Consider the following 119,764-nt stretch of genomic DNA (forward strand, 5'->3'; position numbering starts at 1 on the left):
ATTGCATTTTACATAACATGGCCAAAAAAATACAGGGCACGTTTTCTTTTTTTGGAAAGTGCAGGAATCACATTTCCAAGTTGACAGTATTATGGACTTAGTTCATTTTTTCCAGAAGCAACTGCCAAAAGCCTTGACACAACACAGAGACTAGTGACCAACGACAGCAACAAAAAACATAACATAAGACAAATAGTGATTCAAGTGCCATGTTTGTCTGAATACCTGAAGCTCCTTGGCTAGCCAGTTGACTCTGTTCGACATAACATGCACAGCAGAAGCAGTGTGCAGGGCCTGACTGTTTATTCTAGAAATCACTTATTTTCTTCTTTACAGGGCACCCGTCTGTGTTCAAATCAAATCTTATTGGTCACATGCGCTGAATACAACAGGTGTAGACTTTACCGTGAAATGCTTACTTACGAGCCCTTTCCCAACAATGCAGAGTTAAGTAACAAAACAATGCAAAAAATGTAAATATAACATGTATAATATGCTTCTAGCAGGGTACAGTCTATGTGAAGACCTGTTACCTTGTTATGAGGACTGTATTAGCAATCCAAATTGTGCTCATCCTAAGTATTAGTACAGACACACAATGTGGGTCGACTGTTGTTTAAAAAATGTTTGTCTTAGACACACCTTTGACTACTTGCTGGATTAGGTCAGAGGTAGCTAACATTTCCCCATTACGTATGTACAACTAAGATATCCAGCTTTTTACCATATCCACATAAAGAACCAACAAACGGAACAATTGTAAGGCAGAAAGTAGGTTCAAGTCTCCCTTGTACTGTAGGTTTGTCTTCCATTTTGAATATTAGATTCAAGTTTACGGCATATCTACTTCGGCTATAGGTACAATCCCCTAACAACACAATGGGAAAAGCAGCTATCTACTAATGCCTTATCTTCTGAGGACTTTGACATGTCTTCAAAATGTTTCCAAAAATGCTGTGTTAACTCTCAGTTGTCATACTACACAGTGCCTGCGTCAAGCAAAATAGTCACCCATAGTCCAATCAAAACAGTCCAATCAAAACAGGACACTACAGTGTAAGACATGCACACACACACAGTCACAAATTCTGTTTGATGACAACTTGGGTACGTGAACTGACTGATTTATCTCAGGAAAATGCAAAATATAATATAAATAGTTTGGCTCAGTCCATTTCATTTTTTTTTCCTTCTATCGTTTTTTTCTACAAAAAGGATATGGTAAGTAAGTACACAGTTTTGTTAGCAAAACCACATTCTGAGTCACTAAACTCAGTTACAGGGAGGGAGGGAATACTACTAGTCATACTATTTCACTTTAGGAGCAAAGGTTTTAATCTGTTTGCTTGTTTTGGAGGTAACCTCACAAATACTGATACAAAGAAATGTTAGAGGACCCTCTGGTCTTCATTGTTCAGGTAAATACTAGAGTCAGTCAGTGCTCTTTGAGCCCTGTTAGAAGGCTGATAGTGGTTGCTCAGTGGTTGTTGATCACTGAGAATACTGCCTAATATTCTACTTATTCCCTCAAAGTGCAGAAAAAACTCAAAAAACCTTTTGTCCTGGCTGAGATAACTAGTGTTCCGTCATGAACCCAGTGCTGAGCTCGACAGGAACAAGAAGAGTGACAATAGTAGTAGACCGGAGATGTTGTTTTGCACTATGGCAGGAAGAAAGGCCATGCTCAGCAGGAGAGTAGGACAGTCCCCAAAAGTGAAAACCCCTGTCCTCACTGCAAAACCCTGCCTTGGTTATAATACCACGCCCAGGCTGCTCCGCCTGCCCCTCCCCTCCACACACTGCAGCCTCCATCAACACTTCTGAGCCTCCACAGGAGACATGGCGATGTAGGAGCCGTTCCTCATTGGCTGGTTGGTGTGGTTGTTGTCTGATGGTTCAACCTCTGGTTTATCGCTGACTTGTGTGTAGGCAGTTTCGTCTTTTGCCGTCTGGAGAGGGAAGAACATTTTGTAAAGGACAAAGCAGAATTCCACCATGAAAACAACAACCAGTTATATACTTATAACTAAATTGGAAATGTTATACACATGAAAATGAAATGTTTAATGCAATGTTATAGAATAAACTAATGGAGGATGAATCATGAATTAATGTCACTGTACAAAACCACCAAACCTAAAATACTTAACTTAAATAAAAAATATAATATGAAGCAGGAATGAGATAGATATACACTGAACAAAAATATAAATGCAACATGTAAAATGTGAAATAAAAGATCCCAGAAATGTTCCATACACACTTGTGCTCAAATCTGTTTACATCCCTGTTAATGAGCATTTCTCCTTTGCCAAGATAATCCATCCACCTGACAGGTGTGGCATATCAAGAAGCTGATTAAACAGCATGATCATTACACAGGTGCACCTTGTGCTGGGGACAATAAAAGGCCACTCTAAAATGTGCAATTTTGTTTTGAGAGAGTGTGCAATTGGCATGCTGACTGCAGGAATGTCCACCAGAGCTGTTGCAAGAGAATTGAATGTTGATTTCTCTACCATAAGCCGCCTCCAACGTCATTTTAGAGAATTTGGCAGTACGTCCAACCGGCCTCACAACCGCAGACCACATGTATGATGTTGTGTGGGTGAGCAGTTTGCTGATGTCAACGTTGTGAACAGAGTGACCCATGGTGGTGGTGGGGTTATGGTATGGGCAGGTTTAAGCTATGGACAAGGAACACAATTGCATTTTATCGATGGCAATTTGAATGCACAAAGATACCGTGACGAGATCCTGAGGCCCATTGTCGTGCCTTTCATCCGCCGCCATCAACTCATGTTTCAGCATGATAATGCACGGCCCCATGTCGCAAGGATCTGTAGACAATTCCTGGAAACTAAAACTGTCCCAGTTCTTCCATGGCCTCCATACTCACCAGACATGTCACCCATTGAACATGTTTGGAATGCTCTGGATGGACATGTATGACCGTGTGTTCCAGTTCCCGCCAATATCCAGCAACTTTGCACAGCCATTGAAGAGGAGTGGGACAACATTCCACAGGCCACAATTAACAGCCTGAGCAACTCTATGCGAAGGAGATGTGTCGCGCTGCATGAAACAAATTGTGGTCACACCAGATACTGACTGGTTTTCTGATCCACGCACCTACCTTTTTTCTTTTTAAGTAATCTGTGATCAACAGATGCATATCTGTATTCCCAGTCATGTGAAATCCATAGATTAGGGCCTAATGAATTTATTTCAATTACTTATATTTTTGTTCAGTGTATGTATGCATACATACATACATACTGAACAAAAATATAAATGCAACAATTTCAAAGATTTTACTGAGTTACAGTTCATAGAAGGAAATCAGTCAATTGAAATAAATTCATTAGGCCCTAACCTATGGATTTCACATGACTAGGCAGGGGCGCAGCAATGGGTGGGCCTGGGTAGCCAGACCCAGCCAATCAGAATGAGTTTTTCCCCACAAAAGGGCTTTTTACAGAAATAAATACCCTTCAGCACCCCCCCTCCCCTTCCTCAGACGATCCCACAGTTGAAGAAGCCGGATGTGGAGGTCATGGGCTGGCGTGGTTACACATGGTCTGCGGTTGTGAGGCCGGTTGATGTACTGCAACATTCTCTAAAACGACGTTGGAGGCGGCTTATGGTAGAGAAATCTACATTTTCATTCTCTGGCAACAGCTCTGGTGGACATTCCTGCAGTCAGCATGCCAATTGCACGCTCCCTCAAAACTTGAGACATCTGTGGCATTATGTTGTATGACAAAACGGCACATTTTAGAGTGGCCTTTTGTAATGATCATTCTGTTTAATCAGCTTCTTGATATGCCACACCTGTCCAGGTGGATGGATTATCTTGGCAAAGGAGAAACGCTCACTAACAGGGATGTAAGCAAATTTGTACAAAGAAAAGGAGATGAATAAGCTTTTTGCGCGTATGGAAAATTTCCAGGATATTTTATTTCAGCTCATGAAAAATGGGACCAACACTTTACATGTTGCGTTTATATATTTGTTCAGTATACACACACACACACACACACACACACACACACACACACACACACGTATGTGGACACCCCTTCAAATTTGTGGATTCTGCTATTTCACACCCATTGCTGACAGGTGTATAAAATCGAGCACACAGCCATGCAAATCACCATAGGCAAACAATAGCAGTAGAACGGCCTTCCTGAAGAGCTCAGTGACTTTCAACGTGGCACCGTCATAGGATGCCACCTTTCCAACAAGTCAGTTCGTCAAATTTGTGCCCTGCTAGAGCTGCCCCAGTCAACTGTAAGTGCTGGTATTGTAAAGTGGAAAGGTCTAGGAGCAACAACGGCTCAGCCTCAAAGTGGTAGGCCACACAAGCTCATAGAACAGGACCGTAGCGGGCAAAAAAATTCTGTCCTCGGTTGCAACACTCACGACCGAGTTCCAAACTGCCTTCGGAAGCAACGTCAGCACAAGAACTGTTCGTCGGGAGCTTCATGAAATTAGTTTCCATGGCAGAGCAGCCGCACACAAGCCTAAGATCACCATGCGCAATGCCAAGCGCCGGCCAGAGTGGTGTAAAGCTTGCCGCCATTGGACTTTGGAGAAGTGGAAACGCGTTCTCTGGAGTGATGAATCACGCGTCACCATCTGGCAGTCCGACGGACAAATCTGTGTTTGGCAGATGCCAGGAGAACGCTACCTGCCCGAATGCATAGTGCAAACTTTAAAGTTTGATGGAGGAGGAATGGTCATGGGCTGTTTTTCATGGTTCAGACTAGGCCCCTTAGTTCCAGTGAAGGGAAATCTTAATGCTACAGCATACAATGACATTCTAGACGATTCTGTGCTTCCAACTTCGTGGCAACAGTTTGGGGAAGGCCCTTTCCTGTTTCAGCATGACAATGCCCCCGTGCACAAATCAAGGTCCATACAGAAATGGTTTGTCGAGATCGGTGTGGAAGAACTTGACTGGTCTGCAGAGCCCTGACCTCAACCCCATTGAACACCTTTGTGACTGCAAGCCAGGCCTAATCGCCCAACATTAGTTCCCGACCTCACTAATAATAATAATAATAATAAGCCATTTAGCAGCTTTTATCCAAAGCGACTTACAGTCATGTGTGCATACATTTTTACGTATGGGTGGTCCCGGGGATCGAACCCACTACCCTGGCGTTACAAGCGCCATGCTCTACTAATGCTTGTGGCTGAATGGAAGCAAGTCCCCGCAGCAATGTTCCAACATCTAGTTGAAAGGCTTCCCAGAAGAGTGTAGGCTGTTATAAGAGCAAAGGGGGGACCAACTCCATAGTAATGCCCATGATTTTTTAATGAGATGTTCAACGAGCAGGTGTCCACATACTTTTGGCCATATATAATCCCTAAAGATAATTTTAAATGATAAGCAACAAGCAAGAATTGCTAACAGCTCAAAGAAAATAGCAAACGAAGCAAAATGAAGACTTACAGTAAAAGAATGAAAAGCTTCAGTAAAATCAATACGTTTTACTTCATTCTAAAACAGAAAGGAAAAAGGGGGGGGGGGGGTTACAGAAATGTTTTATCATAATATGGTAACTATACAGTTCTTTATAATAGCTTTATTTGATAAAACAATATTTATCTGAATACTTTAAAATACCAATTCTCTGTCTGTGATGTGAACTCCTATTTTGTTTCTCAGCATGAACATGTAGGCAGGCCTATGTCTGTTGTTGAACCATGTGGGGAAGATACTAAGCTAACTCTTATCTATCTGAGTCATGACTGATGGGTGGGGAATGGAGTCATGCACAAGGGGTCAGATCGACTAACCTAGACAAACACGTAAGTGTTGAAAGTACACTGGCTATTCTACAGGATTACTTGAGTTCAGTGCCTGTACGCCACTGTAGACTATACACTGTTATCATTGTGACAGTCTGCCAACGGGGAACTGCTCAATTCAGATATATACTTCCTGTTCTGACATCAGTGGTTTCAATTGTTAGAAACGCCAGCCGGAATAACATTTCATACAGACATTACAGGAGGTAGGACCTGCTGACTATGTGAGGTTACCCTCAGTCACCAGACCAGTGATGTTAATATAGAAGAATAAATGGTATATAAACAGATAAACATGGAACACAGTCAAAGCTAACATAAAACCTTTGTTGTGTCATTGCACCCCTATAGACTAATCACTTATGAAATCCTTCACAACAACTGACATATTGTGAGTGAAGTGCCCAATTGTTAATGAAATGTACAATTTACACTATATTTCAGAGAAGCTAATGAATATTCTTGTTTGGGGTGTCCTGGGAGTAAGTGCAAGGGTAGAGGGGAGGTCTTACCTTCTTCTGGCGAGACCTGCAGACCAGGATGACGAAGACTATGAGCAGGATGGCGCCCATGCCCACGATGAGCAAAGGGAAGTTGGACACCAGGGTCACGATGAGCAGCAGGGTCCTCATCTGGGCAGCAGAGTCATCGTCGATAGTGGCCGTCTGGGGGAGGTGGGGGTTCACTAAGGTTATCAACCTGTCTTTACTATGTTATTAACTGGTGTTATTAATGGATGCTGTAAACCAGTTATTAACTAGTCTTAATAATAGACCAGTAATAAAGGGTTATCTCTGGCTATATTTCTAGATTTTTTCAATGTCTGATACAACTTAATTTGACATTTCTACGCTGCGCGTGAGACCGACTGAATTTCACAAAATAAATTGGAGAGTGAGGGATGGAGGATATATGTCTTACCTCATTGACAAACATGATAGGGAAAATTATCTCCTTTAGATGTTTGGTTTTGCTGCAGAAGAGAAAATGCAGTGAGAACTCGAGGTTCAACAATGGGCCTTCTCATCCCTCATACGAATTGAGTGAAAAAAGATCAGGCTTCAAAGTGTGGAAAACTGTTCTGATTTTTACTTACGGGAAGCCTGGAACTCTGTTCAAAATGATATTGAGCTGGGCTCTCTTGCAGGCACGGATGGGGACACCAGTGGTCTAGAAATACAAAATAAAATGAAACATGCAGTTACATCTTGTCCTTTCCAATATGGAGACAGCAAATCGTAATAATCAACTGGTACTGCATAAACACACATCCAGTTGAAGTTGGAAGTTTACATTCACCTTAGCCAAATACATTTAAACTCAGTTTTTCACAATTCCTGACATTTAATCCTAGTAAAAATGCCCTGTCTTAGGTCAGTTAGGATCACCACTTTATTTTAAGAATGTGAAATGTCAGAATAATAGTAGAGAATGATTTATTTAAGCTTTTATTTCTTTCATCACATTCCCACTGGGTCAGAAGTTTACATACACTCAATTAGCATTTGGTAGCATTGCCTTTAAATTGTTTAACTTGGGTCAAACATTTCGGGTAGCCTTCCACAAGCTTCCCACAATAAGTTGGGTGAATTTTGGCCCATTCCTCCTGACAGAGCTGGTGTAACTGAGTCAGGTTTGTAGGCCTTCTTGCTCGCACACGCTTTTTCAGTTCTGCCCACACATTTTCTATAGGATTGAGGTCAGGGCTTTGTGATGGCCACTCCAATACCTTGACTTTGTTGTCCTTAAGCCATTTTGCCACAACTTTGGAAGTATGCTTGGGGTCATTGTCCATTTGGAAGACCCATTTGCGACCAAGCTTTAACTTCCTGACTGATGTCTTGAGATGTTGCTTCAATATATCCACATCATTTTCCTTCCTCATGATGCCATCTATTTTGTGAAGTACAACAGTCCCTCCTGCAGCAAAGCACCCCCACAGCATGATGCTGCCACCCCCGTGCTTCACGGTTGGGATGGTGTCCTTCGGCTTGCAAGCAACCCCCTTTTTCCTCCAAACATAACGATGGTCATTATGGCCAAACAGTTCTATTTTTTTTTCATCAGACCAGAGGACATTTCTCCAAAAAGTACGATCTTTGTCCCAATGTGCAGTTGCAAACCATAGTCTGGCTTTTTTATGGCGGTTTTGGAGCAGTGGCTTCTTCCTTGCTGAGCGGCCTTTCAGGTTATGTCGATATAGGACTCGTTTTACTGTGGATATAGATACTATTGTACCTGTTTCTTCCAGCATCTTGACAAGGTCCTTTGCTGTTGTTCTGGGATTTATTTGCACTTTTTGCACCAAAGTACGTTCTTCTCTTGGAGACAGAATGTGTCTCCTTCCTGAGCGGTATGACGGCTGTGTGGTCCCATGGTGTTTATACTTGCGTACTATTGTTTGTACAGATGAACGTGGTACCTTCAGGCATTTGGAAATTGCTCCCAAGGATGAACCAGACTTGTGGAGGTCTACAATTTGTTTTCAGAGGTCTTGGCTGATTTCTTTTGATTTTCCCATGATGTCAAGCAAAGAGGCACTGAGTTTGAAGGTAGGCCTTGAAATACATCCACTAGTACCTCTCCAATTGACTCAAATGATGTCAATTAGCCTATCAGAAGCTTCTAAAGCCATGACATCATTTTCTGGAATTTTCCAAGCTGTTTAAAGGCACAGTCAATTTAGTGTATGTAAACTTCTGACCCACTGGAATTGTGATACAGTGAATTATAAGTGAAATAATCTGTCTGTAAACAATTGTTGGAAAAATTACTTGTGTCATGCACAAAGTAGATGTCCTAACCGACTTGCCAAAACGATAGTTTGTTAACAAGAAATTTGTGGAGTGGTTGAAAAACGACTTTCAATGACTCCAACTTAAGTGTATGTAAACTTCCGACTTCAACTGTACAAAATTTCACACAGCTACTAAATACAGTATATTTGTTATCAGATTGAGACTATGTAAACAGTATTTATTAGGTACACCACCCCGTTCATGAAAATGGCTTGCTCCTGAGTCACGTGGACGTGGTTTGCTATATAAAGCAGTCAAACAGGCATTCAGTTACTGTTCGATTGAACGTTAGAATGGGCAAAACGAGTAACCTAAGCGACTTTGAGCGTGGTATGATCGTCGGTGCCAGGCGCGCCGGTTCCAGTATGTCAGAAACGGCCGGCCTCCTGGGCTTTTCACGCACGACAGTGTCTCGGGTTTACCGAGAATGGTGCAACAAGCAAAACACATCCAGTCAGCAGCAGTCCTGTGGGTGAAAACAGCTTGTTGATGAGCGAGGTCGAAGGAGAATGGCAAGAATCGTGCAAGCTAACAGGCGGGCCAAACAGGAACACAAATCCTGGTTCCTGTTGTGTCATGTTGATGGCAGAGTCAGGATTTGGCGTAAGCAGCACGAGTCCATGGCCCCATCCTGCCTGGTGTCAACGGTACAGGCTGGTGGAGGTGGTGTAATGGAGTGGGGAGTGGGGAGTGTTTTCCTGGCACACGTTAGATCCCTTGATACCAATCGAGCAACGTTTGAACGCCACAGTGTATCTGAACATTGTTGCTGACCAGGTGCATCCCTTCATGGCTAAAGGGGGGTTTGACCCGGTACTAGATGGGTGTACCTAATAAACTGGGCACTTAGTTTAGGCCCCATAACATATCCCACATATTGGCCTTATGACTTTAGATGTTAGATAAAATGTTTGTTCATACTGGATTAAGGTCAAGGTAAGTCTCATGCTCCTCCTTGTTGGGGCTCAGTCCTTCAACAGCGTTAATGTACTTGTCATCTGCCTGATAGAAGTGGGGGAATGACACCACAATAGGAGCACCTATGGACAAGAGGAAGGAGATGGGGGTGAAACATGATTTAAAAGGCCCAGTGCAGTCAAAAATGTGCATATTCTGTGTTATCTAAATATCCACTCTTTGGTTGGAATAATACTGTGAAATTGTGAAAATTATGATAATGCCCTTTTAGTGTAAGAGCGGTTTGAAAAGAGCGCCTTAAATTTCAGGCAATTATTTAAAAAAAAATTTAGGGGGTAGATCAGGTTTAATATTGCAGATAGAATTTCAGCCTATTTTGGTGGGATGGAGTTTTGGTCTGCAACACCAGGCACTAAATTAGTTAATAGACCAATAAGAAAGAGAGTTCCCAACCGCTCTGCCAATAACAGCACCTATTTTTTTCTCCCCACTCAGACCACTCCCAAACAGTCTTTGCTCTTTGCCAAGAAGCTATTTTTGTTTGTTTTTTACCATTTTAATTTAAAACAATCACAGTAAGGTACTTAATTGTTACCCAGAAATTATTTGATATTGAGAAACGGCTGCATTGGACCTTTAAGAGACAAAACACCACAAGCAGCACCCTCAGCTATGCTCAAATAACCTATATCCTTATCCTGGACTTCCATCAGGGACGATTAAGCAAAACAAAGTCAAATGTTTGAATATTGAGGATCTAAAAAGGAAATATCAAGGACAAATATCATGGACAGATGTGAGAGATTGCTAATGTGTGCTATCTGGTATTATAACCCAAGCACAGAGATAGCGGAACAGATAGCAAAAATATGTGTTGAGTTCCTTCCTTGTCATTGGAAAGGCAGCCCATACCGGACAGGTTCTGATAAGATGACACGGTGAAATGATGGCCGTTTTTCACAACCCAAGAGAAAAACAATTCCTTTGAGGTCAGAATGACCATTCTGAAGTTCCACAAGGTACTACCTCAGAGACACAACATAATGTGTTCCATTTCATTCTGTGGTACAACTTGAGTGAGTTAATAACCCTCACTAAGGAATATGGAAACGACTCTAAACTGCAATATCTGACAAATGAAATTCATACCAACAAAAGGCATTAACAAGGGCCCTAGTTCACTTGTAGCCCTGAGATTACTCAGTCATAACAGCATCCAGATTGTTGAACTTTCTCTGCTGCACCACACCGCAAATGCGGATGTTTCTTAACACACATACAGTATGGGACTTAAAGATAGATCTACTCCCCCCACGAGACTTAAGGGTTACAGTAGTGCATTTATATACCATGTGTTTGTACATCGATTGTTTTATGAGGGGAAACTATTTAGAGATATGCCTTATCCTAGCCCTCAAGTTCATAGCTATGCAGGCAATTCAAGTGTTTTATAGCCCTCATCCAGAGTTAATCATTCACCATCTACACTATTGTAAAATCTGCATAGTCAAACATGGGAATTTCTGATATTTATTGCAGCTAGAACTGGACTGACTGGGGTATTCTTTTCAGTCCAAAAAAATAGGTTATGTTGTTAGTCAAATCAAAACAGTGGGTAAGTGGGGCGCATGCTTTGTTATCCAAACCAGGGTTGCAACAGGGTGATGAACAGTCTCTTACCTTCTCGGCAAACACTGACTTTAAGCACCCCGGTGCCAAGGCAGTCCCCAGCTGGCACACAGAAGCCGGCGTTGGTAGGGTTCTCCTCAGGACTCTGCAGGACGTCATGTGGAGGGGCGAAGCGGTAGGCTGGGATGCCCTTCACTTCCACATCCTCAACATAACCCAGATGGATAGACCTAGACCACAGGGAGAAGTGGGAATAAGGTTATGGACACAAGACGTGTACAGTGGGGAGAACAAGTATTTGATACACTGCCGATTTTGCAGGTTTTCCTACTTATAAAGCATGTAGAGGTCTGTAATTTCTATCATAGGTACACTTCAACTGTGAGAGACGGAATCTAAAACAAAAATCCAGAAAATCACATTGTATGATTTTTAAGTAATTAATTTGCATTTTATTGCATGACATAATTATTTGATACATCAGAAAAGCAGAACTTAATATTTGGTACAGAAACCTTTGTTTGCAATTACAGAGATCATACGTTTCCTGTAGGTCTTGACCAGGTTTGCACACACTGCAGCAGGGATTTTGGCCCACTCCTCCATACAGACCTTCTCCAGATCCTTCAGGTTTCGGGGCTGTCGCTGGGCAATACGGACTTTCAGCTCCCTCCAAAGATTTTCTATTGGGTTCAGGTCTGGAGACTGGCTAGGCCACTCCAGGACCTTGAGATGCTTCTTACGGAGCCACTCCTTAGTTGCCCTGGCTGTGTGTTTCGGGTCGTTGTCATGCTGGAAGACCCAGCCACGACCCATCTTCAATGCTCTTACTGAGGGAAGGAGGTTGTTGGCCAAGATCTCGCGATACATGGCCCCATCCATCCTCCCCTCAATACGGTGCAGTCGTCCTGTCCCCTTTGCAGAAAAGCATCCCCAAAAAATGATGTTTCCACCTCCATGCTTCATGGTTGGAATGGTGTTCTTGGGGTTGTACTCATCCTTCTTCTTCCTCCAAACACAGCGAGTGGAGTTTAGACCAAAAAGCTCTATTTTTGTCTCATCAGACCACATGACCTTCTACCATTCCTCCTCTGGATCATCCAGATGGTCATTGGCAAACTTCAGACGGGCCTGGACATGCGCTGGCTTGAGCAGGGGGACCTTGCGTGCACTGCAGGATTTTAATCCATGACGGCGTAGTGTGTTACTAATGGTTTTCTTTGAGACTGTGGTCCCAGCTCTCTTCAGGTCATTGACCAGGTCCTGCCGTGTAGTTCTGGGCTGATCCCTCACCTTCCTCATGATCATTGATGCCCCACGAGGTGAGATCTTGCATGGAGCCCCAGATCGAGGGTAATTGACCGTCATCTTGAACTTCTTCCATTTTCTAATAATTGCGCCAACAGTTGTTGCCTTCTCACCAAGCTGCTTGCCTATTGTCCTGTAGCCCATCCCAGCCTTGTGCAGGTCTACAATTTTATCCCTGATGTCCTTACACAGCTCTCTGGTCTTGGCCATTGTGGAGAGGTTGGAGTCTGTTTGATTGAGTGTGTGGACAGGTGTCTTTTATACAGGTAACGAGTTCAAACAGGTGCAGTTAATACAGGTAATGAGTGGAGAACAGGAGGGCTTCTTAAAGAAAAACTAACAGGTCTGTGAGAGCCGGAATTCTTACTGGTTGGTAGGTGATCAAATACTTATGTCATGCAATAAAATGCAAATTAATTACTTAAAAATCATACAATGTGATTTTCTGGATTTTTGTTTTAGATTCCGTCTCTCACAGTTGAAGTGTACCTATGATAAAAATTACAGACCTCTACATGTAAGTAGGAAAACCTGCAAAATCGGCAGTGTATCAAATACTTGTTCTCCCCACTGTAGTAGGACTTTCTCATCACATCGAAATTATGGCAGGATTTTGGAATTCTTCATTCAGATCTACACGTCATTTCCAGAGAAGAGTGTGAGGACGGTGGTCCCAAATGTGTCACATACTGTGCTGAGCATTGGGTAACTATGAGAAGACAAAGTACATGATTGAATCAAAGCTTCTTTTTCATATCATGTGCCGTTTTTCCAGTTTCTCCTCACGCCATGCTCAGCTCACACTTTTTACCATGATCAGGGTGTGGCGTCTTCTACAGTTGTTTATCAGTCTGGCTATCACCTAAACCACTGCCCCTCTTTGTACTTGCTGCTTTGACTGTAAATAAATCATAAACTACCGATAATACAAGATTTGGAGATACGACTGTGACGTACCTGCAGAGGTCAGCAGCGAAGATGTACAGCAGCTCTTTCCTGGATAACAGAGGGTGGAACACACTGCCATCCGTGCCGTTGATCATGTTGCTCTGGTTAGAGGACCACCATGACATTTCACTGTTGGTAGGGGAAAGGTAGGGGAAATGTTAGACATCAACTGGAAGCCTTTGTCTACATAAGGTTATTGTAACACAACGGGACCAAATACTGATTCCATTTCAACTGCCTGGAAGCCATTAAACATAAGGTTTTGCAATCTGCTCTGTCATGACAGGGAACAACTGGGTTTATCCTTGGACTTTGAATACTTGAATTGGAAAGATAACAAGTCATCCCTGTTCAATGAGTAAACCCAATGGCCGGGGCAACGACCAAAAAGCAAAATGCTGACATGAGAAACTTTCTTGATATCCATTCCTCACAACAACATGAAGGTGGAAAAACTGAGGAAAAGGGTCCTTACGTCAGCCCGTTCCATGTGTCTATTCTGCCATATTCCATGTAGTCCCGTTCGCCAGTCAGGAACACAAACTCTCCTTCGTGAGTTCCATTTTTCTGGGAGGAGAAAGAGAGCGACAATAGTTCAGTTAGAATGTCATATCAAAACAAATACATCCAACAAACAGGGGAACAGTGGACAGGTACAGAATTAGAAACAGACAAACAACCTTTAATAAGCAATGTTAAAGTTAGAACGTCTTCCTTTATTGATGTTACGTAAATTGGGAAGTAATTTCCGTGTTTAAAGCGGCTGGTTGTCGTCGTTGGAAATGTACTGACGGGGAATATTGTGCTCTAGAGGCTCAAATAAAAATGCCACTGTATTACTGTACCTGCCTATCCAGTTCCGTTTTCCCTTTCTCATAATACAGTTTTATAGGCAGTAGGTTTGGGCGATATACCGTATACTGGGATATTTCTAAATACAGACGGTATGCTTTTCAATACCGTTTTTTAAAAACAGGGCGTGTTGCTGCAGGGGTGCGTGCTACGTCACTGCTTATAACTAGAAGTATAACTATAACAAATCTAAGATGTGTCAAATAAATGATTTCCAGCTCAGGGCTCCAGCAATGCATTTTTGTTTGCTAACTTGCTAGCTAAGTGGCTAGATGTCAAGATGAAGCTTCTTGGTTACAGCAGACATTCAATCCCGTCCTGATCCCTGTTGCCTAAATTGTTTTGTGCGGGTAATACCTTGTACCCCGGCATGGTACAGAAAAGGTATGACGGTATAAAAATCTGGATACCGCCCAACCCTAATATGCAGCAGTAAGACTAAGAGTGCCAAACTAACCATAAAAAGTCCCTTCCACGTAAATGCTTTGACAGTTGAGATTGAGATTTGAAAGTTTAGGTATAGGTAAAATTCTACCCAACGTCTACTTCTTTCGGGGATTTTCCAAATAATGCCCTGAACTTGTTTGTTAAATCTGACTGTTTGCTTTCTTATTGCTTGAGGCAGAATAGCAGACACGAGTCTCCAAAGCAGACATGAGTCTCCCAGAAAGAGGGGAAGTAAGCAAGCTTCATCAGCATATTGTCATTTTCACTCTCATCATGTGATGACACCACAAGACCTCGTCCCAGTCCCTACCAACCGCCTTCTGGTCCGATGACTAAAGGATTTATCGCGCAATGTCACAACTTCTACTAAATCCCAATTTCAAGACCGGCCATTAGCTAAGGCTATAACTTTAGTGAATAACTGTATTAACAAGGACCAGTTCTGAAGGGTAATCTGAGTGAGCATATGGTTTATTACAGTATTTCAAGGTTTTTACTGAATACAAACAGTGCTTACCTTCCACATCAGTCCAAACATCTCGTCCACCTCTGGCTTCATGGCGTGGATTTTGGAGAGCAGAGGGTCCTTGAAACCCCATAGCACCTCGTGAACGGTGCGGGTCATGAAGATTTCCACACCGATGGAGTTCATCCACATGGAGACGAAGGTACGCAGCAGGAAGGAGTAGGAGTTCAGCTCGCTCATCACCGCCTGTCCAGGGAGAGGGGAGGAAACAGAGAGAGAGGGGGTTAGAGATCACATTCGATCATACCACCCAATTTCCACTAGTAACACAACGGCACTATGCAACACAATCATAAACAACGTTTGTAAGTCCATAGCTTTGGTTGCCGTCTGGTCTGGTTCTTGTCATTGGAAATTGGATTAAGTCCACGGAAGTGTCTGCGATAAAGTAACAAGTTTATAGGAACAAGTCACCAAGATGTCATAAAACGGAGTTTAGCATTATGCTTGGAAAGTCTACTGGAATGATGCAGTAAAGCAGGGGTGTCAAACTTATTCCACGGAGGGCCGAGTGTCTGCGGGTTTTAGTTTTTTCCTTTCAATTAAGCCCTACACATCCAGGTGAGGGGAGTTCCTTTCTAATTAGTGACCTTAATTCACCAATTAAATACAAGGGAGGAGCGAAAACCCGCAGACACTCGGCCCTCCGAGGAATGAGTTTGATACATGTGCAGTAAAGGAATGTCAGTACATGGTTATAGTGGTTATACTGCGACTCTCGAAAGGTTAAAGTTGACCAAAACAGAACAGTTGTGGAATGATTCACACCTTCATGTTTCTATGTATTCTTAGAACCGCGTTGCACCATAGTTTATAATAATAATTAATTATTATTATTAGGTGGGTGCTTACATTGTCCTATTTCACATATGTGAATTGGAAATGTGTTTTTTGCATATTCCAATCCCCCCCTCGAAGACCCCCCAAGGATCAGCCATTATTGACTGCAACCCTGGAGCCTTGCTCAAAGGCACGTCGGCAGGTTTTTTAACCTAGTTGGCTCGGGATTCAAACCAGTGACCTTTCGGTTACTGACCCAACGCTCTTAACCGCTAGTCCATCTGCCGCCCAACATACTATACTATGTCCATGGCAGCTAATATACAGTACATAAGCGAAGACTGTACAAGTATGTAGAGGTAACAAGCAGAGACCGAGAGACACACACACTAACTCACCACAGCTGGGATGTTGACTGTCCTCAGAATGTCGACCTCTGGATTACCCCGGGACTTCTCTGGGACGAAGACAAAGCTTTTGGGGTTCAGGGCATAAACCTTGGTTCCATTTTCAAGGAAAGTTACATTTTCCCTGGGTCTGTATTCCCTGTTATGGAAAGGTGTGGGTAGAAAGGTTAAGTCGTTCCACAGAGATATTTCCCCCCCCCATGTGAACGAGTTCAAACAAGTCCATGAGCAGGTTCAGCAGCATGGAACAACATTCAGTCAATATGACTTTCCCAAAACCTGCATCACCAGCTTCCCATGATCAAACGAACAGATCATAAAACAAATACATTGTGGACCGAATCTTAACTTGAGATACGCACATGAAACACAAATATTAGCAAAAACCTTTCATTGGTATCGATATAGGCGTTCCACTGAAGTCTGAGTTACGAGTGTGGACCTCAAGCCCTTTGTGAACTGAGGCCATCTCATTTGAAAGGAGAGCAGTGAGTGTGTTGTCAACCTACCTGTAAGTGTAAGGTCCAATCTGGGTGACCGCTGCCTTGCCCCCTGCTAAGAACACTTCAGGGTTGGTCACGTTGAAGAAGTAATACTCCATGTAGACTGGAGGAGGCGGGTTCTTCCACGACTCAAATACTTGGCTCGCTTCAGTCAAGGTCAATTCCTACAAAAAAAGAGAGAGAAATACAGTTAATGATCAAGGACAGACCAAAACAACAATGATATCTCCAAGCATAATCTGTTTATGGTAGTACATTCCGGAGGGATATAAAGCTATTTAGCCTAAAATGCTATTTAAAAACGTTTCCTCATTAATTTCTAAACTAAGGATATTTTGGCTTTCAAAAGCAATTACATTTTTGATTCCGTCAGCATCATCCAGCAACAATCCTTTTCAGGTTATGCCAGGAAAGAGCACACACTGCAATTAATGTAGTGTAGACCCTATGCCAGCACACCAAAACAGGGTGAGGGGGAAAAGTCCTTCACAGGTGAATAACTGTCAGTACAAGCAGAAAACCTGAGTGAAAACTGCACAGGAGGAGTCTCTGTCGACTTCAGCAGGATGAGAAAGATGTTTGCATTTTGCTCAGGACAATCCTCAAAAAGCCTAAATTGCCACCCACCATAATGGCAGCGTGACAGTTTGAATAAACAATATGGACTGGCATCACTGTCCTATTAGTCATCATCTGAATACAGGAAAGTGGTTAAAAGTTAGCCGTCATGCCTGGACTAGAAAACAGTAGTTTCAACAAGGTAATTCAACTGTAACTAAAACTGACGCAGTGACATTCAACACTTAGAATGAATGAAGCGTGTTGAAACATGGTTGTCAAATCTAAAGAGCAAATTACTGTTAAGCTGTCTGTTGATCCATAAAACAGCGGTAAATAATCTACACCAATAGGGCCTACTGTATAGAGAAATCGGTATTTCTAACTTCAAGTGAGAAATGTCTCACTTCCCCCGTCCTTTACATAAGGGGTTCCTGATTGCTTTCTCTGTCCTCTGAGTAAAGTGAGGTGTACTTGAGAAAGGCCTTTAACATTCACACAGCTCACTCACTCAGCTGAAGTCTCAGAGAAGCTCAGCGAAGCTCAGTGATTGAAAGAGGATGTTTATTTTAAGGTGTGGCCCATCAGGGTTGCACAAACACTTGTTTCCTGTCAAGACTTTAGTCCAACCATGATTATAAGATGGTAGAATGACACATTACAATGAGGTGCATACTCCCTATGAAGTCATAAAATGATAGGACAGTATTTTGGCTCATACACACACATTCTGAGAAAAACCCGTAGCTCAATTGGTAGAGCATGGCGCTTGTAACGCCAGGGTAGTGGGTTCGATCCCCGGGACCACCCATACGTAAAAATGTATGCACACATGATTGTAAGTCGCTTTGGATAAAAGCGTCTGCTAAATGGCATATTATTATTATTATTATTAAACACTATTTACAACTGGGCCAAAGGTCACCACTCTCTCGCTAGAGCATTGAACTGGGGGGCATGCTCCTCAGGGGCAAAACAGAAGCCTATTGCTTCACTTAGATTCTAGTCAGTTTTAAACAAGATCATAACTTGGAGTGGGCATATTGCGGCAGTGAAATATGCTAGTATCCAGCACAAGTAATGTAAACAGGGTTCTAATAAAAGGTTAGGAGCACAACATAAAATCTAGGAGCACCAGAATATATATATATATATATATATATATATATATATATATATATATATATATATATATATATATATATATATATATATATAATGACTGCTGTTTCGGCATCACTAACTTGCTACACAAAGTGGTTGACAGCTGCATTCCCATGCCATTTCTTCTTCAGAAAGTTGCAAGAAATACAAATCACTGATGCATTCTTTAAAATGTAGGCTTTGGACTGAACAAATCTGCACCTACGTTTTTTTTCTCTAGGGCACTAGGAAACAACTGCACAGTGAAACCTATCATTACAATAATTATTATCTGGGGGATTTTTTCTCTGGTCGCACTGGTACTCCCAAAATAAAATATCTAGGGGCATATGCGACCAACATGGTCGCAATTTAGAGCCCTGAATGTGAATCAACTCAAATTGAATAATCAATGATGTACAGCAAAGTATGAATGCTGTGGAGTGAAATATTGCTTCACATTAAAGAAAAATATCCCTGAGTTATTTTGGAACAAGTAACAAAAAGCCTATTTCATACGTTAAAGACATTTCCCTTTATTTTACAAGATCATTTGAGTCACCTGAATGGTGAATTAAAAAGTAAAGCCAAAGTAAGCCACCTATTCCAATGCTGTGTGTTGGATTGAATGTGTTTAAAGCCAAACACTGATTGCATACAGAAAATGAGAGAGTGAGGGAAACACCAACAGCACGTGATTCAGAGTCATCAGCAGTGTTCTACCAAGTTTCCAAATTTCGCAATCAGTGAAGTCTGTTTAGTTTTTCTAGATTAAAATTGAGTCCCTTTCAAACAGATACAATTCAAGAGTGACAGTTTCTGTGTTTACAACATTTGAACTTTTGGTAAAACCAAGGTCTAGATTAGAATAATTCCTGTGTTTACCAACCTTGAAAAAGGAAGGTCTCTCAAAGGGCTTCCATAGACGTGATGTCTACATCATTTAGCTCTTAGAAATGCTTAAAACCTTGATCTCACAAGCAAGCAGGGACAGAGGGTTGCGGTTTATCAATCTTATCAAAAATCTAACTCACTATGTGTAGCTGGTGGGTGGGGGTGGGTCACATGGTGAGTGGTAAGGACATCCAAGCATAACAACTAAAGCCAAAGTATATGCAGGAGTTGTGGTTTGATAACTGTTCTCAACATAATAAGAAATTATATTCAGTGGCATATTTTTCTCTGGTTTTCCCATCTATAAATGATGACAAAAACCCGTTTGAATTAAAGTAAACAGGTTTGTCACCTATACATTTGTTGTGAAGGTTTTTTACTCTACCCTCCAAAATATAGTGTGAGGAGGGGCAGAGGGTTTTTTTTTCCTGGAAGAGCAGTCCTCTAGACCTAGATCAGGCCAGGGCTGAAACAACAAGTAAACAGATGACTGCTGTCTGAGCAAAAAAAATCCTGCCTCCAGGCCAAGGAGTCCGTCAGATTCCTTACATGAATTTAACACTCCTCCCATCCACGCCCTTTTACCAGAAGTCCTCTAGGTAGGCTACTGCAAAGTTGTTCTAAAAGTGCACTATGACACGAAACAACAGATCAGTTTTAGAAGTGGTACAGTTGTGAATGGACAATACTTCTTAATTTCTCATTTATCTTTTCAGTCACCGGCAATGTCCACATAAGACACTTTATTGAACATAAAGTACCCGGTAGGCTGATATTTGATAACAATATTTTGTTTGTTTCATTTCATGATGTTATGTATTCTAGGTCTAGGATGACACCACCATATCCAAAATAAACCCAGATGTGAATTTAACAGCAGCAATTAAACTGTGGCAGGGAACCTTGGGCTGTTTGTGTCTGTATACGCTCACTGTCAGTTTGACATTTCTGCTGAGGTTGGCAGTTTTAGAAAGAGAAATTGAACCTGTTCAGATCCCTAGGACATTTTGGGGGGATTATTTTATAGTGTAGTATTCAACCTGTTCAGCAAAGACGGGGAAGAATGAAATGCAAAGTATTTCAAAAGAGAGCAGGACTCCGAGCCTTCACGATCTCTCTCCCTTCCCCCACCCATGTGCACGCACACACCTCCCCCTACCCTCCTACAACCACGAAATTCCTACCCTACTACAACCACTGACTGATAAACCCAATAAGCCACTAGGAAAGCTCATATAACTTTAAATCCCAAATCAATTATATTGTGAGACACAGACGTGTAAATAAGATGAATACACTGCAGTTGAAAATGCAGCAGTTCTATTTCAAATAATCTGTATCGTGTATAATAAAGCTTGACTTTGAGATTTAGCAAATGAATTTATAGTGGGTTTATTGTATTGATGGAATAAAGCATGTTGCTTGCTCTGAGTGCACCCATCCATGGTGATGGTGTTACCACCACGCACTGTGACATGAGCATACCCCGAATTGTAAATCAGCCAGCGAGATTCCATCCATAGGCTACTACAATACACTGAGTTTACATGCAGAGCTGTTCAAGAGGTTTGAATCAATGTTGCGGATTTATGAATGATACAATGTTGCGTCCTACCACAAAAACCATCCCTGGTTGGTGGTAAAGAATGCAGCACATAAATTGGTGAACTTGGAAAGCATGGTATGTTGTACTGACCCATGTTGGGTGGGTAAATGACTGGAGATAAGGTTTGAGGGAACTCAATGCTGTAGCTAGCTAGCTAACATCACATTTAAAGCTCCAGCTTGGTCTCAGACTAGATGTAACATAGTAAACCGGGACACTGAAAATAGTATTCTATGTTACGTTTGGTATGGTTACATAAGACAGAAGGTATAACGCCAACGTCTAGCAAATCAAAGGTTGCGTGTTCGAATTTTATCACAAACAACTTTGCTACTACTTGTTACTTTGCAACTACTTAGCATGTAAGCTAACCCATCCCCTAACCCTTTAACCTAACTCCTAACCCTAACCCCTAGCCTAGTTAACGTTAAATACATAGCTAACGTTAGCCACCTTGCCAACATTAGCCACAACAAATTAGAATTCGTAACATATACGTTTTTTGCAAATTTGCCAACATATTGTATGAATTGCAATCCGTAACATATTGTACACATTGCAATCCGTAACATATCATACAAATTGTAATTCATAACATATCATATGAAATAATAACGGACACCCACAAATTCACATATATCATATGAAAGGTAACATATCATACTAATTGAATTGCCCAGTATACATTAACTATGTTACGTCTACTCCTGAGTCCAGGTTGAAAACCCGTACCTACAAGGGATGGGAAATGTGACTCACCGTCTGCTGTTCAGTGCAAACACAACAAACGTTAACAATTTAAAGCCACCAGACTACAAAAAACTATAAAATGCATGTTTGAAGTGAGGAAAAGTTACAACTCACCTTTTTTAGCCGATTGTAAATCATTGTTTGGAAGACTTGAGCCACGACCAAGGCGATGCCCACTATCAGTAGATGGGCGCAGACAAACCCAGTAGCGTAAATTGCACATGATCTCCGAGTCATGATGCTGGCCAACTATCAAACTAGCTAATTTGGCAAATTTGAAATTACTTATAACAGTAACGATAATACTGACTGTAGGTTCTGATCTTTATTTGGACTTTCTTTTCCTCAAAGGTAGCTGCTACTTCTCACTTTGCATCCTGCTCACTACAGACAACACTTGAGACGAATATAAAATTGCTCGTTGATGTGTAGGTATCTACTCGCAAACTGTCTTCGGTAATAAGAAATACTGGTACTCAGTGCTGTCAAAAAAAGCTGTTATTCTGCCCATACAGTCGGTGCCTAACGGGAATCGACTGTGTTGTTCTGAGGCAGCGGGAGAAATAGCAGCTCGCAGTGACCTCCACTCCCTCCTTACCAGATTCAAATGAACTCGATCAAGGCGTCGTTTTGGTTTCTGCTGCGCGGTGGGTGTGTTAAAATCAATGACTGTATATGATGTTAAAATGTAGCGTGCTTTCTGTGTGGCTGAGGTCAGTGTTTTACTTTAAAGCACCATAATAAGACAGCACAAACTAAAATACCTAAGATATATTTGCCCTTGATTTTCTCTACATAGTTAGCTAATGATTTGTATTTGGATACATTCAACCAAGCAACGATTTGAAAGTAAACTTAAGGTTCTGACAATTTCATACCAATTCACTTTCATATGAAACTATGCAAGTAATATTATGAAGTAGTGAGGCTAACAACGTGAATGTACTGAAGGGAGCTTGTGAATGAATTAGCATCGCATGCTCATTCACATATCACCCTAGGATTGCTGCTAGCTAACTTTATAAACTGGTGTTGAGTGTAGCCTAGGCCTACTACTGCCACTACTTAGCAGGGTGGCATATACTATTGCATAACTATAAGACATTTGAAAACTGTGCATCTGAGTTGAGGAGTTAGCTAAATTAATGTACACATGATGCTGCCTTCATACATGTTTGGGAGTAACCGACCGTTACTTCTCAACATGAAATTCCGCTATCTCACCTCATCATGTCTCTTTAAATAACTACAACATGAACATGAATAATGTGTTATTCAGAGAACCAACAATAGTTGACGTGAACCGTTTGTTCACTGAGCAGTAAACCTTATTGGCTAACAGCCTCCCGGACCACCATCCTAAGACCACCCCCAGTGGGTTATGATTGGACGGACGAGGTTGAGCGTGTTGCAGAATTTGATCGACCGATTTCAGGGCGGGGCTTGTTTAAAGGGGGAATGGCAAAGTGAATCAGATGCGCTCAGAGACCTGACTGGAAATTCCCGGACTACTCAATCCAGCTAAGGTCGACGGAAAAAGAGAAAACGCTAAATAAGTACAGACACACATCTTGAAATAATTCCTACCTTCAGCAAATAGTTATCCTCTGGTTCTCCCTTGTTAAATGTTATACAATTTCCCCCATCTGTACAATAATAGGCTACTATGCTTCCCATTGATTATTGCCTCAACACTAATGACAAAATGCGGATACATTTATGTCTATACTGTATAGTGTCTCAATTATTTCAATCAATGCAGTAATCAATGCAATGAGTGGAGGGAGTAGCCTAGGGCCAATAACAAGGCAGAGTAATCAAATAAGGCAAGTAAAACAATTAAATGAAGAACACTTTTAGATAAGGGACAGTTCGACATTTACTGGGGGTGGCGGGCTGGGGGAGGCAGGGCTCCTCCAACTCAAGGTTTCCAAAAATGCACCCCCTCCCCAACGTAAAAAATAGTTTCACCTGACCCTCCCCTTGTTCTGTAAAATAAATTGCACACCCTGCCCCCTCATAGAATTATATCAAAATAATGTTTACGACAACAAATAACAATAACTGTAGAGACCCTGTGTTTATAAACGTGGATATCGACTTTGCCAATTCAGCATGCTTTTGTGGCCCAGTCAATGCCACGCAGGGCTATGAGCCAGAAGGTTGAGGGTTCACCGACCACCATGGACGAGCTCACTCTCCCTGCCTGTTTCATTACACTACAATCAGAGCCGGCTGCAGACAATGATCAGCTAGGGGGAAATCTGATTTTCAATATTTTGATGCCATATTTATAATTATATAAAATACATGCATCGAATTTTCCACCAACAGCTTTCTGTGCCAATGCACCACACAACCAATAAACAAAGCATACCAACTTCAGGCACTTCAATATCATGGTTTGCGTTTTCAACACCACAGTAAATAGACTATGTCAATCTCAACAAAAAACCTTGTAGGCCTACCCAGCATCAAAGGCTTGGCTTGACAATGTCTGTATGTCATTCAACTTTTTGGTATTTGTAATGATGTGTCCTTCCATTCATCAAATGGCCACTGCACAGTTTGGATTGATTGACTGATTTTATTTGTCAGTTAAAAAAATTACCTATATACACACAGTACAAAGATTTTTAAAAGTGACCGGGATTGCTAAAAAATGTTGGGACTTATTTCCATTGTGGTCCCTATTTTTTAACATAAATACATATACAATTGCATAGATAGACACAGACACATTACAGCGATACAGACAAAAAAAATGCTCGACCTCCAGATGAGTATGAGGGGGGAGTTGTGTTTCCATCAAATTGACTTTTTGCGCATAAAGGTTTGTAAATACGTACATAAAAATAACTTTTGCGGTTAAATGATCATGTATTGAATAAAAAAAATACAAGTTAAATTGGTTTCCATCACATTTTCAACTCTAGGCCTACTGATGGTTTTGTCACAAAAAATGTTTAATAGGTATAGCGAATGTGCCCACTCTGGTATTGGCACGTGCACTCTAGTCAACAGCTGGCAGATACAGTGCGGGTATAGCCTACATGATGAGATTATTATGGACAAAAATTGATCATCATGTCACCAGAATAAGACCCTTGATATTTATTGAAAGGAGCATCAAGCTCATCACCGTGCACTTTCACCACCCTGTGAAGTCCATCATAATTTATTTAATCTGTAGCCTAATAAACTGCATGCTTTCCCATGATGTCATGATATTTTTTATCCAACATGTACTTCACTCTCATAAAAAGGTTGGATGTAAACCTGGTTAATGTCAAGCCATTTTGAGAATGCTGGAATTATATTTTGGACATACGTGCTCATGCCTACAGAATACTTTTGAAGTAGCCTAATCAGATTAAAACATTGTGACTGGTTGTGTTTATGTCACATATAAAAGGTAATACATTTGAAAAGTTAAATGATAAATATTTAGTCTATGTTGAAGCGTTAGGTTCTAGGTGCGTGAGGAATAGCCTCTTGGATTGGAGAGGAGGCAGAGCGTGCGTTAAGTTTTCCTGAATAACTAGGCCTGGAGCATATGTGGTCACATTATTATAGGACGACTTGGAAGAATGATGATCTGCAACAGACAGCGCATCTCAGTATCAGAAGTAAACATACAGCCAGACTGGCCTGCTACAGTGCCTTTGTATACCTTATCAACTGTCGAAAGTACGGTCCCGTGTAGCTCAGTTGGTAGAGCATGGCGCTTGCAACGCCAGGGTTGTGGGTTCGATTCCCACGGGGGGCCAGTATGAAAAAAAAAATGTATGCACTCACTAACTGTAAGTCGCTCTGGATAAGAGCGTCTGCTAAATGACTTAAATGTAAATGAGAGTAGACCAACAACGGATCCAAATGTAATGACAATTTCAAATCATAGGGCCTTTGCGCCATTATTCAAATTATATTTTCACTGCAGCCTAGAGTAGAATTTTGTACTCACTTGAAAACAATCACGCAATTATTCATTGTATTGTGGTGTTCTAGGCTAGTCTAGGTAGGATAATTGTATTGTCCCTAAACAAGATCAATAGGGGAGCTTTTTGAGCTGTGTGTCTCAAGTCTTTACTGTTCTTTCATGTACAATGATCAAATCAAATCAAATTGTATTTGTCACAGGCGCTGAATACAACACCTTACCGTGAAACTCTTACTTACAAGCCCTTAACCAACAATGCAGTTCAATAAATAAAGTTAAGAAAATATTTACTAAATTAAATAAATTAAATCAAAAGTAACACAATAAATTAACAATAACGAGGCTATAGACAGGGGGTACCAAGTCAATGTACAAGGGTACAGGTTAGTCGAGGTAATTTGTACATGTACAGTGAGGGAAAAAAGTATTTGATCCCCTGCTGATTTTGTATGTTTGCCCACTGACAAAGACATGATCAGTCTATCATTTTAATGGTAGGTTTATTTGAACAGTGAGAGACAGAATAACAACAACAAAATCCAGAAAAACGCATGTCAAAAATGTTATAAATTGATTTGCATTTTAATGAGGGAAATGAGTATTTGACCCCTCTGCAAAACATGACTCAGTACTTGGTGGCAAAACCCTTGTTGGCAATCACAGAGGTCAGACGTTTCATGTAGTTGGCCACCAGGTTTGCACACATCTCAGGAGGGATTTTGTCCCACTCCTCTTTGCAGATCTTCTCCAAGTCATTAAGGTTTCGAGGCTGACGTTTGGCAACTCGAACCTTCAGCTCCCTCTACAGATTTTCTATGGGATTAAGGTCTGGAGACTGGCTAGGTCACTCCAGGATCTTAATGTGCTTCTTCTTGAGCCACTCCTTTGTTGCCTTGGCCGTGTGTTTTGGGTCATTGTCATGCTGGAATACCCATCCACGACCCATTTTCAATGCCCTGGCTGAGGGAAGGAGGTTCTCACCCTAGATTTGACGGTACATGGCGCCGTCCACCGTCCCTTTGATGCGGTGAAGTTGTCCTGTCCCCTTAGCAGAAAAACACCCCCAAAGCATAATGTTTCCACCTCCATGTTTGACGGTGGGGATGGTGTTCTTGGGGTCATAGGCAGCATTCCTCCTCCTCCAAACACAGCGAGTTGAGTTGATGCCTAAGACCTCGATTTTGATCTCATCTGACCACAACACTTTCAACCACTTCTCCTCTGAATCATTCAGATGTTCATTGGCAAACTTCAGACGGGCCTTTATATGTGCTTTCTTGAGCAGGGGGACCTTGCGGGCGCTGCAGGATTTCAGTCCTTCATGGCGTAGTGTGTTATCAATTGTTTTCTTGGTGACTATGGTCCCAGCTGCCTTGAGATCATTGACAAGATCCTTCCGTGTAGTTCTGGGCTGATTCCTCACTGTTCTCATGATCATTGCAACTCCACGAGGTGAGATCTTGCATGGAGCCCCAGGCCGAGGGAGATTGACAGTTATTTTGTGTTTCTTCCATTTGCGAATAATCGCACCAACTGTTGTCACCTTCTCACCAAGCTGCTTGGCGATGGTCTTGTAGCCATTCCAGCCTTGTGTAGGTCTACAATCTTGTCCCTGACATCCTTGGAGAGCTCTTTAGTCTTGGCCATGGTGGAGAGTTTGGAATCTGATTGATTGATTGCTTCTGTGGACAGCTGCCATTTATACAGGTAACAAGCTGAGATTAGGAGCACTCCCTTTAAGAGTGTGCTCCTAATCTCAGCTCGTTACCTGTATAAAAGACACCTGGGAGCCAGAAATCTTTCTGATTGAGAGGGGGTCAAATACTTATTTCCCTCATTAAAATAAATGTATGCACGCATGACTGTAAGTCGGTTTGGATAAAAGCGTCTGCTAAATGTCTCAGGAGCGTCTGCTAAATGTCTCCTGAGTGGCGCAGTGGTCTAAGGCACTGCATCGCAGTGCTAGCTGTGCCACTAGAGATCCTGGTTCGAATCCAGGCTCTGTCGTGACCGGGAGACTCATGGGCAGCGCACAATTGGCCCAGCGTTGTCCAGGGTAGGGGAGGGAATGGCCGGCAGGGATGTAGCTCAGTTGATAGAGCATGGCATTTGCAACGCCAGGGTTGTGGGTTCAATTCCCCCAGGGGACCAGTATGAAAAAATAATATATATATGTATTCACTAACTGTAAGTCGCTCTGGATAAGAGCGTCTGCTAAATGGCATATTATTATTATTATTATAAAATACAAATCAATTTATAACATTTTTGACATGCGTTTTTCTGGAATTTTTTGTTGTTATTCTGTCTCTCACTGTTCAAATAAACCTACCATTAAAATGATAGACTGATCATTTATTTGTCAGTGGGCAAACGTACAAAATCAGCAGGGGATCAAATACTTTTTTCCCTCACTGTAGGTAGGGGTAAAGTGACAATGCATAAATAATAAACAGCGAATAGCAGCAGTGTAAAAACAAAGGGTGGGGGGGGTGTCAATGTAAATAGTCCGGGTGACCATTTGATTAATGGTTCAGCAGTCTTATGGCTTGGGGGTAGAAGCTGTTAAGGAGCCTTTTGGACCTAGACTTGGCGTTCCGGTACCGCTTACCGTGCGGTAGAAGAGAGAACAGTCTATGACTTGGGTGACTGGAGTATTTGACTTTTTTGGGGGCCTTCCTCTGACACCGCCTAGTATATAGATCCTGGATGGCAGGAAGCTTGGCCCTAGTGATGTACTGGGCCATACACACTACCCTCTGTAGCATCTTACGGTCGGATGCTGAGCAGTTGCCATACCAGGCGGTGATGCAACCGGTCAGGATGCTCTCGATGGTGCAGCTGTAGAACTTTTTGAGGATCTGGGGACCCATGCCAAATCTTTTCAGTCTCCTGAGGGGGAAAACGTGTTGTCGTGCCCTCTTCAAGACTGTCTTGGTGTGTTTGGACCATGATAGTTTGTTGGTGATGTGGACTCCAAGGAACTTGAAACTCTCGACCCGCTCCACTACAGCCCCGTCGATGTTAATGGGGGCCTGTACGGCCCTCCTTTTCCTGTAGTCCACGATCAGCTCCTCCCTATAGGCTGTCTCATTGTTGTCGGTGATCAGGCCTACCACTGTTGTGTCGTCAGCAAACTTAATGATGGTGTTGGAGTCGTGCTTGGCCATGTAGTCGTGGGTGAACAGGGAGTACAGGAGGGGACTAAGCACGCACCCCTGAGGGGCCCCCGTGTTGAGGATCAGCGTGGCAGATGTGTTGTTGCCTACCCTTACCACCTGGGGGTGGCCCGTTAGGAAGTCCAGGATCCAGCTGCAGAGGGAAGTGTTTAGTCCCAGGGTCCTTAGCTTAGTGATGAGTTTTGTGGGCACTATGTTGTTGAACAATGAGCTGTAGTCAATGAACAGCATTCTCACATAGGTGTTCCTTTTGTTCAGGTGCGAAAGGGCAGTGTGGAGTGTGATTGAGATTGCGTCATCTGTGGATCTGTTGGGGCGGTATGCGAATTGGAGTGGGTTTAGGGTTTCCGGGATGATGGTGTTGATGTGAGCCATGACAAGCCTTTCAAAGCACTTCATGGCTAACAACATGAGTGCTTTGGGGCGGTAGTCATTTAGGCAGCTTACCTTCTCTTTCTTGGGCACAGGGACTATGGTGGTCTGCTTGAAACATGTAGGTATTATAGACTCGGTCAGGGAGAGGTTGAAAATGTCAGTGAAGACACTTGCTAGTTGGTCTGCGCATGCTCTGAGTACACGTCCTGGTAATCCATCTGGCCACGCGGACTTGTGAATGTTGACCTGTTTAAAGGTCTTGCTCACATCGGCTACGGAGAGCGTGATCACACTGTCATCCGGAACAGCTGGTGCCCTCATGCATGCTTCAACGTTGCTTGCCTCGAAGCGAGCATAAAAGGCATTTAGCTCATCTGGTAGGCTCGCGTCACTGGGCAGCTCGTGGCTGGGTTTCCCTTTGTCTGTAATCCATGGCTTCTGGTTGGGATATGTACAGTGGGGAAAAAAAGTATTTAGTCAGCCACCAATTGTGCAAGTTCTCCCACTTAAAAAGATGAGAGAGGCCTGTAATTTTCATCATAGGTACACGTCAACTATGACAGACAAATTGAGATTTTCTTTCTCCAGAAAATCACATTGTAGGATTTTTTATTAATTTATTTGCAAATTATGGTGGAAAATAAGTATTTGGTCACCTACAAACAAGCAAGATTTCTGGCTCTCACAGACCTGTAACTTCTTCTTTAAGAGGCTCCTCTGTCCTCCACTCGTTACCTGTATTAATGGCACCTGTTTGAACTTGTTATCAGTATAAAAGACACCTGTCCACAACCTCAAACAGTCACACTCCAAACTCCACTATGGCCAAGACCAAAGAGCTGTCAAAGGACACCAGAAACAAAATTGTAGACCTGCACCAGGCTGGGAAGACTGAATCTGCAATAGGTAAGCAGCTTGGTTTGAAGAAATCAACTGTGGGAGCAATTATTAGGAAATGGAAGACATACAAGACCACTGATAATCTCCCTCGATCTGGGGCTCCACGCAAGATCTCACCCCGTGGGGTCAAAATGATCACAAGAACAGTGAGCAAAAATCCCAGAACCACACGGGGGGGACCTAGTGAATGACCTGCAGAGAGCTGGGACCAAAGTAACAAAGCCTACCATCAGTAACACACTACGCCGCCAGGGACTCAAATCCTGCAGTGCCAGACGTGTCGCCCTGCTTAAGCCAGTACATGTCCAGGCCCGTCTGAAGTTTGCTAGAGTGCATTTGGATGATCCAGAAGAGGATTGGGAGAATGTCATATGGTCAGATGAAACCAAAATATAACTTTTTGGTAAAAACTCAACTCGTCATGTTTGGAGGACAAAGAATGCTGAGTTGCATCCAAAGAACACCATACCTACTGTGAAGCATGGGGGTGGAAATATCATGCTTTGGGGCTGTTTTTCTGCAAAGGGACCAGGACGACTGATCCGTGTAAAGGAAAGAATGAATGGGGCCATGTATCATGAGATTTTAAGTGAAAACCTCCTTCCATCAGCAAGGGCATTGAAGATGAAACGTGGCTGGGTCTTTCAGCATGACAATGATCCCAAACACACCGCCCGGGCAACGAAGGAGTGGCTTCGTAAGAAGCATTTCAAGGTCCTGGAGTGGCCTAGCCAGTCTCTAGATCTCAACCCCATAGAAAATCTTTGGAGGGAGTTGAAAGTCCGTGTTGCCCAGCGACAGCCCCAAAACATCACTGCTCTAGAGGAGATCTGCATGGAGGAATGGGCCAAAATACCAGCAACAGTGTGTGAAAACCTTGTGAAGACTTACAGAAAACGTTTGACCTGTGTCATTGCCAACAAAGGGTATATAACAAAGTATTGAGAAACTTTTGTAATTGACCAAATACTTATTTTCCACCATAATTTGCAAATAAATTCATTAAAAATCCTACAATGTGATTTTCTGGATTTTTTTTCCTCATTTTGTCTGTCATAGTTGACGTGTACCTATGATGAAAATTACAGGCCTCTCTCATCTTTTTAAGTGGGAGAACTTGCACAATTGGTGGCTGACTAAATACTTTTTTCCCCCACTGTACGTACGGTCACTGTGGGGATGACGTCGTCGATGCATTTATTGATGAAGCCGATGACTGAGGTGGTATACTCCTCAATGCCATTAGATGAATCCCAGAACATATTCACATCTGTGCTAGCAAAACAGTCCTGTAGGGTAGCATCCGCGTCGACTGACCACTTCCGTATTGAGCGAGTCACTGGTACTTCCTGCTTTAGTTTTTTCTTGTAAGCAGGAATCAGGAGCATATAATTATAGTCAGATTTGCCAAATGGAGGGCGAGGGAGAGATTTGTATGCATCTCTGTGTGTGGAGTAAAGGTGGTCTAGAGTTTTTCTTCCTCTGGTTGCACATGTGACATGCTGGTAGAAATGAGGTAAAACGGATTTAAGTTTGCCTGCATTAAAGTCCCAGCCACTAGGCGTGCCGCTTCTGGGTGATCATTTTCTTGTTTGCTGATGGCCTTATACAGCTCGTTGAGTGTGGGCTATGAAAAATAGAGATGAAAACTCTCTTGGTAGATAGTGTGGTCTACAGCTTATCATGAGGTACTCTACCTCAGGCGAGCAATACCTCGAGACGTCTTTAATATTAGACATTGCGCACCAGCCGTTATTGACAAATAGACACACACCCCCACCCCTCGTCTTACCAGACGTAGCTTTCTGTCCTGCCGATGCACGGAAAACCCAGCCAGCTGTATATTATCCGTATTGTCGTTCAGCCACGACTTGGTGAAACATAAGATATTACAGTTTTTAATGTCCTGTTGGTAGGATAGTCTCGAACGGAGATCGTCCAGTTAATTTTCCAGTGATTGCATGTTGGCCAATAGAAATTAATGGTAGAGACGAATTCTCACAAGGCACCCCGATCGCCGCCCCCTGTATTTCCGTATTTTCTTCATGTGAATGACGTGGATTTGGGCCTGGTCTCGGAGAAGCAGTATATCCTTCACGTCGGACTCATTAAAGAAAAAATCTTCGTCCAGTTCGAGGTGAGTAATCGCTGTTCTGATATCCAGAAGCTCTTTTCGGTCATAAGAGACAGTAGCAGCAACATTATGTACAAAATAAGTTACAAACAATGCGAAAAAACACAAAAATAGCACAGTTGGTTAGGAGCCCGTAAAATGGCAGCCATCCCCTCCTGCGCCATTGTAAGAATGCATCTGGCCTCTCCGCTGCCTATCAGCTATTGCTATTTGTTCTTGTGGATTCATATTGAAAATGTATGCAGCTTTGAATGCTTTTATGTGTGGTATGATTGCTAGTTAGCCTATTGTAGATCTGGACAAACGAGAGGGCAGGATAGACTGTTAGACTGGTAGACTATATTGACCCGTGGTATAGTAAAAGTTCGTGCGGGGAAAAGCGTAGTGCATAAGGGAAGTACCAAAACACCTTGATATAGGGGAGGGGCAAGCAAGCAGATGAGGAAATTTGGCTAGGATGAAAGAAATGGTATAATACCTGCAAAATAGTTAATTTAAACCAGGGAAAAAAACGCACTACCCTCCCCTGTGCCCAATGCAAAAAATAAAGTTTGACAACGCTCCCCTATTTTGGAACCCTTGCATAGGAGGGCCTTGCATAGCAGAGAACCAGTCTTCTGTAGAGGACAGTTATCACGTTTTTAGGTTATTTTGTTTCACAGTCACACAAGTTAACCTTCAGAAATGGATCACGGCATGTTGAGACTGGATGTCAGAGTGTCATAGCTCAAGCTCATTGCCACCATAAGGGGTTTCGAGACCTTTTTCAAATGACCTTTTGGATTCTATGGCATTCACAACTTGAGATGGACAGTTGGGTGTAATAGGACACAGGTGTTTTTAGAGCACATTGTGAGCAACCATCCTTATTTACAGTTAACACCTGTTGCTTGACTCAAGGACATGTATTTACACAGAACTTCTGTGGAGTGAATTAGTGGTCAGATAACAGGTTAGGCATAGGGAAATGGCTAAGTCTGCCAATAAAGTCTCTTATTTTCGTGACCTGGAAAATTAGGCAAATATTTATAAAGAACAGTCATTAGGTGTTGGCCCTAAAGACTGCCAACACTTTGCATATCCACCCTGAAATGATTGTTGGTAAAACAGTCACCCACCTTATTTTACCATGAGGTATAAATCCAGCACCAAACTAATATAAATTTCACAAGTAGACCGGCTCCTAAAATGTAATCTGTTTCCCATTGACTATCACCATGACTTTATTGTAATTTGGTTGGCCAATAGGTTACATCCTGCTAAAATGCTGTTTGGTATTGGAGGCTACAGACTGAGCTGTTGAGTGCAGTCATGCAACAACCTTTCACCTCAGACAAACTTTTGCATGCCATTCCCTGGAATCAGACAAAAGACGCCCATTGATAATAAACCATAGGAAATGTTATACATCATATCGTTAGATGTTGCTTGCTAAAAAAAGGGAACTTACTTGGGTGTACTCTAAAATTAACATAATTGCGTGTTACTTCATTGTACTAATATGTAAGTACTATAACAATCCCTGGGGTCGGGCCATGCTGGAGGGGGGCGGCATCTGTTCAAACAAGAGAAGTGAAAAATACTGAAGCAAATCATCAGGGGAGAATGATAATAGTCAAGTAATGCAGCAACATTGTTTCTGGCAAAAAATAAAAAGTGAGAAAAAAACAGTTTGGTTAGTGAAGCGAAGACTGATTTTGTTCCCAATATTTGATCATATTGGGAACAAAAACTTTTGGGTGCAAGGGACATATCCTTGGTGCACTCTAAAAGGGTCCAGTGTGCGAATAAGGCAACCATTCATACATACCAGGACAAGGATACTTTTATTTAGAGGGTAAATCACTTTGAATAAGTTATTCTAACCCGTCTGGGTATCTGTTGTCCCTACATATCATTAATTGTTTTCTCACAAGTTCCTGTCCTAGAAGCAAGAAACTGTGCCCATAGCGCTTGGTTTGCACTTTGGAGGCAGGACCTGTATCACAACAGTGAAGCATTTCTCAGACAAAACGTGTGTTGTCAAATGTAATTGAATGATAATGTCCCATCACTTCTGTAAATGTAGCAGTTTTGCATCCCCCGAAACTGTGCTAAATGGATTCAGTCAAAAAGCTAAAGTGTATTTGCCTCTCACATGTTGAGAGCGTAAGCTCAATTAAAGGACCAGCAGATTTCCCACCCAATGATAGGGTGTATTATCTAGTCAATAAGTGCTCTGAATTCAGTGCTTGGCTGCCCATGCCCTCCCAGTGGTGAGTGGTGGACGTGGTGAAAGGTCTAGTTGCAGTAGAGCTCATCTGACCGAAAACAGATTAACTTTCATTTTGCAATCTGAGTTTACAGGAGAATAATTCAACCCATCTCTAAATAACTTCCTAGAATGTGTGCTCCTAGAATATGTTCCAAAAATCACTCCTCTATTACAATTCTTTACAGCAGATAGGTCAGATAACATCCTCTTCTATATCATTCACTGACCTAAGCCCTCAAAGAGCAACTACTTAATTAAAACCTATCCATTATAATTGTAAATTAACAGTCAATGCAAAGCATAAGAATAATGAACATTACTATGGATGCTTTGCATCATTCCCTGGCTTGCAGCAAATTCTGAATCATGCAAAATCAGTGTGCAGTTCAGGCCCAGTCAAGCCCAATTTGTGAAACACCTTTAACATGTCTCATCATCTAACTCCTTCCATTTAGACAAGTGAATTCCTCCATGGACATGCAATTCACTAAACACATTTTGACCTAAACTCCCTCATCCAAAACACCCTCCTTAAATCAACACAATTGGAATAATATTAATACTTTCAGCAAACAGAGCCTAACATAGGGGAATAGTTCATTGAGGCTAAACGCAGTGCACCCTGGTACTGCATGTTTGTCACGCCACTTTCAGGCCCCAGACAGTCTTTGTAGACCAGAGACTGATATACAGGCATAGCTGTGGGAGTGCCTTTTTTTAGGAGACGTGATTAATGCAACCAAAGCCATTAAGTACCATGGGAGGATACACTATACTGAATGTATATTTGTATTATTCCATTCCAAGCTGTCCTTGGATATATAGTGGTGTTAAGAGAGAACTTGCTGTGCCGGGGTGAAAAAAATGAAAATAATAAGAAATTGTTGAGTGTTATAAGTAGAATTCTATTGTGTAAAAAGTGTAACTAAATCTACACTGAACAAAACTATAAATGCAACATGTAAAAGGTTGGTCACATGTTTTCTTGAGCTGAAATAAAAGATCCCAGAAATTTACCATACGCACAAATTTGTTTACATCCTTGTTAGTGAGCATTTCTACTTTGCCAAGGTAATCCATCCACCTGACAAGTGTGGCATATGAAGAAGCTGATTAAACAGCGTGATCATTACACAGGTGCACCTTGTGCTGGGGACAATAAAAGACCACGCATAAATGTGCAGTTTTGTCACACAACACAATGCCACAGAAGTCTTTTGAGGGAGCGTGCAATTGGCATGCTGACTGCAGGAATGTCCACCAGAGCTGTTGCCAGATAATTTAATGTTAATTTCTCTACCATTAGCCGCCTCCAACATCATTTTAGAGAATTTGGCAGTACGTCCAACCGGCCTCACAACCGCAGACCACGTGTATGGCACCGTGTGGGCGAGCGGTTTGCGGATGTCAACATTGTGAACAGAGTGCCCCATGGTGGCGGTGGGGTTATGGCATGGGCAGGCATAAACTACGGACACTGAACACAATTGCATTTTATCGATGGTAATTTGAATGCACAGAGATACCGTGACGAGATCCTGAGGCCCATTCTCGTGCCATTCATCCTCCGCCATCACCTCATGTTTCAGCATGATAATGCACAGCCCCATGTCGCAAGGATCTGTACACAGTTCCTGGAAACTGAAAATGTCCCAGTTCTTCCATGGCCTGCATATTCACCAGACATGTCACCCATTGAGCATGTTTGGGATGCTCTGGATCGATGTGTACGACAGCGTGTTCTAGTTCCCGCCAATATCCAGTAACTTCACACAGCCATTGATGAGGAGTGGGACAACATTCCACAGGCCACAATCAACAGCCTGATCAACTCTATGCGAAGTAGATGTGTCGCGCTGCATGAGGCAAATGGTGGTCACACCAGATACTGACTGGTTTTCTGATCCACACCCCTACCTTTTTTTAAAAGTATCTGTGACCAACAGATGCATATCTGTATTCCCAGTCATGTATTTATTTCAATTGACTGATTTCCTTATATGAACTGTAACTTACTCCTGAGTGGCGCAGTGGTCTAAGGCACTGCATCGCAGTGCTAGCTGTGCCACTAGAGATCCTGGTTCGAATCCAGGCTCTGTCGCAGCCGGCCGCGACCGGGAGACTCATGGGCAGCGCACAATTGGCCTAGCGTTGTCCAGGGTAGGGGAGGGAATGGCCGGCAGGGATGTAGCTCAGTTGATAGAGCATGGCATTTGCAACGCCAGGGTTGTGGGTTCAATTCCCACGGGGGACCAGTATGATAAATATATGTATTCACTAACTGTAAGTTGCTCTGGATAAGAGCGTCTGCTAAATGACTAAAATGTAAATGTATTAAAATTATTGCATGTTGCGTTTATATTTTTGTTCAGTATATTATATAAAAATAATTTTAAGACAAACAACAGTCTTTGATGCATTCCTTCCTTCGTTGGTCAAGGTAAAGCAACACATTTTTTCATAGTATGCAAGTTATTTACTTAAAGGGATTCTCCTGTACTTTTGTGTACTTTTTATCCAGGAGTTCTGAAAGTAGCGCTCACGAGCCAAAAGTGTTCCCCGAAAATTGGGTACTACGTCCAATAACGTATATAAACCCTGGATTGCTGATGCTATGTATTGGCCATTGAGAGGCTTTGAAGCCACCGGTCGGCCATATTGGCACTCGCTAGTAGGAGCAGTCCTCCATAGGGCAAAATAACATGTATTTAAGTATTTTTTGTTGTTGTAGTGGGGACAGTAACATTAGTACTCTCTAAAAAAAAATGCTTTAAGGAAAATGTTTTGGTATATTTTTAATTTTTTATTTTTTATTTTAAGCTCACATAATATCATTTAAAAGTATGCATTAAGGTGTCTGTAATAGAACAAACATGTCAAAAACGAATGCAGACATTAATAAATGCATTTCTATTGCTTCCAAAATATTTTTTACAATTGAGGAGGAGTGCCAAGATGGCTGCCCGGTGGCTTCAATACAGCCTGGTGGCTGTCAGTCATCCAGGGTTTATACACATAATTGACTACATCATATATGTGCAGATATGTGCACCACGTCATTGCTCTCACTCTCACTCTGCTGTGGGTGCATCATGTGCATCTTGCTAGCTGTCAATCATACGGCGAGGGGCTGAAGCTCATTAGTTGAACTTGAATTGCTAGGGGGCTGGCCCATGTGGGGGGAAATGTAGGGAAAATGGCACAGCACAGCTTCCAGAAAAACAGTTGCTTTCAAACTAGGGATTTCGTGGCTAATTGAGGTAAAACAGTAATTCTGCTAATAGATTATGCATGTATGAACTACACATTGACACGTCCAGCCCAAAGCAGGAGGTTTAAAAAATACTTAGTGGTCGCCAAAGTTCTGGAGCATGTCTTTAACTATAAAGCTATGCACTGGCCATTAAAATTCCACTGGTCACCTGGGTGTGGTCCAGTTCCCACCATTGAGTGGGACGTTTTGTAACTGGAGGCTGTAATTCATTGTTTCAGGATGGAGCCGTGATTAGTGTAAGGCAGAAGGGCTTATCCATCTCATGACAGAAAACGGAGCAATCTCTCAGGTATAGCAGATCCTAACAGATTTCTTATAATAAAAATGTTATAAGCGTACAATATAGTTTTGCACTGGTCACCTAGATGTGGTCCTCATATTCACAACATTGAGTGGAAACTTTGCAACAAGCCTAAGAGGATGCAATGCAACTGAAGTGGAAACAGAAGTGGAAATCCACCAATTGCAGATTATAAAAATAAAACACCTTCATCTTATTGCACACAATTTGAGGAAAAGCCTGACAGTGCCTCACCTTTTTTATTGTTTTACTTCTGTGCAGACTTCTGAAATCTACGAATTGCAGATGATTATAAAAAACATTAATGTTGTCCTGTTGCTTTGGTTCCATAGTTGTTGGGACATTTTTGGAAATGCGCACTCGATTGTCAACACACAACATCAAATGGAACAGGATATACAATGGAATATATGATTACAAAATATGATTAGCAATGGAATAATAATAGTTCCACACACACCCACTTAAGTTAGTTAGAACGTTTCCATCATGCAAGGAGTACTAATGTTAAAGTACACTGACAACTCCACCTTTACAATCAGACTTTGAAGTTCAAGTATGTCACGTGTCACAGTGTCATTGTTTGTACATGTAAATAGTGTATGTTTTTTGGGAGTATGCCGGACAAATAATCCTGAGATCCTTTTCGATTCCAAATATTTACTCCCCTGTGGATATGCCAAATGGCACGGCTCCAGGGAGAGTCGGACCATGGCCAACGCAACTATTTGGAGGCTTCATCCAGGTGATCACAACTTCCAAACGTGTATATTTCAGTCAATATAAATCCATGACACAAGTGATGGAATTGTTTCCCAACTAGAAATGCTTGAGATTAGAAGAGAGGCAGAACTTATTTTACACCTCTTCAAAACCTTCAAACCTTACAGTGACGGTTTACAAACCTCAGGGTGCAAACAAACCCATTTCAAACTCATTTTCATATTTTGAATACGTTAATACGTTTTCTAGTCCTTTCATATATGGGGCAGCAGGTAGCTTAGTGGTTAAGAGCGTTGTGCCAGTAACCGAAAGGTTGCTAGTTTTAATCCCCGAGCCGACTAGGTGAAAAATCTGTCAATGTGCCCTTGAGCAAGGCACTTAACCCTAATTGCTCCTGTAAGTCGCTCTGGATAAGAGCATCTGTAAAATGTAAAAATATACTGTATACAGTACAGTCTTGGTAAGGTCTGTTTATTATGAAGTGTTCTGAACAATAAACCACATTTATCAGAAGACAGTAACATGATGGTATGATGGAAAATGGTACAGTAAGCTAAACATGTCAAGGAAAGTAGGCGGGCCTTGTCAAAGGGACAACAACTCCCTGTGAGATGGTCCTGGAGCCAAGAGGACAAATGCCAAAGAAGTTATGATCTGTTCTGGTAGTCTGGCTGAAACAAAGGTCATAACCTTTCTGTGCCAGCTCCAACAGGCCTAGGCTGTTTCACAGTTGGCTGACAAGGTCAAAGCAGCGGTCAGCCGGTCACCCAGCCAAGCAGGTCACAATATGGTGCCTGGTCAAGCTGAGGCATGTGGGTGAAAGCTGTCAGAGGCATTTACTAAAGGCTTGGACTTCCACAGTCCACAAATCCATGAAGTGGAATTTCCCTGGCCTAACAAATGGTGCCATGTTGATGGAATCGGATGATGATGGCAATGTGGATTTGCCATTCAAGAGGCTGTGATGTTGTTCAACAGTGTTGACCTCAGTCCTGTGACACAGCATGAGGAATACATAGTGCAAGAAGGAATGCAACTCTGAAGACCTCAAAGTACATGACAGGCCATACTTACAATGTTAAACAATCCTTTTTGTTCGCACTGGGCACACATTGGTTGTATCAACGTTGTTTCCACATAATTTAAATGAAATTACGTTGAACCAACGTGGAATAGACGTTGAATTGACGTCTGTGCACAGTTGGTTAGCACTCTTTTCTCTGAATAATAATGAAATAAAAATATATCACCATCTAGTGGTCAGAACAGTAAGGTTGTATTAGTCTTCAGTGGGCTAATTAGCACTTTAAACTCTACATTGAGATGATTTTGCTCTTATTTTTTACGTGTTAATGTTTAATGTATTGTCAATCATGGTGTACAACATTGGAGTGTACAGTCCATATGGCTAAATAAACAATGTACATATGTAAATATAGCTAAATAAGCAAATTAAGGGTCTCTGGATTTATATTTGTGACATCCAATAAGAACTACAACTACTTGCCAACCTATCACCGAAACACTGTTACCATAGTAACCATCTAACAAACGTTGTATCAAGACCATGGAGCTAGCCAGATAACTTTCGATACTGGCATTATGAAAGGGTCGATAGCGTTTTGACATGCCCCAAGGGGCAAGACTCGTTTTACTTTCAATACATTGACATTTGACAAAACAAGGACGCATAAAGACTGATAAAGACTGATAAAACATTTCAAAATGGACCACTGGAGACCAGAACGATGCTGCCTGCCTACCCTTGGTAATGATGGATGTGCTGCCAGCTAGGTCGTTACATCAATATTTTAGCTAGCTAGTGTGGGAGTACTTAACTCTAATGGTCAACATTGGTCCAAATGTTGACGGTCGACTATTAGAATGAACGGTAGCCCATAGGCCGGCAGGGGGCGATATGGAGTCGTTTCATTTTACCAATATGACTGACAATCTGACTCAATATCGCCATCTGCTGGCCTTGGGCTAAGTTAACGTTTAAGTCCTTAGCTACTCCCACGCTAGCTAGCTAACGTTAAAGACAGCACTGGGTTGCATTTGTTATAGTGATAACAGTCATACCATAATATCTGGCTGACACATTTTGTCATATGTTTAATTGACATAGCTAAGTTGCCATGTGTTTGACAAATAATTCAAGACCTTCCACAATCCACTCTCGCTGGAGCTTCCAAATGTGGGCAATGTGAAAGTAATCACGTTTAGCTTTTAACCCACAGGGACAAGGAAACGTTGATTGAGAGATTCAAGGAGCTATCATCATTAAGTAACATAGTAGATACAAAGCATTGAAGCATTTAACAGCATGGTACTTCCACATCATATGAAGGACTGTGCCTCCCTGATTTAGGGGACACAGTGAACAGTTGGGAGTTGGTGCCAATTTCATCGTAAAACGTTTCCTTGGTGTTAAATAGTCTGTGAACAATGCTCTGCAGCAGGCACACAGGGAGCATGTGGCTGCAGTGGAGCACAAACTCAAACAGCATCCTCTGGCTCTGTACCCACATTTAGAGCATGCCTCGAGATGAGTGGCAGGTAGATAACAAGACTAATCAGCGATGTCATCACATTGAAGATAAAAGATGCCTCCTTCTTTTTGCAATTTTTGACATGCGTTTTTCTGTATGTGGGGGAAAAAAGTATTTAGTCAGCCACCAATTGTGCAAGTTGTCCCACTTCAAAAGATGAGAGAGGCCTGTAATTTTCATCATAGGTACACGTCAACTATGACAGACAAAATGAGAATTTTTTTCTCTCCAGAAAATCACATTGTAGGATTTTTAATGAATTTATTTGCAAATTATGGTGGAAAATAAATATTTGGTCAATAACAAAAGTTTCTCAATACTTTGTTATATACCCTTTGTTGGCAATGACACAGGTCAAACGTTTTCTGTAAGTCTTCACAAGGTTTTCACACACTGTTGCTGGTATTTTGGCCCATTCCTCCATGCAGATCTCCTCTAGAGCAGTGATGTTTTGGGGCTGTCGCTGGGCAACACGGACTTTCAACTCCCTCCAAAGATTTTCTATGGGGTTGATATCTGGAGACTGGCTAGGCCACTCCAGGACCTTGAAATGCTTCTTCACGAAGCCACTCCTTCGTTGCCCGGGCGGTGTGTTTGGGATCATTGTCATGCTGAAAGACCCAGCCACGTTTCATCTTCAATACCCTTGCTGATGGAAGGAGGTTTTCACTCAAAATCTCACGATACATGGCCCCATTCATTCTTTCCTTTACACGGATCAGTCGTCCTGGTCCCTTTGCAGAAAAACAGCCCCAAACCATGATGTTTCCACCCCCATGCTTCACAGTAGGTATGGTGTTCTTTGGATGCAACTCAGCATTCTTTGTCCTCCAAACACGACGAGTTGAGTTTTTACCAAAAAGTTATATTTTGGTTTCATCTGACCATATGACATTCTCCCAATCCTCTTCTGGATTATCCAAATGCACTCTAGCAAACTTCAGACGGGCCTGGACATGTACTGGCTTAAGCAGGGGGACACGTCTGGCACTGCAGGATTTGAGTCCCTGGCGGCGTAGTGTGTTACTGATGGTAGGCTTTGTTACTTTGTTCCCAGCTCTCTGCAGGTCATTCACTAGGTCCCCCCCGTGTGGTTCTGGGATTTTTGCTCACCGTTCTTGTGATCATTTTGACCCCACGGGGTGAGATCTTGCACGGAGCCCCCAGATCGAGGGAGATTATCAGTGGTCTTGTATGTCTTCCATTTCCTAATAATTGCTCCCACAGTTGATTTCTTCAAACCAAGCTGCTTACCTATTGCAGATTCAGTCTTCCCAGCCTGGTGCAGGTCTACAATTTTGTTTCTGGTGTCGTTTGACAGCTCTTTGGTCTTGGCCATAGTGGAGTTTGGAGTGTGACTGTTTGAGGTTGTGGACAGGTGTCTTTTATACTGATAACAAGTTCAAACAGGTGCCATTAATACAGGTAACGAGTGGAGGACAGAGGAGCCTCTTAAAGAAGAAGTTACAGGTCTGTGAGAGCCAGAAATCTTGCTTGTTTGTAGGTGACCAAATACTTATTTTCCACCATAATTTGCAAATAAATTCATTTAAAATCCTACAATGTGATTTTCTGGATTTTTTTCTTCTCAATTTGTCTGTCATAGTTGACGTGTACCTATGATGAAAATTACAGGCCTCTCTCATCTTTTTAAGTGGGAGAACTTGCACAATTGGTGGCTGACTAAATACTTTTTTCCCCCACTGTAAAGGGCATCTTTCCAAACACATTGAAAGGGCTTTAGTCCAAGAGAATGCTTAATCTGTGTCCGGGAAACCAGCCCCTAAAGTATACATCAAATGGCCCATGTATACACAATTCTGAATTATAAAAGTAATCAACTGTTAAGCTGTTGTTACTACAGGACTTTGTTTTGCTTACTTGTAACAACACAATTTAATGTACTACTTACTATTTGTCTTTCATCCGATAGTTGTTTGATCAGGTTATATGTGTCCTGGGCCCGGATATGTGTGTGAACAGAGCTTCTGCAGTGACTTCACCAGAAAAAGAGGAGCATGCGGACGACTGCACAGAGCTGTGTGAAACCATCATGCAGAAATCCGAGTCAGAGGAGGAAGTGAGAGAGGGACCATCTGTCACTGCAATGTAATTTCCAGAGAAGTTTGTTTTGGGGCAAACTCTTCATTACTAGGGTATAAATTGTACATGTAGGGCAGGACCGGTTCCTGGCATAAGCACTTGCTTAGGGCCCCCGGCCCCTGACCAAAAGGAACTCAGTTGGGATCTCAACTTACTATTGAGTAAGAATAGTCTTGCCAGCTATCTTAATGTGTAGTAATCATGGCCGAATATCAACTGGGCATGTGCCCTGACCTCTAGTAGGCCCCAATTGATTTTGTTAGTCATTCTCACTCAGATATCATATTAACATGGCATAAGACATTGCCAAATGTGTAGAATTGCAGGAAAAAACCTCTCCACCGTCAAGAGAGGGACCACTAAAATGTTTTGCCGCGAGGTGGGGGGTCCCCCCAACCAAATCTCACTTAGGGCCCCCAAAAGGATAGAGCCCGGCCCTGATCTACTGGTATAAGTACTGGTGATGTATGATACAGTGGGGGAAAAAAGTATTTAGTCAGCCACCAATTGTGCAAGTTCTCCCACTTAAAAAGATGAGAGGCCTGTAATTTTCATCATAGGTACACGTCAACTATGACAGACAAATTGAGGAAAACAAAAAATCCAGAAAATCACATTGTAGGATTTTTTATGAATTTATTTGCAAATTATGGTGGAAAATAAGTATTTGGTCACCTACAAACAAGCAAGATTTCTGGCTCTCACAGACCTGTAACTTCTTCTTTAAGAGGCTCCTCTGTCCTCCACTCGTTACCTGTATTAATGGCACCTGTTTGAACGTGTTATCAGTATAAAAGACACCTGTCCACAACCTCAAACAGTCACACTCCAAACTCCACTATGGCCAAGACCAAAGAGCTGTCAAAGGATACCAGAAACAAAATCGTAGACCTGCACCAGGCTGGGAAGACTGAATCTGCAATAGGTAAGCAGCTTGGTTTGAAGAAATCAACTGTGGGAGCAATTATTAGGAAATGGAAGACATACAAGACCACTGATAATCTCCCTCGATCTGGGGCTCCACGCAAGATCTCACCCCGTGGGGTCAAAATGATCACAAGAACATTGAGCAAAAATCCCAGAACCACACGGGGGGACCTAGTGAATGACCTGCAGAGAGCTGGGACCAAAGTTACAAAGCCTACCATCAGTAACACACTACGCCGCCAGGGACTCAAATCCTGCAGTGCAGACGTGTCCCCCTGCTTAAGCCAGTACATGTCCAGGCCCGTCTGAAGTTTGCTAGAGTGCATTTGGATGATCCAGAAGAGGATTGGGAGAATGTCATATGGTCAGATGAAACCAAAATAGAACCTTTTGGTAAAAACTCAACTCGTCGTGTTTGGAGGACAAAGAATGCTGAGTTGCATCCAAAGAACACCATACCTACTGTGAAGCATGGGGGTGGAAACATCATGGTTTGGGGCTGTTTTTCTGCAAAGGGACCAGGACGACTGATCCGTGTAAAGGAAAAAAATGAATGGGGCCATGTATCGTGAGATTTTGAGTGAAAACCTCCTTCCATCAGCAAGGGCATTGAAGATGAAACGTGGCTGGGTCTTTCAGCATGACAATGATCCCAAACACACCGCCCGGGCAACGAAGGAGTGGCTTCGTAAGAAGCATTTCAAGGTCCTGGAGTGGCCTAGCCAGTCTCCAGATCTCAACCCCATAGAAAATCTTTGGAGGGAGTTGAAAGTCCGTGTTGCCCAGCGACAGCCCCAAAACATCACTGCTCTAGAGGAGATCTGCATGGAGGAATGGGCCAAAATACTAGCAACAGTGTGTGAAAACCTTGTGAAGACTTACAGAAAACGTTTGACCTGTGTCATTGCCAACAAAGGGTATATAACAAAGTATTGAGAAACTTTTGTTATTGACCAAATAATTATTTTCCACCATAATTTGCAAATAAATTCATTAAAAATCCTACAATGTGATTTTCTGGATTTTTTTCCCTCATTTTGTCTGTCATAGTTGACGTGTACCTATGATGAAAATTACAGGCCTCTCTCATCTTTTTAAGTGGGAGAACTTGCACAATTGGTGGCTGACTAAATACTTTTTTTCCCCACTGTATACATTGCTGTTGTTAACCCTTTTTTTTTAAATAAAGGACGGACGATTCCTGCCCAAAGGGCTGCAAGCAAAGCAGAGCAGTGCCAAGGAAGACCAGATAGTCAATGTCAAATGACTGTGCTCCCCATCTCAAGAGGAGGACATCAAGAACGTCACTAAGCTTTTCTGTGACTGGGTCACCTCATTGGTAAGCACATCTAACACAAACCAGCCATGACCATAAAGAAGGTGAGAAGGACTATGCACATAGCCACAGGAAGTAGGGGTACTGAGGGTGCTGCAGCACCCCCTGAAAAATCTATTTTTTACTTCACAAAAGTAGTGCACTGGGGCTTTACTAGTCCTGTATTAGCAGACCGATATAGCAGTCTGTATTTTATTTCTTGTTTCCTGCCAATGTAAAAAATATATATATAAAATGCTCATGTTCAACGGAGCAAACCAGGAACTAAAAGGCCCAAATATGGAGCATGGTACCTAGATGCTAAAACATAGAAGTAGAGAGATGCTGATGAACCATTACGAGACCCCAATATCATCCCTGAGGACATTGAGTTTCCACCACAACCAAGTGAAATGGTGGGTCTTTAGTATAACTCTTACACTTGTCCTTGTTCTTTGTGGGTAATTATGAGACAACTGATTTTGACAGACCATCAATCCCCCTTGACATTTCAGTTAAAATTATCTGAAACTATATTTTTGTCTTCTCAAAAGCACGAGGAACTGAAACAGATGCATGGGATTCAAGCGTTCATCATCAGCATCGGGCTGAAGGTAGGGTAAGACAACATTGCTTCACATGTTTACGCAGTGCATGCTTCACAGCACAGGCACCAGTTAATATGATTTTAAAATTGTTTTGATAAATAGATTGGTTGGGTTTTTTAACTTGGACTTTTCTTCTATTTTATAGTTTCTGAGTCTTCTCTCTGCAGAAGAGGAGCGAGACAATGATCAAGGCCAGATGCAGCAGGCTCGGCTTCAACATGGAAAGGGAAATTGGTCCTTCAGGCAGGTTTCAATAGGCAATATGTAGGTCAGTTTCACAATAGTACTCAAAAATGTGATGCTACGCTAATAAAAAATAAAAGTGTATCTTGTTTATCAAATTTCAAAAACATTGACTGTCTGTCAATGCATGTCCATCAGAGATCATCCTCAGTTACCTTGAATAATGACATCTTTCATGAATAACAAGAGATGCTAGCCTGTTTATCCTTCTGTCATCATATTTGGTGGCAATCTTGCGGTGTTGGAAGTAACATGCCATGGACATTGGCAATTTGAATGAATAAAAGACCATTCACAATAATCATAGTGCCTTTATTTAAATACAAGTTTATTTGTGTTACACATGTAGACATTCACCCAGAGCCTTGCTTGTTATAAAGCCTCCCTTTGTCTTTGAACATCAACCTCCTCTCCTGACCCTTTATCATAGAGGACATTTCTGTAAAAAAACAACATAAATTACTTAACATTTATTTTGTAGAGTTTCTCACAGAAAGTGTGTTTTCATGACAAATTCCACCTTTGGGACAATAGTTTCTTATCGGACATAAACAGCAATGTAATTTATCCAGATTAATCAGGAATTCATGTTTTTCTGACATCAAACTCTATAGACAGGTTGGTTGTTTAGCAACAAAACTGATGCGTGCTCAACTATGGGGCAAAACAGACGGGGTTGGCTTAGATTGTTGACAACACGTAAACTATATTTAATAATAATAATAATAATAATAATAATAATAATAATAATAATATGCCATTTAGCAGACGCTTTTATCCAAAGCGACTTACAGTCATGTGTGCATACATATGGGTGGTCCTGGGGATCGAACCCACTACCCTGGCGTTACAAGCACCATGCTCTACCAATTGAGCTACAGAGGACCACAGTCTCCAATGTTTATTAAAAACATAAATACATTTGCACAATGAGCACTTATTGTCGCTCAAATACATTGCTACAGTTGTTGGTTAGCTAGCTTGTGAATTTTAGCCATATTAGCATTGACAGGAAATCAGTCAAAACACCTTAAAACAAGACATGGTATCAAGAACAAGATGAAACGAGTCACTTACGATTCCCCACATGGCAGTTTCTTGTCATTGTTTGTAGCCATCTGGTCATCCAGAATTACAACAACTCAAGGACTTCTGCCCCATTGAAGCATGCATCGTTTTTGTGACGTTGTCAGCTAAACCATCTATTTATACATCATGAAATTGACCTACCCCCAAACCAATATAGTCTTTTTCCTGATTCTCTATGTCCTGATTACATTCCTGTTAAACATTTTGGTCTGCTACGCAAGGCAGGGAAGGATAGACATAACAAGGAAGTCTGGATTCTCACGACTGTAGAGTGTGGACAACATTGGTATCTAGGCTAATTCAAAACTCTAAATACAGATTCAGTTCTTTAGCACTGATGTCAGTCACCAACCACTGCACAACAGTCATATGAACACAAAAACACTGTCTCTGCTCCACAAACCTTGGTTCTTCATCTGCAAGTCCTCCACCATGTTTTGAAGGCTGTCCAGTTTTCCTTGCAAGTGCTTGCATGTGTGTCCTGTCAACTCAGCCTGCGGATTGGCCACTGGATAAACATTAAGTGAAACTACAAGTAACTCACTCAGAAGTCATCAGATTAGAGTTCTGAAATTCAAACATTATTATGATGAAATACTGTAGTAACAGAGGAACTCCAAGCCCATTTAAGTGGGGCATAGAAGGCCTCAGTTGTCTCCCACATTGGTTACACACAGAGGTGTAACAATAGTGAAGACAGTAGGACTTACAGGTGTCTGCAAGAGGGCTTGCTGCCTGGGGCAGAGGCCTGCTCTGTTGTAGATGCGTAGGGTTGTGGTCAGTGGTCAGGAGTGAGTGTACAGGGGACGTGCGGCCCAGTGCCATGGCTCGAGGGGACGATGTGTAGCAAGGCAGAGATGCAACAAAAGATAAGTCATGGCCTGTAGAAATAGCAAACAATGTCTAAAGTGGAGGAATGATTAACTGATCAAAATTGTGTATACCTTAATCATATTACGTTTGAGGGGACCACATGGATGATAAAGGAGACTAGAAGAGTGATACGAAACGTGAAATAAGGGAAATTAAGCACATGCTTTGTTAACTGTGTTTAAGTGGTTGGTCGTACCAACAAAGATAAACTCACTGTCGCTTGAGAAGGTGCTGTTTAAATTCCGCTCATCCAGATCAGTTGTCCTAAGGGGGTGAGGCACACCACTCCACATATTGCATACACAAACACGCATTAGAACGAAGCCACAGACACTACACATGCATGTGGCCTGAAGAGTAGAAGAGCCAATACACAGGTAGGGGCCGGTTGCCAACAGCCATGCTCAGGCAGTCAGACTGCTCTTACCTGCAGTAGGTCCCCTTTGTCGTTTTGGCATTGCTTGTAAAACATTTGGTGACTTCATTGCTGGAAGATAAATATTTTATTGTATCAAATTTGAACGAAAGAGGATCCACATGATTGTAGTTAATGGGTTGATTGAGAACCAAATAGAACACAATCTTTGTAAACATTTGAGTAACATGTCACTAGTGGTTGTGAAATAAACTGATTGGCGCACAACTATAAAATGTGGGGCGAAAACGAGTAACATCATGACCTCTAATGGTCACATGACCTCTAATAGTGAGGACAGACTTACAGTGTGGTCCTGTGCGCTCTCTCTGGAGCAGAGCTCCTTCTGAGGATGCTGGTGTTGGTGTGTGGTCCGGGGTTCTCAGAAATCACACCTCGCAGCTCTTTGACTAGAGAACGCAGCTCCATAGTGGGGCTTTCCAGCAGCCGCTGAGGCTTCAACTGCAACAGGGGTGAAGAGGTGCTGTGTAAAATACCATTATGGCCAATACCAATAAGGATTACAGTATATTCAACACAGAAATCTATTGTTTACTATCTGGAATCCCTCCATGCTTTGAATAAATTGGCTTCAATCCGGCTGTTCCGGAGTCAAGTCAAATGGTTGATGAACGAGTCTGTCGCGCTACCACAGGAATGCAATCAGGGTGTGTTTTTAATTTTGGGAAGTCAGAAGTGCTGAGCTTTGTTTTCCACAGCTGAATAAACAGCAACAAAGCCAGACCCTGGGAGGATTGGAGCCATTTTGTAGGAGGTTTCTGCATTGATTTATTTTATTATTATTATTTACCTCTAGCAGGCAGTTAGAGCCGTGCTGGGTGGAGGATAGTGCATTCCGGGCTGTGAGGCTGGTAGATGAAGCACGCTGAGCATTCCCTGTGTCTCGCAGGTTTTGGCCCTGCAACTCCTGCTGAAAAGACACAGCCCTTGAAAAAGCATACAGTAGAAGGGTGTAGACAGAAACAACAAAACAGCATATGCATTAGACCTCTATAGAGGCAAATGTACACCCGTCTTACTGAACTGTACCTTCACATCCAGAGCATGCTGCAGCTTCAGCCGCACAAACGCCTGCTCTTCCAACTGGATGAAGTCTTGACAGTCGATAAAGCTCCCAGACATCTGAGGAACATAGTAAGTGTAAAAAGGGGGTCAGTCACAGCAAATCGTACATTTCTCTTGATACAGTGTGTGATAAAGTGAGTGTAAATACAAGGTAGTGCCACACTACCTGGTGTAGGGACACCTCCAGTTTGGCGACTTTCTCCCTGAGCTGTCTCTCCAGGGAACGGACGGTCTCCAACTCAGCTGCCATCTGTCTCTTCTCCTCTGTAACGGAGGCCAGCTCCTGGACCTGACGCTTACTCTCCAGACTCTGGTAACGCTTTTCCTGGGAAGAGAGAGACCATATTGAAAGGCAGATTATTATACATTTAAGTAAAAACACCAGAATCCCTTGTTGTTTAAAATCCCTACATTATTAAGGACACAGGCCTTTGTTCTGTGTGGAAGCCTGTGCATGTGTAATAGCGAGAGGCAAGGTGGATTACCTCAGAATTTGGAGTTTTGCATCATGGAGCCCTAAAGCAGACTTTGAGGTGTTCCTACCTGGCTCAGTTTGTCCATGGTCTCCTCCAGTAGTTGGATTCGGCCCTGGAGAGAGTCGATCTGTTCTCTCTTGGTTTTTATCTGCTTCTGCATCCCCATGGCAACCTTCAGGCCTGGACAGAAAAAGGGGAGGCAGGGCAGAGAGGACGAGTCAATCAAGGTCCATTTACTCTCATCTCTTTCTGTCTACTCAGTGGAGGGGGGGGAATGAATGAAAGCCTCCATTATACTGAAATTATATTTAAATCCAAACTGGCTTTCCAGCATGCTAGTAAGAGGCACATCTAATGTTCAAAAGGGGTATTTTTGCCGTTATACAGATTAAAACCAACCCGGTGGATTGACAATGGATTCCTGTTTAAAGTATCCTGTTTTTTTTTATTAAGCGATACAGAGTTGGCTACAATTCCAATTTCATCCTCCAGAAGAGGCAGAACGCTCTTTTCAATTTAAACTATTATTATTCTCGCCACAAAAAGAATGCTCAATATACGGGGCATTGAACAGTCATCCCTGTGCTGACTGCCACGAGGAAACAGAATCAATAGATCATCTCTTTTGGTTCTGTCCTTCGGTGGCTCACTTTTGGAGTCAGGTCCAGGAGTGGTTGTTAAGTCATAATGTCTGTGTTCAGATGGACCTACAAACAGTACTGTTAGGAGATCTGAAAAACCACGATCAAACAATGGAAAATATAATTATACTCTTAGGTAAACAATGTATTTTTTTGGGGCAATCTCGGTAGAAATGGTACAAATAGAAATGTTTAGACCCTCGTTAAGACATCACAGTAAAATAGGTGGATATATTGCAAATCAAATAGTAAAATGGTAGTGTACTGGGAAAGATGGGTTAGTCTAGAAATATGACGGTTGGAATCAAATACAAATAAATTACTTCCAGAGCTATTTATTCATCCATTGCAATAGTCAGTTCTCTCAACTAAAACCTCATGCCTAAACATATCGTGTATATTTCCCATAATCATATAAACACAAAATTCTCTGCTACAATATAATGTTCTCTGTGATGTTTGTCAGATGTGCAGTGCTGACCGGGTCTGTCCGCTCCCTCTAGGGTCCTCAGGGTGCTCCTGACCTGGTCCATCTCAGCCTGGGTGGTCTTCAGCTGGGCCTTCAGACCCACCACCACACCCTCCTGCTCCTCACTCTTACTGCTGTGGAGCCTCTTCAACTCCTTATGCTCCTCTGGAGGACAGATGGACACAAACAACCGCACACAAAGCACAATGAGGGCTTGGTGAACATGACAAACATACAGTACATGCTGTAGTGCTTTTCCAACACAGTGTAGCAACTTCAGCATTATTCTTGCCTTTTGCCACTGAAGACCTGTATTTCCCCAAAGACTGGAGAAATGGAGGCCGTTATATCTAATCATTTAAAGTTCTTCATTATTGCAGAATTAATAAAGATCATAATTCATAGAGAAACGTTAACAAATAACTGTTTGGTCACAGGAGTAAAACATTTAATCGGATAAATCAAAGACACAACGTCAACACAATAATTTATGTTGATTAGGGAGCCAGCCGCAAGACAGATGACCACAACACTATCCTACTGATGAAAGAACAGACAGAGTGGCTGCATCATTTTATCTGTAAGAGGGGAATATTCTCATATGAAAGCCATCTATAATGACAGCCAGTGTACCTGTGAGGCTGACCAGTTGCATGCGTTGCACCTCTAGCTCAGCGGTGAGCTTCTGTTTCTCCAGCGTCAGCTCCTTGACACAGCAGCTCTGTTTGGACAGGCCAGCCTGCTGCACTCGCCTCTCCTTCTCCAGCACTGCCAAACGCTCCTCACGCTGCTCCAAGTCGGTCTGTATAGGGCGGGACACAACAGGGTTTGAACATTATTGGTAGGATAGCTTTGAAAACATACCCAAAAAGAAAATATTGGAGTATTATAATCCAAGACAAGGAATAATTATTGGTGTTAACTGAGGATTCCCCTTAGCAGCCTGTATGATCTCTGGCCCAGAGGGGGAGGAAACAACCAACCATGAAATTAAAGTAGGATGATGCAAATAAACTATGATCAAAACTAACTAAATAGTCAACTAACTCTAGCTAACTAACTAACAAACCAACCCTTAGCTGTTGGATCTCTAGCTTGTGCTCACTGAGCTGGTTGCTGAGGCGGCTCTTCTCGTCGTGCAGGGAGTCAATGCTACATCCATGCTGTACCGTCATCTGGGTGGTGCTCTCCATCTGCAGCCGCAGCAGGTCCACCATCTTCTCCTGGTCCTCCAGCTTGAGCCTCAGCACCTCAGTCTCTGCCCTGAGGGCCTGGCAGCGGCCCTGGGCCTCCTCCAGCCTGGCCCGGCCCTGCTGCGCCTCCTGCTGCCTCAGCTGCAGCTCCCTGTCCCTCTCCTCCAGCAGCGCCTGGACCCTCTTCAGCTCCTCGTCCCGGTCCCCCTGTAGGGCCTGCATCCGCAGCTCCTCGTCCCTGGCCCTGTTCAGCTCCCCTCGCAACACAGCCAGCTCTTCCTGCTGCTCCCACTGATGCTTCTCGCCCAACAACTGCTAAAGGAGACTAAATTTAATGAGTGTTTGACAACTAAGGCCTTTGGTCATTTTCCTCTTTTTTTAAAATTAAACAAACAGCTCAAGGCTTTTCATTTAAATCTCACCTGAGCCTCCACCTGTGCCTGGCAGTCGTCTTTGAGAGATCCCACCAGAACCTCCAGCTGCTGCACCCCCAGGCGTCGCTCCTCCAGCTCTCTGCGCAGCCCGTCGCTGGTCACACTATGGCCCGTGTCCCACTCCCACAGCTGTTTGGTCTGCTTCTTCTCAAGGGCCAGCTCCTCACGGGCCTGCCGGAGCTCCGACTGACCCCACACGTAATACAGTACTTACTCTCATTCAAACGTCGCTGTTTGTGTTCATATGTTTGGATTTCTTCGATTTTTTTTCAAAGCCACATTCCCATTTATATATCAAATACATTGATAGATGTAGGCTTTCTGGAATCGAAAAATGTGCAATGTGCTTTTTCCACAGCAGCAAGGAGCACACTATGGCTGTATCCTCCCTGTTTGTGTCTGAGGCTGGGTTGTATTACCGTGAGCTGGCAGAGCTGAGAGTCCAGCTCCTCTGCCTGCTGGAGGGATCTGTCTCTCCCTCTCTGGGCCTCCTCCACCTGAGACTGGGCCTCAGCCAACTGCTTCTCCAGAGCACCCACCTGGCACATCATGACAACCCAAACCTTCAGAACCTTCACATAGAATATTACAATGTAGTGGAGGCTGCTGAGGGGAGGACAGCTCATAATAATGTCTGGAACGGCGCAAATGGAATGGCATCAAACACATAGAAACCATGTGTTTGATACCACTCCACCTATTCCGCTCCAGCCATTACCACGAGCTCGTACACCCCAATTAAGGTGCCACCAACCTCCTGTGATACAATGTCTACCTCCTACACTTTTGATTGAATAGGCCAAGGCCACTCTATCATTATTCTAATAATTTTACAACACAATAGGTATATGTAGCCATTACCTTGTCTTCATGGACCCGTTGGGCGTCCAGTAGATCGGAGCGCAGGATGGAGAGAGCTGACTCCAAGTCATTGACCTGACACTGGTGCACTGAAGCCTGACTCTCACCTTGTTTTCTGGTCAGAAGGAAATAATGCATGTTTTTGGACGCTTTCTGAAAGATAAGACCGATGTCTTACAACTAAATTAAAATATAGGTGATATAATCAATTTGGGGGGGGGAAAGATAGAGCTTTGAATTTAATTCAACTCAGGAAATGTGTAGATATTGTATTGCTGGTTAATTCACGTCTCTCACTGTAACAATTCCACCTGGACACACAAGCTGGAGGCACTGCTTCTGGAGCTGCTCAATTTCTCAGTCAATATCGCCACCTCCTGGTCATGACTGGTAATAAGCTGCTCCAGTCTGGAAAAGAGCAAAGCAAGCCAAGCAAGGCAATTTGACATGTCGCCTCAAGGAACTTATGTAGTAAACATACTTACAGTTAAAAAAAATCCTCAGTGGGCAAAGGTAAATTCTATACCAGACAGCCTTACATGCAGGGAATGTGTGTGCTATCAGATAAGTGAATGAATTACTAATCCCAGGTAACCCAAGTGACTGTGGCAAGAATTGACAAAAGTTAATGAAAACGTACCTTTCCCTTTGCTCCTTCAACAGTATCTCTGCTTTACCTTGGCATTTATGTTCTTGAGTCTCCATCTGCTCCTTCAGCTGGCACAATGAGTTAGGAATAGAAAGATACAAGAACAACACATCAAACCTTTGATAAAAGTGTTTAGTGTGGCATAAAACATAACACAGACTGTCTTACCAGCAGGAATCTTTCTCTCAGATTGTGATTCTCATTCTCCAAGTCCTGTATTACTTTCTCCACCGCAACTCCCAGTGCGTCATGGCTGGTGTACAAATTGTTTCTACACCGTTTCTCATAAGCCAACAGCGTGGAGTACACCTCCTGTAGTGTCCGCTCCATTGACTCTGCTTTCCTGCTTTGTGACTTTGCTTCATCCTCAGCCTCCAGTAGCCTCTGGTCCCCTGTCTGTTTATTGGTTTGCAGCTCTCTGATTATTGCTTGCATTTTCCCCATTACATCTGCCTGTTTTCTGCTCTCTTTCATTCTGAGGGACCAAACAATTAACATTGAGGCAACTTGTCCTTTACTCCCTTACTTTTACAGTTACAATGATCCTAGATCTGTCCAAAGGTATACAGTACAAATGGCCTACATTGCAAGAGTTTTAGCATCAATTACCTTCGATCAGTCAGGGCATCTTTCTCAATCTGGACCTCGTGCAACTTTGTCTGCAGCTTGATGATGGTCTGACGGAATTTGAACTTCTGCTGTTCATGAAACGCACACACCTGAAAAAGTATTAGCATATGTGCTGCAATCAATGGCACCTCAGTGGCACAGAATTGCATGGCTTTTGATTCAAATAATTTTATTCAGGAGGCCTCCTTCAACCAGATTATATCAACAACTCTCAGCAGGAAAGGAAAACAAATAGTCCTCCATCTCAGATTAACCTCACACAGCTGCTTCTGGAGCTCAGACACCTGCTGAGAGTAGTCCTCTATTACATTTTCCAAAACATCTTTCCCAGGGAAGGTTACACCACTTCTGACCACCTCCAGATCCAGGCCATCCAGGTCATATGTTAGAGGCTGGATCAAAGACGGTCGGTACTGAGACAGCACTTCTGAGTTCTCCTCCGAAGAACCATCTGTAAAAATAAAATAAAAAATAAAAAAGGAGTCAATAGGGAAAATGTATCACTGAAAAGTACTACAGGTAGTTTCAGAATTCTAAATAGGTTAGTGTCATATTTTGTAGTGAGTGACAATAGCTCTGATGTGTTACTGTATAGAGCTAGTACTAGCTAGCTAGTGTATACACTTTGCGATGGCTATATTTTTCTTAATGACACAAGAAACCTCATACTCACCCATAAACATGGGAAAGTAATTGATTTGTGAGGGTGAGCTGCTGGGAAATGTGCGTCCCATTTTCTCCATTGTAATTTTAGTTGCATGTTCCACCTCTTCTTGCAGCATTTGGGTCTCCTTGGTTCGTCTGTCGAGCTCCTCACTGTAAAGAAAGAAAGCCAACCTAACAAACTCGCTTCCAAATGGATGATGGTTCATGGTGCAAAAGGCAGACAATCTGTTTTCAAATACAGGTAGGTAGCTAACGTTAGTGTTTTGAAAAAGGAGGTAACGTTAGGGCAGTTAACAGGTAACGCGTTAGTTAGTTAGAGAAACTTAAACTGGCAAAATTACCTCAACTCATCCAGATTCTTGTACCTTCTAGAGACAGTACTGGTGTCATTTGTACCTGAAAGTAGAGGTAGCTAGCTTAATTAGATAGCCAAAGGGGGTTGGCTCAGTGCTGTCACTGCTGATGGCGCCTGGGATCAGCACTATGACAAGTTGCTTGCGATCGACTTTAGTATCTAGTACAGTAATGTTATAGCTAGCTAGTCAGGTTAACTGACTTACTTGTTGTTGGAATCTCGTGCAATAATCCATCATCAAACAATTCAGACGATTTATAGATGGATAAATCACTATCTTTAGGTATGGAATTTTGAGATCCAGATGACATTATCAGTTGGTTAGCTAGCTAGCAGTGTGGGATCGCATATGCAAATCAAAAACAAGCGCCTGCAAGCAACAAGTAGCTAACGTTAGGGAAGCTTAATCGCCATGGAAACCGTTGATTTCGCGCTTTCTTCAGAAGTTGGTGGATTTTAGAAACAGTAACGTTAACTCCACAAACTTGTTCTTGACTTTGTAGCTAATATCTCAAGAACTAACAGAAAGATCTTTACTTCACTGTTAAATACAAAATATTAAAGGGTAGTAGAACCTGTCGTCATCCACCGGTGCCAGATGGATGTTGTAGTTCTCAAAGTTTAAGAGACGACCGTCATTGAAGCCGCAGTTAAAGCAAAGATTTTTATAACTACCTTAAGATAGACCACAGCCTGTTGTTTCCAATGTGAACAAATGAGTCATAGTGGGCAGAGTCAAGCACAAGCTAGCGAGATCCTATTGGTGCATTGTAGAAAATATTTGCATGTTTCGGTTCGGGAACGCCTACTCTGTGCAGTGCGCGTGTGCAAAACCTAAATTCGCCTTTGCGCTCCTTAAAAACAACGCGATTTTGAAAATGTTTGGCAATGGGTAAAGTCTACAAAACTTAGTCCACTCTGTTCATAACAAATTATAGTTTTAAGAACAGAAAACGGTATTGAGATCAAATGTTTCATCGATGAGAAAATGCGCAGAATGTCGGCCAAAATCTATCTCGTTCCATCTTCAACCACTGCACTGGGCTTACTCTCACTACCACATTTGGTACTGAGTGGAAACGACAAGCGGATGCTTCACATTTATACATCCGGCGAAATATCTCCCATTTTTCTATCTGTGGTTCAAGCCTTGTTCAAATTATCAACACCAACATTACAGTAGATGACAATTTATGAAATATATTCTTAGTTTACGTTATAGCTAACATAATCGAAATGGAAATGTGAATACTGATTTGATATTTGCACAAATTCGTCTTGTTCCAAGCGTTTGGCAAGGTAAGAAATGTCTCTGTCTTGTTAGCTAACCTAGCTCACGTTAGCTAGCTAGCTTAGCTTGTTGACCCTTTTTGCTTTGCAGCTGGTATACTGTATACTCTTAGCATGTAATTTTGAGATACATGGGATCGTTTTTCATTAAAGATGATTAACGTTAATTAATTGCGTCAAAAATAATGTCCCAATATGAGCTTGATAGGTGACCTACATACGACAGTTGTTTCAGATAACGTTAGCTAGCTGCTAACTAGGAAGCTTCAAACCCCCCCTTAATAATTAGAATAGACAGCTTGCTTTTCAATCCATCCATTCTACTATCAATAAGATTTTGGTGGATACTTTTTAACATATAATGTTAAAGATGACAGGCAAAGGTCTCCATGTAAACCATAAAACGTAATAATAATGTTCATTTAGGCTTAATTAAATAAGCCTCAACAGCATTTTTGTCTATCACTACATTTAGCTGTCATTTCTACATTTTGGTGAAAATCTAATTTCTGTCCATAGAATGGATGACATCATTTCAGGTCAAAATGAAAAGAACAATACTGCAAGCAACACAAGTTACAGACGTGGCTTTTGTTAGCCGATTAACTCCAGGATTTACAAAAGAGTTGCGCAGCAACTTCACAACTAGCTACTGATTTCAGCACCCAAAGAATAGCCCACAATTACATACAAGATTGTTCTGTGTAATTGTGTGCTATTCTTTGGTTGCTGAAATCAATAGTTTTTATTAAAAAATGTTGTGACCATTTATGTGACGTTGGCGCTCCAGTCCACCCACCCTAGACACTGCTCAACTCCATTGTAAATCAAGGAGTTGAGTTGAGTTTGCTAGGCTTTGTGAGTCCTGACTTGAGAATATGTGGGGAATAAATATCTGTCAATAATCAAATCAAATCGATTTTTATTTGTCACATGTGCCGAATACAACAGGTGTAGACCTTACAGTGAATTGCTTACTTACAAGCCCTTAACCAACAATGCAGTTTTATAAAAATATGATTGACATACCAAGCAACAGAGCTTTCAAATTTGGAGATGGGAGAGTCGGCCATTCTACCAAGAGAGTCAAGATACCAGCAAAAATTGGTCAAACTAAGTGTCACATTGAAACAGAGGTGGTCCCTGCGGATATCCCCTTACTATTAAGCAAAGCTTCCCTCAAGAAGGCATGGGCTGTACTAGACATACAAAATGACAAGGCAGTGATGTTTAAACAACCAGTGACCCTTGAACTTACTACCTCAGGTCACTATTGTGTAAACATTTTAGACAAAGACATCACACATATCCATGTAAAAATGAGATTCTGACAGACACATCACATGGAGATTCTGACAGTCACAGAGAACATGAACACAGAGGAAAAAAAACTAAGTATTGTTAAAACTTCACAAACAGTTTGGACATGCTACAGTTGAGACTTCTGAAATTACTCAGCAGTTCTGGGAATAACGATGATGAGTATTTCCATTCTACGGCAGATAGTTAAAAGTTGTGAGATATGCCAGAAATACAGCAAACCTAAGCCCAGACCAGCTGTTGATTTGCCACTGGCTTCCAAGTACAATGAAACAGTGACTGTAGATCTACATGAGTTAGGACCAAGTGTGTGGTACCTTCACATAATCCACCACTTCACATGCTTCAGTGCTGGAAGCATCGTGAATACAAAGAAACCCAGTGAAATCGTCAAGCACTTCATTCATTTCTGGATAAGTGTGCATGGCCCGCCCCAGAAATTGTACAGTGACAATGGAGGAGAATTAAATAATAATGAAATAAGAGCAATGGCTGAGATATTTAACAACTGCTGCATACAGTCCATGGAGCAATGGACTTCTGGAGAGACATAATCAAACACTCACAGAGATTATGCTGAAAGTGAAGCAAGACAATGGATGTGACTGGAAAACAGCCCTAGATTGGGCTTTGATGGCAAATAGCTCAATGCACAATGTTCATGGCTACAGCCCATACCAACTAGAGTTCGGGCAGAACCCTAATCTTCCCTCTGTACTCGTTGACAAGCCACCAGCACTAGAAGGGACCAGTATGAGTGCATGGGTGGGACAGCACCTTTCAGCACTACATGCAGCGAGAAAAGCATTCACTGAAGCAGAGTGTTCAGAGAGAATTCGCAGGGCTCTGCGTATACAGCTTTGACCCACCAATGAGAAGTACGAGACTGGAAACAAAGTGTACTACAAACGAGTTGACTGTCGAGTGGAAAGGACCGGGAGTAGTCATTGGCCAAGATGGTGTGGTGGTACTTGTGAGGCACCATTGTCAGGGTGCATCACTCAAGATTGCGGAAAGTTAATGATCAACAAGATGGAGGGTCTGTTGCTGAAAATGACAAAAAGGACACATTAACAGACACAAACCTACCAGATGTCACATCCAATGAAATGGACACTGAAACGGACACAGGAAATGGAGCAGAGACCTTCAACCATGGCACAGGTAATAATGTTGAGGGTTCAAATTAGGAAAACATTCAACAACAGCCACGTGTTAAGACAACATGGTTGTTCCAATCTGAAAACTGGACAAACTGTTAAATACATGGACATAGAAAGTGGTATTCCACACACAGCAACCGTTATTGGATGAGCAGGAAAATACCAGAACTGGTACAACTTGCAGTACTCTGAACCAGCTACACTTTCTGGTACAACAGGGCCAGCTGACCTGTCACTTGTAGATAATCTTGGAATTTAACCAATGGAAAATTGAGAAAAACAGAATGACATTCAAAATGATGATGTACTTGAAACAAAGGATGTGTCATTTGACTCAGCTAAACTAGATGAGCTCAGTAATTGGAGGAAAAATTGAGTGTTTGAGGAAGTCAAAGACGTTGGCCAAAAATGTGTCTCAACAAGGTGGGTGTGTACTTTTAAAGAATCCTTAACTGGAATAGTGCCAAAAGCACGTCTAGTGGCTAGAGGTTTTGAGGAGCTGGCTGCTAAAGAACTCCCAAAAGACTCACCGACATGCGCCTCAGTCACTCAGATTGCTGCTGACAGTGATCTGCCAGAAAAAAATGGAAACTTCATTCCATAGACATCAAATCTGCATTTTTGCAGGGAACAGAGCTGTCAAGGGACATTCACATCCGACCTCCGCCTGAAGCTAAGATCGAAGGAACACTGTGGAAACTAAAAAAGTGTGTGTATGGCCTGGCAGATGCATCACTCTACTGGTACAACAAAGTCAAGGCAACAATGCTGAGTACAGGTGGAAAAATGTCACAAGTGGATCCTGCAGTCTTCTATTGGCTTGATCAAGACTGCAATGTGACTGGAGTACTTGCCTGTCATGTTGATCAAATCAAATCAAATTGTATTTGCCACATGCGCCGAATACAACCGGTGTAGACATTACAGTGAAATGCTTACTTACAAGCCCTTAACCAACAATGCAGTTTAAAAATGGCAAATAATTAAAATAATTAATTGATGACTTCATCTGGGGTGGCTCACAGACCTTTGCTACAACTGTGATTCCACACAAAGCTGTTTTCCAGGTCGGCCGTGAGGAGCATGATAGTTTTTGTTATGTTGGCATAGAGTTTATTACAATTGACAGATCAATACTGATGCAACAGGAAAGCTATATCAAGAATCTTCAACCCATCCACATGGATTCTTCAAGAGCCGTACAAAGGAATTCCCCTCTCTGTGGAATTGAAGCTGATCAATTGAGGTCAAAGATAGGTCAAATTCTATGGGTTGCTAGACAGAGTAGACCTGATGTAATGTTTGATGGCTGCAACTTGGCATCCAACACAAAACACCCCACTGTACAAACCATTCATGAGGCAAACAAAGTTGTTCGTAAACTGAAATCACAAGAAGTGACTCTAAAGTTTCAGCATGTTGGAAAAGATGACTCTCTGAAACTTGTCTTCGGTGATGCTTTCCTAGGGAACCTTACAGATGGAGGCACAAGGTGGACATCTAATCGTATTAATGGCTGAAGAAAGAAGATTGTCACCTATCTGTTGGCAGTCAAATAGGATCAGAAGGGGTTGTCCAAAGCACACTAGCTGGAGAAACCCTAGCTCTTGCGAATGGAATTGACATTGCCATCGTTCTGGCAACTCTGTTCTCAGAGCTTACCACTGGTGAGACAAAACGGCACATTCTACCTGTAGTTTGTGTCACTGACAACTACTCCTTAGTTGATGCTGTCAAGTCAACCAAGTCTGTCACAGAGAAAATACTTCATCTTGAGATTAGCGGCATCAAGGAACTTATTCAAGCGCAGAGAATCCAGTGGATTCTGTGGTCGGCCACAAAGGAACAGCTTTTTTTTAATGAAGTGTATTGGGCCTATTGTAATACATAGCTAGCTATCTAGCAAGCTATTATTATGGGTGGCTGCCTTTTGACATTTGACACCCTGTGGGTGGGGTAAAACAGTCCCCCTTTCTCTGAGGGAAATGTTACCGTTATTTATTTTGGATCTAATCACATAAAACGAAATGTTTTTTCAGGATGCAGGATCTTCAAGACCTTGACAATGAAACATCTTGGCTTGTCAAAGAGCTGGAGTCAAATATTGCTCAAGAAGCAGACTTTTTACCGAGGGAAACTGGCCTCAATATAATGGAGTCTGCAGCAGAGGTAGGTATTGCTAACCCAGTGACCCAGTTCTATATACTGTGCTTACCTTTCAGTAGTGTTTTGATGTGCTATTTTGATGTTTTGTTGTGCAATTTCCCATTCATTTTCAGAATCACAATGGAGTCTCTGCAAAATGCAGAAATGCCAAAGTTGAAGACCTGTGGAGCCTGACCAGCTTCTTTGGTTTCAGCACCAAGACATTTGTCCTAGCTGTCAATCTACTGGATAGGTTCCTAGCCATTATGAAGGTGTGTATTTTAAAGATATTTGTTTTGTGATGTGGTCATACTTAATATTCTACATAAATTGCATATTGTATGCATTTTGTTTATTATTGTTTGATACCGGTGTTGTTTACGTTATGTAAATGTGCATGCCTTTTTTATTTTATTTATTATTATAATATAACTCCGCAGAAGTAGCCCATTAATGGTGACTAGTGTATCACTATAATGGTATCTTCACAGGTCCAACCTAAGCACCTGCCCTGCATTGGAGTCTCCTGTCTCCATATTGCTGCCAAAATGGTTGAGGACGAGTGCAACATCTCACCCACCCATGAACTCATTCGCATCAGCCAAAGCAAGTTCACCGTTTCTGACCTCAGCCGCATGGAGAAGATAATCTCTGAAAAACTCAACTTGGAGTTCAAAGCCATCACAGCCTTAACCTTTTTACACTTATACCATGCTGTCATCGTATCACTTACGTCAGAAAGGTGAGGACTTTGTTTCTCAATTGATCACTTTTTGCCTTATGTCATCAGTGATGTATTTTTCCAATGGCTAGAAGCTGTAAAGTTGATATGCTAATGATCAGTTGACATGAGGATCACATGAGAGTTCCCTTTATTTTAAGGGGGGAGATCCCAAGCATTGGGAGACTGGAAGCCCAGCTAAAAGCCTGCTTATGCCAGCTTGTTTTCTCTAAAGCAAAGGTAAGAATTATTCTCAGGCCAATACCATTTTAACTGATAAGAATGTTAACTTTGAGTTGCTGGACTGATACGCTTTTTCATTTTTTTCTTCAGCCATCGGTGCTGGCACTGTCTGTTATTACTCAGGAATTTGATGCCCTCCAGTCTCTTGCCATGTTGGAAATTGTCCAAGAACTCCAAAGGCACCTAAAGGTATTATACAGTTTACTTAGTTATTATATTGTTATAATACAAAGACCCACTGAGGCTGACACTGACATTATACAGTAGCTTTACCCTGGCATTGAACAAGTGAAATCATCTGACAACATGCTACATGGAAACTAGCACCTTCTGGCTTGGGATGACTACTCTATTTATTTATTTATTTATTATATTTATGTCTTCTGTCAGCCTCTCGAATGTTTACTGTTCCCTTCACAGATTGTTGACAGTGAGTTACTCTACTGGAGGGGACTTGTGGCCAAATGCATGACTGAGTACAGCTCAAGTGAATGTAACAAACCAGACAACAAAAAACTGGTGTGGATTGTGTCCAGACGAACCGCCCAAAATTTGCACGCAAATCACTTCAGTGTCCCTGAACTGCCGACTATTCCAGAGGGGAGCTGGGATGAAAGTGAGAGGTAAACAAACAGCCCCTTTTAATGCACTTTACTGTTTAATAATATTTGATTACATTAGAACACCTGTGTGTGAACATAAAGGCTAATTATTGAATTGAACTGCAACGTAATGCACCACATCACTTCTACATTGTACAGCATTGCTATGATGTTTCAGGGAAGAAAGAAAAGTTAACTAAATAATATGAAGATAGTAATGATTACATCTGTTCTCCCCTGCTATATATAGTGAGGATTCCTGTGAGGACATGAGCTGTGAAGAGGACAGCCTGTGCGGCTCTCCTGGCAGCGACGCAGAGGGAGCCTTCTTCCCCTCAGAGTTTCGCAACCAGGGCAGAAAATGATACTCCTCTCCTTTTGATGAGCTCAAATTCTTGATTGAGATTAAATGTGTAACCAGGGTGCTAACTGTAACTTTTCCCTAAATGTAACTTTCGTTGTCGTTCGTAAAACATGTCTGTTAATTACTATACTGTATGTGTGACAGACGGGTATCTAACTCGGGTTGCCTGCGCGCCTTGTTAGACCTCTGAGCTAAAGCCTAGGTGTGGAAGCTAACAAATCTTCCGGTCCAAAGTAAGTTTACTGATCACGGGAGCGAGCGTATTCAACAAACCAGCTCTGCTACATATGTATGTATTCTGGAAATACTGAAGGACAGGCCCTACCAAGTGCCTGTGTTAATCCATGTGCAGTTTCTAAACTTTTGTTATGATTTTAGATAAGATCTTAGTGGAATTTAAATTGCAATATCTTGGCAGCTGACTGGCAATAAGATCTTTGAATGCCTTTTTAAATATGCTCCTGGTGTCAATCTATGTCAAAACTTGACACATTCCAGTTGATGTTAAAGGGATAGTTAACCCAAATTACAAAATGACACATTAGTTTCCTTACCCGTGTAATAAGCAGTCTTATGCATAAGGTATGACAGCAATCCATACTTGGGTTTAGTTTCCCTGGCACTGTTTCCACATGTTAACGTTTTAGCATTTGTGGCACAAATCCCATTCAAGTAATGGGATTGATATTAGCAGTTTTCACGCAAGTATTCCAAATCATCCAAAAGTATCTAAAATTGATTGTGAAGCTCAACAAAGTCACTTCTAGATGTTTTGAACATTATGCACAAAAAATGCAATATTAGATTTGTTGCACAAATGCTAAAACGTTAGCATGTGGAAACACTGCAAGGGATGCTAAACCAAAGCATGGATTGCTGTCATACCTTGTCCATAGACAGGGTAAGGAAACCAATACAGTATGTAATTTGGGTGTACTATCTCTTCAAGCACAATGGTGAAATTATTTTCTTCCTAGGATGTCAGACCCACACACTGACTGTTCAATCAATGGGAAATACCCAACATTAGTACATTGTGCAAGTTTTACCAGTTTTATAGAATAGTATTAATGTAATAGTTGCCTATACACCACGTTATTGTAATGTATTAGTGAGATTATATGCAGGATGATCCTGTATTCTATTAATGGTGACTTGTATGGAAGTATGTCAATGGGATTGTGTTAGAGAATGGTGATTGTTGATTCAGTACACGTGCAAAATATTTACATTAAAAAAATGAGTAACAAATGTACATAAAAAAAAAAAAAGTTTTATCATTCTTTGTGAATAAGCCATTTAATGTTACTGTATATCAACATTTTGTTATAAACGAACCATGTTTACTTGGAAAAAAGAACCCTGCAAATAAAAGGATTACTATTTTTAAACCCTACTGTGTATTCCCTATTATTAAGGCCCATGGGGTGCAGTCAGTGAATTTCCTGTGCTATATACAGTGCATTCGGAAAGTATTCAGACTTTTTCCACATTTGTTACGTTACAGCCTTATTCTAAAATGGATGAAATTGTTTTTTTTTTCATCATCAATCTACACACAATACCCCATAATGACAAAGCAAAAACAGGTTTTTAGGAAATTTCCCCCAAAAAACTACATATGAAATATTAAGTTTACATAAGTATTCAGACCCTTTACTCAGTACTTTGTTGAAGCACCTTTGGCAGTGATTACAGCCTCGAGTCTTCTTGGGTATGATGCTACAAGCTTGGCACACCTGTATTTGGGGAGTTTCTCCCATTCTCTGCAGATCCTCTCATGCGCTGTCAGGTTGTACGGGGAGCGTCGCAACACAGCTATTTTCAGGTCTTTCCAGAGATGTTCGATCGGGTTCAAGTCCGGACTCTGGCTGGGCCACTCAAGGACATTGAGACTTGTCCCGAAGCCACTCCTGCGTTGTCTTGGTTGTGTGCTTAGTGTCGTTGTCCTGTTGTAAGGTGAACATTCGCCCCAGTCTGAGGTCCTGAGCGCTCTGGAGCAGGTTTTCATCAAGGATCTCAAATCAAATCAAATGTTATTTGCCACATGTGCCGAATACAACAGGTGTAGACCTTACAGTGAAATGCTTACTTACAAGCCCTTAACCAACAATGCAGTTTTAAGAAAAATAAGTGTTAAGTAAAAAAATAAAAAATAATAATAAAGAGCAGCTGTACTTTGATCTGTTCATCTTTCCCTCGATCCTGACTAGTCTCCCAGTCCATGCTGCTGAAAAACATCCCCACAGCATGATGCTGCCACCACCATGCTTCACCGTAGGGATGGTGCCAGGTTTCCTTCAGATGTGACGCTTGGCATTCAGGCCAAAGAGTTCAGTCTTGGTTTCATCAGACCAGAGAATCTTGTTTCTCATGGTTTGAGAGTCCTTTAGGTGCCTTTTGGCAAACTCCAAGCGGGCTGTCATGTGCCTTTTACTGAGGAGTGGCTTCCGTCTGCCACTCTACCATAAAGTCCTGATTGGTGGAGTGGTGCAGAGATGGCTGTCCTTCTGGAAGGTTCTCCCATCTCCACAGAGGAACTCTGGAGCTCTGTCAGAGTGACCATCAGGTTCTTGGTCACCTCCCTGACCAAGGCCCATCTCCCCCGATTGCTCAGTTTGGCCTGGTAACCAGCTCTAGGAAGAGTCTTGGTGGTTCCGAACTTCTTCCATTTAAGAATTATGGAGGCTACTGTGTTCTTGGGGACCTTCAATGTGGCAGAAATTGTTCGGTAACCTTCCCCAGATCTGTGCCTCGACACAATCCTGTCTCTGAGCTCTAGGGCCAATTCATTCGACCTCATGGCTTGGTTTTTGCTCTGACATGCACTGTCAACTGTGGGACCAAATCATGTCCAATTAATTGAATTTACCACTGGTGGACTCAAATCAAGTTGTAGAAACATCTCAAGGATGATCAATGGAAACAGGATGCACCTGAGCTCAATTTCGAAATGCATAGCAAAGGGTCTGAATACTTATGTAAATAAGGTATTTCTGATTTTTCCCACATTTGTATTGTGTGTAGATTGATGAGGACAATTTTTTATTTCATCAATTTTACAATAAGGCTGTAATGTAACAAAATGTGGAAAAAGTCAAGTGGTCTGAATACTTTCCGAATGCACTGTATATATTTCTACACTATGAAGTTGGAACAATACTGTGAACATGATAATGCCCTTTCAGTGTAAGAGCTGTTTGAAAATGTCAGCCTGTTTTGGTTTGATGGAGTTTTGGCCTGCCTGGTGACATCACCAGGAGGTAAATTAGTTAAAAGGCCAATAAGAAAAGAGTTCCAAACCTCTCTGCCAATAACAGCAATTTTCAGTTTTCCCCTTCCCGCTCAGACCAAGCCCAGACAGTACTTGAAAAATTATTGCTTGAGAAATTGCTCTTTGCTGAGAAGTTCTTTTTGTATGTTTTTGACCATTTAAATTGAAAATAACACAGTAAGGTACTTAATTGTTACCCAGAAATTATTTGTTATCAAATTAAAAACGGCTGCATTGGACCTTTAAACGATTACCATATGAATAATAAGCTACTGTTAATGAGATGTATATGTTTTAGTATTCGTAGGGACATCACTTTTTCAGATGCTGATCAGGCTTCCACATTTGCAAAATATTATGTGATACAGTATTTTATACAGTCAGCAAGTCATCTTCGATGGTATGCATAACACATTCAGTTTATTGCTCCCATCTCTAAACCACGGAGGTATAATACAGCCATGACACTTTTTTTTTTAGTCGTATTTTCATCTGGGCTCAACAAACACTTCTCCATTTGCACCAGAATATGTGAAATTATTTACTGGGGAGAGGGTGCGTAACGGAGACCGGTGAGAACTTTGCTGGATTGATACATTGATGTGAATTTCAGATGCATCGCCCTAATGGTATGAATCTGGCTGCCTGGAGAGAATTTGTTGTTCAGCGCGAAGCCAAGGCAAGGCAGCAGGGATGATGAGAGTGCACGAAGACAAATCGCTAACTGCCATTTCAACCGCATTGCACATTTGCCGTCCATTTTACATGGGAAAGCATGTTTATTTTGTATCATAATACCAATATGTATAGCCAAATTCAACATCTAGAATTGAGGTGATGAAGGCTGGCACATTTCCATTGTTCTTCGAGGAATGAAAACGCTCCAAGATGGTCCGCATCGCAAATGCCCTGGGTCTGGTCATATTGATGGTCGCTCTTCTCATTTTATCCTTAATAAGTTATGTGTCCATTAGAAAGGACAGCATCTTCTCTTCCACAAAAAATGACAATATGGGAGGACCACGGATAATGTTCCACGCAGGATTTCGGTGAGTAGGCTAAACCAAGACCTGGAAGCTCATCATTTTTTATTTTGATATGACGCACGCAAAAACCCTGAAATGGTCAGATAAAATGTGATTTATGTCACTCTGTCAAGGCGCACGCGTGACAATTTTTTCCAACGTAATCTTTATGATTAATTATGTCCACATTGTTCTGTAGGTTATGGCATTATATGGCCAAAATAAATAATAATTCCTCTGCACGCGGAAGTAACCTAATCTAAAGCAAAACCCTGCGTCAATTAGTCCTACATTAATTTGTTTATGACAATTTAACTGTAGAATCATTGACAGTAGGTTAGTGTTAATATATATATATATATATATATATATATATATATATATATATATTGTATATATATTTAACCAATTATCGTTGCTCCATCAGTAGCCCTATTTTAATCAAGAGAACTGTCCAAGGTGATGCAAGCTCTTATTGTGCCTATTGTTACAAACCCACGCCTGAACGTATGCGATGAGTGGGCTTGGACATGTAATGCTGACATTATCAATAGCGTCTTTACTAAGGAAAACCATTTTCTTCTCAGGTCACAGTTTGCCATGAATTTCCTGGACCCATCCTTCATCCCATTAACCAATGCTCTGAATGAGGAGCTGCAAGGGAAACCCTCCAAATGGAAATTCAATAGGACAGCTTTTTATCAGCAAAGGTATTATTATTATTATTATGTGGGATATCTGTAATAATCTGTAGAAACATTTTCTATTGTTTTTAATGCAGTGTTCAGTTTAAACAGAATACTGTTTATGTGTTTAGTAGAACATTTCAGTTTATTTGTCATTTGCAGTTGGCTACATAACATTGCATTTTGTTGAAACAGTAGCTGTGAGCTGATATTTTGATCTGTTTACTACCTTTCAGGAAAGAGATCTTCCATTACATTGATGTGGCCAACAACTTCTCCCTCACCAAGAATGGTGTGCGCGTCGGCCAGCTGATGCACTTCGACTACTCCAGTCACAAGTATGTCTTCTCTATAAGCAACAACCTGAAGTCACTGCTTCCTGATGCTTCACCCATCCAGAACAAGCACTACAACGTGTGTGCTGTGGTGGGTAACAGTGGGATCCTGACCGGTAGTCACTGTGGGCCAGAGATCGACAGTGCCGACTTTATCTTCCGCTGTAACTTCGCCCCTACCGACTCCTATTACAAGGATGTGGGCCGGAAGACCAACCTCACCACCTTTAACCCCAGCATCCTGGAGAGGTACTACAACAACCTATTGACCATCCAAGACCGCAACAACTTCTTCCTCAACCTGAAGAAGCTGGAGGGGGCAATTTTGTGGATCCCTGCATTTTTCCTCCACACCTCGGCCACCGTCACACGGACCCTGGTGGACTTCTTTGTTGAGCACAAGGGGCAGCTGAAAATCGAGCTGGCCTGGCCGGGAAACATCATGCAGGATGTCAACAAGTGAGTATGGAGAGACTGAGTTTATTGTGCCAGAGTTCTGAGAATTAGAACTGTCATTGGTGGTTTTGTTCTCACTTTCAGACACCATTGTTACTACAAACTGTACACACAAAAAAAATGCTGGGTTGTTTGGATGACCCAACTGCTGGGTTACAGGCATTGGGTCACATATGTTGTTTTCTTTAAAAAGAGCAAGGTTGGGTTGTTGATGCTGGGTTATTGAAATAGACTGTAGGCGTGGCTTAGTAGGGGCGTGGCTTTCAGATAGTTATTTTTGGCCACTTGTGAGAGTAAATGTCATTCCTGTTAATCTGTTCTGTTGTATTGTTAGCACATGTTAAGGTTGAACACTGGCAGTTCTTAAGCTTTTATGAGGCTTACAGAAGGCTTACAGAGGTGTTTGTGTTCCTTAAAGGCCCAGTGCAATAAAAAACGTTATTTTCCTGTGGTCTATATATATTTCCACACTATGAGGTAGGAATAATACTATGAAATTGTGGAAAATTATGATAATTCCCTTTTCCTGTAAGAGCAGTTTGCAAAGACCGCCTGGTGGGATGGAGTTTTGGCCTGCCTGGTCACATCACCAGGCAGTAAATGAGTTAATAGACCAATAAGAAAGAGAGTTACAAACCTCTCAGCCAATAACAGCTAGTTTTTAGTTTTACCCTCCCAACTCAGACCACTCCCAGACAGTCCTAGCACAATTCTTGCTAGAGTAATTGCTCTTTGCTAAGAAGTTATATTTTTTATTGAAAACAATCACAGTAAGGTACTTAATTGATACCTAGAAATGATTTGATATTGAGATAAAAATGGCTGCATTGGAGCTTTAAAGCTGGAGTCATTAATGGTGAAACAGCCACATCCGTTTGCGATATTACAACAGCAAAGAAGTTACTGCAAACAACAAACACACTTTTGTTTTATTGGACGCGCGATAGAAGAGCACAATACAGTGAGGGAAAAAAGTATTTGATCCCCTGCTGATTTTGTACGTTTGCCCACTGACAAAGAAATGATCAGTCTCTAATTTTAATGGTAGGTTTATTTGAACAGTGAGACACAGAATAACAACAAAAAAATCCAGAAAAACGCATGTCAAAAATGTTATAAATTGATTCGCATTTTAATGAGGGAAATAAGTATTTGACCCCCTCTCAATCAGAAAGATTTCTGGCTCCCAGGTGTCTTTTATACAGGTAACGAGCTGAGATTAGGAGCACACTCTTAAAGGGAGTGCTCCTAATCTCAGCTTGTTACCTGTATAAAAGGCACCTGTCCACAGAAGCAATCAATCAATCAGATTCCAAACTCTCCACCATGGCCAAGACCAAAGAGCTCTCCAAGGATGTCAGGGACAAGATTGTAGACCTACACAAGGCTGGAATGGGCTACAAGACCATCGCCAAGCAGCTTGGTGAGAAGGTGACAACAGTTGGTGCGATTATTCTCAAATGGAAGAAACACAAAAGAACTGTCAATCTCCCTCGGCCTGGGGCTCCATGCAAGATCTCACCTCGTGGAGTTGCAATGATCATGAGAACGGTGAGGAATCAGCCCAGAACTACACGGGAGGATCTTGTCAATGATCTCAAGGCAGCTGGGACCATAGTCACCAAGAAAACAATTGGTAACACACTACGCCGTGAAAGACTGAAATCCTGCAGCTCCCGCAAGGTCCCCCTGCTCAAGAAAGCACATATACAGGGCCGTCTGAAGTTTGCCAATTAACATTTGAAGGATTCAGAGGAGAACTGGGTGAAAGTGTTGTGGTCAGATGAGACCAAAATGGAGCTCTTTGGCATCAACTCAACTCGCCGTGTTAGGAGGAGGAGGAATGCTGCCTATGACTCCAAGAACACCATCCCCACGTCAAACATGGAGGTGGAAACATTATGCTTTGTGGGTGTTTTCTGCTAAGGGGACAGGACAACTTCACCGCATCAAAGGGACGATGGATGGGGCCATGTACCGTCAAATCTTGGGTGAGAACCTCCTTCCCTCAGCCAGGGCATTGAAAATGGGTCGTGGATGGGTATTCCAGCATGACAATGACCCAAAACACACGGCCAAGGCAACAAAGGAGTGGCTCAAGAAGAAGCATATTAAGGTCCTGGAGTGGCCTAGCCAGTCTCCAGACCTTAATCCCATAGAAAATCTGTGGAGGGAGCTGAAGGTTCGAGTTGCCAAACGTCAGCCTCGAAACCTTAATGACTTGGAGATGATCTGCAAAGAGGAGTGGAACAAAATCCCTCCTGAGATGTGTGCAAACCTGGTGGCCAACTACAAGAAACGTCTGACCTATGTGATTGCCAACAACGGTTTTGCCACCAAGTACTAAGTCATGTTTTGCAGAGGGGTCAAATACTTATTTCCCTCATTAAAATGCAAATCAATTTATAAAAATGTTGACATGCGTTTTTCTGGATTTTTTTGTTGTTATTCTGTCTCTCACTGTTCAAATAAACCTACCATTAAAATTATAGATTGATCATGTCTTTGTCAGTGGGCAAACGTACAAAATCAGCAGGGGATCAAATACTTTCTTCCCTCACTGTATGTACTGCAACATTTTTACCATGCTGTGCAACGCTCCTCAGCTCTGAAAAAAGAAAAAACATTGGTGGTGGGGCGGCCAGTGGCGCTGTTTCCCCCTACTGTGGATTCCATCTATAAGAACCTATACTGGGATAGCTACCACTTTATTACAATATGTAATTAATCATGTTAATATGCAAAAATATTTAAGGAACATTTTAAATTACAGTGTACAATCTTAACATGTGATACAATACAACAGAACAGATTAATATGCATGACATTTACTCTCATGGGTGGCCAAAAATAGTTTAAGCTAGACATATCCGGTTTTTGCATGGGCTGCGTCTCAATCGACCGCATCCGCCTATATCGGCCTTCCACATCTGCGGTGGAAGGTGGCCAAGCTACAGCGGTGTTTGTCAGACCATGAGACATACCGAAAATCGGTCTTTTCATGAAAACGTCTGTAGCGTCCGAACAGTTTGGCTTACAAAACTAATATGACCCCACTATGGAAAGGGGAGACTTTCCGTTTTGCTCTATGACCCCCACAAGTGTCACGGGACTTGTCTGAAGGTAACACGAATGGAAGTATGGAGGTAGTTTTGTGCCAACAATAATAAGGGGTTAAATATGTCCAAAAAAGCACAAATATTTCCTGAGCTTTCTTATCTCTTAGATATAGGACAGACACTTCAACACCTTATTCCTTATGATTTATTTTTGACTGTCTTTCTTGCCATCTGTCGAACACTTCATTGTCCAAAAAAGTCTTAATTTTTTCCCCATAGATATTGGAAGACCAAGAACCTGTCCCCAAAGCGACTCAGCACTGGTATCCTCATGTACACTCTGGCCTCGGCCATGTGTGAGGAGATCCATCTGTACGGCTTCTGGCCTTTCGGCTGGGATCCCAACACAGGCAAAGAGCTGCCCTACCACTACTATGACAAGAAAGGAACCAAGTTCACCACCAAGTGGCAGGAGACCCACCAGCTGCCCAGTGAGTTTAAGCTGCTCTACAAGATGCATGGAGAAGGTGTGACCAAGCTGAGCCTTTCACACTGTTCTTAGACATTCCAGCCTGGGTGACCGAGCATCAAGAAATTCATTTTGTGGTGCTCCAACACAGCAGCGGACCTTGAGCTCACATAATATATTTTGCGACTCGAAGCAGACAATGCATGATTTAGTAGTAAGACGTATTACTCTTTCACTCTAGAAACACACTGTCATATCACCACTGCATCTTGCCTCGGCTTTGTCACAGAGTATGTAATTCACACTTTAGGTTACGAGGAACATGGCATAATATTTCAAATGTGAATTACTGGTTGATGATGATGTTATGATGTATGTTATGCTGAAAATATTATGTCACACTATCATAGTACTTATACAATATTTCACATCACATTATTTGCATTGATACCATAATTGTGTGGATAAATAGATCAATAAAACACATACATTTTATGAAAAATAATCACTATTTCCAGAACGTAGGAGTGAGTTGGGGTGCATCATTATTATTAGGCTATAGCCTTATTTCAAAGGGATTTGATTGTTCTTTTGATATCACTGCTTAGTCTCAGGGAAGGAGTTAAGAGAATAGTTTTTTAAAAATCAGATTCAAATGCCCCACTGAGGTGCAATCAGACACACTGTCTATTTTCCATCCCTTTTCAGCATACAGTGAACTACCACAGGTGCCAGCAGACAGATAATGGGCCCAGCCAGCACACTGCACTGCTAACTACTGTAGCAGTGAGATTTGTTTACAATACCCCTTAATGTATGTAATTGCTTCCCTATATAGATACAGATAATGTAGTGATAGTCCTAGTCCCACTATTTTATTGGGATTCTGGTGAAAGTGCTGGTAATATTAAAATTTGCGAATGAATAATCTACATTCCAACACCAAGCCATAGACTGAGTCACTTAGACAGTTCCTTGTTTTCAAAAGAAAAGCACTTTTTTTGTCCATTAAAATAACATCAAATTGATCAGAAATACAGTGTAGACATAGTTAATGTTGTAAATAGCTATCCATTAAAATAACATCAAATTGATCAGAAATACAGTGTAGACATTGTTAATGTTGTAAATAGCTATTGTAGCTGGAAACGGCTGATTATTTATGGAATATCTACATGGGCGTACAGAGGCCCATTATCAGCAACCATCAGTCCTGTGTTCCAATGGCACGTTGTGTTTGCTAATCCATGTTTATAATTTTAAAAGGCTAATTGATCATTAGAAAACCCTTTTGCAATTATGTTAGCACAGCTGAAAACTGTTGTGCTGATTAAATAAGCAATAAAACTGGCCTTCTTGAGACTAGTTGAGTATCTGGAGCTTCAGCAATTGTGGGTTCGATTACAGGCTCAAAACGTCCAGAAACAAATAACTTTCTTTTGAAACTTGTCAGTCTATTCTTGTTCTGAGAAATGAAGGCTATTCTATACGAGAAATTGCCAAGAAACTGAAGATCTCGTACAATGCTGTGTACTACTCCCTTCACAGAACAGCGCAAACTGTCTCTAACCAGAATAGAAACAGGAGTGGGAGTAGTAGAAACAGGCGCCTCACAGGTCCTCAACTGGCAGTTTCATTAAATAGTACCCGCAAAACACCAGTCTCAACAGTGAAGAGGCGACTCCGGGATGCTGATCTTCTAGGCAGAATTGCAAAGAAAAAGCCATATCTCAGACTGCCCATCTTAATATTTTCTTTTTATTGGCCAGTCTGAGATATGGCTTTTAAAATGATAAACTTGGATTAGCAAACACAACGTGCCATTGGAACACAGGACTGATGGTTGCTGATAATGGGCCTCTGTACGCCTATGTAGATATTCCATTAAAAATCAGCCGTTTCCAGCTACAATAGCCATTTACAACATTAACAATGTCTACACTGTATTTCTGATCAATTTGATGTTAATGGACCAAAAAATGGCTTTCTTTCAAAAACAAGGAACTTTCTAAGTGACACCAAACTTTTGAACGGTAGTGTATATTGTTGTTATCATCACGACTAAGAATTGTTCTTGATTCATTGAACAAAACATTTCGAAAAAGTGCTAAAAGGAATTTCACCAACCACTCTTTACATTGTGGGATGCATACCGTAACAGCATTTTTTTGTTTTTACAAAAAAAATCACTCATGCTATGATGCATGTATCAACACAGGGAAACGTTTTGCTTCCTAACACATTCACTGTGTGTACAAAACATTAAGAACACTTTCTTAATATTTTCTCAATTGTCTCAAGGCTTACAAATCCTTCTTTAACCTGTCTCCTCCCCTTCATCTACACTGATCTGATTGAAGTGGATTTAACAAGTGACATCAATAAGGGATCATAGCTTTCACCTGGATTCACCTGGTCAGTCTACAGTGGGGGAAAAAAGTATTTAGTCAGCCACCAATTGTGCAAGTTCTCCCACTTAAAAAGATGAGAGAGGCCTGTAATTTTCATCATAGGTACACGTCAACTATGACAGACAAAATGAGAAAAAAAAATCCAGAAAATCACATTGTAGGATTTTTAATGAATTTATTTGCAAATTATGGTGGAAAATAAGTATTTGGCCAGGTCTCTGACCTCCTCCCTATAGGCTGTCTCATCATTGTTGGTGATCAAGCCTACCACTGTTGTGTCGTCGGCAAACTTAATGATGGTGTTGGAGTCGTGCCTGGCCATGCAGTTATGGGTGAACAGGGAGTACAGGAGGGGACTAAGCACACACCCCTGAGGGGCCCCCGTGTTGAGGATCAGCGTGGCAGATGTGTTGTTACCTACCCTCACCACCTGGGGGCGACCGTCAGGAAGTCCAGGATCCAGTTGCAGAGGGAAGTGTTTAGTCCCAGGGTCCTTAGCTTAGTGATGAGCTTTGAGGGCACTATGGTGTTGAACGCTGAGCTGTAGTCAATGAATAGCATTCTCACGTAGGTGTTCCTTTTGTCCAGGTGGGAGAGAGCAGTGTGGAGTTCAATAGATCATCTGTGGATCTGTTGGGGAAGTATGCAAATTGGAGTGGGTCTAGTGTTTCTGGGATAATGGTGTTGATGTGATCTATGACCAGCCTTTCAAAGCACTTCATGGCTACAGACGTACAGTGGGGAAAAAAAGTATTTAGTCAGCCACCAGTTGTGCAAGTTCTCCCACTTAAAAAGATGAGAGAGGCCTGTAATTTTCATCATAGGTACACGTCAACTATGACAGACAAAATGAGGAAAAAAAATCCAGAAAATCACATTGTAGGATTTTTTATGAATTTATTTGCAAATTATGGTGGAAAATAAGTATTTGGTCAATAACAAAAGTTTCTCAATACTTTGTTATATACCCTTTGTTGGCAATGACACAGGTCAAACGTTTTCTGTAAGTCTTCACAAGGTTTTCACACACTGTTGCTGGTATTTTGGCCCATTCCTCCCATGCAGATCTCCTCTAGAGCAGTGATGTTTTGGGGCTGTCGCTGGGCAACACAGACTTTCAACTCCCTCCAAAGATTTTCTATGGGGTTGAGATCTGTAGACTGGCTAGGCCACTCCAGGACCTTGAAATGCTTCTTAAGAAGCCACTCCTTCGTTGCCCGGGCGGTGTGTTTGGGATCATTGTCATGCTGAAAGACCCAGCCACGTTTCATCTTCAATGCCCTTGCTGATGGAAGGAGGTTTTCACTCAAAATCTCACGATACATGGCCCCGTCCTGGTCCCTTTGCAGAAAAACAGCCCCAAAGCATGATGTTCCCACCCCCATGCTTCACAGTAGGTATGGTGTTCTTTGGATGCAACTCAGCATTCTTTGTCCTCCAAACACGACGAGTTGAGTTTTTACCAAAAAGTTATATTTTGGTTTCATCTGACCATATGACTTTCATCTGACCATCCTCTTCTGGATCATCCAAATGCACTCTAGCAAACTTCAGACGGGCCTGGACATGTACTGGCTTAAGCAGGGTGACACGTCTGGCACTGCAGGATTTGAGTCCCTGGCGGCGTAGTGTGTTACTGATGGTAGGCTTTGTTATTTTGGTCCCAGCTCTCTGCAGGTCATTCACTAGGTCCCCCCGTGTGGTTCTGGGATTTTTGCTCACCGTTCTTGTGATCATTTTGACCCCACGGGGTGAGATCTTGCGTGGAGCCCCAGATCGAGGGAGATTATCAGTGGTCTTGTATGTCTTCCATTTCCTAATAATTTCTCCCACAGTTGATTTCTTCAAACCAAGCTGCTTACCTATTGCAGATTCAGTCTTCCCAGCCTGGTGCAGGTCTACAATTTTGTTTCTGGTGTCCTTTGACAGCTCTTTGGTCTTGGCCATAGTGGAGTTTGGAGTGTGACTGTTTGAGGTTGTGGACAGGTGTCTTTTATACTGATAACAAGTTCAAACAGGTGCCATTAATACAGGTAACAAGTGGAGGACAGAGGAGCCTCTTAAAGAAGAAGTTACAGGTCTGTGAGAGCAAGAAATCTTGCTTGTTTGTAGGTGACCAAATACTTATTTTCCACCATAATTTACAAATAAATTCATTAAAACTCCTACAATGTGATTTTCTGGATTTTTTTTCCTCTATTTGTCTGTCATAGTTGATGTGTACCTATGATGAAAATTACAGGCCTCTCTCATCTTTTTAAGTGGGAGAACTTGAACAATTGGTGGCTGACTAAATACTTTTTTCCCCCACTGTATGTCATGGAAAGAGCAGGTGTTCACAATGTTTTGTACACTCAGTGTATACATTACGTTGACTTTTGAGACATAAACCAGAGAAATTAAGTTTTGTTGAATCATTGTAGCATCTTGTACAAAGTGCATGATACACTGTTGAATGGCACTGCATGTAAGAGACTAACAAATGTTCAAGGCTAGTTTTATACAACCTTTTCGAAGAAGATTCCATTTAGAGGGGATAAGGGTGTTTTTTGTTATTATTTGTATTTGTGCTGATATTCTAATTGAAATATCACTAGAAACTTTGTATGAAAGGTGTGTTAAGGCAGAAATTCCTATCAAAACACTGGGACCAAAATTCTGACAATTAAAGAACTAATGTAACTTTATTTTTATATCTCTAGATTATCTTTACTCTCCTCAGTAAAATGTTACATGAAACGTATACTGTATCAAGTCAAGCTCCACTATGTTAGAGGATTGGGTATGGATTGGTACTGTAGCTTTCAGTATTTAACCATTGATGTCTGTACAATGACTTTGCTCAAACGGTACCATATGATAGCCACATGATGACTCACAGCACATGCTCACATTGGGAAGGAGGTGAGGTTGGTGAAAAACACACCACAACTTGGCTGTATTTATTAGACAGAGGGTTGTGTCATAGTGTACATGTCATGCACGAGATATGGGGTTGCCCTTATGAGCAGGGGTAGAACTGTCAATGTAAAATCCTATGAATTTACCTTAAAACACATTTTGCTTATGAGTTCAGATTTACTATGCTCATGAACCAGATTATTGGTTATTTTAAAAGACAAGTTACTCAGTATTACATGGACCATGGGTGTCATGCTCACAGAAATATTTTAGAACATACCAGTTTGTTTTCCCATCATAGGACTGTCTGTCATCATTATTATGATACAAATATATGATACAAATGTGTGATTAGTTTGTTAGGTAGTAGTTTACTCTTAGTCCATACCCTGGCCGTGTAGATCCGATTTTAAATGAAATTAGATTAATATTTTCACTCATGTTTATTTCTTAAAAGTAAATACACCAAAGAAAGCCCATTAAAACAAGATATGCTAATTTATCTGAATGTGACGTGATTTGAAATGTTGGCTTAAGTATGGCAACCAATGTACAACAATATATTTCATTCAATTTATGTTTTTTATTTGATGTGTTGTCAAATGATTTCCTGACATAGAAAACACTTGGATAGTTGTGTGGTATATTTGCCTTTTCAGTCTTGTTTAATAGGTTCTGTTGGTGAATTATACTGCCTCTATGAATGTCCTCCTTTAAATGCTTCCATGTACTGGTCATCACCAAAGAAAACTACAGTACTACTCACATAAATGAAGAGAATGTATTCTCCCCCACATTTCTTTAGAGCAAAATGTTCAATGTGTGTGTATTAGTGTGTGTGCACACACGTTTGTGTTCAAAAGGAATGGTACTAACAGAATCCCTGAATTCCTATAGGATTGCAAATCACCCCAAGTTTGTGCTTGCATGTATTCCTTGGATAAGAACAAACTGATAAGTCATCAAAGCAGCCAGACATTTTCATGTCAAAAGGCAATCATTGGTAAAACTGACATTAATTGTATTTAAAATGACAGCACTTATTCTTAAGACTTTGTATTAAAACTTATTGAATCATTTTTGTCTGTCAGTACTTATGACCTCTAAACATTTCCAATACTTTCTTAAATGTGCATGACAATTTTGTTCCAGTAATAATCAAGCTTAGTACCAAATGTGCTCCTTGTCGTATACAGTAGAACTCATGGATCCTGTAATGCACTTTGCTATCTATGTTTGTGAAACACAATAATAGATTTTCTCATTCATATATAAGAAATGTAACCATGACTGTGAATGAGTTGTTGCATAATCGGTTTTGGATTATATATTGTCAGTTATAAATATATGTGCCTGCATTTTCCTTCCATCAATGCCTCAATGTGTCAAATAAAGAAAACATACTTTTTACATATGACTCTTCTTCAAACACTTTTGATTAGTATTTACCCATTTAGAATCACACAAAGCATAGTCATATTGCAAGTATTGGCTTGAGATCTACACATGGTGCTTTCATTTACTTTTTAATCATTTTACAATATTATAAAACTGGATTGTGTGTTATATTGCTTGTTTCTGGTCATTAACATACTGTACAGTACATGTACAGACTCGGAAGATAATACTGACCAGGTTGGGAATAAAAAGCTTGTCAGTGCAGCAGTTATCAATCCAAAAATAAACACATTATTGCATAAGAGGATAATACCCATCCTTAAAATACTGTATGGGATAATTGAACTTGTCAATGTAATAAAACTCCCCTGATGCAATAGTTACACATGGATGGTCCTTCATTCTGAATGCAGCCAACCACATGTCCATGGAATGTGGCTGACATCCTAACAGGCACACTTCCTGCTGGTGGAGGTTTCAGCCACGTCATTAATGGCAGCGCTCCCATTGGCAGCCTCTGACACAGGCCCCTCTGTGCTCTGCTCCATGCGCCTCATCACCAGGTCCAGCAGAGTGGTCACTGCCTGGTCTACTTCCACCCCTGTGGCACTACTCGTCTCAAAATAGGGGACACTAGGGAGAAAGGGAGGGACTTATTAAACTGAACACTTTACTGATTATAGTGATTATTAATGAATGGATAAAGGCCACAACGTTCAGTTAAATTGTGGTTTATTTCTAAAAGGGTCATTTTTAGTTTAAAGTTGAAATCATTTCTGGGTAACAATTAAGTACCTTACTGTGATTGTTTTCAATTTAAATGGTCAAAAATAAGCAAAAATAGCTTCTTAGCAAAGAGCAATTTCTCAAGAAAGAATTTTGCTAGGATTGTCTGGGAGTGGTCTGAGTGGGGAGGGGGGGAAATGATCACTAGCTGTTATTCGCAGAGAGGTTTGGAACTCTCTTTCTTATTGGTCTAATAACACATTTACCACCTGGTGATATAACCAGGCAGGCCACATCTCCATCCCACCTAAACAGGCTGAAATTTCAGCCAGTATTTTCAAACATCTCTTACACTAAAAGGGCATTATCATAATTTTCACAATTTCACAATATTATTCCAACCTCAGTGTGGAAATATATACAAAACACAGGAAATCACGTTTTTGACTGCACAGGGCCTTTAATGATGCTAAAGAGCAGGGTTCTTCAATTCCGGTCCTGGAGGGCCGAAACACCTCTGTTTTTCATCCTCTCCTTCTAATCAGGGGCTAATTCAGACCTGGGACACCAGGTGAGTGCAATTAACTACCAGGTAGAAATAAAAAACAGAAGCGTTTCGGCCCTCCAGGACCGGAATTGAAGAACCCTGCTAAAGAGGATCCATAGAGTGGCTGGTAGTAGCTAACTGACTCCACCTCCTTGTGAATTAACAGAAATAGGAAAAATAGTGGGCCTGTTTGGAGCATTCGATCTAGATCGGTATAAATGCTTTACAGTGGTGCTGAAAGTATGAACTCAAACAACCTCAGTTCATGGTAAGGCACTGGAGAAGTGAGCTGTGCCAATGGTCAGATCACATTTCACAGAGGTAGCAGAACTTTGTCCTGAGCAAGCAGGCATCGATCTCACTTACCCATATCTGTCCGCCAGCTCTCTGGCTTGTTTTCCTTGTACATCTCTCAGGTCTTTGAGGTCTGCTTTGGTGCCAACTAAGACTATGTCTGGACTATCACAGTAGGCATTTGCCTGTAGCTGACCTGAACAATCACAACAAGAGGTAATCATATTTCAGTTATTGATGGATATGTAAATTAGTATTTGAATCACACACAGTAAGCTACCCTGTTAGATTGAGATAATTCACTATAATGCCAAATACAACGTAAAATACACTATCAATGTGGTATTGTACTTACAGGCTCTACTAAATGAATGATTCAAACTGACTATAGATTTACACAGGCTGACATTGATCTAAGTGCTTTGGCAGATCAGTGTGCTGAGACATACTCATCCAGTTCCTGACATTCAGAAAACTCTGCTGATTGGTCAGATCAAACATAAGAAGGAAGCCCATTGCGTCTCTGAAGAAGGCTGTAGTGAGACTTCTGAACCTGGAATTTATGCAATTACAACAATGTTCAAATGCTGGTAACGCTATAGATGTGGATTATACCATTAAAAATGCTCATCTAACAATGATGCAAAGTTGCCTTTGAATTTCTACATACAGTATACTCCTAGAAAAACAGCAAATACCATGAAATGTGACAGACTTGCAGAGCAGGACAGTTCAGATATCAAATGTACTGTCTGCTTGTTGTGGCCTACCTCTCTTGCCCTGCTGTGTCCCAGAGCTGTAGGTGCACTTTAAAAGTCTTCTCTGTCATTCCATCAGAACCAGTCCCCAAATACGTCTGAAGACACAAGAAAGTTGTAGAATAAGTGTCATCTCAAGAGCTGAGACCAAAGGCATACTCTTTGGCTCTGGAATATGTTTTACCAATGTTCTATTTTAATTGTGAGTTGATCCCCTACTATTCCATCCAAAAAACAATCCAATATTCAACATTTGGATTTGCATAACCACATTATCATTGGAAGCTGGTGTGGAGCAGGGATGACTGAAAATGAATGATATGTTTGAAATTAATGTCATGGGCTACACATTGAAGTAAAGCATCACGACTCACCACTCTCTTTTCCCTGAAGTCTATTCCCACTGTGGTGGTGAACTTGCGGTTGAACATGTTGTCGGTGTACCTGTAGAGGAAGGTGGTCTTCCCCACTCCAGAGTCCCCTAATGACAGGAGCTTGATCAGGTAGTCATAATCCCAATCAGTCATCATTGTGCAGCCTTGTCCCAAACCTGTCCTAAAATATGAAACAAAAGTACCGTAGGCGTTTATAGTCATATCTTACTTGCATGTAACATGCCTTTGTATAGATCCCAACTCTAGCCATAACTAACATTACAGACATTACTGTGAATAGTGGTACATTCACCACAGTTACAATTAATACAGCAACAATTAATACAGCTGAATGACTATTACATTGCCAGGACTTCAGAAAATCCAATACAGGTCTCCCAGAAGACATTGCTGGCTTAATTCGTGCCCTTAACTAATATACTTGGAAATTGTCATACATATATAGGCTATTGTAATGACATTGTAAGTACTGTAAATATAGCCAATATACTACAAAGTGCCCTAAAAGGATTTAAGAAATAGGCAAACACTGGCCTAACACATAGCTGAAATTCCCAGTCAGTGGTCACAGGGGCTTAGTAGACCGTCACAGAGAGGAGCTAGCACATGACTCGACCCAGCTTTCACATGAGCGGTCAAGTGGCTGTCCTGTGTGAGCTGCAGGAAAACTCTAAACTGTGGCTTCTATTCATTGTCTACATACAGTACACTCTCAAATAGTTCCCAGACAGAATACAAAAGAGCGCAAAAAGACCTTGGGCTCCTGTAATTTATTCAGTTACACTGGTAACTCTTTATTTGAGTAATGAGATAACAGAGCATCTTGTAGTATGTGGATAAAGATCAAGTGGAAGAAAATATCAAAAGAGATGTTGACATTTTTACATCATTACCGTCATGGACATCAATAGATCCATTATTGTGTTGGGAACAGTCTAAAAGCACAACCTTATTGTTTAATTGAAATGTTTTATTTCCAATCTGCTTCATACTTGGAAGAGACCTGTCATACGACTCAAATTCCTTAACCACTGAAAAAGGAATGAGATGCCCTCATGAAATACTGACTCATTTCCAGTGTGGATTATCAATATGATATTTCTGCTTAGTTGTCTCTTGTCTTCATTTCAAGATGAGAAAAAGTAAGCCTGATGCAGTTCTTTCAATGGCATGTGTTTGTGATGCCAGAAATATTTAAGACATTGGACAATATTTATTTTGTCTACAGAGAATGTGCAAATTATCCATAGAACAAATCAAATGCCTTATCAGAAAATGTAGGCCACTCATATTGCCCCCAACAACACAGTGTGACAGACAACACAATGCCTGATGAAATGCCTGGAGATGAGTAAACCAATATGCCACACACTGATGCCGCTACAAAATGTATGAACTTCACTCTACCAAGATTGGAGAAAAACGATAAATAAATTCAATCTTACCGATTTAGCGAGAGGTACTGCCAACTTCCATTCAGGGAGCTCAACCAGTCCTTGGTAAACAAATAGTGGGGGGAGACATGCTATTGTTTGAACCTTTCCCCCTCTCACATGCTATAAGGGAGGAGTTTCCAGCAAAAAAATGAACCACAGAGTGCGGTGTTCACAGACCTTGTGCTTTCTGGTATTTCTCAGGAGAAAAAAAAGCTATTTAAGAACTGGATTGCAGCCCTGTCCACAAATAATGTGTGCTTATGTGGATTTCAGTGGAACTCAGCAAACTGGGAGCTTTGTAAACCCCTTAAAAGCCCATTCTCCCCCGTATTCTTCTGGAATCTCAACAAGTTGGCTAATACTCTAAACTGAGTTTTTCCCTTTCTAATGTATTAGGACATCATCTTGAGGTAAACTTGTGGGGGGGGCATGTGGGGGTAACTTGTATTGTGTCACCCACCGTATGTACATAATATTTATACCAGGTCTAGACTAGATACCAAAAGTATGTGGACACATGCTCGTCGAACATCTCGTTCCAAAATCATGGGCATTAATATGGAGTTAATGCCCATGATATAATTGGCCATCTATAGAATGGTACCGGAGGAGATGGCTTCCGTTTTACGGACTTCTAACCAATTGTGCTATTGTGTGTGTTTTTTCGCTTTATTTGTAACTTATTTTGTACATAATGTTTCTGCCACCGTCTCTATGACCGAAAAGAGCTTCTGGATATCAGGACAGCGATTACTCACCTCGTACTGGACGAAGATTTTTTCTTTAACGAGTCAGACGCTAAGGAGTTTCTTCAGACACCCGACAAGGCCCAAATCCCCGTCATTCGCATGAGAAAGAGACTGAGATATCAGGGACGTAGCTCGGGGTGCCTTGTAAGGAGTTGACGGCGAGAGGGTAATCTGCCTCTACCATCAGTCCTATTAGCCAACATACAATCATTGGATAACAAAATAGACGAACTACGATCACGGACATCCTACGAACGGGATATTAAAAACGGTCATATCTTATGTTTCACCGAGTCGCGGCTGAACGACGACATGGATAACATACAGTTGTCGGGATATTCTCTGCATCGGAAAGATAGAACAGCTGTCTCCGGTAAGACAAGGGGTGGCGATCTGTGTATATTTGTAAACAACAGCTGGTGCACAAAATCTAATATTAAGGAAGTCTCAAGGTTTTGCTCGCCTGAGGTAGAGTATCTCATGATAAGCTGTAGACCACACTATTTACCAAGAGAGTTTTCATCTATATTTTTCGTAGCTGTCTATTCACCACAACAAAACGATGCTGGCACTAAGACCACACTCAATGAGCTGTATAAGGCCATAAGTAAACTGGAAAACGCTCATCCAGATGCGTCGCTCCTAGTGGCCGGGGACTTTAATGCAGGGAAACTTAAATCCGTTTTACCAGAGGAAAAAAAACTCTAGACCACCTTTACTCTACACACAGAGACGCATACAAAGCTCTCCCTCACCCTCCATTTGGCAAATCTGACCATAACTATATCCTCCTGATTCCTGCTTACAAGGAAAAACTAAAGCAGGAAGCACCAGTGACTCGGTCAATAAAGAAGTGGTCAGATGACGCAGATGCTAAGATACAGGACTGTTTTGCTAGTACAGACTGGAATATTTTCAGGGATTATTCCGATGGCATTGAGGGGTACACCACATCAGCCACTGGCTTCATAAATACGTGCATCGATGATGTCGTCCCCACAGTGACCGTACATACATACCCTAACCATAAGCCATGGATTACAGGCAACATCCACACTGAGCTAAAGGGTAGCGGGACTCTAACCCAGACGCTTATAAGAAATCCTGCAATGCCCTCCGACGAACCATCAAACAGGCAAAGCAACAATATACGACTAAGATTGAATCCTACTACACCGGCTCTGACGCTCGTAGGATGTGGCAGGGCACAACTATTACTACAAAGGGAAGCACAGCCGCGAGCTGCCCAGTGACACGAGCCTACCAGACGAGCTAAATTTCTTCTATGCTTGCTTCGTGGCAAGCAACACTGAAGCATGCATGAGAGCATCAGCTGTTCTGGACGACAGTGTGATCACGCTCTACATAGCCGATGTGAGTAAGACCTTTAAACAGGTCAACATTCATAAGGCCGCAGGGCCAGGCGGATTACCAGGACATGTACTCCGAGCATGCGCTGACCAACTGGCAAGTGTCATCAGTGACATTTTCAATCTGTCCCTGACTGAGGCTGTAATTCCAACATGTTTCAAGCAGACCAACATAGTCCCTGTGCCCAAGAACACTAAGGTAACCTGCCTAAATGACTACCGACCCGTAGCACTTACAGTGGGGAAAAAAAGTATTTAGTCAGTCACCAATTGTGCAAGTTCTCCCACTTAAAAAGATGAGAGAGGCCTGTAATTTTCATCATAGGTACACGTCAACTATGACAGACAAATTGAGATATTTTTTTCCAGAAAATCACATTGTAGGATTTTTTATGAATTTATTTGCAAATTATGGTGGAAAATAAGTATTTGGTCACCTACAAACAAGCAAGATTTCTGGCTCTCACAGACCTGTAACTTCTTCTTTAAGAGGCTCCTCTGTCCTCCACTTGTTACCTGTATTAATGGCACCTGTTTGAACTTGTTATCAGTATAAAAGACATCTGTCCACAACCTCAAACAGTCACACTCCAAACTCCACTATGGCCAAGACCAAAGAGCTGTCAAAGGACACCAGAAACAAAATTGTAGACCTGCACCAGGCTGGGAAGACTGAATCTGCAATAGGTAAGCAGCTTGGTTTGAAGAAATCAACTGTGGGAGAAATTATTAGGAAATGGAAGACATACAAGACCACTGATAATCTCCCTCGATCTGGGGCTCCACGCAAGATCTCACCCCGTGGGGTCAAAATGATCACAAGAACGGTGAGCAAAAATCCCAGAACCACACGGGGGGACCTAGTGAATGACCTGCAGAGAGCTGGGACCAAATTAACAAAGCCTACCATCAGTAACACACTACGCCGCCAGGGACTCAAATCCTGCAGTGCCAGATGTGTCCCCCTGCTTAAGCCAGTACATGTCCAGGCCCGCCGTCTGAAGTTTGCTAGAGTGCATTTGGATGATCCAGAAGAGGATTGGGAGAATGTCATATGGTCAGATGAAACCAAAATATAACTTTTTGGTAAAAACTCAACTCGTCGTGTTTGGAGGACAAAGAATGCTGAGTTGCATCCAAAGAACACCATACCTACTGTGAAGCATGGGGGTGGAAACATCATGCTTTGGGGCTGTTTTTCTGCAAAGGGACCAGGACGACTGATCTGTGTAAAGGAAAGAATGAATGGGACCATGTATCGTGAGATTTTGAGTGAAAACCTCCTTCCATCAGCAAGGGCATTGAAGATGAAACATGGCTGGGTCTTTCAGCATGACAATGATCCCAAACACACCGCCCGGGCAACGAAGGAGTGGCTTCGTAAGAAGCATTTCAAGGTCCTGGAGTGGCCTACCCAGTCTCCAGATCTCAACCCCATAGAAAATCGTTGGAGGGAGTTGAAAGTCCGTGTTGCCCAGCGACAGCCCCAAAACATCACTGCTCTAGAGGAGATATGCATGGAGGAATGGGCCAAAATACCAGCAACAGTGTGTGAAAACCTTGTGAAGACTTACAGAAAACGTTTGACCTGTGTCATTGCCAACAAAGGGTATATAGCAAAGTATTGAGAAACTTTTGTTATTGACCAAATACTTATTTTCCACCATAATTTGCAAATAAATTAATTGAAAATCCTACAATGTGATTTTCTGGAGAAAAAAAATCTCATTTTGTCTGTCATAGTTGACGTGTACCTATGATGAAAATTACAGGCCTCTCTTATCTTTTTAAGTGGGAGAACTTGCACAATTGGTGGCTGACTAAATACTTTTTTCCCCACTGTATGTGATGGGATGTATAGACATTATGGACAGTATGCGAATAGCATCTGTAGAATACGTAGGATAGAATATTATACAGTATGTACAGCGATAGTTGAATAGGGTGGCCTTGACTAGAATAAAGTATTATACATATGAAATGAGTAAAACAGTATATAAACATTATTAAAGTGACCAGTGTTCCATTATTAAAGTAACCAATGTTCCATGTCTACGTACAGTACATAGGGCAGCAGCCTCTAAGGTGCAGGGTTGAGTAACCGGGTGGTAGCCGACTAGTGACAGTGACAGGGCAGGGTACTGGGTGGGTGGAGGCCAGCTAGTGATGGCTATTTAACAGTCTGATGGCCTTGAGATAGAAGCTGTTTTTCAGTCTTTCAGTCCCAGCTTTGATGCACCTGTACTGACCTCGCCTTCTGGATGATAACAGGGTGAAAAGGCCGTGGCTCGGGTGGATGAGGTCCTTGATGATGTTTTTTGTCTTCCTGTGACATCGGGTGCTGTAGATGTCCTGGAAGGCAGACAGACCACACCACGCTCTGGAGAGCCCTGCAGCTGTGGACGTTGCAGTTGCCGTACCAGGCGGTGATACAGCCCGACAGGATGCTCCCAATGGTGCATCTGTAAAGGTTTGTGAGGGTCTTAGGGGCCAAGCCAAATTTCTTCAGCCTCCTGAGGTTGAAGAGGCGCTGTCGCACCTTCTTCACCACACTGTCTGTGTGGGTGGACCATTTAATATTGTCATTGATGTGTACGCCAAGGAACTTGACACTTTTCACCTTCTCCACTGCAGCCCCGTCAATGTGGATGGGGGCGTGCTCCCTCTGCTGTCTCCTGAAGTCCACGTTCAGTTCCTTCATTTTGTTGACGTTGAGGGAGAGTTTATTTTCCTTGCACCACTCCGCCAGGGCCCTCACCTCCTCCCTGTAGGCTGTCTTGTTGTTGTTGGTAATCAGGCCTACCACTGTTGTGTTGTCTGCAAACTTGATGATTGAGTTGGAGGCGTGCCTGGCCACGCAGTCATGGGTGAACAGGGAGTACAGGAGGGGGCCAATGTTCCCTCCATTTTTGGGGGGCACGGAGCACATTTTTGGTCTTGTGAGCGAACATGTGAACGTTTTGAGAATTTTGTGCAACTTCCGGCGCGCGTTAACAGGGAACACTAAGGTTGTACCCTTACAGTTTTAGACAGTAGCCAATAGGCTATTGTGGCTATTTCAGCATAATGTAGGCCTACCAACAAAACCAATGGAGCAAATCCCATAACATTTTCACATGGAAATAGCTTTTGATTTCTATGATATAGCCTACAGTAGCCTATATGTGGTGTTCAATGCAGGCCTACATTGCATGAGACTTTTAAAAACGTTTTTACATTATGAAGGGCTTGACATGAATTAATTATTTTTTACTTGGTTTGTAACACCATGGGACAAATAGGTGACTGTAAATCACATTGTATTGTGTTGTATGATGCAAGAAACCACTTTATAAAATAAAAGTAATTGTTATTACTATACAGAGAATTAGACAATGTAGGCTACCCCTCTGTCTATTGGCTTATTTGCATATTCAAGCCTGTCTAATATACAACACTGCCCCTTTAATTAAGACATAACCTTTTTACCTGACTGGCTTTTCAAAGACAGCTTGAAATGTAGCCTACACGTTTTGTGCTCTTGTAGGAAGCAGTAACTCCCCATTGCTGACCTATACTTATCTATAACTGGGCTAATAACTCGCTAACTAGCAAATAATATCAACAAAATGTGCACACGCATGGCTCTGAACTCTGATCTGAACTGATCTGAAAAGAGCATTCACTCGCTGGTGATCGAAAGACCGCTCATGGGCTACCCCCACCAATAGAATTCTACTCCATTGCACTCTGACTCTGCCTACAACAAAATCACAGACTCAATCTTGCAAAGTTTGGTTTGTTGCATTGAAAAGGGGATGATATAATGTTGATTTGATCATAGGAAAAATGTTGATCTATATAGTGCAAACTAATGGGGCGAACTCAGTGAAGTTCAATGTCTTGCGTCTCTGCGCGGCCTGGCATTTCTTCTGCGCGGCAGTCCTCACGCACGCGCACAGCTTAGAGTGAACATTGGAGGGGGCTGAGCACGCACCCTTGTGGGGCCCATGTGTTGAGGATCAGCGTAGTGGAACTTAATGATCAGCTTGGAGGGTACTATGGCGTTGAAGGCTGAGCTGTAGTCAATGAACAGCATTCTTACATAAGTATTTATCTTGTTCAGATGGGATAGGGCAGTGTGCAGTGCGATGGTGATTGCATCATCAGTGGATCTCTTAGGGCACATTGCAAATTGCAGTGGGTCTAGGGTGTCGGTTAAGGTGGAGGTGATATGATCCTTAACTAGCCTTTCAAAGCACTTCATGATGACAGAAGTGAGTGCTACGGGGCGATAGTCATTTAGTTCAGTTAGTTTGGTAGATTTCATCTTGTACTGTAGCTATAATAATCGTTTATCAGATGTTTGTAAGACTATCACTGTTCTAGCTGTTTGTGGTGGTCCTATTTCAGCAAGTGACTGAGTTGATTACCTGTGACTTCGTAAGATGTCTCTCTGTAGTGTGTCAGTTCCTCTCCCTTGACCAGCACGAGCTGAGGACTCTTCTCTTTGGCATCTGTCACGCACATCAGCTTTGTCACACCAAGGTCCCTGGCCACATAGTTAGACGTGACAATTCTGTACTTCTGCTGAATACCTACAAGGAGTCCAGAGAGATGTTACGCAACTGTAATGCTTGCATTGACATGTTGAAAAGCTGTACAGTAATACGCATAGAGACACACATTTTACATCTAAAAGGAGACAAAATAGAAATAGTATTTAAATTCAATAACCTAAAGGCACACTCTGCAGTGCCTTTAGGGCATAGAAACAGTCTAGGTCAAGGTGCAGGATGACTCTCTGTGCTGGTGGTACAGGTAACTTACTGCAGTATTTGCCCCCATAGACCCCAGAATGAGAAAAGTGCAGTTTCATAGTGAGAACAATTACAGATGAAAGAGCTATTACACTCAGAGAATAGCATTGCACACTGATACACGTGTAAGGCTCCTGAGAGCAAAGCAATTTGCTTCTGTCATTTGCTGTCACTTTGTGTTGTTATCTTAACAACAGGGCGTGTTGGGGGGGTTGAACAAAGTCAGAGCAAATGCTGTTCCAGTCAGTTTCATCCTCACCAATGTCCTCAACATCCATGTCCATTTCTAAACAGCAAGAAAATAAATTATGAAGTACTCAAAACTCTCAGTTGAATATTGTCACAGATTGTCCATTTTATTGACCAGATACTCTAGTGGCCGCTCTAAAAATGAAAATAAATGTATTTTAAAAAATAGAAGGCAGTCGCGAGGAGGAAAGATCAGGTGGGACCATTCTAGCCAATGAGAGAGAGGGCAGATCCGCGTGTGAACAACAGGCACGAACGGTTTCCAATAGTTACCAAAGCCACAAAGTCAAAATAGTCTCTATCATAAAAATTCATGAAAACAAAATGTGCTTTTGGATTTTAATTAAAGGTTAGGGTTAGGCATAAGGTTAGCAGTGTGGTTAAGCTTATGGTTAGGTTGAAAATCACATTTTAAGAAGATAAATTGTAGACATAGGCAGGGTTTATGACTTTGTGGCTGTGGTAACCAGTGACGACCAGGCACAACCGATGTAAAGTGTTTTTTCTCAAAGTTGCCGGGAAGTCACGTGTCTTACTTATATCAGTACACTCGTAACCTAATCATATATAATGAAACTTATATTTGATCAAATAAGCCATAAAAAATGTTGTTAACCAAATTTGACACTCTCATTGACCTCTATTCAAAAACTCCTCGCTTGGTGAGCGAAAAAAAAACTAAAAGAAACGCCACCTGCTGGAGGAGACAGAGGTTGCACCCAGTTATCCCTCTTGCTTCTCATCTTCCTTTCTGGGTATATAGAATGTCCCGCCGTTACAGAAGCTATAAAACCCCAGGTAACACTGACATCATGACAGGTGCATGGTGTTGTGAGTGGGCCACTGATGGAAGGTGTGCTCGCGTTAATTAATTTGATCAAACATACCCGGAGTAGAGATAAATTATAAATAGCCGATATAACCTTCCAGTGGGTTCTTCACTGAAATAGACTGTCCATTTTTCAGACATGACCTCTGTGAGGCCTTACTGTCTGTACAAGCATGTCAAAGTCGAGGGAGGAATGTTGGACAACACCCTGTATGGATCACCGGTAACAGCAGTGGCAGGTCAGTCTAGTTTTATTATAATGTCTTTACATGCAAAAACCCCAAAGTATCTCTTCAGCTTGCCATCAAATCAAATGATTTTATCAAATGATTCACCATAGTTTTCAAAATAGGCCTAGGCCTATTAGTTAATTCCAATATGCCATTCTCAAATGGTAATGGACAGTAGCCCATTTATTTAATCAATTTGCAATCTGATTACTTGTTTTCAAGTCGGCCTATATCCTAATTGCAGTATTAATGCATCAAACTTGTCCTTCACATGTGTAGTGTGACATATGTGTAGCAATGGACTTTATTACATTGTTTAATCTTCTTAATGACAAATCTGTTTTCAATTTACTTGTTCTCCATAAACAGGTGTATGGAGACCCGTTCCACTTCCATCAATGGAGCCCCACAGCTCAATGAGGACAAAGACCCTTGCCTTTTGGAGTTGGAGAGAATGAACAAGGAAATTGAGACTGTGAAGAATGCAGAGGAGATGATCCCGTTACCAAACTGTGCAGATTAACAGTAAAAGCACAGGGTCCAAGAAAGTATTGATTCCTAAATCTGAAATGGCAGGTAAAGATCTGAATTGAAATAGCGCCAAATCTTCACACAGGCAGTCCACTACAGTCTATTCACCTTCAATGAGGAAGTACGTGGTTGACAACTCCAAACCGAGGACTGATTTGGAATATGACCCCTTGTCCAACTTCTCAGCTTCTTTGCGATCTAGTCATTGTTCTAAATACAAAACCAGGTAATGAGCAGAATGGGATAAGTGGGCAAGGTGTGAATAGGACGATAGAGAAGTTTGTAAGGGGAACCAAACTATTCCGCCTTCTCAAGAGCTCACTGACTCACAGGCTAGTCAAAACAACCTAGTTGATGACTCTGATGAAGAAGGGGTCCTCATCATTGATATTCCACCTCTGGAGAGCGACAGGAAGAAGAGTCGAGCTCAGAAGCCCTGTAAGACCACCACAAACCTTCCACAGGAAGTCAAAGCGGAAGTCAACCCTATTCCTGTTGCTGTTCCTACTGTGGCTGATGCTCCACTTGCTATTCCACTTCCTGTGTCCACTCCTAGTCCTGAAGTAGTCAACGTCATATCCCCACCTGCAGTGTCTGAGATTGTGAAAGATGAGGTCATAAGTGTTGTCATATCTAGTGTTTCTGCTAGTCAGGAAATTGAAGGCAAACCCAGTGCTGAGAGTGTGTTCAATGACCTGTCAAAATGCTTGGAAAACCTGAGGAGTGAAAGTGAGAGAATTGTTTGTTACCAAGAGGCTGAGGCCACTGCGGAAAGCAACTGTGAGACAGATCTTGAGTGTCCCAAAATGGATGCATCATCTTTACAGACACGTCACCATAATGATCCAGTTGGTAATGCAGATGTCGATTTACTGATGGCAGAGCCTGGATTGCTTGAAAGTGAGCTTGCCTCCAACTGTGTTGAGAACAGTAACCCTCTTCAACCCAATGAATCTCATATGGACATCTTCAATACCTCATAAGGTTTCAGTCCCTCCCTCGGTCTCCTCCCCCCATATACTCCCCATTGAGACCCAGAGAAATAAACAGCCAGCAACACAGAGCTCGGCTCAGAGTTACTGGTCACCTGTACAAAGCTTATCATCAGTGCCATGTCTTCAGAAAATACCAGGCCAAATTCCAGGGCATGATTTTGCCTTGCCTAGTCCAGTTCCGGCAACAAACTTTGTAGAGCAAGCAGCCACTACCGCGGGTATCACAAAATGCCAGCTGTTATATGGGCCAACTATTGGAATAGAATTAGAATCTGCTCCTTTTGAACCACCTGCCATGGAAGAAGTGAATGAACAGGTTATTGATCCGAGTTTTGAGGAGCTTGAGTATTCTGAGTTATCTGATGGTGATACAATGGAGGAATGCTACCGTATCTTCATGGAGGAAGCCAACAAGGGTGAAGAGGGATCCACAGACCAGGCTGGTACACACACACATTCCCACATTGGGTAGGATAGTTGGACAGTTGGAGATGGGAACATGTTGACATTATGTGTTTCAGATAGGAGATGTGGACGTGGAGACACCAGGGTTAGCTGTGAAACCCAAACCGTTGCCTGGACCTAGGAAGAGGGTTGCCCATGTGTCCAGATATACTGAGGTACGCTATGATTGAAGGCTACAACTCAAGCATATGATTTACATTTAACTGTGATTCATGAAACTGTTTTTATTGTAATTTACTGTCTTCCTGTCCGATAGCCACCGGTGGCCAAAAGCAAAGCCCAGGTGATTGTTCCTTTCCGAGGTGGAGGAACCCCCCAGTTGTCCAACCCCTCTAAGATCCAGCAGCTGCAGCACAGGGCCTCTGTGTTGTCTGCTGCTTTGAAAGGAGGCCAGGCGTTCGTCTAGAGGGACGCTACACTCTGCCCATCACTTCAGTTAGTTCTCCAGTCACACCAGTCCATACCGCAGTCACACCAGTTTCACCCATTACACCTGTTCCTGTACAACCTCAGCCTACTGCCTTTATCCCAGCTAAGGTGAGTACAGACTTAAAGATGTAGAGGTGGAATGAAATGGCTTCAGTTTTGTTCTCTGTATTGACTGATATTGAGTGGATTATTTTCATTAGAGCTTGCATTCATATTGGTTTTCTAAAAAAACACCTGCATTGCAAGGTAGTTTGTAGTTTTCTGTTTCTTCTCACGTTAAAAATCATAACTTTTATATTGTTCTCCCAGCCAATTCCCACTAAACGTAAACGTAAACGTTGCGTTGCGTTGCGTTGCGTTGCGTTGCGCCTGAGGACTTCGCGTTGCGTTTAGCCTGAGGACTTCACGTTGCGTTTAGCCTGAGGACTTCACGTTGCGTTGCGTTGTGTTGTGTTTAGCCTGAGGACTTTACGTTGCGTTTAGCCTGAGGACTTCACGTTGCGTTGCGTTGTGTTGTGTTTAGCCTGAGGACTTCACGTTGTGTTGTGTTTAGCCTAAGGACCTCACGTTACGTTGCGTTGTGTTGTGTTTAGCCTGAGGACTTCATGTTGTGTTGTGTTTAGCCTGAGGACTTCACGTTGCGTTGCGTTGCGTTGCGCCTGAGGACTTCGCGTTGCGTTGCGCCTGAGGACTTCGCGTTGCGTTTAGCCTGAGGACTTCACGTTGCGTTTAGCCTGAGGACTTCGCGTTGCGTTTAGCCTGAGGACTTCGCGTTACGTTTAGCCTGAGGACTTCACGTTGCGTTGCGTTGTGTTGTGTTTAGCCTGAGGACTTTACGTTGCGTTTAGCCTGAGGACTTCACATTGCGTTGCGTTGTGTTGTGTTTAGCCTGAGGACTTCACGTTGTTTTGTGTTTAGCCTGAGGACTTCACGTTACGTTGCGTTGTGTTGTGTTTAGCCTGAGGACTTCATGTTGTGTTGTGTTTAGCCTGAGGACTTCACGTTGCGTTGCGTTGTGTTGTGTTTAGCCTGAGGACTTCACGTTACGTTGTGGTGTTCGTGTGTTGTGTTTAGCCTGAGGACTTCACGTTACGTTGTGGTGTTCGTGTGTTGTGTTTAGCCTGAGGACTTCACGTTACGTTGTGGTGTTCGTGTGTTGTGTTTAGCCTGAGGACTTCACGTTACGTTGTGGTGTTCGTGTGTTGTGTTTAGCCTGAGGACTTCACGTTACGTTGTGGTGTTCGTGTGTTGATCTTTGTAATAAACATGTATGCATTTCACGCTGCGCCTTGGTCTGACCCGTCCTTAAACGAACGTGACAGTTAGGGATAGAAGCAATACTGTTACATCGACAAGGTAAAGATAATGGATCTTTATTAGCTGAAGTGTTACTGTTGACTTGTCTGCTCTTTTACAGCTGGAAATGAAACTGATGTCCAGAGGAAATATTCCACTCAATGAAAAAGTACTTTGGGGAAATGGTAAGTATCATGCTTCCCTCAACACACATTTTTATTAGCGGATAAGGTTTTCCCAAAGCTTCCAAGTTCTTATGCTATGCGTCATATCATCACCTTTTTACTGCTTTTCTGACACTTCCATGACTGTAATTTAGCTTTCCTATTCCTTTTCTACTAAAGGAGGTGCTGCATTTTATGAAAGTTTGAAGGAGCACATTCTGTCAGGAGATATTGACAGGGAACAACTATCCTCTTCAGCACCCAGAGAAACCAGGCAGCGCCATACTGTACTGTGAAGACCATAAGAAGGGAATTACTGATTGTGAGTACAGCATGAAGCACAGCATTGTTCAGTTGTATATTGCTGAGTGCTGACCAAATGTAAAAATGTACCTCTTGAAATGTGACAGATTTAGTCATAAGCATGCTTTTACATGCTTGGTATAGGCAATAGATCCAATAGGCTGTGGTATGATTCATTTCCCTAGGACTGGCCTACTTTGGGTATTGTAGTCAACATGGGCCTGTTCTTCGTGCTCTGTTCATCATTCCCCATCATGCCAGAATAGGGAATACTTCAGCTTTATCATGTATTTGCATTCAGGGCTACTCTGTTTTACTCCTAAATTGGCAACTTTTGTCTTGTGTGTTTTGTTTCTGGGTAAAAAAAAAAGCTTTAAAGAGGATTTTCTGTCAGTGTGGGGCCACTTACTACGCAAGAAGGAGTGTAACTACCACTATGGGAAAGGACTTGAGAAGAAGGGTAAGAGGACAGTATATGTTCTACATTTCTGAATTCAGAAATGTAATCCTGTTTGAGTAACTTGCTATTACTGTACAGTTCCAGGTGGAGTGGAAACACGCTATAGCTGCTGTGAGGGTGTGGTTGGATGCCCTGGATGCCAAGTTTTCAAGGTAATAAGAAGACGAACAGGGGATAACACCTATTTTCCATAAGACCCTTCAAAGATGTCATGAAACATTTTGTATCCCCCACATACGTCTCCCCCTCATCTGCATGTCCATGACACAGTTAGCCTGGATGGCTTTGTCAGTACCCTTCCTAGACCTGCCTCTGATAAGGGCTGCCCGGGGGTGATCTCAATCGACTGTGAAATGGTGAGATTCTGTCTGATTATGGAAATCATAGGCAACATTTTGCATGACATGCCAATTAAAGCTAGGTCAGTGTGTTTTGAACACACTGCCGTATTAGTGATCTGGTAAAGTTTTTTTGTTTACTGTATGACTAATAGATGTAGTCTTTCTTCCTTCAGTGCTATACAACTCATGGTCTGGAGCTGGTTAGAGTGACTGTTGTCAACTCCAGTTTGCAGGTCATCTATGACACCTTTGGAAGCTGATAATGAAGTCATTGACTACAACACCAGGTAAGACCACATAACACTTCAGAATTAATATAGAATCTCGACAGACTGTTTTATTTAATCCAGCATTTTATTTAATCCAGCATTTTAAACAAAGATGGCATGGCAGTCACTAATGCTCTCTACTGCCAAGGTTTTCAGGCATCAGTGAAGATGATGTGAAAGGAACAAGCTCGTCCATACGAGATGTTCAGGAAACTCTTCTGAGCTTTGTCAGTGCAGAGACTATACTGATTGGCCACGGTTTAGAAACTGCCATCTCTGCAATTAAGGTGAGTTGAGCTGCATTAGTTATTAATAATAACTATTTATTAGTGAATGCACACCGATATGGAAAGTCTATAAATCGATATCAGTTGCCTGATACAGTATAAATTAATATTGAAATAAAAAAAATTACAACTGCCAATGAGAATTGTCTTTGAGCATATTTTTTTGTCCAGGACTAGGCCTAATCTCTGTGCGTCTGGGAAACTGGCCCATAAAGGTTCTCCCCCTGCCTGTCTCAGCTGCTCCACGGCACCGTGGTGGACACCGCCTGGGCCTGCCTCATAAAATTACCCTCCACAACCTGACGGCAGACTACCTGAGGAGGATCATCCAGGAGAGTGGTGGGTCAAACAAACAAGTCTCTGGCAATGGGAAGGATGCCCATCTACTGTGTGTCATTAAGTTTTAAACAGTCAAACTGATCATGATGTAAGCAGGGAAAGTTGTTTGCATGAATCTTTTAATGAAAAGTGTTTCACAATCCCAACTCTGTCCATTCACTGCTTACAGTTAAATGTGTTCTTAGAACACTAGTAAAAAAAAAGGAACATGGCAGTTGAGACTGAATCTGAGAGACTATCATGTGTTGTGTAGTAGGCAACAGTCCTAAACGTGTATCCACTAATTTGAGAATCATTCCTAATCCAAGGCTTTCAGATTTTGTGTGTGTGCTAGGCTTACAGTAACTGTGTGTATGGTATTGTTCCGCTCCCTTTCAGTGGGTGGCCATGACTCTGCAGAAGATGCTGCTGGCTGTATAGAGCTCATGCTGTGGAAGGTCTAAGAAGATGGCAAAACTAAACAATGGTGATCTGAATAAAACTGGCATCGCCCACTGTTACGTTCCCCAGTTTCTGTGTTGTAGGTTGTGTATTTTCATGTATGTATTTCAGGAAATGGGTTCCTGAAATTCCCCAACAAGCAGCTGATTGGTCAATGAACATTGATGATTGGAGAGCTGACCCTGCGCCCTCGTCAGGACGCAGCTGTCTCCAATTACCAACTCCTTCTGAAGCTATATAAGCCCCAGTTCTGTTGCTCAGAAGAGGGAAGGGGAACCAGAATTGCTGAGAGTTGTAGCATGTTGGTTGTTGCTAAGACATTTGGTATGTACTGTGTAGTTGTTGCTGTGAGAGCTGATTGTAATGTTTTGTGTTAGTTTGTGGCTCAGAGTTTCTTTAATGTCCTGAGTTAGTTTTTTTCTCAGGTTTTTGTTGTGAACCAGTTTGTGCTATTTTTGTTTCATTTGTTCCCAAAGGGGGAAGGGGAAGGCACCTAGGGAGTGCTTAGGCAAGAGGCCCGCGGGCATACATTACCTGTAGAAGTTGACTGTCTATGCACACTAGGAAAGACCTGGGCGGACCATCCCTTGTATTTTGGTTAGTGCACCAGGTGGTGCTAGTTAAGTAAGTAGTGGGTAGGCAGGTAAGGTAGGAGAGGGGGCTTTGATATTTACTTTCTTTGCTTTGGTTCCGTCCAGCCCCTTTTCCCCAAACTTACCGTGCGAAGGAATAAATTCCATGTTAACGGTATTCTCTGCCTTTTGTCATCCTTACTCACACCTACAGTCCCATACCTCTTTCACACCACGGAGAGTTGAGTTGTAGCAGGGTGTTGCGTTCCCTCTTCCGAGAGGCGTGCGTAACACCCACCTCCGTAGTTCATGAAATCACAGAGATGTACAGTACCAGTCAAAAGTTTGGACACACCTACTCATTCAAGGGTTTTTCTTAATTTTTACTATTTTCTACATTGTAGAATAATAGTGAAGGCATCAAAACTATGAAAGAACAAATATGGAATCATGTAGTAACCAAAAGTGTTAAACAAATGAAAATATATTTTAGATTTTAGATTCTTCAAAGTAGCCACCCTTTGCCTTGATGACAGCTTTGCGCACTCTTGGCACTTAGTATTACATTCTTAGCTACAGTATACATATCTCCCTGACATATTACATAATTTATGCAGCAGCATAAAATACATTTTTGGACTCACCTTGTTGTGCTGTGCTCACTTGAACAGGAAGGTGGCGCGGCGGTCCTTCATGGGCAAATTTTGTCATCAAACTTTGTCATCAATGTCTGGCATTCTCTGGATTTATGGTGCTTTCAAGACAACTGGGAACTCTGAAAAAAACAAGGTCGTCAGTGATCTTCAGGTCGTAGCTCTAGAAAGTGGCCAGAGTTACCGACTTACAATTCCGAGTTGAATTCAAAACGTTTTTTCTCAAGTTCCCAGTTGTCTTGAACTCACTGAAGTCAGATTTCAAAGTTCCGAGTTAACAGTTGTTTTGAGCGTGGCAGAAATAATGCTGGATTGACAGCATGGTCAATGTTGAATGTTTATCATTTAGTCCCCTGTAGCTCAGTTGGTAGAGCATGGCGCTTGCAACGCCAGGGTTGTGGGTTCGTTTCCCACGGGGGGCCAGTATGAAACTCACTAACTGTAAGTCACTCTGGATAAGAGCGTCTGCTAAATGACTAAAATGGAATGTAAAATGTAAGCTTGGAAAAGAGAGCCTTAAACCCAGACTTGGGACCACACACCCACTCTACTGAATAGCAGGCTAGTGATTTCTTTGCAATGCTTGCAGTTAGCCACTGATTCCTTCCATACCACTCATTGTTGAGTTTGCGATTTCCAACTTGTTGTGTAATGTTTATGTCCAATGGGAAAGAGCACCGATACATTTTATCTATAATTTCTCTTCATTATTTATCTTCATATGAAAAGGATTAAAAAGGATTTTCCAGTAGATTGTCGACTTGATTCATGATGATGACTGCTAGCTAAGATTTTGTAAGTATGATGTTGACATGATCAGTCCAATCATAGCTACTGTAGATATAACGTGATTTGACGTGATTTGATCTGTGGCCAATGACTTTGAGCCTTCTTTGATGGGCACTTCTAATGTAACTCTATGGCAGCACCCAAGGGGCTTGAGTTTTTGAGCTCTACTATTAGATTTGACGGCGACGTAGTGTCCCTATGAGTGACAGCACACTGAGCCAATCACGACGCAACTAGAGAACATTACCAACCCCTACGCTCTGTATTTTCCACTGGCTGCCCCACCACATTAGCTACAAAGGTGTTGCTCAAATCAGCTGCCCCACCTGCCCTGAATGACGGGTCGCCACTGGCCCCATGCTATCTTATCCCCACGTCAGACTGGCCCTGGGATAGTGTGGTAATGTGGAATTAACGTCGTTACACATACACGCCACCAGGGGGTGTAGCACTTGAGTACCTATTGGTATCATTGTAGAGTATTGGAATGCACCCCATAAAAACTTTGAGTGCAGTTGTCTGCCTGTTACACAAAGCTCTGGGTTAGTAATAAAGTAATCCGTTTATAAAGAGCTACTCCCTCACTCCTTCCAAGGTATAAAGAGTTCCGTGGGTTATTAGAAGTGGCGACGAGGTAAAAGGATGATGAAAAGAATGACTGGCTGCATGAAAAGTTCACATTCCAGGGATTTATAAGGATTCACAAGCTGGAAAGCTAAAGCTAGCTGCTAACAGAGAAATGGCTGCCACGGTGCCACGATAGGATCGGTATCAAAGATTTTTATAACTAAACCAAGATAGACCACAGCCTGTCGTTTCAAATCGGAACAATTTAGTCATAGTGGGCAGAACAAGCAAGGAGGTAGGCAGAGCCAAGCAACAGCTAGCTAGTTCCTATTGGCGCGTTCTAGCATACATTTGCATATTTCCGTTAGGGAACGCCTACTCTGTGAAGTGCACGTGTGCAATAACTGAATTTGCCTTTGCACTCCTAAACAATGCAATTGTTAAAAACTTTGGCAAAGGGTGAAGTCTACAAAACTTAGTCCACTCTGTTCATAACAGATTGTAGTTTTGGGAGCAGAAAACTGTATTGAGATCAAATGTTTCATAGATGAGAGAATTAGTAGAATGTCGGCCAAAATCCATCTCGTTCCATCTTCTCCCACTGCCGGCCACTTGGCTGCCTCTTACTACCATATTTGGTAGTGAGTGGAAACGCCAATCAGATGCTTCACATTTATACATCTAGTGAAATATCTATCTGTGTAGGTATCTCCTTTTGATCATCAGACGCAATCGTGGGAGGAATACTGTGAAGTATTTGGTCATTTTTTCGAGGCAAACGAAATTGTAGATAATGACAAGAAAATAGCCATTCTGTTGAGTTCATAGGGAAGCCAAACCTACAATCTTATGAAAAAAAATATTGGGTAAAATGTTCCTTTATAGTACACATGGTTCGAGCACCTACAATCACAAAACGATCCTGAAAAGCTATTCTAAGTGAATTGTCCCATTTGTCCCTGTGAGAGTGTGATTTGAAGGAGTCAGGCACAGGAGGGTAAATCACTGAATACAGAGTTTATTCCGTAGGACACAGTTACGCTAGATAGCGTCAACAAAATACAGGCACACAGGGAACAATATCCCCGGAAATACAAGGTACGGGTAGCTCAACCGAGCTACACTCAACTTACAAATAACAATCACCCACAAGGACAAGGGGGGCAGAGGGAACACTTATACATGTACTAATGAGGGGATATGAACGAGGTGTGTGTAATGACAAGACAAGACAAATGGAATGATGAGATATGGAGCGGCAGTGGCTAGTAAGCCAGTGACAACGAACGCCGAAGCCTGCCCGAACAAGGAGGGGAGGCAGCTTCGGAGGAAGATGTGACAGTCCCATTTAGCAGTCCTGCTAAGTATAGTCCTGGTAAGCCTGGAGATAAACACTTTGAGGAGCTGGTGGAGTTGCTAAAAGCACATTTCAACCGGAAGCCAGTGAGATTGTGCAATGGTTTAAGTTTAATTCAAGGAACAGAAATGCGGATGAGAGTGTTGTGGACTATGTAGCTGTCTTGCGTAAACTATCACAATATTGCAATTATGGGGACAATCTGAAGGAAATGCTGAATGAGGCTAGTTTGCGGCATTAAATAATGACCAGATCCAACTGAAGTTATTATCCGAGACTGGACTGGTAGCTTAGTGGGTAAGAGCGTTGTGCCAGTAACCGAAAGGTCGCTGGTTCTAATCCCCGAGCCAACTAGGTGAAAAGTCTGTCGATGTGCCCTTGAGCAAGGCACTTAACCCTAATTGCTCCTGTAAGTCGCTCTGGATAAGAGCGTCTGCTAAATGACAAAAAAAATAAAAAATAATAATAATAAAAAAAATAATAGCATTTGACCTTTCTCAAGCAATGGAGACTGCCAACAAGGATGTAAAATAAATCCAGGGAAAATGTGTGGACAGTGCTAATGTGAATTGGAAACAATGGACATACCAGGGAAGTGTGCACAAGCTAAGAATGCCTCAGGAAGAGAAACCAGCACAAGCTAGGTGAGATGTAAAGGTGATCACATGGGAAGTGAGTGCCATTTTCAGGATGAAAAGGGACATACGTGTGGTAAACAAGGACATATAAAATTAGCATGTAGGGCTGAATCCCGGCAGAGAGTTCCAATCCAAAAGGGGGAGGAAAGCAAAAGCAAGAAAAATGAGTAAAAAAAGTATGGGACACATTACATCAGAGGGGAAGCTGAACAAAACAAAGAGGAAGAAGAGGATATGTTTACAATGTACAACATGTCAAATAACGTTCCAAAAGTGGCTCCTATCACATTGAAATGGAAAGTCAATGAATCAGATGTGAAGTGTGAAGTGGATACAGGGTGCAGTGTAACCATAATGAACAGGTCAGAGTACTCAAAGTTGTGGGACAGTGCAAAAGTTCCAAGACTTGTTCTCTGCATCTCAAAATGTACACAGGTGAGAGACTAGACACATTAGGTGCAGCTAATGTAACTGTTTAGCACAGAGACAGTGACTCAGCTACCTGTAGTAGAATCAGGCACCAGACCAAACCTGCTAGGTTGGGGCAGGATAAAATAACTGAAGTTAGACTGGGGAACATTAAATCAGATTGATGAGGGCCAACGGTGGACATTGGGAGAGGTCTTGACAAAGCATGAGAATGTGTTCAAAGAGGAACTTGGAAGATTGAAAGGCCCTCCAGCTAAAATCTATGTAGACGAGGAGGACACACCAACGTTTTACAAACCAAGACCTGTGCCATGAAGTCAATGGTAGGCAGAGATTGACCGTCTCTTGAGAGAGGACATCATGGAACCAGTCAAATTCTCAGAATGGGCAGCTCCCATAGTGCCTATTTTGAAACCTGACAATACTGTGAGAATCTGTGGGGATTACAAATTGACTGTTAAGAGAGTATCCAAATTAGAGCAGTATCCTATTCCAAAAACAGAGGATCCATTTGCAAATCTGGCTGGTGGACAGAAGTTCACGAAGTTAGATATGAGCCATGCATATCAACAGGATGAGGAATCTAAGAAGTATTGTACAGTAAACACACACAAGGGGTTGTTTATGTATAAATGTTTACCTGTTGGTGTCTCCAGCAGTCCTGCTATTTTTCAGAGGACCACCGAGGGCGTACTTCAAGGGATTCCACGTCACCATTTACTTGGATGACGTCCTGGTGACGGGGAGGAGTGACCAGGAGCATCTGAGCACGCTGACTGAGGTACTACAGAGATTGGAGAGTGCGGGTTTACGTCTCAAGCGGAGTAAGTGTACCTTCATGGGGAATGAGGCACTGTTTCTAGGACACAGAGTGGATGCCACCGGTATCCATACACTCAATGACAAGGTACAAGCAATCCAGAACGCACCTGCTCCTACAAATGTGACTGAGTTTACCTGGGACTGCTAAACTATTATAACAGGTTTTTGCACCTCTTCACACACTACTGCGTAAAGAGACAAAGTGGCAGTGGGGGAAAGTGCAGGAGGCTTTGTTTGCAAAATCAAAGAAACTGATGCAGTCATCGGATGTGTTGGTTCACTACGATGGAGAGAAGGACCTCATGCTCTCGTGTGATGCATCACCCTATGGGGTAGGGGCTGTTCTGTCACACCGTATGCAGGACGGAACTGAGAGACCAATAGGGTTTATGTTGAGAACTCTTAACCCAGCAGAAAATAACTATTCCCAACTAGACAAAGAGGGGTTAGCAGTAATGTTTGGGGTTCAGAGGTTCCACAAATACATACAGTGCATTCAAAAAGTATTCATACCCCTTGAATTTTTCCACATTTTGTTATGTTATAGCCTTATTTTAAAATAGATTAAATAAATACAAATCCTCATCAATCTACACACAATACCCCATAATGACAAAGCAAAAACAGGTTTTTAGAAATATTTGCAAATGTATAAAAAAAAAAAAAACTGAAATACCTTATTTACATAAGTATTCAGACTCTTTGCTATGAGACTCAAAATAGAGCTCGGGTGCATCCTGTTTCCATTTACCATCCTTGAGATGTTTCTACAACTTGATTGGAGTCCACCTGTGGTAAATTCAATTGATTAGGACATGATCTGGAAAGGCACACACCTGTCTATATAAGGTCCTACAGTTGACAGTGCATGTCAGAGCAAAAACCAAGCCATGAGGTCGAAGGGATTGTCCGTAGAGCTGCGAAACAGGATTGTGTCGAGGCACAAATTTGGGGAAGGGTACCAAAAAATGTCTGCAGCATTGAAGGTCCCCAAGAACACAGTGGCCTCCATCATTCTTAAATGGAAGAAGTTTGGAACCACCAAGACTCTTCCTATAGCTGGCCGCCCGGCCAAACTGTGCAGTTGGGGGAGAAGGGCCTTGGTCAGGGAGATTACCAAGAACCCGATGGTCACTCTCACAGAGCTCCAGAGTTCCTCTGTGGAGATGGGAGAACCTTCCAGAAGGACAACCATCTCTGCAGCACTCCACCAATCAGGCCTTTATGGTAGAGTGGCCAAACGGAAGCCACTCCTCAGTAAAAGGCACATGACAGCACTCTTGTAGTTTGCCAAAAGGCACCTAAAGGACTCTCAGACCATGAGAAACAAGATTCTCTGGTCTGATGAAACCAAGATTGAACTCTTTGGCCTGAATGCCAAGCGTCAAGTCTGGAGGAAACCTAGCACCATTCCTACGGTGAAGCATGGTGGTGGCAGCATCATGCTGTGGGGATGTTTTTCAGCGGCAGGGACTGGGAGACTAGTCAGGATCGAGGGAAAGATGAACGGAGCGAAATACAGTGAGATCCTTGATGTAAACCTGCTCCAGAGCGCTCAGGACCTCAGACTGGGGCGAAGGTTCACCTTCCAACAGGACAACGACCCTAAGCACACAGCCAAGACAACACAGGAGTGGCTTCGGGACAAGTCTCTGAATGTCCTTGAGTGGCCCAGCCAGAGCCCAGACTTGAACCTGATCAAACATCTCTGGAGAGACCTGAAAATAGCTGTGCAGCGACGCTCCCCATCCAACCTGACAGAGCTTGAGTGCATCTGCAGAGAAGAATGGGAGAAACTCTCCAAATACAGGAGTGCCAAGCATGTAGCGTCATACCCAAGAAGACTCAAAGCTGTAATTGCTGCAAAAGGTGCTTCAACAAAGTACTGAGTAAAGGGTCTGAATACTTATGTAAATGTCATATTTCATTAATTTATATTTAATAAATTAGCACAACAAAAAAGAAACGTTTTACTTTGTCATTATGGGGAATTGTGTGTAGATTGGTGAGGGAAAAAAACAATTTAATCCATTTTAGAACAAGGCTGTTGGAAAAAGTCAAGGGTTCTGAATACTTTCCGAATGCACTATATATGGCAGGAAGTTTATCATATGTACAGATCATAAACCTTTACTGTCTCTTTTCAATGAAATGAAGGCAGTTCCACAGATGGTGTCTCCGAGTATTCAGAGGTGGGCAGTAACGTTGAGGGCGTACGAGCAAGGCAGGAAAGTACCATGGGAACGCAGATTCCTTGAGCCGTCTTCGGCTGCCGTACACACCATCATAACAGCTACAGAGGACAGAGTGCTGATGTTCGTGGACAGACCCGGCACTCGTGACCGCAGAGCAAGTGAGATCCTGGACAGGTAAAGATACAGTACTGTCTAGAGTTAGAGAATATGTGGTAAGGGGATGACCACAACAAACAGAAGGGACTGAATTTCAGAGTCAGGAAAACAGAGTTGTGCGTACAGGATGGTTGCGTTTTGTGGGGAGCACAAGTGATTATTCCACAGCCAGCATGCCAGGCTATCCTACAGCAGCTACATCAGAGTCACCCTGGGGTCTCGCATATGAAAGCGTTGGCTAGGAGTTACTTATGGTGGCCAAAACTAGATAAGGAGATAGAGAATCTAGTCAAGACATGTAACACGTGTCAGGAACACAGGCACCAGCAGCAGCTTCACTCCACCCATGGGAGTTTCCAGAGAAACCTTGGAGAAGATTGCATATAGATTATGCAGGGCCATTAATGGGAAAATGTTCCTGATAATCATCGATGCACATTCAAAATGGATGGATGTGTATCCTGTTAGTTTTGCTTCATCCACCACTACTATAGATGGCCTACGACAGAGCTTAGGTAATCAAGGGATACCTGAGAGGGTGGTGAGCGACAATAAAACCTGTTTCATGAGTACAGAAACATAAGAATTCTTCAGAAACAACAGTATTGTGCATGTGACATCTGCTCCATATCATCCATCTTCAAATGGACTGGCGGAACACGCAGTACAGACATTCAAAGAAATGATGAAGAAAAGTGCAGAAGGGAGCATAGCAGCAAAAGTCTCACGTGTTCGGTTCAGCTACAGATTAACACTTCAACCCACAACAGGACTTCCTCCTGCTGAGATGTTATTAGGTCGTAGACTATGCTCCACACTGGTCCTAGTTTATCCAGACCTGAAAAGTACATTTGAACGCAAACAGAACAGACAGAAAGAGAACCATGACAAACGTACCAAGGGCCAAAGTTTTGGAGAGGGGGACCCTGTCCTTACCAGAAATTTCAGTCAGGGGCCAAAATGGATTCCTGGATTCATAGACTCAGTGACTGGTCCTGTCTCCTACAAGGGACTGTTGGGAGATGGTAAAGTGGTTCGCAGACATGTTGATCAGATTATTGCCAGACGGGAAGGAACAACAAGTGATTTACCAGTTGTGATTACAGAGGACAGGCTGTTCTCTAGCTATCCAAGTGCTTCTGTGGTGCACGTTCCACAGACAGAGACTGTAACAGAGAAAACAGTTCACCAAGAGCAGAACCCAGTTTCAGTCAAATACTCTGAGCCCGGGTCAGAAACAGCTGGTGGCTTTTCCACCATTGAGAATTAATACTACCCCTAGTGTTCGTCGTTCACAGAGGCATGCAAAGCTTCCAAGCTACTTAAAAGAGAAGAAAAAAAAAGAACTGATAGAAATTGTTTTTTAAAATACAACTAAAAGACTCACAGTAATAGAGACTCAAGAGTTAAATACTTAACAGTTACCCAAGCGTGTGAAAATTAAATACAATTATTGTGAACATGTGAAATGTCATGTTTATTGTTTACACTGACTTGTTTAGATCAGTAGAGCACATAACAAGTTTTAAAGATGTTTCAGTTGAAGGAACTTTATTTCAGAATTTACATTTACATCAATTAGCAGACGCTCTTATCCAGAGCAACTAACAAATTGGTGCATTCAACTTATGATAGCCAGTGGGACAACCACCTTTTTTTAAATATATTTTTTATGGGGTGGTGGGGGAAGAAGGATTACTTTATACTGTTCCAGGTATTCCTTAAAGAGGTAGGGTATCAAGTGTCTCCGGAAGGTGGTCAGTGACTCCGCTGTCCTGGCGTCGTGGGGGAGCTTGTTCCACCATTGGGGTGCCAGAGAAGCAAATAGCTTTGACTGGGCTGAGCGGGAACTGTGCTTCTGTAGAGGTAGGGGAACTAGCAGGCCAGAGGTGGATGAACGTAGTGCCCTCGTTTGGGTGTAGGGTCTGATCAGAGCCTGAAGGTAAGGAGGTGCCGTTCCCCTCACAGCTCCGTAGGCAAGCACCATGGTCTTGTAGTAGATGCAAGCCTCAACTGAAAGCCAGTGGAGTGTGCGGAGGAGCGGGGTGACATGAGAGAACTTGGGAAGGTTGAACACCAGACGGGCTGCAGCGTTCTGGATAAGTTGAAGGGGTTTAATGGCATAGGCAGGGAGCCCAGCCAACAGCGAGTTGCAGTAATCCAGACGGGAGATGACAAGTGCCTGGATTAGGACCTGTGCCGCTTTCTGTGTAAGGTAAGGTCGTACTCTGCGAATGTTGTAGAGCATGAACCTGCAGGATCGGGTCACCGCTTTGATGTTAGCGGAGAATGACAGGGTATTGTCCAGGGTCACGCCAAGGTTCTTTGCACTCTGGGAGGAGGACACAATGGAGTTGTCAACCGTGATGGCGAGATCATGGAGCGGGCAGTCCTTCCCCGGGAGGAAGAGCAGCTCCGTCTTGCAGAGGTTCAGCTTGAGGTGGTGATCCGACATCCACACTGATATGTCTGCCAGACATGCAGAGATGCGATTCGCCACCTGGTTATCAGAACGGGGAAAGCAGAAAATGAATTGTGTGTTGTCTGCGTAGCAATGATAGGAGAGACCATGTGAGGATATGACAGAGCCAAGTGACTTGGTGTATAGAGAGAATAGGAGAGGGCCTAGAACTGAGCCCTGGGGGACACCAGTGGTGAGAGCACGTGGTGTGGAGACAGATTCTCGCCACGCCACCTGGTAGGAGCGACCTGTCAGGTAGGACCCAATCCAAGAGTGAACAGCGCCGGAGATGCCCAACTCAGAGAGGGTGGAGAGGAGGATCTGATGGTTCACAGTATCAAAGGCAGCGGATAGGTCTAGAAGGATAAGAGCAGAGGAGAGAGAGTTAGCTTTAGCAGTGCGGAGAGCCTCCGTGACACAGAGAAGAGCAGTCTCAGTTGAATGACCAGTCTTGAAACCTGACTGGTTTGGATCAAGAAGGTCATTCTGAGAGAGATAGTAGGAGAGTTGGCTAGAGACAGCACGCTCAAGAGTTTTGGAGAGAAAAGAAAGAAGGGATACTGGTCTGTAGTTGTTGACATCGGAGGGATCGAGTGTAGGTTTTTTGAGGAGGGGTGCAACTCTCGCTCTCTTGAAGACGGAAGGGACATGGCCAGCGGTCAAGGATGAGTTGATGAGCGAGGTGAAGTAAGGGAGAAGGTCTCCGGAAATGATCTGGAGAAGAGAGGAGGGGATAGGGTCAAGCGGGCAGGTTGTTGGGTGGCCGGCCATCACAAGTCGCAAGATTTCATCTGGAGAGAGAGGGGAGAAAGAAGTCAAAGCATAGGATAGGGCAGTGTGAGCAGGACCAGCGATGTCATTTGACTTAATAAATGAGGATCGGATGTCGTCAACCTTCTTTTCAAAATCGTTGAAGAAGTAATCCACAGAGAGGGATAAGGGAGGGGGAGGAGGAGGGGGATTCAGTAGGGAGGAGAAGGTGGCAAAGAGCTTCCTAGGGTTAGAGGCAGAGTCTTGAAATTTAGAGTGGTAGAAAGTGGCTTTAGCAGCGGAAACAGAGGAAGAGAATGTAGAGAGCCATGGAGCAGCCACGGAGCAGGAGGGGAGGACCGAGACGGCCAGGAGGATAGGGGACATAGAGAGTCAAAATATGCAGAAAGGGAGGAGAGGAGGATTGAGGAGGCAGAATCAGGAGATCGGACGGAGAAGGATTTAGTAGAAGGAAGAGATGATAGGATGGAAGAGGAGAGAGTAGCGGGAGAGAGAGAGCGAAGGTTGCGACGGCACATTACCATCGGAGTAGGGGCAGAGTGAGTAGTGTTGGAGGAGAGCGAGAGAGAAAAGGATACAAAGTAGTGGTCGGAGACTTGGAGGGGAGTTGCAGTGAGATTAGTAGAATAACAGCATCTAGTAAAGATGAGGTCAAGTGTATTGCCTGCCTTGTGAGTAGGGGGGGACGGTGAGAGGGTGAGGAGTGGAAAGAAGGAGGCAGAGAGAAATGAGTCAAAGGCAGACGTAGGGAGGTTAAAGTCACCCAGAACTGTGAGGGGTGAGCCATCCTCAGGAAAGGAACTTATCAAGGCGTCAAGCTCATTGATGAACTCTCCAAGGGAACCTGGAGGGCGATAAATGACAAGGATGTTAAGCTTGAATGGGCTAGTGACTGTGACAGCATGGAATTCAAATGAGGAGATAGACAGATGGGTCAGGTGAAAAAGAGAGAATGTCCACTTGGGAGAGATGAGGATTCCTGTGCCACCGCCGCGCTGACCAGATGCTCTCGGGGTATGCGAGAACACATGGTCAGACGAGGAAAGAGCAGTAGGAGTAGCAGTGTTTTCTGTGGTAATCCATGTTTCCGTCAGCGCCAAGAAGTCGAGGGACTGGAGGGTAGCATATGCTGAGATGAACTCTGCCTTGTTGGCCGCAGAACGGCAGTTCCAGAGGCTGCCGGAGACCTGGAACTCCACGTGGGTCGTGCGCGCAGGGACCACCAGATTAGAGTGGCAGCAGCCACGCAGTGTGAAGCGTTTGTATGGCCTGTGCAGAGGGGAGAGAACAGGGATAGACAGACACATAGTTGACAGGATACAGAAAAAGGCTACAATAATGCAAAGGAGATCGGAATGAAATGAACTAAACATCTGGGAAAGCAAGAGAGCGGGGCCTCCCTCACTTACGTTTAACTGAAATACTCAAATATAACTCTCCCAACTTCCACTTTAGAAATTATAATTGTTGTAAACTACTGCGGTTCAATGTTTTCTAGGAATAGACTCTAACTTAGTTTATTCAACTTGGTACAGTATTCTTCCGTGAAAACCGTCCAGGGCACCGAATCCTATGACGCCATAGCCAACTAGCATGCCAGCCTCCAATAACACGGTTTAGCATCAATACTCGGTTACAACAAACCAGTGTGTTAACACGCCAAACAGATCATTCGTGTCCGTGTCTAACGTTGTATAAAGTTTTGGGTTAGTTTTTACAGTTTGAGTGAGTACGTCGTCAACTTATTCAGCCAGTTAGTTAGCTAGAATAGTTAGCATACTAGCTAGCCATTGCTCTCTGCCAACGAACCACCCCTCCTCCTCCACGAAACACACAGAGAGAGCCAAGCTGACGTTAACTAGTCACCCATGTCCCGAATTCCCTTGAACGACTCTTGTTACCAGTATGTAAGAACAAAACAAAAATAAATGTAGGTTATAACTTACCCTTAGTAGCTACTGTTAGCCAGTTAAGTGCAAAGCTAGCCACTGAATCGATTCAGCCAATTCGCGTCTGTCCCAACGGAGAGAAAGCGTCTCCAAATACTACAGCTAGGTCGTTCCAGCTTTTGTTTAGTTAGTTATCCAGGTAGCAACAAGCTAGCTACATTTCGAGTACAGTAGCTACTAACTACCTCAGATAATGATGTTAGAAAAACAGCTGAATGGTAGGTAGCTAGCTGGCATAATTACAGGTACTCTTAAGCGTGAAATAACATTGGAAACAACTATCCACAGTTGCTAATAGTTACCAGTAGCTACCTGCTAGCTAGCTAGCTTTATTGGTCCAGGTGGGTTAGCTAGCCTCGTGCTTCACCGGGCTCAGCCGAATACAATACTTACCTACAATAATGACCTACAATAACCTACAATAACTACCTAGATAAACTACCTACAATCCCTAACTACAATACCTACCTACAATCTAAATACATGGTTTAAGCTTTACTCGACACCATATACGAAGCCAAGCTTACCTCCTGCTTACCTCCCGCTAGAGAAGACACAACCTCACCCGACCAGACCAGTACCTGTATGGTACATTAATGCAATAGAAAAGCATAGGGAATGTCTTATGTTGTATATCCTAAAAAAGGGTTTATTTGTGTAGATGTTATATTGAAATCTTAAGAGGGGAGGAATGTGGTATTAACCTCAATACACATACACACCACCAGGGGGTGTAGCACTTGAGTACCTTTTGGTATCATTGCAGTCCCCTGTAGCTCAGTTGGTAGAGCATGGCACTTGCAACGCCAGGGTTGTGGGTTCGTTTCCCACGGGGGGCCAGTATGAAAATGTATGCACTAACTGTAAGTCGCTCTGGATAAGAGCGTCTGCTAAATGACTAAAATGTAGAGTATTGGAATGAACACAATACATGCGTTGAGTGCAGCTGCAACTGCCTGCCTGTTACACCATGCTCCGGGCTATTAATAAAGTAATTCCTCCAATAAACTTGAAAGGTTGGGGGTACTCAAAGTCCCAGTATGTACGGATCAGCCAAAGGTCAGTGTTGCCTATCATTTCACAAGCTGTTGTTGGCTTTCCTTTAAAATTAGACATTACAAATCAGTAGAATATAAGTAGGTTTGGCACCTCCATTTAAACGTAAATAAATACACTATACTCCGTTATTGTGTGGTGTGATCATCAAATTGACCTCACTCAATGATATTGTAAATGAGCTCACCCATAGCCTCACTGTAGTAGTCATCCGTATCATGGCCACAGACTGTATATTGTCATGTACTGGGATGCATAGAACAGGAAGCTAATTTTTCCCATTAATTTCACAGAGGATTTCCTTGAGGAGTTCATACACTTCTCCGTGAACGAGATGGACTACCTGTACTACTAGCAGATCCACTGGAGACTTTATGAACTTATACAAAGTGAAATTCAGTTTAACGTGCAGATTTTGAATGGACTGCTAAGGTCGGAGTGAGTCATGGGGAGACTGAAACCTTCTGTTAGCTGATCTGAGATGTGGGCAGCTTCCTGCCTCTCCGAGGTGTGGGCAATAGAGAAACGCAGGGTATACACGAGAGGAATGCCCAGCATCTCAGCCACCAGCTCACCACCGGGCCAAATGGGATCAGCTAACAGAAGGTTTCAGTCTCCCCATGACTCACTCCGACCTTAGCAGTCCATTCAAAATCTGAACGTTAAACTGAATTTCTCTTTGTGTAAGTTCATAAAGTCTCCAGTGGATCTGCTAGTAGTACAGGTAGTCCATCTCGTTCACGGAGAAGTGTATGAACTCCTCAAGGAAATCCTCCAAGGCTTCCACAGAGACCGAGACATTAAAGGGTCCGTAGCTGAAGCAAGAGCGTTCCGTGGGGTCAATGTATAGAGAAGCACTGTGCACCAGCACTGTAACATTGTGTCCTCTGTCTATCAGAGTGTCCAATACAGGCTTGAAGTTGATCCAGTGACTGTCTTCAGTGGGCCTGACTAATATGTTTCCACAGTCTATGCGCCCTATGATACATAACTGTATGATTATACAAACCGGTATGCACTCTTTCAGCTGTAATCCCTTTTAAACTAATCGTTCAAGTAAAGCAAACATTAACAGAATAACTTTAACTCTGAATCATAGTTACACTCAATGTATCGCATGTCACAAGATGAAAGAGCCAACAGCTGGTCTTTGTGTGTGAAAGGTAAAAGCCTACATTGTAAATCTGAACAGGGTTAACAAACAGAGAATGTCAACAGAGTAGAACGAATATAAAAGTGAATAGAAGTAATCATTGAAAATGTTAGTGTTACTATTATGTGTGACAGACAATTATTATAATTGGGAATAGACAATTCTAAACTAAGTAAACTTTCTCACTAAGTATAGTATAGTTTGTTTTATATGACCCAATCTCAGTTTTTAATGTGAAATGTAGCACTAGTATAGTGATCAGGTGAATGAGGCAGCTGGTTTGAGTGTGGGGCCACAGGGTTCTCCCAGGGTTAGGGTCCTTTAGGAAGCTGTGGTATTGTGACTGACTGTTTTTCTCTGGGAAATAATGTCATTTCCTACTGCGAGGGTGTCTAAATCTAAATCTCAGCCACGGCACTCTGGCCCCCCTCATTATCATTGTAGATTCCTTTTGACATTGGATCCAGGAGTGTCTGCGAAAACAAGAAGGATTTGAATGGTTAATTTGCCTGCCTCTAAGAAAGTCAGCCTTCCTTTTATGGTTCGATGCTACTTTTATGGTGAAGGACGTGGGTATTATATACATAAGGTCTAGGGAACTTTTAGCGTGGAGTGTTCTCTCTCTCTCTCTCTCAGCGCCTGGGTGTGGGTTACAGCATGTTGCTTTTTGAAGTATACATTTGCATAATCTGATTAGAATGTGGGTTTGTCTGTGGCAGGCCCTGTAAGAAAGTGCTCCAGAGGAGAGGGTGCTGTCCAGCCAACAATGGGGTCCCCCTTCCCTCGATGAGCCTGCACCTGCATCCATCCTTCATTGGGCTGCCCTCCTCTCTCTGTCCACGCTGCTGGGGGAAGACCAGAGCAATGGGGAGGAAGAAAAGAGGGGGAGGAAAGGAGGGGATGGGGAAGAAATATTTAAACATGCAGAGTGTGAATTGGTTTAAGGGGATAAAGAGCTCAGGGCCTATCGGTTGGCACCCAGCTCCAGAAATTCTTTTTCATGGCGCCTCAGCCGGGAGTGAGAGGGCTTGCCTGCACTGATCTGGTCCATTGTGATAACAGATTCAGACAGTGTGCTAGACGCAGATAAGGAAATGTGCTGTCAATAGACCACTACCCCTGTACTTGGGAGAGAATAGTCAATCAGGCAAATATACTTGAATGAGATGAGCAGAATACAGATTTGATTTTCAGTAGCTAGTGAGTTAGTCATAAAAAAAGAGAAAGATCAACTGTGTTTGGATATTTTCTGCGAATAATGTGCATAAATGACACAGTAAATTATACATTGATTTAATATGATTACACTGAAGGCCTATGTGATGTGTTGAAAATGTCACATTTGTTTGGCCTTAAAAGAGTTCTATAGTTTGCTGAGCAACAATAAATCCATGTACTGCACCATGTGTGCATTTTCTCGACCATATATCAATACTAGCACAGCAAAAAGATGCAGACTTTTATACATTGTAAATAACCTGAATGCTGTATTGTAATTGAGGATGGATTAAGGTCGAGATAACTGTATAGAGAACCTGTTGGTACTGTAGTACTATCGTCCCAATAAAGTATGACTCTAGTCTAGTGTATCCCCAATGGATTAAGAGCAGTTGCCTGTCCATTCCCACAGGCTGTATGCCTGTGTCCAGCAGCTGCATATTGCTCCGTTTACACACCATTAGCAGGTTTAATGGTGGTGGAGAAAAGGCCTTAAACCAACTCACTGTTTACTCTTCAGCTCAGTAGTTGCAGCATGTTGGCACTGGCAGGACATGGGGCAGATTTAAACAGTGACAATAGGTGATTAGTAGCCTGTTTAAATGTTAAACAATGGTGAGCTCTGCATTTAGGCTGGTTTAACCAGGCTAGGTGATTAGAGCTGTAGATTTGTGACCTGGGGGTGTAATCGTCTTATTAGCTGATGACATCACGGCCAACACATGGGTGGAACAAGGAAACTTTTCTTTCTGTTTACTTTTGTTCACCAATCGGTGGCACTTTATTTTACATGACTGTTTCCACTGGTATTTTCTTTGTATTGAATAGGAAATTATGTGGGGGTAACAATGGGTACTTTTTGGTATTTACTTGACAAAATAGGCCTTTGTTCTCAATAAATCTAATATGTGCATATCTATATCAAGGGAAAATATCACAATTAAACCATTGGACAGAGAAATGGCCAAGCCTGTGTAATCTACACTGGCATCTGACTTCAGTGACATTTTGCCTCAGTAAGGGGAAAATCCTGCTAGGACCTCCGACGAGTCATCAAACAGTCAAAACGTCAACACAGGACTAAGATCGAATCATACTATGCCGACTCTGATGCTCGTCGGATGTGGCAGGGCTTGCAAACTATCACGGACTACAAAGGGAAAGCCAGCCGCGAGCTGCCCAGGGACGCGAGCCTACCAGACAAGTTCAATTCCTTCTAGCTCGCTTCAAGGCAAGCAACACTGAACCACGCATGAGAGCACCAGCTGTTCCAGATGACTGTGTGATCTCTCTCTCCGTAGCAAATGTGAGTAAGACCTTTAAACAGGTTAACATTCACAGACTGATTACCAGGCTGCGTACTCAGAGAATGCGCTGAACAGCTGGCAAGTATCTTCACTGACATGTTCAACCTCTCCCTGACCCAGTCGGTAATACCTACGTTTCAAGCAGACCACTATAGTCTCTGTGCCCAAGAACACCAAGTTAACCTGCCTAATAGACTATATCTGTAGCTATGAAATGCTTTGAAAGGCTGGTCATGGTTCACATCAACACCATCATCCCAGACACCCTGGATCACTCCAATTCGTATACCGCCCCAACAGATCCACAGATGATGCCATTTCTATTGCACTCCACACTGCCCCCCACCTGGACAAGAGGAACACCTACGTGAGAATGCTGTTCATTGACTATAGCTCAGCGTTCAACACCATAGTGCCCTCCAAGCTCATCACTAAGCTCATGGCTCTGGGACTGAACACCTTCCTCTGCAACTAGATCCTGGACTTCCTGATGAGTCGCCCCCAGGTGGTGAGGGTAGGCAACAACACATCCGCCACTCTGAGCCTCAACAGGCGGGCCCCTCAGGGGTGCGTGCTTAGTCCCCTCCTGTACTCCCTGTTCACCCACGACTGCGTGGCTGCACACGACTCCAACAACATCATTACGTTTTCTGACGACACAAAGGTGGTTGGCCTGATCACCGTCGACAATGAGACCGCCTATAGGGAGGAGGTCAGGTGACCTGGCAGTGTGGTGCCAGGACAACAACCTCTCCCTCAATGTCAGCAAGACAAAAGAGCTGATCGTGGACTACAGGACACAGAGGGCCGAGCACGCCCCCATCCACATTAACGGGGCTGTAGTGGAGCGGGTCAAGAGCTTCAAGTTCCTCGGTGTCCACATCACCAAAGAATTATCATGGTCCATACACACCAACACAGTTGTGAAGAAGGCACAACAACTCATCTTCCCCCTCAGGAGGCTGAAAAGATTAGGCATGGCCCTTCAGATCCTCAAAAAGTTCAACAGCTGCACCATTTAGATAATCTTGACTGGCTGCATCACCGCTTGGTATGGCAACTGCTTGGTATCCGACCGCAAGGTGGTACAGAGGGTAGTGCTTACATCACTGGGGCCAAGCTCCCTGCCATCCAGGCCCTCTATGCCAGGCAGTGTCAGAGGAAGGCCCTAAAAATTGTCAAAGACTCCAGCCACCCAAGTCATAGACTGTTCTCTCTGATACTTCACGACAAGTGATACCAATGCACCAAGTCTGGTACCAACAGGACCCTGAACAGCTTCTACCACCAAGCCATAAGACTGCTAAATAGTTAGTTAAAAAGTTAACCAAATAGCTACCCGCATTGACCCAATGCAATATTTTTTATAGTTTACTTAACTACTGATTTAGAACCATGGAGTTACCACAAGTCAGCACAAAGACAACAAGAACACTGCCTCCGCTACTCCACCACCATTTCAACTTAAACATTCAAACATCAACAAGGCTATATATGCTTAGTTTAATACACTGAAAACAAACTTAGATACCGAAAACTATTTAGTCTAATCAATGTTTCTAAATATAATGTAGCTGTCCATGGTACTGATTTCTGTGTGTGTTTGTGCATGCGCAAGTAAAACAAACAAAAATGTGTGACTCACCTACTTGTGGAATAGTTGAATGCCAATGTCATCCTCCTCTCTTTCATATTCGCAAAACGGTCTATGGCTCTGTCATACAGTAAGTACACTTTTAGTTTTTGTTGTCATAGGCTACCTAGCTAAAATGCTTGCTAGCCTAACTTCCTCGCATGTGCAACAATGAACAAGCTAAGTTAGCTAGTTAACGTGAGCCTACTAAGCTACATCTAGGCTGCATATTGAACTTCAATCGTCTTAGGCCAGTGGCACAAAATATTAATTTATGGTTAGAACTGAATCACCATCATAATCATTGGGATGAATTGGAACGCCGACAGCGAGCCAGGCCTAATCGCCCAACATCAGTGCCCGACCTCAATAATTCCTCTTGTGGCTGAATGGAAGCAAGACCCGCAGCAATGTTCCAACATCTAGTGGAAAGCCTTCCCAGAAGAGTGCAGGCTGTTATAGCAGCAAAGGGGGGGCAAACTCCATATTAATACCCATGATTTTGGAATGAGATGTTCGACGAGCAGGTGTCCACATACTTTTGGTAATGTAGTGCATCTACCTCAATAACCTCGTACCCCTGCACATCAACTCGGTACTGGTAACCCGTGTATATAGCCAAGTTATCGTTACTCGTGTATTTATAACTTGTGTTATCATTTTTCTTTATTTTCTTTTTTTCTCTCTTCATTGTTGGTAAGGGCCCGTAAGTAAGCATTTCACTATTAGTCTACACGTACTGTTTACGAAAATGTGTGATTTGAAAAACCCACCAAGAGCCCATGGGAGCCCCTCAGGACTTTCAGTGCTATATCTGCCAGTTGGGTCAGTGGTCAGGGTTTGACTGCATGGTGACCTGTGTGACTGCAGGGCACAAGTTAAGCTGTCCTTTTATTCTTCCCCCCTCTCTGCCCTCGGA

General features: G+C 42.5%; 5 protein-coding genes and 3 pseudogenes across 16 annotated transcripts; 4 read left to right on the top strand and 4 right to left on the bottom strand.

The window, feature by feature from the left end:
• Positions 1–409: 409 nt before the first annotated feature.
• Positions 410–22,508, bottom strand: LOC121551946 (lysosome membrane protein 2). Of its 2 annotated transcripts, XM_041864628.2 has the most exons (13): positions 22,005–22,507; positions 16,946–17,103; positions 16,428–16,575; positions 15,241–15,435; positions 13,900–13,991; positions 13,434–13,553; positions 11,220–11,398; positions 9,543–9,661; positions 6,920–6,993; positions 6,745–6,796; positions 6,336–6,488; positions 5,465–5,512; positions 410–1,949 (listed from the first exon to the last, which is right to left on the bottom strand). In XM_041864628.2, the coding sequence occupies exons 1-13, from the start codon at positions 22,125–22,127 to the stop codon at positions 1,812–1,814; spliced, it is 1,599 nt and encodes a 532-aa protein (XP_041720562.1). In that variant the 5' UTR covers positions 22,128–22,507; the 3' UTR covers positions 410–1,811. The 2 variants fall into 2 exon arrangements, with proteins under 2 accessions (XP_041720562.1, XP_041720563.1); XM_041864629.2 differs by lacking the exon at positions 5,465–5,512 and having other exon boundaries at positions 22,005–22,508.
• Positions 22,509–47,009: 24,501 nt separating this feature from the next.
• LOC121551988 (coiled-coil domain-containing protein 158) lies at positions 47,010–57,211 on the bottom strand. Of its 10 annotated transcripts, none has more exons than XM_041864707.2 (24): positions 57,131–57,211; positions 56,542–56,596; positions 56,208–56,350; positions 55,789–55,985; positions 55,514–55,623; positions 55,073–55,379; positions 54,896–54,972; positions 54,553–54,663; positions 54,256–54,370; positions 53,814–53,933; positions 53,383–53,580; positions 52,841–53,275; positions 52,401–52,569; positions 51,780–51,932; positions 50,725–50,837; positions 50,348–50,506; positions 50,146–50,238; positions 49,907–50,026; positions 49,403–49,557; positions 49,108–49,167; positions 48,895–48,965; positions 48,518–48,688; positions 48,211–48,315; positions 47,010–47,157 (listed from the first exon to the last, which is right to left on the bottom strand). In XM_041864707.2, exons 1-24 carry the CDS (start codon positions 57,138–57,140, stop codon positions 47,072–47,074), a joined length of 3,333 nt encoding a protein of 1,110 aa, XP_041720641.1. In that variant the 5' UTR covers positions 57,141–57,211; the 3' UTR covers positions 47,010–47,071. The 10 variants fall into 10 exon arrangements, with proteins under 10 accessions (XP_041720641.1, XP_041720637.1, XP_041720634.1 ...); XM_041864703.2 differs by lacking the exon at positions 57,131–57,211 and adding an exon at positions 56,761–57,118 and having other exon boundaries at positions 55,843–55,985; XM_041864700.2 differs by lacking the exon at positions 57,131–57,211 and adding an exon at positions 56,761–57,118 and having other exon boundaries at positions 52,841–53,272.
• Positions 56,366–65,661, top strand: LOC121551989 (cyclin-G2). Of its 2 annotated transcripts, none has more exons than XM_041864711.2 (8): positions 56,366–56,441; positions 62,368–62,497; positions 62,608–62,745; positions 62,965–63,215; positions 63,356–63,434; positions 63,528–63,626; positions 63,858–64,060; positions 64,290–65,661. In XM_041864711.2, exons 1-8 carry the CDS (start codon positions 56,395–56,397, stop codon positions 64,402–64,404), a joined length of 1,062 nt encoding a protein of 353 aa, XP_041720645.1. In that variant the 5' UTR covers positions 56,366–56,394; the 3' UTR covers positions 64,405–65,661. The 2 variants fall into 2 exon arrangements, with proteins under 2 accessions (XP_041720645.1, XP_041720646.1); XM_041864712.2 differs by lacking the exon at positions 56,366–56,441 and adding an exon at positions 57,652–57,854.
• A 2,134-nt stretch (positions 65,662–67,795) lies between these two features.
• LOC121551231 (sia-alpha-2,3-Gal-beta-1,4-GlcNAc-R:alpha 2,8-sialyltransferase-like) lies at positions 67,796–74,747 on the top strand. Its single transcript, XM_041863787.2, has 4 exons — positions 67,796–68,726; positions 69,290–69,412; positions 69,625–70,182; positions 73,518–74,747. The coding sequence occupies exons 1-4, from the start codon at positions 68,566–68,568 to the stop codon at positions 73,798–73,800; spliced, it is 1,125 nt and encodes a 374-aa protein (XP_041719721.1). The 5' UTR covers positions 67,796–68,565; the 3' UTR covers positions 73,801–74,747.
• Positions 74,748–80,532: 5,785 nt separating this feature from the next.
• On the bottom strand, positions 80,533–84,693 carry LOC121551131 (ras-related protein Rab-27B). The gene is made up of 6 exons (XM_041863683.1): positions 84,583–84,693; positions 83,117–83,297; positions 82,755–82,840; positions 82,434–82,537; positions 82,057–82,180; positions 80,533–81,050 (listed from the first exon to the last, which is right to left on the bottom strand). Exons 2-6 carry the CDS (start codon positions 83,270–83,272, stop codon positions 80,864–80,866), a joined length of 657 nt encoding a protein of 218 aa, XP_041719617.1. The 5' UTR covers positions 83,273–83,297; positions 84,583–84,693; the 3' UTR covers positions 80,533–80,863.
• Positions 84,694–94,620: 9,927 nt separating this feature from the next.
• LOC121550711 lies at positions 94,621–99,148 on the top strand (annotated as a pseudogene).
• Positions 99,149–103,561: 4,413 nt separating this feature from the next.
• Positions 103,562–108,567, top strand: LOC123493123 (annotated as a pseudogene).
• Positions 108,568–113,930: 5,363 nt separating this feature from the next.
• LOC121550712 lies at positions 113,931–115,738 on the bottom strand (annotated as a pseudogene).
• Positions 115,739–119,764: the final 4,026 nt, after the last annotated feature.

The sequence above is a fragment of the Coregonus clupeaformis genome, chromosome 18, assembly GCF_020615455.1.
Source record: "Coregonus clupeaformis isolate EN_2021a chromosome 18, ASM2061545v1, whole genome shotgun sequence".
In the NCBI taxonomy this organism is placed as follows: Eukaryota; Metazoa; Chordata; class Actinopteri; order Salmoniformes; family Salmonidae; genus Coregonus; species Coregonus clupeaformis.

Bases quoted from the DNA above. Each gene is read 5' to 3' on its own strand.
- LOC121551946 (XM_041864628.2), bottom strand. From the start codon at position 22,127: ATGACTCGGAGATCATGTGCAATTTACGCTACTGGGTTTGTCTGCGCC. The intron at 17,104-22,004 runs GTGAGTTGTAAC...CTTTTTTTGTAG, and splicing joins TTTACAATCGGCTAAAAAAG to GAATTGACCTTGACTGAAGC. The intron at 13,992-15,240 runs GTAAGCACTGTT...TTCTCCTCCCAG, and splicing joins TGTTTGGACTGATGTGGAAG to AAAAATGGAACTCACGAAGG.
- LOC121551989 (XM_041864711.2), top strand. From the start codon at position 56,395: ATGATGGTTCATGGTGCAAAAGGCAGACAATCTGTTTTCAAATACAG. The intron at 63,435-63,527 runs GTAAGAATTATT...TTTTTTCTTCAG, and splicing joins TTGTTTTCTCTAAAGCAAAG to CCATCGGTGCTGGCACTGTC. The intron at 64,061-64,289 runs GTAAACAAACAG...TGCTATATATAG, and splicing joins AGCTGGGATGAAAGTGAGAG to TGAGGATTCCTGTGAGGACA.
- LOC121551988 (XM_041864699.2), bottom strand. From the start codon at position 56,866: ATGTCATCTGGATCTCAAAATTCCATACCTAAAGATAGTGATTTATCC. The intron at 54,664-54,895 runs GTACGTTTTCAT...GCTCTTTTCCAG, and splicing joins TTGAAGGAGCAAAGGGAAAG to ACTGGAGCAGCTTATTACCA. The intron at 48,966-49,107 runs GTAAGAGCAGTC...CAATATGTGGAG, and splicing joins ACAAAGGGGACCTACTGCAG to TGGTGTGCCTCACCCCCTTA.
- LOC121551231 (XM_041863787.2), top strand. From the start codon at position 68,566: ATGGTCCGCATCGCAAATGCCCTGGGTCTGGTCATATTGATGGTCGCT. The intron at 68,727-69,289 runs GTGAGTAGGCTA...TTTTCTTCTCAG, and splicing joins ATGTTCCACGCAGGATTTCG to GTCACAGTTTGCCATGAATT. The intron at 70,183-73,517 runs GTGAGTATGGAG...TTTTCCCCATAG, and splicing joins ATCATGCAGGATGTCAACAA to ATATTGGAAGACCAAGAACC.
- LOC121551131 (XM_041863683.1), bottom strand. From the start codon at position 83,272: ATGATGACTGATTGGGATTATGACTACCTGATCAAGCTCCTGTCATTA. The intron at 82,538-82,754 runs GTAGGCCACAAC...CATAAATTCCAG, and splicing joins GACACAGCAGGGCAAGAGAG to GTTCAGAAGTCTCACTACAG. The intron at 81,051-82,056 runs GTAAGTGAGATC...CTTTCTCCCTAG, and splicing joins GAGCTGGCGGACAGATATGG to TGTCCCCTATTTTGAGACGA.